The sequence below is a fragment of the Calliphora vicina genome, chromosome 3 (assembly GCF_958450345.1).
Source record: "Calliphora vicina chromosome 3, idCalVici1.1, whole genome shotgun sequence".
Classification (NCBI taxonomy): Eukaryota; Metazoa; Arthropoda; class Insecta; order Diptera; family Calliphoridae; genus Calliphora; species Calliphora vicina.
Window position 1 is genome coordinate 75,341,869 of NC_088782.1, and position 144,179 is coordinate 75,486,047.

Here is a 144,179-nt window from a genome sequence, read left to right on the forward strand (position 1 = left end):
CAAGCTTTGTGTATTGTGTTTTTTTTTTGTGTTTGGTTTCTTTTGGCGTTGTTGTTGTTTTTTATACAACTAAACGTTTGTTTGGTTGTGTGTTGGTTTTTTTTGACAAAAAAACAACAAAACGTATGCTTGGATGTGCAAGCTTTGCGTATTTTGTTTTTCTTTTGTGTTTTGTTTCTTTTGGCGTTGTTGTTGTTTTTTATACAATTAAACGTATGTTTGGATGTGTGTTGGTTTCATTGCCTTGCGTATTTTGTTTTTGTTTTTTCTTTTGGTGTTCTGTTTCGTTTGGCGTTGTTGTTGTTTTTTGTGTTCTTGATAAATTTAGGATGCTGTACGCTGAAAGTGGGCAATGTACATACATACCTATATACTAATTATAAAAAATAATAATGCATCCACAACAAAGGTGAAGGGTATATAAGATTCGGCATAGCCGAATATAGCACTCTTACTTGTTTTGTTTTGCTATTATCGCCTTGTTTTGTGAAACCGGAAGTATATTTATACCCTTCGCCATGAGTGGCAAGGGTATATATAAGTTTGCGACCCCACAAAGTATATATATTCTGGATTACATACATGATTCATACATCAATATGTCGGGAATTCTTCCGGCTCGGAACACAAATGGCTGAGATATAAGGAAAATAAGGATTAAAGGAGATATAAGGATTTTTGGCCTATTTTTGATCTATATCTGGATTACTAAGTCATTAATATAGACAATATGGATATCTAATGATAGATATTTTAAAGTCCATTGCAACGATGTATATAAAGCTATAGTAAGTTCGACCTACAATGGGTTTTTTTTCCAAAAAGTTAAAAAAAAAATTGGAAAAAACTTTTTAAAAAACAATTTCGAAATGAAAAAATTTCAAAAAACTTTTTTATAAAAAAATTTCCAAACAAATTTTTTAAAGTATAATTTGGTGAAGGGTATCGAAGATTCGGCACATATAGCTCTCTTACTTGTTTTTTTTTTTAGTTTGTATATTCTGTAAATATATATTATTTTACTGGAAGAGCAAAATCTGTCGCGTACGGTATGTCACGTACGATATTAAATGTTATTTATTACAAAATCATCCACAGATTGTTTTTATTTAAATATGATGAGTGTAGGAAATTAAACGAAAACATATAACGCCTCTCACGATTCGCATATTTCTACATGTACCTCAAAATGACTTCCGTTTTATGTTACGTACGATTTACCCTAATTTCGATCGATATTTTGGACAACAATGTTTCGTAAGAACTTTTTATTTTTTTAAAATATAGTACCCTCTGAATGGAACAAAAAGTCCAAATTATATTTCAGATAAATATATTTTTGCAAAATCTATTCCACTCTGTACGTTGATAAGGAATTGCCCATATGGATTATATCTATCCAAATCAAATATTTAGCTTAAAAATGGAAATGTCATATTTTGTTATATTTTACATTAAAATGCTTGTTTCTATGCATATTATCCAAATATTCATTAAGTCTGTGGTCGTTTGGAAATACTAAGTAACCCCACTTTTTCCGAAAATTGAGATAACACCAAAAAATAGAAAGTACGTTTCAGTTACTATCACTCTCGAAATTTTGGTATAGTTTCTTATTTAAAAGTTATTTTTATATAAAAACTGGCATCTATATAACTCTATGCATTTTTTTAAAAAACATGGTAACTCCATAGTGTCTTAAAAAATTAAAATTAGAAGTTTAAAACTACCTTGTTTCGAAAACTAAGAAAGAAAGAGCGAAAGAAAGAGCGAAATAGGACAAATTCGGGTAACAAGCTCTTTGGGTCCAAATTTTTAACCTAAAGAAATAAAAAAAAAAACTCGGCTTATTTTTGATAAGAATAAAGGGAAAATATATTTTGAAGAAAAAAAATTATAAATTAACGTGCTGAGTCAAATAGTCAATGTTTTACCGTAAAATATAAAAATAAATTAAAAAAATATATTTTGTTGATCTCCTTAAGGACTATTTATATATTAAATTTCAGCTCATTCGGATCATGTGAGACCCGATATGGCGTGTAATTTTGTTAATTAAGCGTGAAGGGCTCTATTTACAACTTTTGTGTCGTAAAATATTCAAAGGACCCCTGAAGAGAGGAGATAAGGGGTTAAGATCTTCCACAAAAATGATCCCCATATAATTCCACGATATAACTCCGACAATAAGAATTCTCTCAGATATTAACTTACAACATTTTTTTCAGTTAGTATAATGCTACCTTCGATCAAAAAATGAAAACTTTGACCCACTGTAAAAATAATTCAGACCATCTGGACTATAAGTTTGTTCTACAAAAATGATCTACTTAACATGCTCTTTCAGAATTATAGGGTCGCTAGTCTGTTCCAAAAATGCTGTTGGTCAGTGTAATTAGTGAATGATATACATATGTTTAAAATACATTAAATGTGTTTTTCTCGTGTTTTCAAAAAATGGAGTTACATATTATAGAAGCTACATCAACATCTAAAATTGTTAGACTAAAAACTGTCAGTATGTCTTCTTCATTTCTCTATCAGCAATTGAAAATGATCATTTCCAAATATTTTGCTTCAAAAAAGTTTAGAGAATTGTTTCAAAGTACTAAAAGTTCATTAATTGTATCAAAAACATTCATAATTTTTTCATTTTAATTTCGATATATAAGAGATTACGTTACCGAAAGTTACCGAAGTTTTATTCATATGTTTGTGGTTTATTTATTTATTTTATTGGAAGTAAAATATCGTTTTCAATAATATTATAATCGTCCCCATAATGTAATATCGCTTTCACTATCATATCATTCAACCATTAAATAAAGATAATAAATCCCAAATACAGGTTGGAATGGACCGGTATGTTACAGTATTAAAACGGGCACGAAGTCCCAAGTCTTCGAAAGTGGCACCCTTGGCTAAATTATATAAGGATAGTGAACCTGCTAGACTAAACAATGAAAATCGTTTTTATATTCTGGAATGAGAAACAGATGAACCAGTAAATAAAATTAACTCTACAAAACCACCCCCTATTTACATGAGAGAAATTCACTGGTTCAGAGCCTGATCTCATTAATAGGAGAGAACTCTTTTTACGTTATCCCAATCAAGAAAGGGACGATTCATGAAACTAAAATACAGGTCAATAGTGAAAACGATTATAGAAAGGTTGTAACAGATTTTGAAACTCAAAAGAAAAGTTTTTACACTTATCAGCTGAAAGAAAAGGAAGGGTCTACAAGTTGTAATAACGGGGCCCCGTTGCAACAGACATACGACAACAAAGAAACATATGCAAATGTACTAAGAAACAACCAAACTCAGACGCAAGTCCGTCAACCACAAAACCAAAATATGAACCCAGAGGTAAGAGAGCAAACGCCAATTTTAAATTTTACCAGACTAGAATCTACAATAGAAACTCTTGTGCAATCGGTAAATAACTTTACAAACTCAATAAGTAACATTATGCAAGAAATGCTTAAGATGCAATCAATGTTATTGCAGGCTGTGCTCAACAGACCATGAACTGCCTAAGAATATGATTTTCGCCAACATAAAAACGAACTCGAGTATTTTCTTAAAAGTCATGAAGTTGATATAATGTTAGTTTCGGAAACCCATTTGGCGTCTAGAAGTTTATTTAAGATAAATGGATATGTGTTTTATGGCACAAATGATCCAAGAGAGCATGTGGAGGCTCTGGAATTTTAATTAAAACCCGCATCAAACACCATTCAATGTGTGATTATCTTCAAGCTACGACAATCTGTATGGATGATTGCAACAGAAACCTATTAATTTCGTCGATATATTCACCTCCAAGGTTTCCGATTACTGGAAACAATTATGAAAATTTTTACAAATCACTAGAACCCCGATTCCTGGCAGCTGGCAATGTTAAGCATACTCACTAGGGATCAAGACTTATAACACAGAAAGGTCGCGCTTTGTTTAATACAATTTCTAAATTGAATTTGAATGTGATGTCGAGCGGAGAACCAACATACTGGCCTACTGACCCAAGCAAAATACCCGATGTCATTGATTTTGCAGTTACAAAAAATTTACCAATGGAACTAATGCAGGTTAAATCTTCATTAGAATAATCATCGGATCACTCACCCACCTTCGTTACTCTATTGAACCCCCGAGAAATAGTATGCCCGACTGGTCACTCTGCAATATCAAGCACGAAAATAAATTGGTTGAAATATAGAAAATATATTAGCACACACAGTACAGAAAATATATCGCTAAGAACACCAGAAGATATCGATATCTCACTCAAAAATGTTGAACAAAACTTAAAACTTGCTGTTGAACACGCCACTCAAATAACCCAACAAATAAGATACAATAGACTCTATTCTGCAGACATTGAACAGTTATTAGCTGAAAAAAGAAGAGTTCGTCACAGATCCCCCCCTCAACTTAAAACGGAGCTTAGAAAATGTCGCAAACGCCTCAGTATGCTTCTTCACAAACGCAAAACTGACTCGATTAATAAATATCTGGAGAACTTAGATGCCACCCAGTACTCAAATTACTCTCTATGGCGAGCTACAAAAAAATTAAAAAGTCCTGTTATGAGCAGACCTCCACTACGTAAGTCTAGTGGAGGCTGGGCGAGAAACGATACTGAAAAAGGAAAGCTGTTTGTTAGTCATCTAAAGAATTTTTTTCCCAAACGAGTCAAACGACATAATAGAGTTACCACCTACTTTACCCCATATTACTGCAGCTGAACCACTTCGTTTTGAGATTTCAGAGATTGTCAAGGCTATTGTTGATTTAAACTCCAAAAAATCACCTGGTATTGATAAAATCAGTAACAAGATGCTCCTCGAGCTACCCCAAATTGCATTAAGAAAAATCCTATTTATTTATTAATGCTATATTACGCCTTGAATATTATCCACCAGAATGGAAGGTTTCTTTAGTTACAATGATACCTAAGCCGGGAAAAGATCACAGTAAAGTAGAATCATATAGACCCATTAGCCTATTGTCAAATATATCACAGCTATTCTAAAAGCTGTTGATTATATTCCAACTCATCAATTCGGATTTCGAGAAAAACATAACACCATAGAACAAACTCACAGGTTGGTGGAAGTCATATCCAAGACATTTGAAGAAAAAAAATATTGTTTTGTACTCTTCATCGATGTTTCGCAAGCCTTCGACAAAGTATGGCATGAAGGATTATCGATAAAAATAAAACAATATTTACCAGCAAACACACACAAGCTTCTAGAAAGTTATTTAAATCATCGAAAGTTCATTCTTAAAGAGGGAGACTTTATAATTTCACCACAGCCTATTGAAGCAGGCGTACCCCAAGGAAGTATACTGGGTCCCTTCCTATATTTGCTATATACTTGTGATATGCCTACAAACAGTCGAACCAACATACATATCTACTTTTGCTGATGACACAGCTATACTAGACATTCATGAAAACCCCCAAGAAGCATCTGTACTTTTACAAGACCATGTACTCGACATAGAAAGGTGGTTAAAACAATGGAGAATAAAAGTAAACGAGCAAAAATGTATACACCTTACATTCACATTGCGTAGAGAATCGTGCCCTCCAATCCTAATAAATAATCATATAATACCTCAACAAACTGAAGTTAAATATCTAGGTCTGCATCTAGATTCTAGACCGACGTCTTACCTGGAAAAACCATATAGATACGAAATTGACTCAAATGAAGTTAAAATTACTACAAATTTACTGGCTAATTGGTAAAAACTCGAGATTGAGTTTAGATTGCAAACTTTTGCTGTACAGCTCAATAATAAAACCCATATGGTGCTATGGAATTCAATTCTGGGCCACGGCCTCAGCTTCTAATATTGAAAAATTCTAAGATTCCAAAATAAAATATTAAGAATGATAACAGCAGCGCCTAGGTATGTGAGAAATATTAACATTCATAAGGACCTAGTTGTCTCCCTGGTGAAAAATTAAATAAAAAAACAAGCGGAGTCATATTTGAAAACGTTAGAAGTTCTCCCAAACCCACTTGCAAGAACATTTATGAGAAGTAATGGCTATATCCGAATAAGAAGAAGGAATCCAACAGACCTGCGCTGATGATAGGATCTATAAATTAAACATAATTTTTCGTCCAACTGTGGTGGGACGTAAATAAAAATTAATATTTAGATTTAAGATTTGAACAAATTATTGATAGTTCACATTATTTTGTGAAGATACAATAAATAAAATATGAAAAAAAAAATCTCTATCATATCGTTTTCTGGTCTATTGGGTTTAAACGAAATAATTTTTCTATTTTTTATTCTACTTTATCAATTTGTAAGAGAATATAAATAATTCTTTCAATTACAAAATGAATTTAAATGTTTTTTTATAATTTTATGAATTGAAATATGTTTTTTATAATTATATATTTTTTGCTTTCTAACAATTACAGATAATCTATTCGATACAGTAAAAACGTTGCACAAAACCACAGAGTCAACGTTTGAACGTGTCTCTACCATTTCAACTATAGGTAAGTCCAATATACAAATATGTACTTAAAAACAAATATTTCAAATCGATAAATCATAACTATTATTAAAACCATTAACCCTTTTATGTTTGCCACATTTTTGTTACAAAATAACCTAAAATTCAAAACGAAAAAAAGCTAAATCGTAAAACCCAAAAGTAAAAAAATATCACTTTATTATTTATACTTTGGCTAAATGTAGATTGTAAAACAAATATACATATTTTTTTTGTTCCTTACCTTGTTTTAACATATTATTTAATTTTGATTATTTATTTGTTTTGAATACTTTTAAATAATTTTTATGATTTATTTTAATGTAATGTCCAAAGGCTTTTTTGTGTGTGTATTGCAAAAATCCATAGTATCATTAAAAATCTTGTTACCCGTATCAACGATACATAACTATAATTTATAATCATATTTATTTATTTATTTAGTTGAAAATCAAATCAAATCAAATAAATTAAATTTCAATTTATCCGTTTACAAAAACTGACAATAGTGTATATCTTAATAAAATTTTAATGAAATCTTATCGTGCAAAGATTAAAGTTGTATTTAAATTAAGTTATAAATAATAAAAATCAACAAAATCTTATGAAATGCGAGGAAATATTGAATGAATTAGTGGCTGGTGGGTAGTGATTTAAATATGAGTATTTCCTGTATGTATTTATTTAATACATGTTGTTTTTGCTGTTAAATTTTTAATAGGATTTATCGAAATCAGTTCAAATGTCGCGTTACTCCATAAATAAAATTATATATATATGTGTGTGTGTGTAGTTATCAGTAAATGTACTAGTATAACCAGCATTTCATTTGTAAAATTTAAAATATATGTTCATTCATATGTATACTTTGTTTATACATTTATAAACATTAAGGTTATTCCTAACCAAGTTGTCGACTTTCCAAATTAAACTATGTAGCCCGGTGAGACCGGTAATATGATCATAAGATACCCTACACCTAGGGTTTCCTTTCCGGTAAGCAATAGAAAATAACGTGATACTTCCCGATTCCGGGGAATTTTGGTTCGGAATCCGGGATATTCCATAATGTTAAAAATACATATATTTATACAATCTATATATTTAAAAATGAATGTATGTTTGTGTATTTATTTGTTTGTTATTCTGATACTTATAGGAGCCCAAGCTATTGGACCGCTCCTCTTGAAATTTTTAATGTATGTTCCTCTATATCTGGAAGGAACATTAGGATACTTTTTATTCGAATATCTGAAGAACTATAACCGTAAAAGTATTTAAGCTTTGTACTAATTAATTTCTTATCACTATACGGAGTTTTGCTGAAAATGGGCGGGATTGTATTAGTGGGAGTGGCACCTATCATACAAAGTTATTTTTCAATATCTCGAGAACTATAATTGTGAAAGTTTTCAAATTTTATAATATAATATTGTTAAAAAAAAACTTGTAAAAATGTTGAAATTGTTATGACAAATGATTAGATGATTTTAATTGAGTTTTGTAAGATAACTAATGAAAAAAGGTGAAAAACTGTCCCACTCAATGAAAATCAAAAATAATATTATTCTTTTAACAACTTTACTAAACATAATTTTGCGATATTCGGACATTTATATGGTCAAAATGCATGAAAAAGGCAAACAAAAAAATAAAATTTTCCCTATACGATACTACGAAATTAAAGTCGATATATGTCAATTCCCAGACATGACCCATTGATGGGACACGGTTTTTACCAATCTAACTTTTCCCGGTTTGCAGAACCCCAGCCGATTTGCGCTGTCGCACAGTGTAATTAATCATGTTATATACTTTCTTTGGAAAGTGCATAGTCTAGAAGGAAAGATGGTGAAATTTGACTTTTTATTTCATTACGGTACTGGTAGCGAAGCATACCGGGTCGTAGCTAGTTGAATATAAAAAAGTTCGAATCTTATATATCCACCACCAATATAATAATGACACCGATTTTTATAAATTTTCTATTTTAATACCAAATTTTGTATGGATACCACTATTCTGTACACAAATTTGATCCCCTAAATCCTTTCCTGTAGGTCCTATCGTGCCTATAAGAGGCAGACAGGCGTCTTAAAATTGTATAAGGACCCAGAATACATACACTTTTGTGGGTCTGCGAGGAATATTTCGATGTTTTTAAAACGGAATGACAAAATCAATATACCCCCTATCATTTTGGTGGTGGCTATAAAAATTAGATAAAGAAAATATATGAGCCATTTCAGAACTACTTAGATTTTCAAGTTTTAGTTAGAAAACCAACAAATTATATTAAAATATTGAGTACGAGAACGAATTCCAGCAAAACTGACTAGTATTGGAAAAAAAGTTATGATTTTGATAATTTGTGGTCCTAAAATGGCCCATGATCATGTACTGTTATCGCTTCTGCTCCATGTGATGTAGCTGTATATTTATTGTATCTTGTAGACATTGTATTATCAAAATTCATAATAGTCTTGAATAGTCTTTTGGGAAAAAAATACCTCCATTTTTACATGTTTCAACTTTGGATGCGTGTAACTTTTTATACGGACAATATAATTGTTAGCAAGTTGTTTTTACAGTATTCGGAATATTATCGCAAATATAGATGATATATAAAAAAAATTCGAACCACCGTCATATCTAAAAAACTAAAAAAAACCGAACAAAATTAAAAAAAAATAAATAAATCTAAATAACTCTTAACCTAAAAGTGATAACCTAATTTGCTAATTAAGCGTAAAGAGCTTTATTTACAACTTTGGTTGTAAATAAAAAAATTTGGCGGAAAAAAAACATTTTCGTAGAATATTTAAATCCTTAAATGTCCTTTCTGAAAGGACTTTTTAGGATTTTTTTTTACACCTAATTACCCCCTTAAAATTCTACTCTGACAATAAGAATTCTCTCAGACATTAACTTACAACATTTACTTCAGTTAAAAATGCTCCCTTCGATCAAAAAATTAAAACTTTGACCCACTGTAAAAAAAATTCAGACCAAAATGATCTACTCAACATGCCCTTTCAGAATTATAGGGTCGATATTCTGTTCCAAAAATACAAAAAATACTACTTTAGTAGTGGTATCGTAAATCGAAATCAACTGTTATCCCGCATCTTGATATGACATTAATTTGTTCCCTCAGCGAACAATTGTCCGCACATGAATTTGTCTTGTATAGACAACTCTTGTCGATGTTATGTTCTTGTGCAAACTTTGTAATCAAATGTTATTTGCACACAAAAAGATCTCAATTTTAAAAAAAATTACAAGACATGCTATGAACAGGATCATCGCCACACAGAAGAACATAAACAAACTTTAGATGGAAACATCGACCACTTTTTGTTGTCCATTACTAATGGGAACACCCTAATGAAAATAGTAATAAATTCATTCACATATATATGTATATGTACATATCGTCACCTGAAATGCAAAAGGGCGTAACAACCAAAAAATTCAAAATTGAGTTTTCAATGGATATTGGTATAGCGCATCAAATTCTTAGCTTTCTATTTTTAAAAATAACGACTTAATTGTAGAAATAAAATCATATTTGTAAACACAACAGTTTAAATTTAATGTTGATAGGCCCTTTTGCATTTTAGGTGACGATATGTAGAAATGTACACATTTATATACATATATACATACATGCAAAAGTATCAATGTCAGGGACAAATTGGGAACTGGAAAATGAACTACACAAAAATTGTGTTAAATTTTTTCTTGTATATCTTTCATTTGATTTGCTGAGGTTTCTCATTATCGATTTATTTTTTTTTTATTTATGTATATGTAAAATATATTCAGTAACAATTAAATTTAAGACCAAAAATAAGACTTTAAATATTTGAATGTGATTTGAGTAGATGATCCTGACGACGCTAATGCTCGGATTAGTCCTAAAATATTGTACCGTAAACATTTTCTAGAAAATCAGCTAGAAACACCTTTGTTAAATTTTATTCAAATCTATGTAGTAGAGTTTACATGAAATCTGAAGGAAATATATTTTCCTTAAAAATAACATACAATACTGTGTGACATTATAAATCATAAAACCTTTTCGAAAATTGTCACAAAAATAGCTTTGTCTACATAAATATGCATTCATTCAAGTACCGTTATCGAAATAACTGCAATTACCGTGACCGCCAAAAGCCGTTATCGATAATCATAAATACGGGTACCAATCTACATACACACAGTCTCAGAATTGAGTATACACCAGTGAATTTTTTGATTTTTTTAAGATCATAGAAATCATTATATTCCGAATTAAATCGTTTTTTTCAGAACCAAATCTATTATTCAACTCAATCTCCAACAAACCGAAACTTTTAAATTTGAATCTATGAACAGATTTTAGGATATTCATTATCTTAAAAAAAATCAAATAATTTTTGGTGTTTACTCACTTTTGAGGCTCACTGTATATAAAAAAGGTGTATAAAATGTATAGTAATTCATAAAATGAGAACGGATTTCTGTAAATTTTTTTGTCAGTTGTTCGTATTTTCGAGATTTTACGGAAGAAAATTTTGGAAAATCCCTCCGGAAAATTCGGAAAATTGGAAAATTGAGTTTTTGTATGAAATTTTGAAATTATTAATTATTATTCCTTAATGGCTTTCCAAATCAAACAATAGAAAGTTCTTAGTGTAAATCATGGAAAATTGCGGAAAATGCGAAATGTTGTATTATTACTCTAAAGATTATCTGAAGGCTTAAAATTGGGGCGAGGCGAAGTTCGACGGGTCCGCTAGTATTCCGTAAATGATTTAAATTATGTAAATAAAAATGTTTAATTTCTGTAATTGAGTTTAATGAAATCTACAAAATTTAAAACAAAATAAAATACCACCTTTGTCCATTTATTTTTAATTATTGTAAATTTTACAAATACATAACTTAATTCACGGCGAAATTAAAATACCGTAATCCAAATTAGAGTTACCGCTACCTTTTAACCTTTATGGAGCGGTAGCCAACATTGGTAAATATGAATATGAGAGTATAAAAGTACTTAAAATAAAAAAGCTTTTAACACATTTTACTGTATTTCCAAGAGTATGCTAATACGTATTTCTGCAATATTTAAACGGTTATTATATGGAAATTAAATTGTAATCATGTGAGAATCCAGTGGAAAAAATTACAAACCTATATTTCCGATAGAAAAACAAGTTCAATGACGTTTTCAACAAAACAAAGAACATAGATTTTGACGATAATATGGCCGTAATATTTGAAACTATTGAAAATTTAAAAGAAAAAATAAAAAAAAAATACAATCCTGAAAACTGAACAAAACTAGTATGTTTCATTTAAAATAGGTACGAATTCTTTTTACCTACATATCACATTAGTTTTACAAGCAATACATGTCTTATGTTTTAGATTATATTTTAAACAAATTGTGCCAAATCGTACTCGATATGTCCAATGTGCATATTGTAGCTGCCTCGGCAAATAGAAAGCAAATGAGAGCTCAGTTTTATAACACCTTGCAACAACTCAAAACTACATAAGTGAGTCTGGAATCTGAGAGGCAAATTCCGACAGAATGGAGAAACCACAATACTGCAAAGGATTATAATCTGGAGACATTCTCAAATCTTTTGCGTCAGTTATTTTCGAATATCTAAAGAACTGTTATAACTAGAGTCTAGGGTTTCTACGCGGGAAAAATTTTCTGGGAATTCCCGGTAATATTTTTTTTGTTAATTTTTGGGAAATGCTTGTCGGGAATTTTAGGGAATTTCTTCATATGTTTTCTTCTAAAAGTTACAATTTTCAGATTCGTTTGGATGGCCAAATTTGTTGCTAATTGAATCATTCCATTATATCCATTCTTTCGGCTCTAGCAACAGATAGTTAGCAAAGAAGTATTACGGTTAAAATAACCGAATTTTTTTCACTCAACTCAAGCCACAACAGAAAAATTTGGTTATTAAGAATGAATCTAATTTAAAGTTTATACTCTTAAAGGAATTATTAAGATGCCTAACTTTTAGGGATATTCAATGAATATTATTCATATTTTGAGAAAATAATAACAATAATAGTGGTTCAAATTCGTTTATCTATAATCAGATATGAAAAATGTCTCTAACTTATAGATTTAACATAGTCGAAATTCTTAAGTTTCTTAATTAAACAAAGAATTTATTGATTTTATACTGACTAAAACTACGACTGTGGTAATACCGATAAAATGCCACTATTAAATTAGAAACCCTAGGCTGGACCAACATTGTACAACCACATATAATTATTTTATACTTCTTTTAAAACCCTGGTATTTCGAAAAAATTGTCTGGTTTTTGGTTTAATTTAGTGTTAAAAAATCAAACGATTTTCCAATAATAATAAAACATCGTCTATCAATGATAAAATTTCCAATGTCTTGGTACTATTATTTTGACCGCAGCTGTATGTGTGAAAAGAGCAATTTTGTTTGATTTTTTTTTATTGACATTTTCCCTCCTACCATTCAATGTATTTATTCAATGAAACAATTTTTCATTTTAAGTTTTTAAATTTTTGATATTAACATTAAAATGTTCGTGTCTCTATGAAAAGCTATATTCGTATCAATTTTAATCGGATCATTCCTTATATTACACATACTATAGTAGTAGTTGAAAGCCAAAGAAAATGAAAAGTAAGAAAACAACGATTTCAGGGTCATATTAATAAAACACTGTCTAAATTTCTTTTAATTTAATTTGTCTATACCCAGCAGTTAGGGTATAGACAATCAGACATTAGGGACAATTAGGGACCGTAATTGTCCCTAATGTCTGATTGGTTTATTTTAGATGACATATGAAATGTCTTTTTGAGTTAGATTAGTACCCATAGGTAAATGTTAAAATAACTAGTTATGTAACTGATCAAGTAATCAGTGACTCTATTTCACCGGTATGTGAATCCAATGCGTTGACTATTATGGACCAGCTATCAGACAGTCTCATTGTAATCAAGAAGGATCAACTGACCCCCTGCTTAGGACATGCTCGTGTTAAAATAACTAGTCACGTAACTAAATATGTAACCAGTTGCCACACTAAGTGATAGGTAAAATAACTAGTTCGGGACAGTCACCAAGAACTGCTGGGACTGAAAAAGTCTTACACACACACACATATACGAATGTATACATATACGAATATACCCCTAAGTAAGACACAAAATCCAACTAATTGTTGTTATTAGAACATTTGCTTTTCCTTGCAATTAAATTTGTGGAGACTTGTTATTGTGTCCAATGAATTTTATAAATTTAGTGAAAATTTGAATTTGAAGAAGAATACAACGTTTCAAAATTAACATACATTTTCTCGGAGTGCGCACTTAACAATAAAAAAATCATAATTCCAAAAGAAATTTAGCCTGTATTTATTTCAGAAAATATTTTTATAAATGAAACAAAGCATAAGTGTTAAGAATTATAAATCTTGCCAAAAAAAATAAAAAAAAATATATATATATCAGTTTGCGAGAAAACAAATAATAAAAAATTAAAACAAATAAACATTATTGCATAAGTTAATAATATTTTTAAAATAACGGTAAGTTGTTATAATATCCGATCAAAAACAATTGGAAAATAAATTAAATTCTGAAACATGTTCCTGGTGTGTATCAATTTTCAATTTTGTTTTTAAGTATTAATTAAATATTTGTATGTTTTTAGGCGTTTCGTTAATAATACCATAACAATTTAAGTATTTTTAAATTAAGGGCCTCATTTTATAAAACATAACGATAAACGTTAGACAAAATTTGTATGGAAAATAGTCAAGTTTTATCAAATGAGGCTTTAAATCAAAAAGATAATTCAAGTAAAATAAAATTACACAATTACAAAAGTATCTACAATTTATATTAAACAAGTTAAAAAGTAAGAATATTTTTTTATTGTTCAGAATACGTTTGCAATTTTTATAATTTTTTTTTTTTGGAAATTATATTTTTAAATGTTTAGAATGATAATTTTTTAATAATTTGTATTGTCCAAACCAAAATATTAAACGGGATTTTACAATTCCATTTACTAGGGTGGTTTTTACGTTGAACTTTTTCGATATTTGGTACTCTCAAGATCTAAATTTGTTCCTTGTCATCTAATAAACAAATGTTGAACATTTTACCAAAATCGGATAACGTTTTGGATATAAAAAAGTAAAAGTTTAAAAAAATTAAAAATTATGCATATTCCATTTAATAAATATATTCTCGATATCAATATAGAATTTAAAAATGTCATGCCCAATAAGCATTTTTGCTGTGATTCAAGTTTAAATCAAGTATAATTCAAGCCTTGAATTACAGTTGTATTATACTTTATTTCAATAGCATTCTCCAGTAAAACAGAAACATAAATTCATGCCATATGTTTTTTAAGTTTTCAAATATTTTTCAAGTTTAAAACATAATTACATTTGCATTCAAGTCAATGTTCAAGTGCTTGAATTTTTCAAATCCAAAATTTTACAATTTAAGTTTTTTTTTAACAAAATTAAAAAAATTTAATTTTTAAATTAATTGGTTTCTTGACTCTAATAGATACTGTAGTTTTTAACGGTACTAGCTATTTTGAGTTAAAGTTTGGAACGATATGAAGTACATTTATTGTCTTCGAATTGTTTTCCAAAGAAATAAATTTGATTTAAATTTCCGAGAAATTCGCTAATTTTAAATCACTCTGCACGTTAATCCAAAATCGATGCCAATTCTTTTAATTTTACTACACTATTTCCAATTGTATTTCAGAAGTTTCTAATTGTATTTTATAAAATTCCAATTAAATTTCCGAAATTTCTAATTGAATTTCAGTAATTTCCAATTATATTTAAGAATTTTCTAGAGAATATTCTAATTATATTTCAGAAGTTTCCATTTGTATTTCAGAACTTTTTAATTGTATTTCAGATATTTCAATTTATATTTAAGAATTTTCCAAATGTTTTCCAGAAATTTCTATTTGTCTTTCAGAAATTTTAATATTTGAATTTTCTAAAATACATTTGAAAAATTCTGAAATACAGATGGATGTTTCTGAAATACAATTAGAAGTTTCTTAAAAACAAATGCAAAATTCTGAAATATAATTGGAAATATTGAAATTCAGTTGGATTTTGTGAAATTGGAAATGGTGTAGAACCATTATTACTAGAAATTAATTTTGTTGGAATTTTGTTTTGAAAAAAATATTTAAAATCTAAAATAAATTGATTTTTATTTACAATTGGTAACAAATGATTGAAAATAGATAGCCCGTAATATATTAAAATATCAGGGATTTGAGAAATGCATGACATTTTATGATTTTTATTTGGTCTTGATGTCATATTTCAGAAACACAAACGGAAAACAATTTTTACAAATCTTTTGAATAATAAATTGATTTTCATATAAATTTTTAAAATAAATTTGCTGTTTGTGCTTCTGATCAGGCCCTAAATATCCATATGCAAATCAAATTAAAAATTTATTTTTAATTGAAAATTTGTATTCAACAAATTGTGCAATCTCTAAACGTCATCCGATTTTGCTAAAATTTTCAACATTAGTTTTTTATATGATGGAGAACAGATTCTTGGAAACACTCTATCTTCCTCTATATGTTTGAATATTGTACAACATTCTAAACTGAATAGATACTACTTAATCCAAAAACTAATTTATTCAAAATTTTCATTAATTTAAATACACGTGCATTTAAGAAAATATCAAATTTTAAGTAGATTAAAAAAAAACAATTGTAAATTACTGTCTTTCTTTAGTAAAATTGAGTGTACAACTGAAATATTTTTTATTTGTTTTTCTGTTTATGTATGTATAGTAAAGTCAAAGTTTAAATCAAAATTTCATTAAGATAAACACTTGTTGAAATTCGAACATAAGTACATAAATGAATAGTTAATATATTGTGTTTTGAAATAATAAACAAATTATTTAATGATTTTATGAATGAATTAATTGCAATTAGTTGAATGTGTAGATTTGGAAGTTGAAAATAATGCTGCTGCACAATATATTGATCATTTGAAGATTTTCTTTTTTTCGTTTTTAGTTATTTTCAGTTTCATGGAATGGCTTCATTATTTACACGGCAATAACATTGTAAATTTTCATCCAATGAATAATTATTCAATATTTAATAACTCGAATTCATAATTGCAATGTTGTTGTTTCTATTTATTATATTATAATTTTCAATTATCTAAATATTATCGATTGGCATTTGTATTGTAACGTGGTGATCATTGTTATGAAAAAAGCTTTTTCGTTCAGTGTATTATACATATTTACATACATATGTATGTACTGATGTATGTACATTAAACCCACTGTGATTTATTTTACATATTTTTCAAATTTATTTTATTTATTTTTTTTTTTATTTGATTTTGGCTTCAATAGTTATATATAATTAAATTATAAAATATAACAAATTAAATTAAATGTATTAATATTTAAACAAATTTATATACATATATGTACGTATGCATATGAATATACATATGTATGTATTTATGTATGTATGTATTTCAAATATGTTATATGAAGTCGTGGCTAAATAAATTTCCATAGAAAATATTTTAGAAATGTACACTCTTGAACAAATTAAATTTAATTTAATATTTTAAATATAAATAAAAATTAACAGCATTTATATGAACAAATGTAAATATTAAAAATTGCAAACGTTGTTGGACAGTCAATTATTAGTAATTCTTTTTTATTAATATTAAATATACTTTTTGCTAAATATTTGTATAATATATATGTATATATATTTAAAAACAATGTGAATTAATTAACAAATACTACATTAAGATAATCCACGACCTCATGTAGAATTTGGAATATACATACATAAATACTCACATATACATATGTATTTCAATACACATACATAATACACACACACATACTAACAATACTCCTGCACACATACATACACAACTAATACATAAACCGAATATTTCGGCCGAAAATTCTATTTTAGTGAGTTTTTGGTATTAGGAATTACTTCTCAAATGCATTTCAGATACTACTGTATTTTATTAAGAAAATCAGTCGTCTCAAATGCTTTTTTGCACAATGTCATGTTTGAGAACCTATTACGTATCCTAATATTTCCGATACATTTTACTGGTTTTGCCTTTTTTCAACAGATTTTTTTATAATAGTATTACCCGGGAATGGAAAAAGTCAGTTGGTCAATTCACAAGGTCTCCTATCATATCATATTGTCATAATGTCCTAATATTTCACAATGGTTTGAAAAAGTTGTTATTGCCTTTCAAGCTAAAAAATTGTTTATTGTATTATCGTAACCAACCAGCTGAGACCTGCGCCGCACAGTGGCTCATTATCGTTATTCATCGGCCAAAACTCTGTAACTTTTGAACCGATAGAGATATTTTAGAAATTTTTTTTTGATGGACAGATAACTTTTTTCTCCAGTTTTAATTTCATTAAAATCGGTTCAGCAGTTGTTGAGCAATTTAAGGTTAAAGTTGAACTTTTAATTTTTATGTGACATTAATTCAGTTTATATAAAACTTATTTGGAGCAAAATTTGTGTAGATACCTATATGAATTTACCATTTACGACCGATAAAGTATAATTTCGGGAGAACATTTGTATGGGTTCTAGGTGAAATAATGGACCGATTTCAGTCATTTTCAATAGACTTCGTCCTCGGGCCGAAAAATGTGTATGTACCAAATTTTATCGCAATATCTTCAAAATTGCGACTTGTACTTTGCGCCAGTCATATGAAGAGGTAAAATAAAAATAGAAAAAAAATTGGAACTAATTTCATTCAAATGAAAAAAGCTTAAAGGCGACACTTTGGTCTTTCTTCTGGTAGTAAAGTTTGTTCAACCCCTTTTGACCCTAAGCACTTTTATTACTGAAATTCAAATTTGACTAAATTATAGTACCTTAGAAAAAATTTAATAACACAGCAGGTATAAACGGTATAGTGACAAATCATACCAGTTCTTAAAGACTATTATCCTACCAACATAACAAACAAAATCATCCAATTATCGATAATAGTTTGCGAGTAATGATAATTAACTTCTTATCAAATTTACAAAAATCACATTTTGTATAAAATGACATAAAATATTTGATTTTAACAGCATGCCACGCACACAATTGACAATATTTTTATCTAATTGTTTGGCTACCTTAGCTTTAATGGCTTTAATGGCATTCAAATTTTGGAAAACGGAGTTAACAAAAAGCTTGACTTTTGGCCGATAAAATTGAGATATGAGCCACCGTGCGCCGAACGCCTAAGAATCGGTTAAGCCGAGCCGCCGAGTCGTGAAATATTAGGACATTATGACATGATAAGAGACCTTGTGAATTGACCAAGTATATAAACAAATATTTTTCTGTTTTCTTTCATACAGAGAAAATAGTTTTGATAACAGAATTTATTGATAATATACACCATTTCTAATTGTATTTCAGAAGTTTTTAATTGTATATCAGAAAATTCCAATTTAATTTCAGAAATTTCCAATTATATTTCCGAAATTTTCAATTATATTTTATAAATTTCCAATTATATTTCAGAAGTTTTCATTTGTATTTCAAAAATTTCCAATTGTATTTCAGAATTTTCCAATTGCTTTTCAGAAATTTATATTTGAATTTCAGAAATTTCCATTGGTATTGCTAAAATACAATTTGAGAATTCTGAAATACAAATGAAAACCAAAATATAATTGGAAAATTCTTAAATACATGTGGAAAATTTTGAATGGAATATTCTGAAATATAATTAGAATTTTCTGAAATTCAGTTAGAAAATTCTGAAATATAATGGAATTAGGTTATTTAAATAGTAATTCTTCTATGTTAAATTATTTTCTAAACCTTTTTATACCATACACCACGATATTGGGGATGTATTATGCGTTTGTGCTGATGTTTGTAACCGATCGACTCAGAATCAATTTCTGAGTCGATTTAACGATGTCCGTCCAAAATAGAGGTCCCAATTTCGATGATATTTCGATTAAATTTGTAACATATTTTTTTTTTGACCCAAGGACGAAACCTATAGAAATCGGTCCTTAATTTCTCCTAGCCACCTTACAAATGTCTTCCCGAAATAGCACTTGTTTGTCATAAATGTCTGATTTATATAGGTATCAACACAAAATTTTCCACAAATAAATGTTAATCACATTTAAATTCTCATACAAATTAAATTCCCATACAAGGCTCAATTCTGAAAGTTACTCGCAAAAAAAAAACTATTTAAATTTTATACTAACAATTATTTGCTCTTATACTCAATGTATATAATACTGTAACTTTAAGAAGAAAACTTATGAATTACCGACATTTTCCGTAAATTTTTCTCGATTAGGAACCCTAGTACCTATAGATTTCTCCGTAAACATACATTTATTACCGAAAATTTGCAAAACATATTTTCTAATAACAAATTTTTACAAAATACTTTTTTAAGGCCAAAACTTTCGTTTGAACTAATACATTAATCTTTACTTACACTCACACACCCACTCACACACACACACACAAAATATTGAAAATTTTATGCAGCTTCTTTGGATTGTATTTTTGTTATCTTTAGTTCTTTCAAGTTCATGTTTCAATTATATCAAATTAGGCACTGAGTTTTCTCTTTTTTGTTATTTTTTCCATTCGTAATATTATATTTCCATTAAAAGAAAACCGTTTGTGTTAATAATTGCCAATTATCACTGCAAATTATTTGGCCAACGTTTTTGGCACAAATCTGCAAAAATCAACAAATTTTGTTACAAAAACTGTCAGCCTAACTATAATAGAAGTTTTAAAGTTAATTTTTGGTAAAGTCGACTTTATTTTAACATAGAACTTTTGTTATTTTCGTACCATAAGAAATATTTTTAAAAAAGTTTTCAAAACATTTCCCAACTCAAATAAATTAAAATATTTTTCAATGAATGTAAATAAAAAAAAAATTAAAAAAAAGAACAAAATGTACATAAAAATTCAAAACAAAAAGCTTATTTTATGTTATGTTTGAAATTGGTTTTATGGTACGAAATTTAAAATAAAAGTCAACTTTATGGACTTCAAATCAACTTTAAGGCTTTTGTGGTTAGGCTGTGTATTTTTAAATAAAATATTATGTCTGACGGACATAACTACATATATCGATTCCGCTATAGTGGTTCTTAATTTGAAATATGGAACTGTTTTTTTAAAAATCCATTTCAGATATACAAACAAAATATATTATATGTAAAATAAATGTTTATATGCATGAAATATAGCGAAAATAAAATAAAAAATTAAAGCGATTAAATACATATGTACATATTTTGACGTTATAGTGGTAAATATTGACCACTCTCCCTAATAACACTGTGCTAGTTGGTTAAACTAATTCGGGTACGCTTAATTCAGTGGTGCCAACCGTTTTTTTAGGTTAGCTCGTATTTTCGAGATATACCGTTATTTCCAAAAAGGAGGAGGTTGCACAATATATATTCGCATAACTCAAAAGCGGTATAGCTTATTGAATAAACTAAAAAAACCGAAATTCCGCAATAGAATTTTAGTGAAATTTTATTACGAGCATCCCCTTATGGAGGGAGATAAAATTCAGAAATAGGTTTGTGCCAAATCGAATGTTTGAATAATTTGCAATGCATGATAAGTAGCTTATATTTGCACAATATCGCATACATATATACATTTACTTCTTTTGATATACATACATACAGTCATACATATATGTAGTTACATATCGATATTAATATATGTATATTGTACCTATGCATTAGGGTGGGTAAATTTGTTCGGGTGTGAAAAAATGTGACAGGCGTATAGCAAAATCGGAATCTACACAAAATGTTAAGAAAATTACCAAATAAAAGTATGGTTCTAAAATTAAAACATAGCTCCCGCCGAGTGACATAAAGATTTAAGATTTGTTTTTAAAAATTTCTTAACTGTGTATTTTGAAGTCTCTCAGCGGGAGCTAGGTTTTGATTTTAGAGCCATAGTTTCATGGCGAAATTTTCTTAGAATTTTTCGTAGATTACGTTTTTGCTATACGCCTGTTGACCAAACAAATTGACCCACCCAAATATGCATATATGTAGATCTGTATGTTATATATTAAAGAATGTATTAAATGTTAAATTCTTTGTAAAATAATAAAAAAAAAATAAAACGAAAACAAACAATTAATTCAACAAATTCTACTTCGTGTATTGTTCTTCGTTTATGTTTGTAACAACTTGCTTACCTCATCCAAAAACTACTTCCTCCTTATCGACATACTACATAATGCTACTACTGTTCTACCATTACTACTTCTCCTAAATACCTCTACTGTTTTTTCGGAACATTATTGCTAAAAACCAAAAATATACGTCTTCAATTACTAACTCTAATTCAATGTTTGTTTGTATTGAAATGCGATTAAATTAAATCAAATTAAATTACTCGTAACTAACAGAGCACTTCAGCATTCAAAATATTAAGCCTTATGCTAGTAGTAGCACAACTACCTCCACCACTGTTACTAATGAACTAATTGAATCCAAGAAGTTGCCTAAAGAAATGCTAGGAATTCATGAAACTCCCAAGACAACAGAAAAAACCCATCCCACTAAAGACACTCCCTCATTTACAGAAATGAGTGAAAGTAGTCGAACGAAAATATCAACAACAACATCACCAACAACATTAACAAAAACAACAATAACAACAACAACATACCCAATTACAAAATCAACACTAAAATTGGAAAATGAAAATATTCCACCAGTGACAGACAAGGAGGCAACGACAATAGCAATATCGACAGCAGTTGAAGCCGCCGCATCTGTAATGAGCGACAGAGAGTATCTGGAGCAAATTATGAAATGTGGTGATGTTAAAAGGAAAATACAAGAGCTAGAAACTCAGGGACTAGGTCCAATTGATAAACAGTCGGATTCAGAATCCGATTCAGTTGATAAAAATACCACCGTAAAAACGGTTGTACATGCAATTGAAGAGAAAATGATTGGCACGACTGTAGAAGCTTTACCATTTGCTGTACGAAAACGTAAGCCAAGTCATACTGAATGCGACTTAACACAATTGGAAAATCAAATACTGAACGAAGTGGATGTGCAATTGACACAGCTGACAACATCAGAACCTCCCATCGAAGTTGTTAAACTATCGCCAATCGAGGCATTAGAAAAAGGGTTCAACAATCTAAATGCAATTGATGAAGTTGTTTGTGAAAAAATATGCCAAAAAAAGAAAACATTCGAAGTCGCTGAAGAATCCAAAATATTGGATAAATTCGACCAACATATAGACGCAATAAAAACCACAGACATTGCTGACGACCACGTAACATACACTAACATTGATAAGATAGATATAGGGCAAATCCCCAAAGCAGATAGTGATACATTACCCAAAGTTAAAGAAGTCGTAGAGGTATTTGAGAAAAAGTTCCCTACATCCACTGTAGAAGCCATACCATTTAGCCCACGACGACGAGAGAAACGACCATCCGAATTAGATATAGCCGAAGTAGAAAAACACATCTTAAGCGAAACAGATATGCTTCTAGAGAAACTTGCTCCCGCAGCAACCGAAAGAAAGGCTCACGTCCAAACGCTAACTAGTCCCCAACAAACTACAGCTCCTATTGAAGAGACATGCGAAATAGTATGTTCCAAACGTAGAATAAGCGAATTAGCAAAACTTTTTGATGTTCCATCCGAAACTGTACAAAAGCCAACTCAGGAATATGACAAACCTAGTACAGATACAATTGATTCAAAACCTAGTGATACTATAGAAACTGAAAAGACTGTGAACGTTAGTCAATTACCAAAACTGAATTTGACTTCCAACCAAACTAGTATTAAAAACCCATTAGACTATAAAAGTACAACTCTACCCTTAGGTATACAGAAAACCATAGACAATAAACAAATGTTTAGCATTTCCCATGAAATTTGGGATAACACAAAAGATCTCACCACTCCAACTACCACTGACATACACTTTCCAACAGACAGCGAAATAACAACTCATGCTAACGATGGAATGCTAGAATTATCAACTGTAGGTCAACACGGAACAACCAATACCTTTGTCACAAGTTTAGCTCTAAGTAAAACTACACTTGAGAGATTTTCAATAACAGGCGACAAACTAGAAAATCTACCAACTAATTTAGAAATCGACGATCAAAGAAAAGCAGAACGTCATCAAACAATAGATGAACAAATTGAAAGATTTCCTTTATTTGAAACCAAAAATCGGTCTCCTTTTTATGCAAAAGACACCACCGACAAAACTACTGAAGACCCCATGCTACAAAAAACACAAACTAAACCTGAATCTTCCCATGACACACATTTAAAACAAATATACGAAAATCACAAAATAATGTCATCCCTACAGAAACAAAGGACTCCTTGCATTACAGATCACTTAGGCAAATCTTCAACTGATAATATAATAAAATCTATTGGATCATCATTTCCTATTTCCACTGCATCAAAACAATATTACGAACAAAACAAATTTCTCACTGACAATACAAAGTCTTCACTAAGCGCTATACAGACCCAACAATACGACCACTTAGATCGGAAGGAACCTACTGACATCAAAATCAAAGCAAACGATACTACTGGTACACAAAAACAATCAGAAGAATCAGACAAACAAGAACCTCTTGTATATTCAACAAAATCTATTACCCAACCCACAATTGATGACGACTCTGAAGATGAGTTCGAATTAAAGAAAATAATTGATCTCGATTCAAAACCTGTTCAGTCTAGAGACATTTCAAGGTTACCAAAGCAAATGGAAGAAACAGACAAACCAAAATCTCCTCAAGATTCAACAAAATCACCTCTAGATTCAACAACATCTCCTACTATACCCACATTTGGTGACGATTATGAAGATGAGTTGGAACTAAAGACACCCACTGATCTCGCTTCAAAACCTGTTCAGCCTACTAACATTTCAAGTTTACCAAAGCCAATGGACGAAACAGACAAACCAAAATCTCCTCTAGATTCAACAAAATCGCTTATAAAACCGACATTTAGTGACGATTCTGAAGATGAGTTCGAATTAAAGAAACCAACTGATATCCATTCAAAACCAGTTCAGCCAACTGACATTTCTAGTTTACCAAAGACAGTTGACCCAACTGACAAACCAAAATCTCCTCCAGATTCAACAAAATCACCCACATTTAGTGACGATTCTGAAGATGAGTTTGAATTAAAGAAACCAACTGATTTCGATTCAAAACCAGTTCAGCCAACTGACACTTCAAGTTTACCAAAGTCGGTTGACCCAATAGTCAAACCAAAATCTCCTCTAGATTCAACAAAATCTCCTACTAAACCCACATTTAGTGACGATTATGAAGATGAGTTGGAATTAAAGAAACCAACTGAATTCGATTCAATCCCAGTTCAGCCAACTGACACTTCAAGTTTACCAAAGATAGTTGACCCAACAGACAAACCAAAATCCCCTCTAGATTCAACTAAATCGCCTACTAAGCCCACATTTAGTGACGATTATGAAGATGAGTTGGAATTAAAGAACTCAACTGATCTCGATTCAAAACCAGTTGAACCAACTGACATTTCTAGTTTACCAATGAAAGTTGACCCAACAGACAAACCAAAATCTCCTCTAGATTCAATAAAATCTCCTACTAAACCCACATTTAGTGACGATTATGAAGATAAGTTGGAAGTAAAGAAACCAACTGATCTCGATTCAAAACCAGTTCAGCCAACTGACACTTCAAGTTTACCAAAGACAGTTGACCCAACAGACAAATCAAAATCTCCTCTAGATTCAACAAAATCTCCTACTAAACTCACATTTATTGAAGATTATGAAGATGAGTTGGAATTAAAGAAACCAACTGATCTCGATTCAAAACCAGTTCAGGCAACTGACATTTCCAGCTTTCCAAAGACAGTTGACCCAACAGACAAACCAAAATCTCCTCTAGATTCAACAAAATCTCCTACTAAACCCACATTTAGTGAAGATTATGAAGGTGAGTTGGAATCAAAGAAACTAACTGATCTCGATTCAAAGCCAGTTCAGCCAACTGTCATTTCCAGTTTACCAAGGGCAGTTGACTCAACAGACAAACCAAAATCTCCTCTAGATTCAACAAAATCTCCTACTAAACCCACATTTAGCGAGGATACTGAAGATGAAATGCAATTAAAGAAACCAATTAATCTTGATTCAAAGCCAGTTCAGCCAATTGACATTTTAATTTTACCAAAGACAGTTGACCCAACAGACAAAACAAAATCTCCTCTAGATTCAACAAAATCTCCTACTAAACCCACATTTAGCGACGATTCTGAAGATGAGTTGGAATTAAAGAAACCAACTGATCTCGATTCAAAACCAGTTCAGCCAACCGACATTTCAAGTTTACCAAAGACAATTGACCCAACAGACAAACCAAAATCTCCTCTAGATTCAACAAAATCTCCTACTAAACCCACATTTAGTGACGATTCTGAAGATGAGTTTGAATTAATGAAACCAACTGATCTCGATTCAAAACCAGTTCAGCCAACTGACACTTCAAGTTTACCAAAGTCAGTTGACCCAACAGTCAAACCAAAATCTCCTCTAGATTCAACAAAATCTCCTACTAAACCCACATTTAGTGACGATTATGAAGATGAGTTTGTATTAATGAAACCAGTTCAGCTAACTGACACTTCAAGTTTATCAAAGTCAGTTGACCCAACAGTCAAACCAAAATCTCCTACTAAACCTACATTTAGTGACTATTCTGATGAATTAAAGAAACCAACTGATCTCGATTCAAAACCAGTTCAGCCAACTGACATTTCCAGTTTACCAAAGACAGCTGACCCAACAGACAGAACAAAATCTCCTCTAGATTCAACAAAATCTCCTACTAAACCCACATTTAGTGACGATTCTGAAGATGAGTTTGAATTAAAGAAACCAACTGACCTCGATTCAAAACCAGTTCAGCCAACTGACACTTCAGGTTTACCAAAGACAGTTGACTCAACAGACAAACCAAAATCTCCTCTAGATTCAACAAAATCTCCTACTAAACCCATATTTAGTGACGATTATGAAGATGAGTTTGTATTAATGAAACCAGCTGATCTCGATTCAAAACCAGTTCAGCCAACTGACACTTCAAGTTTATCAAAGACAGTTGACTCAACAGACAAACCAAAATCTCCTCTAGATTCAACAAAATCTCCTACTAAACCCACATTTAGTGACGACTATGAAGGTGTTTTTGAATTAAAGAAACCAACTGATCTCGATTCAAAACCAGTTCAGCCAACTGACACTTCAAGTTTACCAAAGCTAGTTGACCCAACAGTCAAACCAAAATCTCCTCTAGATTCAACAAAATCTCTTACCAAGCCCACATTTAGTGACGATTCTGATGATGAGTTGGAATTAAAGAAACCAACTGATCTCGATTCAAAACCAGTTCAGCCAACGGACATTTCCAGTTTACCAAATATAGTTGACCCAACAGACAAAACAAAATCTCCTCTAGATTCAATAAAATCTCCTACTAAACCCACATTTAGTGACGATTATGAAGATGAGTTGGAACTAAAGAAACCAACTGAACTCGATTCAAAACCAGTTCAGCCAACTGACGCTTCAAGTTTACCAAAGCCAGTTGACCGAAGAGACAAACCAAAATCTCCTCTATATTCAACAAAATCTCCTACTAAACCCACATTTAGTGACGATTCTGAAGATGAGTTGGAATTAAAGAAACCAACTGATCTCTATTCAAAACCAGTTCAGCCAACTGACACTTCAAGTTTACCAAAGACAGTTGACCCAACAGACAAAACAAAATCCCCTCTAGATTCAACAAAATCTCCAACTAAACCCGCATTTAGTGACTATTCTGATGAATTAAAGAAACCAACTGATCTCGATTCAAAACCAGTTCAGCCAACTGACATTTCCAGTTTATCAAAGATACTTGACCCAACAGACAAACCAAAATCTCCTCTAGATTCAACAAAATCGCCTACCAAGCCCAAAGTTAGCGACGATTATGAAGATGAGTTTGAATTAATGAAACCAACTGATCTCGATTCAAAACCAGTTCAGCCAACTGACATTTCCAGTTTACCACAGACAGTTGACCCAACTGACCAACAAAAATCTCCTCTAGATTCAACGAAATCGCCTACCAAACACACATTTAGTGACGACTCTGAAGATGAATTGGAATTAAAGAAACCAACTGATCTCGATTCAAAACCACTTCAGTCAACTGACATTTCTAGTTTACCAAAGACAGTTGACCCAGCAGACAAACCAAAATATCCTCAAGATTCAACAAAATCTCCTACTAAACCCACATTTAGTAACGATTATGAAGATGAGTTGGAATTAAAGAAACCAACTGATCTCGATTCAAAACCAGTTCAGCCAACTGACATTTCCAGTTTACCAAAGACAGTTGACCCAGCAGACAAACCAAAATCTCCTCTAGGTGCAACAAAATCGCCCATCAAGCCCACATTTAGTGACGATTCTGAAGATGAGTTGGAATTAAAGAAACCAACTGATCTCGATTCAAACCCAGTTCAGCCAACTGACATTTCTAGTTTACCAAAGACAGTTGACACAACTGACAAACCAAAATCTCCTCCAGATTCAACAAAATCACCCACATTTAGTGACGATTCTGAAGATGAGTTTGAATTAAAGAAACCAACTAATGTCGATTCAATCCCAGTTCAGCCAACTGACACTTCAAGTTTACCAAAGATAGTTGAACCAACAGATAAACCAAAATCCCCTCTAGATTCAACTAAATCGCCTACTAAGCCCACATTTAGTGACGATTTTGAAGATGAGTTGGAATTAAAGAACCCAACTGATCTCGATTCAAAACCAGTTCAACCAACTGACATTTCGAGTTTACCAAAGACAGTTGATCCAACAGACAAACCAAAATCTCCTCTAGATTCAACAAAATCGCCTACCAAGACCACATTTAGTGACGATTCTGAAGATGAGTTGGAATTGAAGAAACCAACTGAACTCGATTCAAAAGCAGTTCAGCCAACTGACATTTCCAGTTTACCAAAGACAGTTGACCCAACAGACAAACCAAAATCCCTTCTAGATTCAACAAAATCTCCTACTGAACCCACATTTAGTGACGACTATGAAGATGAGTTGGAATTAAAGAAACCAACTGAACTCGATTCAAAACCAGTTCAGCCAACTGACATTTCAAGTTTACCAAGGACATTTGACCCAACAGACACACCAAAATCTCCTCTATATTCAGCAAAATCGCCTACCAAACCCACATTTAGTGACGATTCTGAAGATGAGTTTGAATTAAAGAACCCAACTGATCTCGATTCAAAACCAGTTCAGCCAACTTTCACTTCAAGTTTAACAAAGACAGTTGACCCAACAGACAAACCAACATCTCCTCTAGATTCAACAAAATCGCCTACTAAGCCCACATTTAGTGACGATTATGAAGATGAGTTTGAATTAAAGAAACCAACTGATGTCGATTCAAAACCAGTTCAGCCAACTGACATTTCCAGTTTACCAAAGACAGTTGACTCAGCAGACAAACCAAAATCTCCTCTAGATTCAACAAAATCGCCTACTAAGCCCACATTTAGTGACGATTCTGAAGATGAGTTTGAATTAAAGAAACCAACTGATCTCGATTCAAAACCAGTTCAGCCATCTGACATTTCCAGTTTACCAAAGACAGTTGACCCAACAGACAAACCAAAATCCCCTCTAGATTCAACAAAATCTCCTACTAAACCCACATTTAGTGACGATTATGAAGATGAGTTTGAATTAAAGAAACCAACTGATCTCGATTCAAAACCAGTTCAGCCAACTGACACTTCAAGTTTACCAAAGCAAGTTGATCCAACAGACAAACCAAAATCCCCTCTAGATTCAACAAAATCTCCTACTAAACCCACATTTAGTGACGATTATGAAGATGAGTTGGAACTAAAGAAACCAACTGATCTCGATTCAAAACCAGTTCAGCCAACTGACATTTCCAGTTTACAAAAGACAGTTGACCCAATTGACAAACCAAAATCCCCTCTAGATTCAACAAAATCTCCTACTAAACCCACATTTAGTGACGATTATGAAGATGAGTTTGAATTAAAGAAACCAACTGATCTCGATTCAAAACCAGTTCAGCCAACTGACATTTCCAGTTTACAAAAGACAGTTGACCCAATTGACAAACCAAAATCTCCTCTAGATTCAACAAAATCTCCTACTAAACCCACATTTAGTGGCGATTATGAAGATGAGTTGGAATTAAAGAAACCAACTGAACTCGATTCAAAACCAGTTCAGCCAACTGACATTTCGAGTTTACAAAAGACAGTTGACCCAACAGTCAAACCAAAATCTCCTCTAGATTCAACAAAATCGCCTACCATGCCCACATTTAGTGACGATTCTGAAGATGAGTTGGAAATAAAGAAACCAACTGATCTCGATTCAAAACCAGATCAGTCAACTGACATTCCACGTTTACCAACAGACAAACCAAAATCTCCTACTAAACCCACATTTAGTGACGATTATGAAGATGAGTTGGAATTAAAGAAACCAACTGATCTCGATTCAAAACCAGTTCAGCCAACTGACATTTCCAGTTTACCAAAGCAAGTTGACCCAACAGTCAAACCAAAATCTCCTCTAGATTCAACAAAATCTCCTACTAAACCCACATTTAGTGACGATTCTGAAGATGAGTTGGAATTAAAGAAACCAACTGATCTCGATTCAAAACCAGTTCATCCAACTGCCATTTCCAGTTTACCAAAGCAAGTTGACCCAACAGACAAACCAAAATCTCCTCTAGATTCAACAAAATCTCCTACTAAACCCACATTTAGTGACGATTCTGAAGATGAGTTGGAATTGAAGAAACCAACTGAACTCGATTCAAAACCAGATCAGCCAACTGACATTTCCAGTTTACCAAAGCCAGTTGACCCAACAGTCAAACCAAAATCTCCTCTAGATTCAACAAAATCTCCTACTAAACCCACATTTAGTGACGATTCTGAAGATGAGTTGGAATTAAAGAAACCAACTGATCTCGATTCAAAACCAGTTCATCCAACTGCCATTTCCAGTTTACCAAAGCAAGTTGACCCAACAGTCAAACCAAAATCTCCTCTAGATTCAACAAAATCTCCTACTAAACCCACATTTAGTGACGATTCTGAAGATGAGTTGGAATTAAAGAAACCAACTGATCTCGATTCAAAACCAGTTCATCCAACTGCCATTTCCAGTTTACCAAAGCAAGTTGACCCAACAGTCAAACCAAAATCTCCTCTAGATTCAACAAAATCTCCTACTAAACCCACATTTAGTGACGATTATGAAGATGAGTTTGAATTAAAGAAACCAACTGATCTCGATTCAAAACCAGATCAGCCAACTGACATTTCCAGTTTACCAAAGCCAGTTGACCCAACAGTCAAACCAAAATCTCCTCTAGATTCAACAAAATCTCCTACTAAACCCACATTTAGTGACGATTCTGAAGATGAGTTGGAATTAAAGAAACCAACTGATCTCGATTCAAAACCAGTTCATCCAACTGCCATTTCCAGTTTACCAAAGCAAGTTGACCCAACAGTCAAACCAAAATCTCCTCTAGATTCAACAAAATCTCCTACTAAACCCACATTTAGTGACGATTATGAAGATGAGTTTGAATTAAAGAAACCAACTGATCTCGATTCAAAACCAGTTCAGCCAACTGACATTTCCAGTTTACAAAAGACAGTTGACCCAATTGACAAACCAAAATCTCCTCTAGATTCAACAAAATCTCCTACTAAACCCACATTTAGTGGCGATTATGAAGATGAGTTGGAATTAAAGAAACCAACTGAACTCGATTCAAAACCAGTTCAGCCAACTGACATTTCGAGTTTACAAAAGACAGTTGACCCAACAGTCAAACCAAAATCTCCTCTAGATTCAACAAAATCGCCTACCATGCCCACATTTAGTGACGATTCTGAAGATGAGTTGGAAATAAAGAAACCAACTGATCTCGATTCAAAACCAGATCAGTCAACTGACATTCCACGTTTACCAACAGACAAACCAAAATCTCCCACTAAACCCACATTTAGTGACGATTATGAAGATGAGTTGGAATTAAAGAAACCAACTGATCTCGATTCAAAACCAGTTCAGCCAACTGACATTTCCAGTTTACCAAAGCAAGTTGACCCAACAGTCAAACCAAAATCTCCTCTAGATTCAACAAAATCTCCTACTAAACCCACATTTAGTGACGATTCTGAAGATGAGTTGGAATTAAAGAAACCAACTGATCTCGATTCAAAACCAGATCAGTCAACTGACATTCCACGTTTACCAACAGACAAACCAAAATCTCCCACTAAACCCACATTTAGTGACGATTATGAAGATGAGTTGGAATTAAAGAAACCAACTGATCTCGATTCAAAACCAGTTCAGCCAACTGACATTTCCAGTTTACCAAAGCAAGTTGACCCAACAGTCAAACCAAAATCTCCTCTAGATTCAACAAAATCTCCTACTAAACCCACATTTAGTGACGATTCTGAAGATGAGTTGGAATTAAAGAAACCAACTGATCTCGATTCAAAACCAGTTCAGCCAACTGACATTTCCAGTTTACAAAAGACAGTTGACCCAATTGACAAACCAAAATCCCCTCTAGATTCAACAAAATCTCCTACTAAACCCACATTTAGTGACGATTATGAAGATGAGTTTGAATTAAAGAAACCAACTGATCTCGATTCAAAACCAGTTCAGCCAACTGACATTTCCAGTTTACAAAAGACAGTTGACCCAATTGACAAACCAAAATCTCCTCTAGATTCAACAAAATCTCCTACTAAACCCACATTTAGTGGCGATTATGAAGATGAGTTGGAATTAAAGAAACCAACTGAACTCGATTCAAAACCAGTTCAGCCAACTGACATTTCGAGTTTACAAAAGACAGTTGACCCAACAGTCAAACCAAAATCTCCTCTAGATTCAACAAAATCGCCTACCATGCCCACATTTAGTGACGATTCTGAAGATGAGTTGGAAATAAAGAAACCAACTGATCTCGATTCAAAACCAGATCAGTCAACTGACATTCCACGTTTACCAACAGACAAACCAAAATCTCCTACTAAACCCACATTTAGTGACGATTATGAAGATGAGTTGGAATTAAAGAAACCAACTGATCTCGATTCAAAACCAGTTCAGCCAACTGACATTTCCAGTTTACCAAAGCAAGTTGACCCAACAGTCAAACCAAAATCTCCTCTAGATTCAACAAAATCTCCTACTAAACCCACATTTAGTAACGATTATGAAGATGAGTTGGAATTAAAGAAACCAACTGATCTCGATTCAAAACCAGTTCAGCCAACTGACATTTCCAGTTTACAAAAGACAGTTGACCCAATTGACAAACCAAAATCTCCTCTAGATTCAACAAAATCTCCTACTAAACCCACATTTAGTGGCGATTATGAAGATGAGTTGGAATTAAAGAAACCAACTGAACTCGATTCAAAACCAGTTCAGCCAACTGACATTTCGAGTTTACAAAAGACAGTTGACCCAACAGTCAAACCAAAATCTCCTCTAGATTCAACAAAATCGCCTACCATGCCCACATTTAGTGACGATTCTGAAGATGAGTTGGAAATAAAGAAACCAACTGATCTCGATTCAAAACCAGATCAGTCAACTGACATTCCACGTTTACCAACAGACATACCAAAATCTCCTACTAAACCCACATTTAGTGACGATTATGAAGATGAGTTGGAATTAAAGAAACCAACTGATCTCGATTCAAAACCAGTTCAGCCAACTGACATTTCCAGTTTACCAAAGCAAGTTGACCCAACAGTCAAACCAAAATCTCCTCTAGATTCAACAAAATCTCCTACTAAACCCACATTTAGTGACGATTCTGAAGATGAGTTGGAATTAAAGAAACCAACTGATCTCGATTCAAAACCAGTTCATCCAACTGCCATTTCCAGTTTACCAAAGCAAGTTGACCCAACAGTCAAACCAAAATCTCCTCTAGATTCAACAAAATCTCCTACTAAACCCACATTTAGTGACGATTCTGAAGATGAGTTGGAATTGAAGAAACCAACTGAACTCGATTCAAAACCAGATCAGCCAACTGACATTTCCAGTTTACCAAAGCCAGTTGACCCAACAGTCAAACCAAAATCTCCTCTAGATTCAACAAAATCTCCTACTAAACCCACATTTAGTGACGATTATGAAGATGAGTTGGAATTAAAGAAACCAACTGAACTCGATTCAAAACCAGTTCAGCCAACTGACATTTCCAGTTTACCAAGGACAGTTGACCCAACAGTCAAACTAAAATCCCCTCTAGATTCAACAAAATCTCCTACTAAACCCACATTTAGTGACGATTCTGAAGATGAGTTGGAAATAAAGAAACCAACTGATCTCGATTCAAAACCAAATCAGCCAACTGACATTCCATGTTTACCAACAGACAAACCAAAATCTCCTACTAAACCCACATTTAGTGACGATTATGAAGATGAGTTGGAATTAAAGAAACCAACTGATCTCGATTCAAAACCAGTTCAGCCAACTGACATTTCCAGTTTACCAAAGACAGTTGACCCAACAGTCAAATCAAAATCTCCTCTAGATGCAACAAAATCTCCTACTAAACCAACATTTAGTGACGATTATGAAGATGAGTTGGAACTAAAGAAACCAACTGATCTCGATTCAAAACCAGTTCAGCCAACTGACATTTCCAGTTTACCAAGGACAGTTGACCCAACAGATAAACCAAAATCTTCTCTAGATTCAAAAAAATCTCCTACTAAACCCACATTTAGTGACGATTCTGAAGATGAGTTGGAATTGAAGAAACCAACTGAACTCGATTCAAAACCAGATCAGCCAGCTGACATTTCCAGTTTACAAAAGACAGTTGTCCCAACTGACAAACCAAAATCTTCTCTAGATTCAACAAAATCTCCTACTAAACCCACATTTAGTGACGATTCTGAAGATGAGTTGGAATTAAAGAAACCAACTGAACTCGATTCAAAACCAGATCAGCCAACTGACATTTCCAGTTTACCAAAGCCAGTTGACCCAACAGTCAAACCAAAATCTCCTCTAGATTCAACAAAATCTCCTACTAAACCCACATTTAGTGACGATTATGAAGATGAGTTGGAATTAAAGAAACCAACTGAACTCAATTCAAAACCAGTTCAGCCAACTGACATTTCCAGTTTACCAAAGCCAGTTGACCCAACAGTCAAACCAAAATCTCCTCTAGATTCAACAAAATCACCTACTAAACCCACATTTAGTGACGATTATGAAGATGAGTTGGAACTAAAGAAACCAACTGAACTCGATTCAAAACCAGATCAGCCAACTGACATTTCCAGTTTACCAAAGCCAGTTGACAAAACAGTCAAACCAAAATCTGCTCTAGATTCAACAAAATCTCCAACTAAACCCGCATTTAGTGACTATTCTGATGAATTAAAGAAACCAACTGATCTCGATTCAAAACCAGTTCAGCCAACTGACATTTCCAGTTTATCAAAGATACTTGACCCAACAGACAAACCAAAATCTCCTCTAGATTCAACAAAATCGCCTACCAAGCCCAAAGTTAGCGACGATTATGAAGATGAGTTTGAATTAATGAAACCAACTGATCTCGATTCAAAACCAGTTCAGCCAACTGACATTTCCAGTTTACCACAGACAGTTGACCCAACTGACCAACAAAAATCTCCTCTAGATTCAACGAAATCGCCTACCAAACACACATTTAGTGACGACTCTGAAGATGAATTGGAATTAAAGAAACCAACTGATCTCGATTCAAAACCACTTCAGTCAACTGACATTTCTAGTTTACCAAAGACAGTTGACCCAGCAGACAAACCAAAATATCCTCAAGATTCAACAAAATCTCCTACTAAACCCACATTTAGTAACGATTATGAAGATGAGTTGGAATTAAAGAAACCAACTGATCTCGATTCAAAACCAGTTCAGCCAACTGACATTTCCAGTTTACCAAAGACAGTTGACCCAGCAGACAAACCAAAATCTCCTCTAGGTGCAACAAAATCGCCCATCAAGCCCACATTTAGTGACGATTCTGAAGATGAGTTGGAATTAAAGAAACCAACTGATCTCGATTCAAACCCAGTTCAGCCAACTGACATTTCTAGTTTACCAAAGACAGTTGACACAACTGACAAACCAAAATCTCCTCCAGATTCAACAAAATCACCCACATTTAGTGACGATTCTGAAGATGAGTTTGAATTAAAGAAACCAACTAATGTCGATTCAATCCCAGTTCAGCCAACTGACACTTCAAGTTTACCAAAGATAGTTGAACCAACAGATAAACCAAAATCCCCTCTAGATTCAACTAAATCGCCTACTAAGCCCACATTTAGTGACGATTTTGAAGATGAGTTGGAATTAAAGAACCCAACTGATCTCGATTCAAAACCAGTTCAACCAACTGACATTTCGAGTTTACCAAAGACAGTTGATCCAACAGACAAACCAAAATCTCCTCTAGATTCAACAAAATCGCCTACCAAGACCACATTTAGTGACGATTCTGAAGATGAGTTGGAATTGAAGAAACCAACTGAACTCGATTCAAAAGCAGTTCAGCCAACTGACATTTCCAGTTTACCAAAGACAGTTGACCCAACAGACAAACCAAAATCCCTTCTAGATTCAACAAAATCTCCTACTGAACCCACATTTAGTGACGACTATGAAGATGAGTTGGAATTAAAGAAACCAACTGAACTCGATTCAAAACCAGTTCAGCCAACTGACACTTCAAGTTTACCAAAGATAGTTGACCCAACAGACAAACTAAAATCTCCTCTATATTCAACAAAATCGCCTACCAAGCCCACATTTAGTGACGATTCTCAAGATGAGTTGGAATTAAAGAAACCAACTGATCTCGATTCAAAACCAGTTCAGCCAACTGACATTTCAAGTTTACCAAGGACATTTGACCCAACAGACACACCAAAATCTCCTCTATATTCAGCAAAATCGCCTACCAAACCCACATTTAGTGACGATTCTGAAGATGAGTTTGAATTAAAGAACCCAACTGATCTCGATTCAAAACCAGTTCAGCCAACTTTCACTTCAAGTTTAACAAAGACAGTTGACCCAACAGACAAACCAACATCTCCTCTAGATTCAACAAAATCGCCTACTAAGCCCACATTTAGTGACGATTATGAAGATGAGTTTGAATTAAAGAAACCAACTGATGTCGATTCAAAACCAGTTCAGCCAACTGACATTTCCAGTTTACCAAAGACAGTTGACTCAGCAGACAAACCAAAATCTCCTCTAGATTCAACAAAATCGCCTACTAAGCCCACATTTAGTGACGATTCTGAAGATGAGTTTGAATTAAAGAAACCAACTGATCTCGATTCAAAACCAGTTCAGCCATCTGACATTTCCAGTTTACCAAAGACAGTTGACCCAACAGACAAACCAAAATCCCCTCTAGATTCAACAAAATCTCCTACCAAACCCACATTTAGTGACGATTATGAAGATGAGTTTGAATTAAAGAAACCAACTGATCTCGATTCAAAACCAGTTCAGCCAACTGACACTTCAAGTTTACCAAAGCAAGTTGATCCAACAGACAAACCAAAATCCCCTCTAGATTCAACAAAATCTCCTACTAAACCCACATTTAGTGACGATTATGAAGATGAGTTGGAACTAAAGAAACCAACTGATCTCGATTCAAAACCAGTTCAGCCAACTGACATTTCCAGTTTACAAAAGACAGTTGACCCAATTGACAAACCAAAATCCCCTCTAGATTCAACAAAATCTCCTACTAAACCCACATTTAGTGGCGATTATGAAGATGAGTTGGAATTAAAGAAACCAACTGAACTCGATTCAAAACCAGTTCAGCCAACTGACATTTCGAGTTTACCAAAGACAGTTGACCCAACAGTCAAACCAAAATCTCCTCTAGATTCAACAAAATCTCCTACTAAACCCACATTTAGTGACGATTATGAAGATGAGTTGGAATTAAAGAAACCAACTGAACTCGATTCAAAACCAGTTCAGCCAACTGACATTTCCAGTTTACCAAGGACAGTTGACCCAACAGTCAAACTAAAATCCCCTCTAGATTCAACAAAATCTCCTACTAAACCCACATTTAGTGACGATTCTGAAGATGAGTTGGAAATAAAGAAACCAACTGAACTCAATTCAAAACCAGTTCAGCCAACTGACATTCCATGTTTACCAACAGACAAACCAAAATCTCCTACTAAACCCACATTTAGTGACGATTATGAAGATGAGTTGGAATTAAAGAAACCAACTGATCTCGATTCAAAACCAGTTCAGCCAACTGACATTTCCAGTTTACCAAAGACAGTTGACCCAACAGTCAAATCAAAATCTCCTCTAGATGCAACAAAATCTCCTACTAAACCAACATTTAGTGACGATTATGAAGATGAGTTGGAACTAAAGAAACCAACTGATCTCGATTCAAAACCAGTTCAGCCAACTGACATTTCCAGTTTACCAAGGACAGTTGACCCAACAGATAAACCAAAATCTTCTCTAGATTCAAAAAAATCTCCTACTAAACCCACATTTAGTGACGATTCTGAAGATGAGTTGGAATTGAAGAAACCAACTGAACTCGATTCAAAACCAGATCAGCCAGCTGACATTTCCAGTTTACAAAAGACAGTTGTCCCAACTGACAAACCAAAATCTTCTCTAGATTCAACAAAATCTCCTACTAAACCCACATTTAGTGACGATTCTGAAGATGAGTTGGAATTAAAGAAACCAACTGAACTCGATTCAAAACCAGATCAGCCAACTGACATTTCCAGTTTACCAAAGCCAGTTGACCCAACAGTCAAACCAAAATCTCCTCTAGATTCAACAAAATCTCCTACTAAACCCACATTTAGTGACGATTATGAAGATGAGTTGGAATTAAAGAAACCAACTGAACTCAATTCAAAACCAGTTCAGCCAACTGACATTTCCAGTTTACCAAAGCCAGTTGACCCAACAGTCAAACCAAAATCTCCTCTAGATTCAACAAAATCACCTACTAAACCCACATTTAGTGACGATTATGAAGATGAGTTGGAACTAAAGAAACCAAGTGAACTCGATTCAAAACCAGATCAGCCAACTGACATTTCCAGTTTACCAAAGCCAGTTGACAAAACAGTCAAACCAAAATCTGCTCTAGATTCAACAAAATCTCCTACTAAACCCACATTTAGTGACGATTATGAAGATGAGTTGGAACTAAAGAAACCAACTGAACTCGATTCAAAACCAGATCAGCCAACCGACATTTCCAGTTTACCAAAGCAAGTTGACCCAACAGTCAAACCAAAATCTCCTCTAGATTCAACAAAATCTCCTACTAAACCCACATTTAGTGGCGATTATGAAGATGAGTTGGAATTAAAGAAACCAACTGAACTCGATTCAAAACCAGTTCAGCCAACTGACATTTCGAGTTTACCAAAGACAGTTGACCCAACAGTCAAACCAAAATCTCCTCTAGATTCAACAAAATCTCCTACTAAACCCACATTTAGTGACGATTCTGAAGATGAGTTGGAATTGAAGAAACCAACTGAACTCGATTCAAAACCAGATCAGCCAACTGACATTTCCAGTTTACCAAAGCCAGTTGACCCAACAGTCAAACCAAAATCTCCTCTAGATTCAACAAAATCTCCTACTAAACCCACATTTAGTGACGATTATGAAGATGAGTTGGAATTAAAGAAACCAACTGATCTCGATTCAAAACCAGTTCAGCCAACTGACATTTCCAGTTTACCAAAGACAGTTGACCCAACAGTCAAATCAAAATCTCCTCTAGATTCAACAAAATCTCCTACTAAACCCACATTTAGTGACGATTCTGAAGATGAGTTGGAATTGAAGAAACCAACTGAACTCGATTCAAAACCAGATCAGCCAACTGACATTTCCAGTTTACCAAAGCCAGTTGACCCAACAGTCAAACCAAAATCTCCTCTAGATTCAACAAAATCTCCTACTAAACCCACATTTAGTGACGATTATGAAGATGAGTTGGAATTAAAGAAACCAACTGAACTCGATTCAAAACCAGTTCAGCCAACTGACATGTCCAGTTTACCAAGGACAGTTGACCCAACAGACAAACCAAAATCTCCTCTAGATGCAACAAAATCTCCTACTAAACCCACATTTAGTGACGATTCTGAAGATGAGTTGGAAATAAAGAAACCAACTGATCTCGATTCAAAACCAAATCAGCCAACTGACATTCCACGTTTACCAACAGACAAACCAAAATCTCCTACTAAACCCACATTTAGTGACGATTATGAAGATGAGTTGGAATTAAAGAAACCAACTGAACTCAATTCAAAACCAGTTCAGCCAACTGACATTTCCAGTTTACCAAAGCCAGTTGACCCAACAGTCAAACCAAAATCTCCTCTAGATTCAACAAAATCACCTACTAAACCCACATTTAGTGACGATTATGAAGATGAGTTGGAACTAAAGAAACCAACTGAACTCGATTCAAAACCAGATCAGCCAACTGACATTTCCAGTTTACCAAAGCCAGTTGACAAAACAGTCAAACCAAAGTCTGCTCTAGATTCAACAAAATCTCCTACTAAACCCACATTTAGTGACGATTATGAAGATGAGTTGGAACTAAAGAAACCAACTGAACTCGATTCAAAACCAGATCAGCCAACCGACATTTCCAGTTTACCAAAGCAAGTTGACCCAACAGTCAAACCAAAATCTCCTCTAGATTCAACAAAATCTCCTACTAAACCCACATTTAGTGGCGATTATGAAGATAAGTTGGAATTAAAGAAACCAACTGAACTCGATTCAAAACCAGTTCAGCCAACTGACATTTCGAGTTTACCAAAGACAGTTGACCCAACAGTCAAACCAAAATCTCCTCTAGATTCAACAAAATCTCCTACTAAACCCACATTTAGTGACGATTCTGAAGATGAGTTGGAATTGAAGAAACCAACTGAACTCGATTCAAAACCAGATCAGCCAACTGACATTTCCAGTTTACCAAAGCCAGTTGACCCAACAGTCAAACCAAAATCTCCTCTAGATTCAACAAAATCTCCTACTAAACCCACATTTAGTGACGATTATGAAGATGAGTTGGAATTAAAGAAACCAACTGATCTCGATTCAAAACCAGTTCAGCCAACTGACATTTCCAGTTTACCAAAGACAGTTGACCCAACAGTCAAATCAAAATCTCCTCTAGATGCAACAAAATCTCCTACTAAACCAACATTTAGTGACGATTATGAAGATGAGTTGGAACTAAAGAAACCAACTGATCTCGATTCAAAACCAGTTCAGCCAACTGACATTTCCAGTTTACCAAGGACAGTTGACCCAACAGACAAACCAAAATCTCCTCTAGATTCAACAAAATCGCCTACCATGCCCACATTTAGTGACGATTCTGAAGATGAGTTGGAAATAAAGAAACCAACTGATCTCGATTCAAAACCAGATCAGCCAACTGACATTCCACGTTTACCAACAGACATACCAAAATCTCCTACTAAACCCACATTTAGTGACGATTATGAAGATGAGTTGGAATTAAAGAAACCAACTGATCTTGATTCAAAACCAGTTCAGCCAACTGACATTTCCAGTTTACCAAAGACAGTTGACCCAACAGTCAAATCAAAATCTCCTCTAGATGCAACAAAATCTCCTACTAAACCAACATTTAGTGACGAGTCCGAAGATGAGTTGGAATTAAAGAAACCAACTTATCTCGATTCAAAACCAGATCAGCTAACTGACATTTCTAGTTTACCAAAGACAGTTGACCCAACAGTCAAATCAAAATCTCCTCTAGATTCAACAAAATCTCCTACTAAACCCACATTTAGCGACGATTCTGAAGATGAGTTGGAATTGAAGAAACCAACTGAACTCGATTCAAAACCAGATCAGCCAACTGACATTTCCAGTTTACCAAAGCCAGTTGACCCAACAGTCAAACCCAAATCTCCTCTAGATTCAACAAAATCTCTTACTAAACCCACACTTAGTGACGATTATGAAGATGAGTTGGAAATAAAGAAACCAACTGAACTCAATTCAAAACCAGTTCAGCCAACTGACATTTCCAGTTTACCAAAGACAGTTGACCCAACAGACAAACCAAAATCTCCTCTAGATTCAACAAAATCGCCTACCATGCCCACATTTAGTGACGATTCTGAAGATGAGTTGGAAATAAAGAAACCAACTGATCTCGATTCAAAACCAGATCAGCCAACTGACATTCCATGTTTACCAACAGTCAAACCAAAATCTCCTCTAGATTCAACAAAATCTCCTTCTAAACCCACATTTAGTGACGATTATGAAGATGAGTTGGAAATAAAGAAACCAACTGATCTCGATTCAAAACCAGTTCAGCCAACTGACATTTCCAGTTTACCAAAGACAGTTGACCCAACAGTCAAATCAAAATCTCCTCTAGATGCAACAAAATCTCCTACTAAACCAACATTTAGTGTCGATTATGAAGATGAGTTGGAATTAAAGAAACCAACTGAACTCGATTCAAAACCAGTTCACCCAACTGACATTTCTAGTTTACCAAAGACAGTTGATCCAACCGATAAACCAAAATCTCCTCAAGATTCAACGAAATCGCCTACCAAACACACATTTAGTGACGATTCTGAAGATGAGTTTGAATTAAAGAAACCAACTGATCTCGATTCAAAACCAGTTCAGCCAACTGACATTTCCAGTTTACCAAGGACAGTTGACCCAACAGACAAAAAAACATCTCTTCTAGATTCAACAAAATCGCATACCGAGTACACATTTAGTGACGATTCTGAAGATGAATTGGAATTAAAGAAACCAACTGATCTCGATTCAAAACCAGTTCAGCCAACTGACATTTCCAGTTTACCAAAGACAGTTGACCCAATAGACAAACCAAAATCTCCTCTAGATTCAACAAAATCGCCTGCTCAACCTACATTTGGGGTTGATTCTGGAGATGAGTTTGAATTAAAGGAACCAACTGATCTCGATTCAAAACCAGTTCAGACAACTGACATTTCCAGTTTACCAAAGACAGTTGACCCAACAGACAAACCTAAATCTCCCCTAGATTCAACAAAATCGCCTACCAAACTCACATTTAGCGACGATTCTGAAGATGAGTTGGAATTAAAGAAACCAACTGATCTCGATTTAAAACCTGTGCAATCTACTGTCACTTCAAGTTTACCAAAGCCAGTTGACGAAACAGACAAACAAAAATCTCCTCTAGTTACAACAAAATCGCCTACCAAACCCTCAATTAGTGACGATTCTGAAGATGAGTTGGAATTAAAGAAACCCATTGAACTCGATTCAAAACCAGTTCAGACAACTGACATTTCAAGTTTACCAAAGACAGTTGACCCAACAGACAAACCAAAACCAACTCTTGTTTCAACAAAATCACCTACCAAACCCACATTTAGTGACGATTCTGAAGATGAGTTGGAATTAATGAAACCAACTGATCTCCATTCAAAACCAGTTCAGCCAACTGACACTTCCAGTATACCAAAGCTAGTTGACCCAACAGACAAACCACAATCTCTTACTAAACCCACATTTAGTGACGATTATGAAGATGAGTTGGAATTAAAGAAACCAACTGATCTCGATTCAAAACCAGTTCTGCCAACTGACATTTCCAGTTTACTAAAGACAGTTGACCCAATAGAAAAACCAAAATCTCTTCTAGATTCCACAAAATCGCCTACCAGACCCACATTTAGTGACGATTCTGATGATGAGTTTGAATTAAAGAAACCAATTGGTCTCGATTCAGAACCAGTTCAGTCAACTGACATTTCCAGTTTACCAAAGACAGTTGACCCAACAGACAAACCAAAATCTCCTATAGATTCAACAAAATCTCCTACTAAACCCACATTTAGTGACGATTATGAAGATGAGTTTGAATTAAAGAAACCAATTGATCTCGTTTCAAAACCAGTTCAGCCAACTGATACTTCAAGTTTACCAAAGCCAGTTGATCCAACAGACAAACCAAAATCTCCTCTAGATTCAACAAAATCTCCTACCAAGCCCACATTTAGTGACGATTCTTACGATGAGTTTGAATTAAAGAAACCAATTGATCTCGATTCAAAACCAGCTCAGACAACTGACACTTCAAGTTTACAAAAGACAGTTGATCCAACAGACAAACCAAAATCTCATCTAGATTCTGCAAAATCTCCTACCAAGCCCACATTTAGTGACGATTCTGAAGATGAGTTGGAAGTAAAGAAACCAACTGATCTCGATTCAAAACCAGTTCAGGCAACTGACATTTCCAGTTTACCAAAGACAGTTGACTCAGCAGACAAACCAAAATCTCCTATAGATTCAACAAAATCTCCTACTAAACCCACATTTAGTGACGATTATGAAGATGAGTTGGAATTAAAGAAACCAACTGATCTCGATTCAAAACCAGTTCAGCCAACTGACACTTCAAATTTACCAAAGACAGTTGACCCAACAGACAAACCAAAATCTCTTCTAGATTCAACAAAATCGCATACCGAGCCCACATTTAGTGACGATTCTGAAGATGAGTTGGAACTAAAGAAACCAACTGATCTCGATTCAAAACCAGTTCAGCCAACTGACATTTCCAGTTTACCAAAGATAGTTGACCCAACAGACAAACCAAAATCTCCTCTAGATTCAACAAAATCTCCTACTAAACCCACATTTAGTGACGATTCTGAAGATAAGTTGGAATTGAAGAAACCAACTGATCTCGATTCAAAACCAGTTCAGCCAACTGACATATCCAGTTTACCAAAGACAGTTGACTCAGCAGACAAACCAAAATCTCCTCTAGATTCAACAAAATCTCCTACTAAACCCACATTTAGTGACGAATCTGAAGATGAGTTTGAATTAAAGAAACCAACTGATCTCGATTCAAAACCACTTCAGCCAACTGACTCTTCAAGTTTACCAAAGCCAGTTGACCCAACAGACACACCGAAATCTCCTCTAGATTCAACAAAAACTCCTACCAAGCCAACACTTAGTGACGATTCTGAAGATGAGTTGGAATTAAAGAAACCAACTGATCTCGATTCAAAACCAGTTCAGCCAACTGACATTTCCAGTTTACCAAAGCCAGATGACCCAACAGACAAACCAAAATCTCCTCTAGATTCAACAAAATCTCCTACCAAGCCCACATTTAGTGACGATTCTGATGATGAGTTTGAATTAAAGAAACCAACTGATCTCGATTCAAAACCAGCTCAGCCAACTGACACTTCAAGTTTACCAAAGCCAGTTGACCCAACAGACAAACCAAAATCTCCTCTAGATTCAACAAAATCTCCTACTAAACCCACATTTAGTGACGATTATGAAGATGAGTTGGAATTAAAGAAACCAACTGATCTCGATTCAAAACCAGTTCAGCCAACTGACATTTCCAGTTTACCAAAGACAGTTGATCCAACAGACAAACCAAAATCTCCTATAGATTCAACAAAATCTCCTACTAAACCCACATTTAGTGACGATTCTGAAGATGAGTTGGAATTAAAGAAACCAACTGATGTCGATTCAAAACCAGTTCAGCCAACTGACATTTCCAGTTTACAAAAGACAGTTGACCCAATTGACAAACCAAAATCTTCTCTAGATTCAACAAAATCTCCTACTAAACCCACATTTAGTGACGATTCTGAAGATGAGTTGGAATTAAAGAAACCAACTGATCTCGATTCAAAACCAGTTCAGCCAACTGACATTTCCAGTTTACCAAAGACAGTTGACCCAGCAGACAAACCAAAATCTCCTCTATGTGCAACAAAATCGCCCATCAAGCCAACACTTAGTGACGATTCTGGAGATGAGTTGGAATTAAAGAAACCAACTGATCTCGATTCAAAACCAGTTCAGCCAACTGACATTTCCAGTTTACCAAAGCCAGATGATCCAACAGACAAACCAAAATCTCCTCTAGATTCAACAAAATCTCCTACCAAGCCCACATTTAGTGACGATTCTGAAGATGAGTTGGAATTAAAGAAACCAACTAATCTCGATTCAAAACAAGTTCAGCCAACTGACATTTCAAGTTTACCAAAGCCAGTTGACCCAACAGACAAACCAAAATCTCCTCAAGATTCAACAAAATCTCCTACCAAACCCACATTTAGTGACGATTCTGATGACGAGTTTGAATTAAAGAAACCAATTGATCTCGATTCAAAACCAGTTCAGCCAACTGACATTTCAAGTTTACCAAAGCCAGATGACCCAACAGACAAACCAAAATCTCCTCTAGATTCAACAAAATCTCCTACTAAACCCACATTTATTGACGATTATGAAGATGAGTTGGAATTAAAGAAACCAACTGATCTCGATTCAAAGCCAGTTCAGCCAACTGACACTTCAAGTTTACAAAAGACAGTTGATCCAACAGACAAACCAAAATCTCATCTAGATTCTGCAAAATCTCCTACCAAGCCCACATTTAGTGACCATTCTGAAGATGAGTTGGAATTAAAGAAACCAACTGATCTCGATTCAAAACCAGTTCAGCCAACTGACACTTCAAATTTACCAAAGCCAGTTGACCCAACAGACAAACCAAAATCTCCTCTAGATTCAACAAAATCTCATACCAAGCCCACATTTAGTGACGATTCTGATGACGAGTTTGAATTAAAGAAACCAATTGATCTCGATTCAAAACCAGTTCAGCCAACTGACATTTCAAGTTTACCAAAGCCAGATGACCCAACAGACAAACCAAAATCTCCTCTAGATTCAACACAATCTCTTACTAAACCCACATTTAGTGACAGTTATGAAGATGAGTTGGAATTAAAGAAACCAATTGATCTCGATTCAAAACCAGTTCAGCCAACTGACATTTCAAGTTTACCAAAGCCAGATGACCCAACAGACAAACCAAAATCTCCTCTAGATTCAACACAATCTCTTACTAAACCCACATTTAGTGACGATTCTGAAGATGAGTTGGAATTAAAGAAACCAACTGATGTCGATTCAAAACCAGTTCAGCCAACTGACATTTCCAGTTTACCAAAGATAGTTGACCCAACAGACAAACCAAAATCTCCTCTAGATTCAACAAAATCGCCTACCAAACCCACATTCAGCGATGATTCTGAAGATGATTTGGAATTAAAGAAACCAACTGATCTCGATTCAAAACCTGTGCAACCTAAATACATTTCAATTTTACCAAAGCCAGTTGACCAAACAGGCAAACCAAAATCTCCTCTAGATTCAACAAAATCGCCTGCTCAACCCACATTTGGGGTTGATTCTGGAGATGAGTTTGACTTAAAGGAAACAACTGATCTCGATTCAAAACCAGTTCAGACAACTGACATTTCAAGTTTACCAAAGCCAGTTGACCAAACAGACAAACAAAAATCTCCTCTAGTTACAACAAAATCGCCTACCAAACCCTCAATTAGTGACGATTCTGAAGATGAGTTGGAATTAAAGAAACCCATTGAACTCGATTCAAAACCAGTTCAGACAACTGACATTTCAAGTTTACCAAAGACAGTTGACCCAACAGACAAACCAAAACCAACTCTTGTTTCAACAAAATCACCTACCAAACCCACATTTAGTGACGATTCTGAAGATGAGTTGGAATTAATGAAACCAACTGATCTCCATTCAAAACCAGTTCAGCCAATTGACACTTCCAGTTTACCAAAGCTAGTTGACCCAACAGACAAACCACAATCTCCTACTAAACCCACATTTAGTGACGATTATGAAGATGAGTTGGAATTAAAGAAACCAACTGATCTCGATTCAGAACCAGTTCAGCCAGCTGACATTTCCAGTTTACTAAAGACAGTTGACCCAATAGACAAACCAAAATCTCTTCTAGATTCCACAAAATCGCCTACCAGACCCACATTTAGTGACGATTCTGATGATGAGTTTGAATTAAAGAAACCAATTGGTCTCGATTCAGAACCAGTTCAGCCAACTGACACTTCAAGTTTACCAAAGCCAGTTGACCCAACAGACAAACCAAAATCTCCTCTAGATTCCACAAAATCGCCTACCAGACCCACATTTAGTGACGATTCTGATGATGAGTTTGAATTAAAGAAACCAATTGGTCTCGATTCAAAACCAGTTCAGCCAACTGACACTTTAAGTTTACCAAAGATAGTTGACCCAACAGACAAACCAAAATCTCCTCTAGATTCAACAAAATCTCCTACTAAACCCACATTTAGTGACGATTCTGAAGATGAGTTGGAATTAAAGAAACCAACTGATCTCGATTCCAAACCAGTTCAGCCAACTGACATTTCCAGTTTACCAAAGACAGTTGACCCAACAGACAAATCAAAATCTCCTCTAGATTCAGCAAAATCGCCTACCAAACCCACACTTAGCGTCGATTCTGAAGAAGAGTTGGAATTAAAGAAACCAACTGATCTCGATTCAAAACCAGTTCAGACAACTGACATTTCCAGTTTACTAAAGACAGTTGACCCAACAGTCAAACCAAAATCTCCTCTAGATTCAACAAAATCGCCTACGAAACCCACATTCAGCGACGATTATGAAGATGATTTGGAATTAAAGAAACCAACTGATCTCGATTCAAAACCTGTGCAACCTAAATACATTTCAATTTTACCAAAGCCAGTTGACCAAACAGGCAAACCAAAATCTCCTCTAGATTCAACAAAATCGCCTGCTCAACCTACATTTGGGGTTGATTCTGGAGATGAGTTTGAATTAAAGGAACCAACTGATCTCGATTCAAAACCAGTTCAGACAACTGACATTTCCAGTTTACCAAAGACAGTTGACCCAACAGACAAACCTAAATCTCCCCTAGATTCAACAAAATCGCCTACCAAACTCACATTTAGCGACGATTCTGAAGATGAGTTGGAATTAAAGAAACCAACTGATCTCGATTTAAAACCAGTTCAGACAACTGACATTTCCAGTTTACTAAAGACAGTTGACCCAACAGTCAAACCAAAATCTCCTCTAGATTCAACAAAATCGCCTACCAAACCCACATTCAGCGACGATTATGAAGATGATTTGGAATTAAAGAAACCAACTGATCTCGATTCAAAACCTGTGCAACCTAAATACATTTCAATTTTACCAAAGCCAGTTGACCAAACAGGCAAACCAAAATCTCCTCTAGATTCAACAAAATCGCCTGCTCAACCTACATTTGGGGTTGATTCTGGAGATGAGTTTGAATTAAAGGAACCAACTGATCTCGATTCAAAACCAGTTCAGACAACTGACATTTCCAGTTTACCAAAGACAGTTGACCCAACAGACAAACCTAAATCTCCCCTAGATTCAACAAAATCGCCTACCAAACTCACATTTAGCGACGATTCTGAAGATGAGTTGGAATTAAAGAAACCAACTGATCTCGATTTAAAACCTGTGCAATCTACTGTCACTTCAAGTTTACCAAAGCCAGTTGACGAAACAGACAAACAAAAATCTCCTCTAGTTACAACAAAATCGCCTACCAAACCCTCATTTAGTGACGATTCTGAAGATGAGTTGCAATTAAAGAAACCAATTGAACTCGATTCAAAACCTGTTCAGCCAACTGACCCTACCAGTTTACCAAAAATAGTTGACCCAACAGACAAACCAAAATCAACTCTAGTTTCACCAAAATCGCCTACCAAACCCACATTTAGTGACGATTCTGAAGATGAGTTGGAATTAAAGAAACCAACTGATCTCGATTCAAAACCTGTGCAACCTACTGACATTTCGAGTTTACCAAAGCCATTTGACAAACCAAAATCTCCTCTAGATTCAACAATATCTCCTACTAAACCTACATTAAGTCATGATTCTGGAGATGAGTTGGAATTAAAGAAACTAACTGATCTCGATTCAAAACCAGTTCAGCCAACTGACATTTCCAGTTTACCAAAGCCATTTGACCCAACAGAAAAACCAAAATCTCCTCTAGTTTCAACAAAATCGCCTACCAATCCCTCATTTAGTGACGATTCTGAAGATGAGTTGGAATTAAAGAAACCAACTGATCTCGATTCAAAACCAGTTCAGCCAACTGACATTTCCAGTTTACCAAAGACAGTTGACCCAACAGACAAACCAAAATCTCCTCTAGATTCAACAAAATCGCCTACCAAACTCACATTTGGTGGCGATTCTGAAAATGAGTTGCAATTAAAGGCACCAACTGTTGTCGATTCAAAACATTTGGAGTCCGCTCCCATTTCGAGTTCGCCAAGACAGTCAGATGAGTCAAACAAACTTGAGTCAGGACCTTTGAAGCCCACTCCCACATATGTTTTAAGAATGCCAATTGATAATCCAGACAAACCGAAATATCATCTAGACTTAGATTTATCAGAACCACCACTTAAGCCTTACTCAGATGATGAAACCGAAGATGAGGTTGATGGTAATTTGCCAGTATGGCGTAGCCCTGAACAGTCGTTAGACAATTTTATTTCTGTTTTATCAAGAATTGCAAGCGAATCTGATAAGTCTAATGGTAGTAAATCGCTTTCGCCATCTTCAATAAAACCTTATTCCGATGATGATTCGGATGATGAGATGCTGGAAAAAGAATCTACTAAGTACAGTCCTAAGTTTTATAAAAAGGAAAGCGCTGCTTTAAGTATCTCAGCTGTTAAAGGTGCTAAAACTATATCTCCTGGTGATTTACCAAAATCGGCTTTTAAAACGTATTCTGACGATGAATCAGAAGATGAAATTTTACTTAATGAACCACATAAGTTTAGTCCTGTATACCGAAAATCCCCACCATTTTCACCTAAGTCCCCACTTAAGCCATATTCAGATGATGAATCTGACGATGAAATGATATCAGAAAAAATTACGAATCTTAGCAGTTTGTCAAAACCAACTCTTATAGCGAAATCTACAACGGAGCCTCCAAAATCCTACGATAAATCTCTAGATGGGATTATGTCTACTCCAACAATTGAAAGTTTAGCTTGTCCTACTGAAACAACAGAAATTTTGAAAGCCTCTGAAGAGTCTTCAAAACCCATTCTCAAACCTTATTCTGATGATGAGTCTGATGATGATTTAGTAAACGAGTCTCGGTCTTCGAAGCTCAGTCCAGAACATCATAAAGACTTCATAATGAATGTTTCAGGAGAGCCGCATGCAGATTCCGCTATGTCAAAAGATGATTTAGATTTTAAGGTTGTGCTGCCTTTAATTACCAAAGATTCCGGAGTTATAGCAAGTCCTTCAGTTGATAATGTTTTTGAAAGTGACGTGATTTCAAACACTGACAAAACTAAAGCGCGTGCAGTTGCGTATTTCGTTGACTTGGAGGAAAGTGATAAATCAAAATCGCAGCTCTCTAGACCAAGTATTTACAAAAAACAAGATCATGACAAGACCAAATCAAAAATAAGAAAACCAAAATTAGATTCACAGACGTCCGTCAAATCCATTGACAAGACTTCTAGAAAAAAACCTTCTATTTCTGAAACTTCTCCTAAAATTCTGCAAAATATTAACCGTACAAGCAGTCGTGAATTGAAAACGACCCAACGATTACCAAAGAAAAGTAACATAGAGAGTTCCATTACAAATCTGAAGCCTCGCAAAGATATTAAAAAGGCTGTTGTTAACGATTATGAGAGAATTATCTCTGATAAAACGAAAATATCTGCTTTGAACAACCAGATACGTTTAGAACGAACATTAAGTCCTCAACCAAATCAGAATGAGGTAGATTCCAGAAGTCGCAACACTACCCCCAGACCTAGAATCCGAACTGATATTACAAGAGTTCCTCAGCAACAAACGCTTAGAACATTTAGTCCACCTCCTAACCGACCCAAACCGGACTATTCTGCAATCACAAGTACTTATGCTTATACTAGAAAATCACAAAAACCTACAAAGACAGTTGTAAGAAAGCAGACCGACCATTCACCGAGCTCGAGAAGCTCCACACCCAACGACGATTCACAAAGAAGACGTTTAAGAACTCCTACTATTCCGACAGGACCACATCATTACATGCAACCAACAATTGCTCACAGCAGGCGATATGGAAATTTAAAATCCGCCGATAGTGAACTTAGTTTAGATGAAAGGTTTTCAAAGTCTCCACTACCTCCAACGACAGCTACCACAAATAGAAACACATTTCAAAATAAACAAGTAAAAAGTCATTCGGGGACCAAAAAGCTGCAGACAAACAAAATCAACAGCAGCAGTAGGGAGTCATTAAGAGCAACAGAAACAAAGTCTAAAACATCCACTGACCAAACGACAACTACGCCAGACAATAAGTCAAAATCATTGTCGACAACAAAACGAACCCGAAACCTACATACAAAAGAAAACAGTTTAAAAAGTACGATTGACAGATCCGATAGTTCAACAAAGTCAATTATAGTTGAACAAGTCAGCAGTGTCCGTTATATTCGGCAAGTTTCCAAAGAAAAAACAGCCGTTCCTAAGGACAAGACCGACAAGAAAAAAGTTACCCTGAAATCCATAACAAAAAGGGAAAACTCTAAACTATCACTCGAAGATACCAACAGGGTAAAAGAGCGTGATGCTGCAGCACTAAACCAAAAACGATTCACAAATACATCGTCAAAGGTTCCAATTAGAACAAAAGCGAATAAAACAGCAGATGAGAAAGTTAAATCGGAACCTAAAACAAAAGTTGATCAGAAACAAAGTACCGTGAAACGAAACACTATAAAGAAAACTGACACCACAAAGGACAAATTGGCGCAAAGTAAAGTTGTTGACCTTAAAGTTCAAAAGAAACTCAAGAACACTCTTAACAATCAAACCGGCACCACTGCAAAATCTTCACCGACAATGTCTCATTCCTCTCACAGTTCACGTAAATCAACATCTACGTCTGCAACAACAACCACAACTACCTCAAAACATAGCCAATCGAAAAATAAAACTGAGAAAGAATTTCTCAATAGTAAGTTGGCTGAGAAAAAGTCGTTCGTAACAACCGTCACTTCCACAGGCGCCAGTAGAATTTCAACCGTGAAACTCCATCGCGAACCAATAGCCACCACTCTTGTAAGTACGGTCGTGCTCACCGATGACAACGACTCGGAAAACAATACACGATCAGTGCGATCCAATGACAGCGTAAAAAGTTCCAGTTCATCGGGTAGTCGTAAAGTAATAACAAGTGAAGTTTTCACCAAGACCTTTGGTCCCGACAAGCCATTCGAAGTAATATACCGTCAGCCCGAAGTAGATTACATGAGCATAATGCGTCCACAGTCGGTTGAGCAGCGTTGCGTCAACGAGTATGATGTTAGTTTCATTGATACAACCGACTCGAGTCTCTCCGATTCGGTGGCCTTGCCAACATTCACCTCAGACCAAGATCGCTTGTGTGCTGCCAGTCCCGGCTCACCCAAACCCACACGCAGCCCCTTTGCTCTTATAGAGGAGACAATACGCAAACAACAAGCCAGTGGCTTTGCCCTGGATCCCACATTGCAAAGGCAATTCGAGGCAGTTGGCATGATTGGCTCTGAATCTGAAAGTCCTATGACATCCTCCATAGCCGACAACGATCTCCATAAGCAAGGTAATATTCTCATATATTTGCAAACACAATCTAGCTAAGAATACTACACTTATTACTACACTTTAAATATTATTATTTTTATAATTAATATATTTGCATAGGTATATATTTAATTAAGTACGTATTTAAGTAAGGCGAGTTAATTAATTAATTAATATTTTTACTTTTTCCCCACTTACATATTTACTTTTACTTATTTATTTACTTATTTACTTATTGATTAAATTGATACACACCATGAATATTTTGAAACTTATAAATATACAATTGCTGCCGAAGGAAAGTTAAATTTTTATCCTTACAAATCCTTAATTAATTATGAAGAGAAATCAAAAATGTCTTTCGAATAAGTGGATTATATTTGTTATGAATACTCTACAAGTCTGTGCAAAATGCTGTTACGTGTATGTAAATATGGGCTTTTCCCAGAACTTTTTTGCTCTCAGACATTTTATATAAAAATAATTTAATTTATTAAATTTTAAACTCATGTTATGAAACAAAAGTATTTCACATAGACGGACAGTGGAGTCTGCTTGCTTCTTGCAAGTTAATCGATGATACATAAAGGAAGTTTTACAGTTCTTATCTAAATTCAATTTTAGAAAATTTGTTTAAAGTCATCTGGCATTCCAGATAGGGTTATATGAATGAGCTAATGAACATACATACAGTACCGAGCATAAAAAATGCAACGCTGTGCAATGTGATTTTCAAAAATTAAAAAATTGCTAAAAACAATAATACTGTTACAATACAGTAATTTACTGTTAATACTAATAAATTCAAGGATATGAAATCTACAAAGGATAACAGAATTAACGAATGATGCATTTTCTGTTCAATATGCTGAAGTTTTCGAAAACCAAGAACATTTTAACAATTTTTATTTATTTCTTTACTAATTTAAAATCTTGCGGATATTCTCTATGAAAAGGAAATCAAATAGTTGTGGTGGTGTGCCTAAAACTGATAAAAAGGATATGACTAGTTAATGTTAGAAGGGTGCTGAAATTTAATGCTAAAATAATATTTTCACAATCATATGACATCATGTGGTCTTTAAAAATTACAGATAATGAAATCATATTCAAATATCCATTTATTTTGGTAAGTAACAAATTCCAAAACAGCGGAAGACAACTGTAAATAATACATATTAAATTTGACACTGTTCCTATTTCATAGAATCCAATATTTAGCTTACGTGATTACTATTTAATTTTTACTATTTTAATTTAATATTAAAGGGAATATCTGTGACCAGACGGCCTGAGTAACAGATCGAAACTATCAGACACGAATCAATTAAAATTACGTTAATTCACCTTCCATATCATACGACTGCACCATTTTAAGCATAAAGGACCTGCTTCGAAAAGCATAGGCGCTTAATTTATTTTTGTAAATAATATGTATATGGTTTATTGAATATCTAATATATGTCGTTTTTTGGATAAAATGTTTATACTTTTGGATTTTAATGTCCTTAAATTTGTTTGTATTAATAGTAAATGATTTTTTAGCAATTTTTTATAATTATTTTTTTCAAAATTTTCAAAATTAAGTAAATTTTCCTAGAGTTGCATTTTTTTTGGTCGCACAATTTTACCACTGTTTTTACTAAAAATTTTATAATTATCCTTACATAAAAAAATATTGGAGAAAATGTCACACTATAATTGCCAATGATCAATAAGAATATAAAAACAGCAGATGTGGACAATTGGATATCTTTTTTAGAAAATCAGCGCAGTTGAAAATCACATAGCATGGCGTTGCATTTTTTATGCTCGCTACTGTATATACTGCCCATACTCATCTTAATTATTCAACTCAGATGAGAAATTAGATAGAGCAATGGTATTTTAGCTGGGACATGCTGAGGCAGCATGGAAAAAAATCCAAGTTTTATAACTATAGGGATATATAATCTCAATTTCTTTCCACTCGCTCCAAATTTTAATCATTTTCCTTTATTGCACATATTTTCGGTTTCTCTTATATGCATATAAGAATTTGGAAAGTAAATAATTCTTTGTTTGTTGAATTGTCTACAATATTCTACTAACATGTTTTCTATATCACCTACAGTAAGAAGCGATCAATGCTGTTACATTCCGATTTATGAAAATTTTAGTTTCCAGAATATGACTGTAAATATTCGAAACGGGGAGGATAAAAATCGTCTTTTCAATAAAATGTTCTTGATGCATTAAACACATTCAAGACAGCAGGCTAAAAACTTCAATCTGTCAATAATAAAATGCACACGTTTATATGGAGACGATTATTTTAACGACAGCACAGCTACACGGCCACACGACTACTCATACCGATGTAGCCGAATTAGGCTAATTTCTATTTTTGTCAACTACAAAACAGAAATAGTGTTGCTAATATAATAAAAAAATGTAAATCAAATTAGTGCTTAAAAAAATATATTTTTTTACTTAATTAAGAGAAGCTTCTGATAACCATATTGAAATAAATTAATAACAGGTACATAATTGATTATAACCATATATATATTTTTACTCAAAATAATTGTTTCAATCTGAATTACTTTGGAATTTTGTACGGTTATTTTTTATTAAAGTGGCACCACTGAATTATAAATCAGCTGTTTACTTTGTAGCTGTCGTCTTTAAAATAATTCAGTAGCTGACACACGACTACAACTGTAACCAGCAGAATTTGTGTTCGTGTAGTCGTGTAGCCTGTTGTCTTGAATGTGTTTAATGCATGACGGTTACTAGAGCCAGTTTCTTAAGAAAATAATTTGCTTTCTCTGCTGTTAAATATCATAACCAGTGATAACTTAGTAATGACTTGCAATTATGCATATGTAATTATATCGTCACCTGATCCCTTGGGGCCAAAATAACCCAACAAATATTTTAGTCAATTTTGAGCACAACTGCATAAACTTTGTCAAGAAGGGCACCCAGTGCCTTAAACTAATTGGGTACGCTGAATTCAGTGGTGCTAACCTTTTTTTTATTTTTTTCGAAAATGGAGGAGGTTGCATAACATATATTCGCGTAACTCAAAAACGGTTTAGTTTATTGATTAAACTGAAAAAACCGAAATTCCGCAATAAAATTATATTTAAGTAAGGCTGAACATGATTTTAATCTTCGCAATCGTATGAAATTTTTTGAAATTTTACTAAAAAAAATTTATATTTGTAAAACAACTGCGCAGATTAAAAAAAAGTTTTATACTTACTTAAAGGTAATTCTGTTGCGGAATTTCGGTTTTTTCAGTTTATTCAATAAGCTAAACCATTTTTGAGTTACGCGAATATATATTGTGCAACCTTTTTACTAATATTAACCCGCCCATTTTAAAACAAATTAGGTAAAATTATAAAAAATAATCTCGCAATTGTAATTATCCAGATATTCAAAATTGACTATGAACTTTGTGTGGGAAGTGCCACACCCACTGTTCCGATCCAGACCATTTTTAGTTAAACTCAGTACAGTGATAAGAATTTGATTCATACAAAGTTTAAATACATTACAATTATAGTACTCCAGATATGGGAGGTGCCACGCCCACTAATCAAATCCCGACAATTTTCAACCAAACTATGGAATATTCCGCTATTATAGTTCTGAAGATATTTATTTTCCTGTTCCGACCCTTCCCATTTTTGGTTAAACTTCATGCCGTGATATAAAATTGATTCATATAAAGTTTGAGGAATTTCACAATTATATAACTATTTACTTTCAAAAAAATCCAATCCAAAAAAATGTAATTCATAAATAGTTTAAATACTTTTACGATTATAGTTCTTTAGATATTCGAAATTAAAAGTTTACGTTGTATGAGAGATACCATGTCCACTAACACAATACCACTTTCACCCAAACTGTAGAATAGTAAGGGTGATATTAGGGAAAATTTTAAGACTTCCACATAATAATTCTCCAGATATTCGAAAACAACTATTTACTCTCTATGGAAGGTGCCACATCCCCTATTCCGATCAGTCCCATTTTTGATTAGACCTCATACACAGATAAGAAATTGGCTCGTATAAAGTTCGATGACTTTATACGAGCCAGATATTCGAAAATAACTATTTACTTTGTATGGGAAGTGCGACACTCACTTGAAATTTCAAAAAAGTCTATTGGTCCTTCCAGATATAGGGAAACATACAGAACAAATTTCAAGACCATCGGTCCATTGGTTTATTCTGCTATAAGTCACAAACAAATAAACATGTTCCTATTAATATTAACCATTCCTATTTTATTTACGTTTTTGTTTTGTTAAAGTTTTATGAGTCTAGATTTTATTTTACACAATTAAAATTAATGATGGTATTCATTTCAAAAAAAATGTAAAATTACACTCTGATTTCTTTACACTTTTAAAAAACAAAAACAAGAAAAAAAAAATCAAAAAAGTTGTATGTTTTTGTGGAATTTTGTTCAAGTTTTTGTTGTGTACAAGTGTAAAAAATCAGAGTGTAATTTTCCATTTTTTTGAAATGAATGACCTTAATGTGTTATTGTTGATTTCAATAAATAAAATAGGATAATAATTATAAACGAATTTGTTTGAATTTTTCTCTGATCATTTAGTGGTGTCCCGTTTTGGAAATTTCAATAGGTGGCAAGTCCACCGAAAATGGACATTCTATATTTTATAAAATAATTCAACTACATATATGTTTAACTTTATTTGTTTTAGAAAATCGTTGTTAAACATTTTTATAGTTTTCATTTTACAAAGCTTTTTGCTTCTTCTCCTGTAAAATTATATTTTTGTTACTTACGCCTTTTAGCTAACTATATAAAGATCAGTTCCGAATAATACTTTAAATATTCGATATATATTTAAATAGTATTGACTTCAAATTTGACACATACATATAAGTTTAATTTGATTAAAAATTACATAAATAAATTTTCAAATAATCGGTCCAAAATTGAACTCTCTTATAAGGTCCTCTTTCGAGACATAACCCAATATGCATTTTTACTGGAATTCAAGTTGAAAGCAAGTGTAATTCAAGCCTTGAATTATAGTCAAGCAATTGAATAACAGTTGTATTAGACATTATTTCAATAGCATTCTCCAGTAAAAAGGAAACATACATTCAAGCCATATGTTTTTTGTTTGAAAAATAAATAAATTTTCAAATATTTTTCATGTTTAAAGTATAATTACATTTGCATTCAAGTCAAATTCCAACAAAATGTTCAAGTGCTTGAATTTTTGGGGCTTTGGTGCTTACTGGGAATAATTTAAATATTTATAAATACTAATTAGTAATTACATATGTACAATAAGGTGGCCCCGTTTCTATGGATTAAAAATAAGGTGTCGATATTTATAACTATATTTCCAACTAAAATTCAACTTCCAAGTTCTGTAATTTTTGGCAAGTTTTTTTTTTAAACTTTTACATAGAATTATTTAAAGTAGTTAGTTTAAATTAAATTAAACCTTATATATAAATTCAACGAAACGGGATTTTCCGTAATGCAGAATTCCATCTAATTCGAATTTTATTTGAACTTTTTGAAACATTTCTTCTTAGCTATATGTTCAATACGATTACAATATGAACATTCAAATAAGCGTAATTTCATAACCTTTCCAATGGTATATACCACTTTATAATTTCATTAGGTTATACAACAAATATTCGACTTAAAATAAAACAATTTCAATAACTATTTCACGAAAAATATGTCATTTATTTATCATGCTTTCTTTGTGAATTTTTGCAAAAAATTATAAAAGTTACATGATAATTACAGATTAAAAGCGCTTCCTATGTGTCCTTTAGCAGAAATATGATAAAAATCATAAAAGCCTTAAAAAAGGATATTTTTATCCTTTGATGCAGTTTACCGAATACTGAAGACCTCAGGACACACATTTTGAGAAACGGTATCTTAGAAAGAATTCAACTTTTATTTTAGTTGGGAACATCTACAACAGTTTTTTTGCGGCCACTCTAATGAACATCTATGTTTATAGAGTATTCTTGTGATTAATGACATCATAGAACTGTTTTAATTCAAATAATAACGAAAGCAATCTTGATTCAGATTCCACTTCATTTATTGAGAGACTTTACTTCAATCATTAACTAACTTCCTTCGGTGTAATGAAATAATGAATACATACATATATTTGTTCGCCATTTTCTATTCTATAATCATTTTATTTATTTGTTTTTCCCCGAAAAAAAATCACATAGAAAATCATTGAAAGTACACAACACAACAATTCTAAAAGTTTTCCACTAAAGGCAACACAATTAATACAGAAAAACAATAATCCCATAATAGTAAAACAAAAACCGATATCAATATGTCCACAAATGTACCGGAAATATCAATAACTGCTGAGTCACACCATGAAGAAAGCTGCGAACGCCACCATACCTCGTCATCGTCCGATTCTGAGGATAATTCTGATTCATATAGTAATGACATGGACTATAATCAAAATTATGGCGGTGGTCTGACCGATGTTGAAGATTTTGATAGTTATGCAGATGTGGAGAGACCTCGTTCTAGAAGGTCATCGAAGAATAGCCTGGCAGTTGCAAAAGACTCAGCTACCACTCAGGGCGATGTGACAGATGTTGAAGATTATAATGATAGCGAGGCAGATGAAGAGGATGATAGAAGTGTAGTTTATCCAGAGTTGAAGTTGTCATTGCGGGAGTTTCTGCAACATGACGTAGCAACAGAACTTTTATCGACTAGTAACGGATTGAAGGAGATGGTGGAACATAAATCCGGCGACTTTTTGCAAGCCCAAAATCTAAATACACTTAACGATTATTTAACCGATTGTGAGGACTACAATACAGACTCAGAAATGGAAAACAATTACGAGAAGTCAGTATGTGTTGATTTGAATGAGACCTTTGTGGAACAAGGTCGGGTTAATATAGCAGATACAACCGTAAACACAAAAGATAATGAGGACTACGACTATGACTATGACGAAATTTCTGGTGTAAGTGATATGGCATCGGCTGTATCCGATATTGCGGGAAAGGAACAACATGATATTTCGGAAGATGAAGTTCTAGAGTTATCTGGTGATGAGGAAATTTGCCAAATTTCATGTTCAGATTCCGAGTCTATATCAAATCAAGGAAATCTTTCAGAAGAAGACTTGCTTAGTAGTGTTAGTGTTGCACCACCATTAGATGTGGCATTCATACACACCACAAATAGGCCCCAGCTAAGAAATGATCCACTTGTACAGGGTGCCTCAGCGAAGGGTGACTTCTGTAGGAAAATGTTTCTAGATGTAAAAGAAAACAGGAAGGAAGATGTTCTAACCGATATTGAACGCTTTGATGATTCGGTCGCAGAAGGCGATGATGATGATGATAGTTTTGATGGTGATGACGATAACCAACAACCCATACCGCAAGCTGTTATTATGGCCGCAGGTGATGATGGTGGATGTATCACAGACTGCGAAGACTTACTTTGTGATGACATGTCCGAAACAGCACCCTCAAATCATGCGCCAGCACTTTCTGTTGACCTTAATTACATACCACTACCACAAAGAGAGGTAATAATGCTTCAAGAGAACAAATACGGAGACACCATTACCAACGTTATGCCAATGGATAAAACATACCAATTCGGCATGTACACAACTCTAAAAGATGAGTGTGTTACTGACACTGAGGAATTTTCATGTACTGATGATTTGGACTTTCAAGTTACTGAAGCCGACATGCGTTCACCATCTCCTTCGCCAAGTAATGTCCTGGTTGAATCCGATGTCACTGTAGCAAACGAAGTGTTAAAAACCCAGCAAAGCAAACGATTAGAAATTATTTCCAATGCCGAGTCGGTCACCGACGTTGAAGAAATTTATGTAGCGGGAACAAACAGCCGTAGAAAAAAATTGAAACGCACCCAATCCAAGGGCAAATCCAAATATTTAGAAACTCCAAAAACAACTACTCAAGAAAACGGTGGCGGTACTGATATCGAAGATATGGATCTTAGTGAAAGTGGACTGCCCGGCAACTTTAAGTGTGTTAAGAAACCTGAACCAAACCGTCAATCATATCAATCTCATTCTGACAAGGTTACCGACGTAGAGGACATAACTGCCGATGACGTGTCATCCGTGTCGGAATCTGAACTGCCTCCAATAGATATAAACACTTCCAACTTCAAAGACTACGAAGCAAGTAGCAAAAATATTGTGGTCACATTGGAGACTTGTGTTTCCAAAAACCATAAGAAATCAAACAATACCCAACATTTACGGGACAGTTGTCTTACCACACACCACAATCAGCAGCAGCAACAGCAGCAGCAAACAGATGTCGAAGACGTTCAATTCCCATCAGATGCAGAGGAATGCATGACCAACAGCGTACCAACAGTTGACAGTTGTGTATGCCGCGAACTAAGCGAAATGCTTAACGAGAGCTGTACAACCGTTCACGAAAAATGTATCAATAGTTTCAATATCGATGCCGAGAAACTACACATTAAGGGTATGCCACGCGAATCTCACACTGACATTGAATATGTAGAGTCAGATGAATCGGCCGCTAGAGGCAGCAAATAATTTCAACTACAATTAAGTCGCAACTATAAACCAAACATTTCAATCAAATCAAAAAATCATTTTTTTTTATTCGAAACTAAAATTAATTTCAATCACACAACCAATTCGTAAGTAAAAATGCCACGTAACGAAAGCGAAAGAAAAAAGCGAATAACTTTGCTCTCTCGAATATGTAAATTAGCCAGAATATTCATTCATAATCATTAATTTGTTCGTTCGTTCATTCAATCAATTGTTTTATTTACTAATAATACATACTACTAACAAACTACACCTCCAGCTAGTTTTTAAGGATTTTTATAGATACTACATACTACTCCTCTTAATAAATACTAACACAAAACAAATGTCTTTGGAATCACATCACATTAACACGATTTCGTTTTAGTTTTTTTTTTTTTTGGATTTTTCGTTCGTACCATTTCATTTAAGTATCTAATCGTACTTAATTCTATGATTATAAATTTAGTTTAGTACTTGGTTCGTTGTAATTTCGTTAATGTCAAAATCGTTTATTTATACTTTATATGTATATCTTTTGATTTGTTCCATATATGTATAGTATTTATGTGTTTATCAACGAAACGTAATATAATAATTAATATATTCTTCCTTCTCTCCCTCTCTCGCTCTCGCTCTATCTTGTCATTTAATAACAGAAACCCTGCAAACGTACATACCCGAACCGCAACAAATTGTATCTGTCGAAACAATTGCAACACAAGGTAAGATTTTCTTCTTTTTTGTATTTAACTATTATTTTGTTTGATTTCAAATAGTAGTTGGGTCGTAGTTTATGTCAAATGCTTTTTCGCTTGTGATATTTAATTTATTGTAGTTTCTTAACTATGTACATTGGGGTTATGGATGTTTGTAAATATCCAAAATGCGTATAATAAAAAATAATATCATATTATGATATTATTTTTTCGAAATCGTAAATAAAGTTCACGCACCAAATGCTATGAAGTTTTTTAAAGATATTTTAATAATTTTCTTAATTATTATTTGGTATTTTTATTAGGTCTGTTCATTTACTTTCCCAGTAAATACTTGCAACGGGAGAATAAAATCAAAATTTACAAAATTACTCTCTTAAATTCTCAATAATAGTAAAAAGTAAATGAACGCTTTTCCAGTAACAATTGTTTTATACACATAATTTTCTTATTTTATTCCTTTTAAAATGTATAAATACTCACATTTTCTTCAATTTTATTGATAATTCTTTTTTTTTACATTTTTTCACCACAAAAATAAAATTGTAAATAAATACACAATAATACAAAACATTTGAAATATAAGCTGCTAACTATTACGAGTTCCAAATAGAACTTGTAATAGTTTGCAACGAGAGAACACTCTCTAAAATGTATACGCTCTTGATTTTTTCTCTACTTGCAAGTTTTTTGAGTTAATGAACGCTTTTCCAGTAACAATTGTTACTAACTAGTAACAACTTTTAGTTATTGAACAGACCTATTATTATGTTTACTTACTTTGATTGAATCTCAATATTAATGAACATTTTTTTTTTGCAATACTCTTTTATTTATTTTGATTTTGTTACCAATATTTAATGATATCGCAATATTTTTCTTGTTTTATCTGAAATCTACTATTTGTTGATATTTTGATCAGAGTTCGAAAAAAACACTAACATTCCGTATGTTAGTATTCTGTACGGTACTTCTTCATCTATAGTACACATATAAATTAGATACAAAAACTATGTGAAATACCCAGCAGTTGGATGTCCTAAGCCCTTTTTGATTACAATGAGTCCGTCTGATAGCTAGTCCTAAATAGTCAACACATTGGATTAACATACCGGTTACACAGAGTCAGTTACCATACTAGATACATAACTGGTTACTTGATCAGCCACATAACTAGTTATTTTAACATGTACGGGTGCTAATTGACTTCATAGCATATTATATGGGTAAAATAACTAAATTTTAAAGTTCGGTACATAAGCGATGACTGCACTCTAGGTTACCTAGCGACTCTAAAGTGACAATTGACTTAATGCTATGTTAAATGGGATGTCAGTATACCTAAGCAAACAGAAAATTATAAAATTATATATAAATTATATGAAAATTATACCAACACAATTTGAATAAAGCCAGTGACTACACTCTAGATTATTTAGAGACACTTAAGTAACATTTGTCTTCACGTTAGATTACATGGGATGTATAAAGTAAACAATTGACTTCTCTCTGCACTATAAAAAGCAAATACGTGTCAAATGATCCAATATTTATAAAATAGAGTTGGTCAAGTGATCAGACATTAGTGACAGTTACAGTCTATAAGGGATACATTAACTACTTGATTAAATGTTGGGTACACGCAGAGAAAAAATATAGTTGTGCATGTCTACTGTAACCATTTCAACATTGTTACAAGTTTTTTAAAAATATTATAGTCACAGCAACTATTTACATAATTGTGGTAACCATAATATGGCTAATTTACGATTCACATGATTGTAACAACCATATATATGGTTACAGTAAAAAAAGTATATGTTTGTGATTTTCACAAGCACTATGAATAAAGTACGGAACATTGTACACATTCATATTATATTTTTAGCGAAAATTTAGTGTAGAATTTGTTGAGCGTGATGACGGACGGGTTATAAATTTGAAAGTTACTAAAACATTTATTTCTAATGAAATAAATTCTAGGCGACTTTTGTTTTTATGTCGTATCTTTATGTTGCGAAACATTTTATAATTTTTCATAATATGAATGAGGTTGTTACATGAATATGAATTTAATATATCCAGGGAATATGATATATAATGATTTTCACGAAATGACTTTTTGATGGTAAAATGTTCAGTAAAACAGCCCTCATCTATGCACACTGTGGTAAATCACAAATCTAGCTGGACAAAATTAAAAAATAAATGTCTGTCAACATTCATTCTGATCATTTAATGAGCTTCTCAATACAATAGGGAACTGTAATTCATGTTTTGTTTTTTTAGTTTTTAGCTCCGATTAGGAAAAACTAAGCTTTAAAGTCAGTTGTTGTCTACAGGTACATTAAGATTTCAAAGAGAAGTGTATTTTTTGTGTGACTTTGGTTTATGATTAAAAAGGCTACGGTGATTTTATTGTCATAATTTTTTTATATTATTATTAAGCTCTATTTCAAGGAAATATGCAACAATTTTCATTTAATTATTTCCATTGTAACTATTAAAAAAAACTATTTTTTGTGAGAAGATCAGAAATTGGAAAAAATAAAATATTTCCTTTTTTCAAGTAGAGTTAAAGCTGTTTATTCCACATAGTTCCGCTGTAAAACTATATTTGGGTTAATCGGTCATGTGTTCACTTTAAGGTAAATCAAAAACATCTTGCGCATTTTTGCGACCGCCATACATTTTTTTCACTTTTCCAGTATGACCTACACAAAGAAAAAATAAAATATTTCCTTTTTTCAAGTAGAGTTAAAGCTGTTTATTTCGGATAGTTCCGGTGTAAAACTATATTTGAGTTAATCTTTCAAGTGTTCACTTCAAGGTAAATCAAAAACATCTTGCGCATTCTTGCTTTTTCACGAAAGAAAATTTTTGAAGAATGGGTAAAAACTCCCAAAATACATTGCGAAAAAAAGGTTGGTTTTTTATAATCGTTTATATATTTGAACTCATTTTTTATATGATTCATAAGTGAGAAGTGAACTCAACGTGATTTATTAATTTTGTCCAGTTAGATTTGCCATCTACCACACTTTGCTATGGTGTGAATTTCATAACAAACATATTTTTGTTTCTGTTTTGTTTGAATTTTTGTTATTTCTCTGTCTTAGACAATTACCCCCATATGCATAAACAGTTTATAAATTTATCAAACTAAATTTCCATACAAAATTTGTTTTATAAACCTTTGATAAATTTATAAATTGTTTATGCATATGGGGGTTAATTTTTCCGAATGCAAATAATTCAAATAATTAATTTTCAAATATTTTTTTGGAATATTTAAATTATTTTTCTTTAAATTATGATTTCTTTAATAATTACAATGATGACAAACTTATGTTTTTTTCTTCTATTAGACCAGGACGAGTAAAGAACGATCCTACTGTGTCTAATTTAAAATATCGTTTATACATACATACATATGTATGTTCCAGATGATACCATAAAATATAAATTAAATTTTGATATAGATCACATTGATCTGCCTGTTCGTATTAAACCTTATACAAGACATATTGAACCAAAACCTCTATATTCTTGTCCACTATCAATTCAGCCAAATAACCGAATTTTAATAACTCAAGTAGATATTATCTACTATATAATACGCGAAAAAAAAACAGTTTTTTGGCTCTGCTGAAAAGTTGTGTTTTTCAAGATAGAGGGTTTTGAATATAGTCCCTCGATATATACTTTAAATCATAGACCGAAAATAACGGGTTCACTTTCATTTCAATTGTAAATTCTCATTCGCATTTAAAAATATTTGTTTGTGATATATCACTGAGAGAGTGATTTATTCGAGACCATTTTAGGTTTGGGGTTGAGAGAAACAGAAAAGAAACAAACACAAATAATCTGGATGAGTGATTTATAAATTATTTTTTCCTAAAGGTTAGCTTGTGACTTTTGTGACAAATCAACGCTTAAATATATAAAATTTATCAAAAGATTAATAACAATTCAAAAAAAAAATCTCATTTCTGTTACTCAGACTTCATTACATCATACTTATCATATTATTTCCATACTTTGTTAACAATTACTAATAATATGTTATTGTATGTAAATAAAAGAGAAAGTAACAGTTATTAAGAACAAGAACAAATGAATTGTTTATCTCTCACCAAACCATTAAAAAAATAACAAAAACGAATAAAGGTCATACCAAACCATTTAAATAAAAATAATTTTATAACTGTTATTTTCAGTGATTTATTTTTATCACAAAAATATAAATCACAATTTGGGTTTTTTGGTATATGGACGAGTTATTTTCTATCTCTGCTTCTAATTGACAATACTAGTAATACAATGTTCCAAATGAAGGTACTGTTTTTTTCGACTCTGATTTTAATCCAGATATCGGCAAAAAACTAATTAAAAATGGATTAAAGCATTTTAGAATTGGCTTTCGGTGCGTGAAGTTTTTAAATTTTCTTAAAAAAGGCTTTATTTATTTATAAGGTATTTTGAAGCGCAAACAATATTATAACCCGAATGTACATAAGTATTTATGAATATTTATATTGATATTATTCTATATATTTTATTTTTTTTAACTGTGGATATTGTTTTTATAGTTCTAATTTTATATTCTAGTTGCAATTAGAGCTTAATATATATATATGTATATATACTCGTTCGTATATGTATAATAAATCAATTAATATTATGAATAATCCAAATTATATAAATGTATATAATTAATATGGCTTCTTAAAATAACATACACTATGTGTTACAATTATAAAGATAATATCTGTGAACTTTTGACAAAACAACTTAAGTCGAATATTCAAATTTTTCAGTAGAGCGCAAAACTGTTGAATTTATCCATCAATATTTTATTATTTGTCCTTGAAAAACTTTATTATTTGTCTCAAAGAATTATATAAACGATAAATATTAAAATAATTATCGATAAATTCAACAGTTTTTTCGAATTAAGTTGTTTTGTCAAAAACAAATCAACAACAACTCCAAATAAGTTGATTTGTTTTTTATGATATCTCAGAAACTAATATTCGTAAGAAGAAGAAGCAGATTAGTGTAAACTGAGAGTTTTGAAAAGTTAGTTTTATTATAAAAAATTTAAGATATTTTCTTATCTCGACTTAAGATGTTTTGTCCAAACTCCACAGATATGACACCACTGGGTCAAAACAAAAGCTAAGAATACTCCTCTCCTACGGCCATAAGAAATTGTATGCCAATCGAGAGAGCCAATTAGAAAGTCCCGGTCCACACTGTGAAACATTTGCTGCAAAACATTTTAGTTTGTTGATGAAAGGGGAAAGAGGGATGAAATAGGGAACTTTGTTTCATGTACATGAAGTTTTTGTTGAGTATGTCATTCACATTTATTCGTTCGTATTCATACTGTACAGAAATGTCAAAAACTGAAAAGCAAAAACTTCACTGTGTGGACACGAATGCAGTTTCAAAAGAGAATTTAAAAATGTTTTGCAGCAAATGTTTCACAGTGTGGACCGGGACAAATGGCAGATTTATTTTCAAACACTTTTGATTATGCTGCACTGTAATGTCAGAATTTTTTTAACTCAAATGTTTAAATGAAGAATTCAGAACAATAATGTATAGGAGCTTACCAAAAGCTAAATATCAATAGTTTTGTTAATTTTACTTAAATATTTATACATATATAGTATAAATTATTTATATTAATGCTTTTTGAAATAATTTTGATCTTTTAAATTCACATCAGCATAATTACTCTAATTATGTACATATCAATTAATAAGAAAAACACAATAACATTTTATCATTACAATCATCATGAATCGTTATCACCAAAACTAATACCACCAACATCACCATCAATCACAATAACTATAACTATAGTATATTAAGTATTAACTATTCTTAACATGTTTATTTTTTTATCGTTACGGTATTTATTAATATATTTATTTATTTTAATAATGGAGTTGCATTGGAATTACTTTCGTAGTCGATTTATTATTGTCCGTCTGTCCGGCTGTCCATGTAAACCTTGAAGAAAGTTTTTTAAAATGTTGACATTAGTTAAAACCAATACAGGATTACATCCTTTTTATACATTTTATGAGGATCGGCTCATAATTTGCCATAGCTCCCTCAATTTTTAAAAACCACTTTAACGTGCAAATAACTTTTATGTATACACAAATCACACTTCTAAAATAATGTTACTATTGGAATACAATTTTATTCAAAAACGTTTTCTAGATACTTACTATGATAATTACATCCACTAAGTTTTCATGATCTTCCAAAAAATAAAAAAATTTCCCTTGTAAACGATATAAAAAAAAGTAAATTTCGAGCCAACACTGGTTCTTCCAACGTCATACTATTTTAACAAATTACAAAGGGCAACAAAATCAAAAAAATGTTAGAGGCTTTTTAAACCACTACACTATTTTGTTGTATTGTGGTCCCAGTAGTACAAATATGGTCCAAATTTTAAATTCTATGAAGAAGTTTTTTTTAAATTTTTTTTTCAAAAATTTCGAATTTTTGTAGATGATTCTTCACATAATTTATGATAACTCAAAAATGGTTAGTTCGATATTACTGAAATAAACTTGGAAAAGTTCAAATTTACATAGCTTTTAATCTGTTTATATATTGCGTTTTAATCGGCTCAGTATTTTCGGTGTTATAATAACAAATTGAAGCAAAAAATATATTTTTTATGTGAAAATAGCAAATGTTTATGTTTTAAAAAACTCATGAAAAATAGAAAACTTCAGAAATGGTTCAGGTTTATTACTTTATCACAAACCAACATATAATAGTAACAAAATGAGATGTCGATCATACAAATCGATTGATTCCTTTCGAATTTATTCACAATTAAGTGAATTTGCTAATTTTCACAAAATTTTACTTTTTTGTTTGATATACATAAAATTGATGATTGAATTTTAAAAATATTTTCCCCATGCTATCTACAAATTTAAACATATATATTGAGTTTTAGTCGGCTGAGAAGTTTCGGAGTTATAATAACAAATTGAAGCAAAAAATATATTTTTTACGTGAAAATATAAAATTTTTTTGTTTTAAAAAAATCATGAAAAATTGAAAACGGTAGAAATTGTTCAGGTTTATCAATTTATCACAAACCCACATATAATAGCAATAAAATGAGATATCGATTATAAAAATTGATTGATTATTATCGAATTTATTCACATATATTCATTCGAATATATTAATTTTCTGAAAATAAGCGAATACACTTAATTCGAAAAAATCAATCGATTTTTATGATCGATATGTCATTTTGTTCCTATTACATGTGGCTTTTCGATAATGCAATAAATCTGAACAATTACTGCCGATTTCGATTTTTCATGATTTTTTTAAAACAAATAAAAATTAATTTTTCACGTAAAAAATATATTTTTTGCTTCAATATGTTATTATAACTCCGAAACTACTGAGCCGATTGAAATTTTGTACATAGCATGGGGAAAATGTTTTCAATCAATTCAATTGTGAAAATGAGCGAATTCACTTAATTGTGAATAAATTCGAAAAGAATCAATCGATTTTTATGATCGATATCTCATTTAGTTGCTATTATATTTTGTTTGCTATTTTCACATAAAAAATACATTTTTGACCGATTAAAACGCAATATATAAACAGATTGAAGGTTATGTAAATTGGAACTTTTCCAAGTTTACTTCAATAATATCGGATCAACCCTTTTCGAGTTTTCGAGTTATAATAAATTATATGGTGAAACATCTACAAAAATTCGCAATTTTGAAAAAAAATCTATCCATAGAATTCAAAAATTTTACCATTTTTGATTTCTATATAGATTTGCATCAAATCTATATAGTGGTTAGTGAAGCCTTTTTTTGCTGTTGACCTGTGTTATCTAATGTAAGTCCATTTACATGCTTCCAAAATATGTTTTTATTGTTATGTTATCGCTGGTAAAGTCAAATAAATTTTCAACGGAAATGTTTTCATAATGTTAATTTTTCTTGTTAATTTTTTTTTATTTAATTTTAATTGCACATTTAATTTGCAAGTATTTCTTACTAAAAATCATTAATTAAACAAATAAGATGCGTTGTTAAGTTTTTTTTTTAAAAATTTTTCCTTTCAATAAAATTAATTAAAATTTTAATATTGAAAAGCGCCCAAGCGATACAATAAAACCAAAATGTGCAATTGTTTTCCAGGCACTTTAAAATATGAAATAGAAAATGAAAAATATGTAAATGGTGGTGATGATGATGATGATAAAGATAAAGATCATGATAATGGTGGTTATGATGAAGATGAGGAAGACGATGACGAAGAGGACGATGACTATGAGCATGAACATGATAAATCTGTTATTGATACTGATTCCAATATGGCAAAATCACTACCATCGAATGTTGAAAACGTGCGTCGTGAAGCAACCGTTTTAGTTGACAATGTTCTTGAGGAAAGTATTCATATTGTCAACGAACAACAAGATCGTGATCATATTGAAACGTACAATGTTGTTGTTGACAATAACGCTAGAGCGGAATACAATTCAGAAAGTGAAAATTATGCCATCACATGCGATGACGTTGATGGCTTGGATGTCATTAAGTCGCCAACAATCGAATCAATGTCTGGCAAATCGTTTGATGATAATTTAAGTTTTACCGATGAACACATTGCAACCATGACTGGTCCAGCCACCACCTTGACAACATATTCCGTACAACAAACACAAGAAACAATTCAAATGTTACCACATGATGGTGATGAAATGTGTGCAACTAAATTCACAACTCCTCAGACATCTGTGGCACAAGGTAAAAAAAAAAACACACACACACACATATTCTTATGTATAAAATAAATTCAGAATCTGATTTACACAAACACCTCTACACAAACATACACTTCTAAAAACAGTAACATTACAACTCACACCGATTCATTTGAATCAGACAATTTTGAAAAGTTGAGATCATTAATAATTTTTATAAAATGATAAAGTTTTACATATGTAATTGCAAATATATTGTACAAATCTATGTAAAATTTTAGAAGTATTCTAAATGAAAATAAATTCAGTAAATGAAAATAATAAAGAGATATGACATATGAGAACGAGACGACTTAAGAGATACGACTTTACCGTGCATCGCTACTTAGACAGGTCTTCAAGGTCAACTTACTCGGTTTTCGAAGTACTCCAGAGTTGAAACCCTCTGGACCCATATGGAGGACAAGTTTCTTTAAGCGAAGCCAAAATCCAACCTACACCAGTTGAATTAGGAAGAATTAAATAAGGCCGAATCTCTTACAAACTGAATCAAATATTGCTACATGTGTATATATTGTAATTAAAAGTTTCATAATACTCGTATCCATAGACGCAAATCTAAAAGTGCATGGAAATACATACTTTTCTCATTAATCGTTCTTAAAGTTAGGTGTTTGACAACTGTGTAGTTATTTCGTGCATTTTAATTAATAAATGTGTTGGACGATCATATTGAAAACTGTGTTCTGATGAACCGATTCAATTCCCAACGTTTCCATGCTAAATTGTATATATAAGTCAACAGATGGACTCCAACGAACCATGTGTTTAATAGTCAAAAGAGAAACAGATATATTGCGATATGTTACAACTAAGGTTCGGCTTTTTTTCAAAATCTCTTTTTAATATTTTTCTTAAATAACAACCGATGTGAAACGGTTAAAAGTAAACGGTAACGGATTATTTCGATAACGATATTTGCTGCTATTTCGGTAACACTACTTTAGGTTTAATGGTATTTTCGGTATGAAACATTTTCAACAAATTACAAAGTTAGTATTATACTACAATACATTTAAATATATTAGGATCGGCAGAACAAATGGAACATTTTTGAAAATTTAAAAATTTTTGGAAATTAAAATTGATTGAAAATACCAAAAAATCAATTTGTAGAAAAATTCGAAAAAGTACCTTTTGTTCTGCGGCTCCTCATATGTAGATCACAATGTACTCAAATATCGAAAATATACATTTTAATTTTTACAATTTAACGTTAATCAATGTTAGAATATACATATAATAAAAATTTGTCAAATAAACAAATGTTCTGAGAAAAAATAAACTTACTTATTAAAATACAAAAATTTGATTTTTATATCCATCCTCAAAAAAGATGGGGGTATATTGAATTTGTCATTCCGTTTGTAACTCATCGAAATATTCATCTCAGACCCACAAAAATATATATATATATATATTGCAGACATGGACCCAGGGGGGTGAAAAAAGGAAAAGTGTAAAATAAATGTTGATTTATTTTCCCCACCCAAATGTATTCTAGGTCCTTATACAATTCTAAAACGATCTAGCTATGTTCATCCGTCGGTCTGTCTGTTGAAAATACGATAGAACCCAAACAAAATTGACTAGCTGGCTGAAATTTTCCACAAATACTGTTTGAGCAGTAATAATATGTTGATTGTGCGGCAATCCTGATAAAATGTTACACAAATTATTTCTAACTACTCTGACAATATGCTGTAAGGTATGGCGAAAATCGAGCAACATTTGTCCCTAGTCCCCATACAAGGTCTTAGAAAATGACCTGATCATTTATAATTGTCTTATAATAACACTGTGCTAGTTGAAAAAACTGTCAAGCGGGGCACCCGGTGGGTTAAACTAATTCGAGTAAGCTGAATTCAGTGGTGCCAACTGTTTTTTTAGGTTAGCTCGTTTTCGAGATATACCGTTATTTCAAAAATGGAGGAGGTTGCACAATATATATTCGCATAACTCAAAAACGGTTTAGTTTATTGAATAAACTGAAACAAGCGAAATTCCGCAATATAATTACCTTTTTTCTAATCTAAAATAGTGCTAGTTGGTGGTCATTTATTTGTTTTTGGTTCATGAAATAACTTACAAATATTTAAATAACTAGGGTGATTGATTCGATCATTTTCTTTTACTGCTGTAAGCTTTTTCTAAATGTAGATTTTTAGCATTTTGATGATACTTTTCGAATAGGTAAACTAAGTATAAAAAGTTCTAAACTTGCTCAGATGTAGTAGTTTTTTAAAATATTTTCCATATATCCACCATCAATATTAATGTGACAGTAAAATATTTAGAGGTAGGATCATTTGATGACCGATCCTCACAAAATCTTTAAAATATGAACAGCTTATTTTTGTTTTTTTTAACGGATTTTATGAAGAGTTGAAATCTAAATCAACAGAGTAGTGTATTTAGCTGCATAATAATTTGGGGATAGCTGTTTGCTTTTAAATTGTCTTCAGCTGTCAATCCAATGTTTATAGATGGGGATTAGATGTCTTTCGCAAATATGAACAATCTTGCAAAAGTGAACTGGCCTGGTTTTATGTTTAATTGTTTAATTGATTTAATAATAAATGCATAGTATATACATACATATGTATGTATATTAAAATATATATTTGAATACATACACATATGATCACACAAATGATTATATTATTTATTGAATTTTTATTAATTGAAATTTTTCTAAATTCATTAGTTGATGATGTTTTAGAGGAACGTAGTACAATTAGAACACGACGCGTTGAACATAAATTTCAAAAAATCTCATCACATGTTCAGGACTTAGATAACGAAGCAGCAAAGTTTGATGAACAATTTGAAAGTGTTGTACAGGATGATGAAATAAGTCACTTGCAAGGAGATTTTTCAAAAATAAGTTGGGATGATAGTCAATCGCCAACTACGAATACATTGGGCGATATTGGTCAAAGTACACCAGATAATGATATACAAGATATAGTAGCAGGTATATGTCATAAATAAATCAATAATTACATACATACAAATATACATACATACAATTAAACGTAAAATGAAAAAATGTAATTTATCTAGATACTTTTTTTTAATAACGAACGAGTATTATATTAAATGTGTACAAACTTACTTACATACAAACATGTAGTATCTGCTATTAGTAAAATGCTATCTAGTTTATAAGAAAAACATAATAATTTATATTACAATGATGAATAATATCTGAGATTTAAATAATATTGAGCTCTAATTGCATAGATACAACATACATACATACATAAATATCTAAATGCATCTTCATAATATTTATTTTTTGATTTTGTTTTGTTTCAAATTATAATTTTCAATAATTTAAATCGTTCAAGCATGATTACAAACAATATTTATTCCATACAACTGGCATGACTGCATTCAATTCTTCTCTTTCTATTTAGTTTATCACAAAAATAATTGTATTTTATTTAAAATTATAAAAATAATCAAAATTTATCAAATTATTTCCGAAATTTCAACCTGCACTTTGACTTACAGACTAAGTGCGATAATCTAGTATATTCCATATACAGTAAACTTAAACTCAACTTCAATCTGTTCTCTATCCCTGAAGTTTTATTGAAATCGGACTATCCATTTAGAAATTACAAATTTATTTCCATTTATTTATGCAATAAATATACAACAAACGGATTAATTGATATATGTGTTGATTTTAATAAAATACAACTATTTTTTTTCCTGCAAATAATAACTCCACCTTCTATGTATCATAACCAGTCGTATTCTTATATTATTTATTATGTACTATTTACTCTCCTACTTATAACTATTTATGATTTTAGTTTGATTTTTTTTCTGTAACTTCACTACGACACTTTTTAAGATGCTTCTTTTTTCTGTTCTCACAATCATTACTTTTTTGTAGAAACAAAATCCACAGACATTACACCCGTCCCACCGTCTGCAATAACAACGACATCGTCTACGCTAAGCCAAGACACTGCTGATGCTGAATCGAGAGCAACAATTGGTGATGTGCCGAAACCCAAGCCACGATCGGTAAGAATTTCTACGCCCACTGAAGATGATGAAGACGATATAGCGGAAAAAATGTCGTCTCAACTGCCGTACGAAGTAGAGGAACAGGAAGTGTCATTTGATTTGTCAGATGATTTGGATATCTCCGTAGTTCCTGTGCCGAAACCACGTAACCAAATGAAAACATCAGATTCGTTTAAAAATCTTGATTCTTTAAACGAACAACAAGTTCATCAACAGCAACAACAGCAGCAACACCAGCCCTCTCAGTCCGATAGTGTTAGTTTACGTAGCTTCGATTATACCGAAGAAACATCACGTACCGATGATCCATCGATTTCTGTATCGGTTTCTATGAAATCTCAACATCTCGATTATCCCCTTACAACAACAACTACGGCCACTACGACTACATCTGAAGATCCTGCAACAGAATCTATAGATCCACCTAGTGAACTATCAATTGATGATGGAAATGTTGAAACTGAGCGCAAAACTAGTTTCTATATTGGAGAATCTAGTCGCAATATCATTATTAAAACAACCCCCACAAAGCTCAGTGCCAGTGATGGTGCAACGGATGAGCCACTGACCGGAGTGATGAGTGTGGAACCCATCGAAGCAACGGACATATCTCTGATGAAAGAGTTCTCTGTAGACTCTGACGAAGAAAACGACGTCTTTAAGGAATATGTCACAATAAAACCTACGGAACCAGAAGCAGGCACACGGATTCGTCGACAGAGCTCAGAGACCCGAAATGATTTATTGGAAGAGGATGCTCTGACTAAGGAAGCGATTGAATCGACAACAGTTGTTAAAGCAATGACGACATCAACACCAGCCGCAGCTGCTGCCGAAGAGCCAACTTTACGGAAAACTAGTACTGAACAAAGTTTTACTACAACTACCGTAACATCGACTACATCTACAAGTTCCGCACCTATGGAAGTTATTCACTCAACGGGTGAAGACGATTCGATACGTGAAATCTCTGAATCCATTGATATTGAAGTCGAACGACCAATAGATTTGGATTTGCCGTTGGAGAAAAGTGAATGGGAAAATACAGAAAAAGAAATTCCTCCAACGGGAAAGGGGAAAATAGTCCATTCCCCACAACAGCCCACCCTTAGTGGTTGGACAAAAGAGGCCTTAACTGAAGAAATGGTGACAAAAACACTCGAGGAAGTTCAAGAGTCTCTAGATGCTGCCAAAAATGAACTTAAATCTGTTTTAAAGGATGGAAAATCCATCAAAGAGTCACCCTCTGAATTTGAGTTCCGCTCATTTTCTCAGACAATTGCTAGTGGTGGTGGAGAGGGTGAAAAGATCTCAGATACGGACATTAAAGCCGAAAAAATTATTGAAGAAAATATAGAGCTCATGGAAAGTGAAGATATATCCTCATTTATTGGTGTTCCAGAAAATATACAGGACAAACACAGTCAAGAGATAGAAAAGGAAGAGATCATGGCTGGTACAGTTATCGACAGTTTAAATAGAGAAGCAGCCATGCTTCACTATGCTCAAAGTGTATTTGACGAGAAGAAAATGGAAACTTCTCTTGGTTTTATATCCACCGGTACTGCGGGATCTCAAGATTCTCATACTTCTTCGGATGATAATGTAGTTAAGGAAGAACGAGCCTCTCTTGGTTTCATTTCTAGTGAAACGGCTGAAGATTTCAGCTCAATGGAAGATTATTATCAGGAAAAATTAGTAAAAGCCGATATTGTTACCGAAGCTAAAGAAGAAAACGAACAAATTATGACATCGACTACTGCAGGTGTCGACGCCTTTGGAGAAATAACATCTGAACTTACAATGAAGCCTTTCGAGGATGTGGTACATCGTATTAAAACTGACAGTGCAGATAGCGCTCAGAATCGCTGGTCAGTTCCAGAAATCGACCAATCAAGTTCCAGTGAAAGCTATTATAAAAGCTTTGAGAAAAGTGAAAGTCGTCCGCTGTCATCCGACATTGAAAACTTAATGACCCAGGCAAATTCATCTGAATATCAGACAGCTGCGGATGCATCATCGGTTTATAGAGAAACTACGGAGTTCGTAAGTGCTGTTAGTACATTCGATAGTAGTTCAGGGAAAACCATAAGTTCCCATGAAAGCATGCGCAGTCTTGACTCACAGTCTGAGACTTCGGCCAATTTGGGCAGCATAGATGTTTCAGAATTGTCAGAAACTCTAGTAGCTTCGTCCACCGAAGAAGCTGAAGAGCTTCAACGTTTACGAGACTTGGCTGATGAAGAAGACAGCGATGATAGTCTGGATATAGAAACAACAGATTATACTATGAGTGAAAGTAAAATTCAGCAACAGTCACAAATGAAACGATCTCAAGAAATGATTTTTAAACCAAAATCTGATGACATTGCACGTAAACCCGAGGAAGAAGTCCAAGAGCAGGATAAGACCATTCAAAGTGTGCAAATTGAAGAATATGCGAAACCAAAAGAAGTCGAAAAAACTTGGGGATTAACATATCCTATGGAAGAGACAAAAGCTGATGATTTCAAAGACTCAGAGGATATTCTATTATATCATGAAGATGTTAGACGTTCAATTGATGATTCCAAATATGGATCTAGCTTAGACGAAGGAAGCATCCTCTCTGTTAGCATGTCAAGTACTTCAAATATAGACACTGTGGTGGACAACTTTGAAGATATTGTGGGATCAGTTGGTGCCTCTTCATTAGCAGGTATTGACGGATTCGCCGCATCTTCATTACCTGAAGAAACTACATTCGTAATGGATATGGATGGAGGAAGTGGAGATTTGTCTCCCCAAGATTCTACTGCCACAACACCACCAGGTGAAACGCCTACCAAACGTGGGCATAAGCGCTCCGAAAGCACATCTGTGTCAGGAGACGATGTCAAATCCATTCCAGACAAAGACGCACCAGCTCCACCAGGTGAAGGAAAAGAATCGGAGAGTGAATCAGATACAGATCCTTACGAAACGGAATATGCACGTCAATTCCGATCACCTTCCGATCGTAAAAGTAAGAAGAAAAAGCAAGCCGCTGCTGAAATGGATCACAGTTTTGAAACCGAAAAGCGTCCATTTACGCCATCACAACTTGTGGCCGAAGTAATTGTTGAAGATAGTCTCACTGAAGAATTGGAAGCCAAGGAATGTCTGCTGGAAGAGCGACGACCATCCCAAAATATGCTTAATTATGCAAATATTCCAGACATCACCGTTACCGAAGACACTCAACCTAAATCACCAATTTTATTAGATACTTTCGAAGAAAAAACTCTGTACAAAGTGAAAACGGAAGAAGAATTACACAAAGCCACAGACGATCGACCTCTACATGAAGAAAAAGAGATGGTTATTGATATAAAGGAAGAAAACTTCCAAAAACTAGTTCAAGAACAGTACAAGCAAAAATTGGCTGAACTACAAAAGGCGGAAATCGGCGATTCCGACTATGACTACAATAAAGCACCTGACTCTCCAGATTCATTTGAAATGGTTGACCAACCAGATATTTCCGATGAATTTGTAATAATTGAAGAGGTGGCCAAGGAGGCCAATGAAGATGACCTGGGAGGCAAAAGTATACGTATAGCCCCCACCAAATATGAATCAAAACATGACGAAGAAGTAGAAAAAATTATTATAAAATCTGCACCCGCTGATCCCAAGTTAGGGTCGCAAATATTCCGCGATGACTTAAATTTTGAATTTGAAGAAAGTCCCCCAACCGGTAGCAGTGGAGGAGCTGGTAGTGAGGCACAAGACGAAAGCGATTCTAGCGCTGATATGGCGGCGAACAACAAACGGTGGGTCGAAATGCAGTTAACTGACAACCAACTGCGCTATCCATACGACCTAACTGGTGGTGTCCTGGAAGACATAAAAGAAGAAGATGGAGAGTTCGAAGTCGGTAGTAGTCGTATTAGCAGTTTTAAGGACTCATTCTCAAGCACACCCGAATACGATGTCATGGCAGCCCGACGTTACTATGCAGCACGCGGAGAACATGACGATATCTCAATGAGCAGTTTGCAGGAGTTTGAATCTCTGGAACAAGCGATTTCATTAGAAAATCGCAATCGCACCCATCAAGGATCAACCGATTCAAGCAATGGCAGTTTTCAGCGGCGGTACATATTGCGCAATAGCGCTAGTGGACCAACTCAAGGTGATGATATATCGGTATCTAGTCTCAAAGAGTTTGAGGGCCTTGAAAACGCTTGCATCGAAGCTCATCTTATTGAGATCAAAGCCAAAGAGGAGGCGGCTATGCTATCTCGTTCGGATGAATCGAACAAATCGAATGGAAGTGACCGAGAGCAAATCGTAGACCCTTCCAAAGTGGTTGTCACTAGAGTCACGAGAACAGTAACGCATACGGAAGTTTTACAGTCCGGTCAACAACCTCCCGATATCGAAACCTTACTCAAACAAAAGTTGCAAGAATGTGAACGAGCTCAGAGCTCCGTTCAAATAACCGAAATATCGAAAACAAAGGCTGATTCAGACAGAGGAAGTGTAGATAGTCTTGAAATGAATCGTAGTATTGACATGGTTACAAGCAGTGTGGATGACAGCTTTGACATATCAAAAGATGGCACCACAAAATCAGACATAGACTCTTTAGAAGTTGACAAGCGTCACCCCACACGTGAAGAAAGCATTGAATCGATTGAAATGGAACACATGGACGATGTCATGTCCAAATTCGGAGTAACGTTAGGAGATGGTCTTACAACAACGACAACTACTACGACCACAAGCACGGATGCCGACGGATGTGAACACACAACCGTAACGAAAAGGATTATCACAAAGAGCACACTTTCTGGTGGTGGCGCCAGCAGTACGTCCCTCGATGCCTCGATACCAGAGACGATGACCAAAGATTATTCCGCTGAATCCCTTAATCAAATAAGTGTGCTTGATCAAAACACCACCAGTTCGGCGGGAACAACGGCCACATACCAAACCAGTGCTGGCAATTCGCAAATGTCTGGCAGTATCACAAGCTGTGCCTCCAGTACCCTTATGGAAGATTCCGCCATGAGCATGTCTGGCTTAACGATGTCATCAAGTTATTGGTCTCACGAAGAAGAAACCGTGAAAGAAGGCACCGATATAAACACGAAGGATGTTCTCAACAAAGAAGACCATCCTCCACATTAGATGATTATTTCAAAAGAAAATGATTTGTTTAAGTTTTTTGATACTTTGATAAAACAATATTAGGTAAGATGGACTTTAAATTAGTTTAGTTGCATTTAAATATTTTACAATTTCACAAAACTGCAAAAATAAAAATAAAAATTATTTTAAAAATACATTTTCTTTTTCGAAAAAGAAAGTTTAATTTATGATAATAGAGCTCAATATTTCATTTATTTAAACAGTTTAAGACAGTTTATTTTAGAGTTTCAAAAAAACAGAAGAATTTCAAAACCACAGCTTCGGGTTTAAAAAATTGAAAACCGATGATCGGTTTCGGTCGGTTTTGTGATAATTTATTAAATATCAAGTGTTATAGAAACAAAATCAGTTGATAATATAGGAAAAGCTAACAAATTTAAAATTCAAACTTGACGGGTGTTCAAGAGGATAAATGAAAATTGGTACTTTTTCTTTTCATGGTACTCTTTTAATTTATTAAATTAGTTAGTTTATATACATTAAAGTTGGCTAATATGCTTCTCAGTAAAGAAATAATCAAGAATAGGGGGATCAATGGTATTTTGATACCAAAAAAGGAGAACTAAACCAAACTAAGGAGTACTTTTTCCTTTTTCAAAATGGTACTTTTTGGATTTTCTATAATAGTGTACCTATAATCAGGAAATTACTTTAATGGAAAATTTGTACTTTATCTTCTAATTGTACTTTTTTATATTAAATTATTTTACTCATGTACCTACATAATAGTTGGCAATAGTACTATTTCTTTATTGTAATAGTACTTTTGGGATATTTTATAATAATAAACCTAAAACTTAGACATAAAAACATGATTCTGAATGAGTTAGAATTCGTAAAAGATGACTTTGGTGGTACATTTCTTTTGCATTTTCAATAATAATTGACCCAGAAATATGAAATTAGGCATTCATGATGCTGATTGGGAATACAAAATGTGGGGTTTTATGGTACTTTTTTAATTCTAATAATACGTTTCGAATGAGCTACAATCCACATTATAATGAACCAATAAACTTGAAACTAGGGGCATGTTATCCTGAATTATTATTAATTCACACAGGGATTTGAATTTTAATTGTCAGGAAATACTTGGATGAATCTTTGGATGAAAAAGTTTGGTTTTTTTTCTAAATTTTTATTTTTCTACTGAAAATAGATTAAAAGTAAAAGCCGAATAATAATTGTCGGTTTCGGTTTTGATTAAAACCGAATACGAAACTATAGTTTATTTAAACAGTATTATTAAAATATAAGGAACTACAATTTGTGCCTTGCAACATTCAATAATATTTTGTTCGGTTATGCACACCAAATATTGTAAATTATTGGTTACTTTTACTAAGTAGAAGCATACTTTTAGGAGAAAATATTTTAATACAATCAACATTTGGGTTGTAACCACCATATTTGCTATTGAAACTTGATTACTTTATTTTTGACTCAAATTTATTACATAATTCAATTTAACAATTGTTGGTATCGTAATACAATTGAAGCATTTTAACTGTTAATTTGGAAAATCTGTTGAATTAATACATTTTCCATAGCATTCACGTGATAATTATTTTAATTTTGGACCGTTAAGCATTAAGTATTTTGAAGAACGTTTCAATGAATTTGGTGTGTCCCTCGATTTACATTTATAAAATGACGAGTCTCTATATTTTATAATCCAGTTCCATTAAGGGACCCATAGACACATAACCCTTCGTATACGTGTGTGATTGATATTTTACTATACACTTATCAATCATCATTGAAATTTTTTTATTTTTTTCAAAAAATATTTTATATTTCTTTTATTTTATTTTCTTCAATAACTAAAACGTCAAATTTAAAACAAAATATTTCAGAAAAATCATATTATTGTTCATTTGAACAACTGTCAGCAGTATGAATTCATTTCAAAAATAAAACTATTTTGATTTTTCAAACTGCATTGTCTGTGTGTTGCATACATAAACAAAAATTTCAAATTTACCAACACATGCTTATTGCATGTGCAGTATTTGTATATGGGCCCCTTTTGGTATCCTTTGTTTGACTACAGGGATGAAATATACTTATTATTAATAAGTTATTTTAAATCTATGTATACTTACGGTGAAATGTTTTTTATTAAAGTTTTTGTGTTGATTTACTTTGGCATTTTGCTTTGGCAATAACCTACAAAACTTTGAGTTTGTACTATTACACAGGTCAACAGAAAAAAAGGCTTCACTAAACACTATATAGATTTGATGATCATGGTTACTTAAGTACAAAAATGGTAAAATTTTTTAATTCTATGGCTAGATTTCTTTTTAAATTTTTATGAGAACTCAAAAACAAAATAAAATTCAACATAAATAACCATAGACAACAACTAGATAGGTAACTGAGAGCCAAAAACCTAAGTCTGTTGTCAGAAACCTAATTAATGAGAATGTATTGCATGTATTTTGTTTTTGTATCACCCGTATGTGTGAAAACAGAGTAATATTTTACTCTCTCCTTCCGTTATATGCGTTTATTCTATGTAAATAACTTTCATAAAGACATAAATCACACGACCTAATTCCATGGTGATCGGTCAATAATTGGCTCCCAATATAAGGCCCACTGCGAAAATTACTCACGAATATAAATTATTGAATTTTTAAAAGAAAAATGTTACTTAATATGAAGTATTATATGGTCTTACTTGACCATACTTTCTTACTTGTTTGTTAAGGAAACTTGAAGATATTTATGAGAAAATGCATGGTGATAATAATAGAAAAACGTATGGAAAAATCGTACGTTCGCGACCGGTACTTAACCCAATTAAACAAAAACCAATAGATATATTTTATTGTGCAAATACCGGATAGAGCCCTACATTAGTACACTTTTAAAATAAATTAATCGCTTTTAAATATTCCGTTCCTTTTCGTAGATATTTTCATTTCACAACTGTCAGCTAAAGTTGACGTCTATTTTGCTTACGTTCGTGACCACATGTTTATAACTGTCATTATGAAAACTTAAAGTCGATGAAATCCATCTTTTGCTATCGAATCGCCAACAAAATTGCTAGGAAAAGTTTTTTTTCTATATTCTTTGGACATCAAAAGCGTACGAACAAAACACCAACAAAAAAAAATTTTTTGTCAAACATTCTTTTAAAAATTAAAAAAAAATTAGAAAAATTTTAAAAAACACAATTTGGAAAAAAAATTGTTTAAAAAATTTTGAAAAAAATAACGGAGCAAAGTTTTTGATGATAATAAATTTCAAAATGAGACAATATTTCCTTTAAAAAATTCATGATTTACGTTTTTTTTTGGTTGAAATTTAATGAATAACCCAATAATCACTTAGACCGTTTGCATACCTAAAAATGAACTTAGGACTTTTGCATTACAGCGAGTATAACAACGAGAAAACACGAAATAAATGTAAACATTTTTACGCTAAACAGTTTTGTATTAAAATCTCAATTTTCATTAAAACTTGACACTAAGCTAAACATATGTCATTATTGAATTAAATAATTTTATTAATTAACCCCTTTCCTTTTCATTTCTATTTATTCTTATTACAGAATTCAAAAATTAAGAAGGTCTCTACATATTAAGTTGGATATTAAATAGAATCTAAGGCTTATTGGGATCGTCTGCTATACATTGATGTTGCTGAAAATGGAACATTTTTTTATAACGAATATATTAATCAATTAATTAATTAATTAGTTAACCATGTATTAACTAATTGTAACACATTCTACAAACATTTCAAAGTGTTGCTGTACTCGACAAGATACTCACTCACTCTTACGCTATAAGTCATACAATTTATAATAATAAAACAAATTAATTAAATATTAATTCTTACACATACACAATCACACACACACACATACATTTAAATATTTAATATTAAAAAAAATATTGTAGAATTATTTTTATTTATGATGTAAAACGTAATTGTTTATTTAATATAATTTTCTATACATAATTGGCTTTTTTTAAAAAAAAAAAAAAAAAAGGAAAAAATGAATGATTGATGAATTTTTCTAGATCAACTTGATTTGCTTTAATTGTTTAATTAATTTATTTAAAGTTACATAAATGTAGAATTTTTTTCAAAAGAATTTAATTTAAAATAAACGAATGCTAAAGTATTCATTAAAATACAGAAAACAAAAATAAAACAATATAAAAAAAAAACTAAATAAAAACTAATAAAAAGATTAAGAAATTATAATATTAAATAACTGTAAGTGTTTTTAACAAAATGCAATGTAAAATTTTTTTACGAAATCAACCATAATTTAATTTTTCAGTTAGGCTTTGCTAAAAATGATCGAAAGACGACATTATTATTTATTTATTTATTGATTATTTCTTAGTATTTTATAAGTGATATGCATATTTTAAGCGAATATTTATATTCAATTTTGATCTGATCTTAAACAGAAATTCTTTAAAGCACACACACTCAATTTAAATACATATAAATAATTGATTCATAAAGAAATTAACAAAATAGTAAGATCGATTTATAAAATATTCCATTTTTATTAGATGTATTAATTATATTCAGCAATTGATTAAATAAATAATAACATACAACAAATACATATTAATGATGATACAAATTAATTAAATGTAATGCTAGCCACGCATATATTAAATTAACCAAATAAATGCTTAAATAAAAATATACTAAAAACAAAATGATCTAAATATTGATTTTATTTAATGGAAATATACAGTAGTCTGGTGAGGATACGAAAGGTTCAAAATGTATTTATAAATCTTGTTTCAAAATTTGTTTCAAGATTGCCGAAATAACTGCAATTGCCTTAACCGATATAATCGTAGATAGCTTTACCGATATTCTATAAATAATTTTAAATTATGAAAATACAATTTCAATAATAGAGTTTATGAAATCATCAGAATTTAGAATGCTATATAATATCACCTATATCAGTTTATTTCTAATTTTTTAATAAATACATTTTAGAAATACCGAAATTACGACCGTTGCCGATATAGTCCAAATTATCTTTATCGTTACCTAATCATATCAGTTACGATTTTCGAATTCGTTGAGTAATTATGCACAAGAAATTTAAAATCATTAATGCCCTAGTTCGAGGGATACCTAATTACCAAGAGGTTTTCATAGACAACCAGCCAGCAGATGAACCGACATACAATTTTTAATCACTTTCTGATCGATTGATCCTTAAGATCCATTATTTTTTAGCAGATATACATACTACTTATTTTAAAATTTAACATCGGTTAAAAAATTACCACGGGACATTTGTTAAATACACGAAGATACCCAGAAACTATTTTTTAAATTCAATTGGCTAACCTGGAAATAAAGTGGTTTAAGTAACATTTTTGGCTAAATCCAGCTATGAGCATTTTCGAAAAAAAATACGATAAATCAATCCAGTGTGTTTTTACGTTATTAGGGAAAATATTCTTAATGAATTCTGCATAAAACCTAAAGAATGAACTTACAAGAATTATCTTTGAAATTGCGACCTGTAGTATGATTACAAGGTTTACATGGACGGATAGACGGACGGGCATCGCTTAATCGACTCAGAAAGTGATCCTGAGCACCTTGGGTTACTTTAAGGTGGGTGTTGGGACAATATTTTGAAACGTTACAAACATCAGCACTAACCCAATATACACTCCCCACTATGGTGGTGTAGGGTATAAAATGACTTTTTAATAAAAACAGAGAATATTATATAAAAATAGAAGTAAAAGGAAGAAGGCCTCTATAGAGGCAAAAGAACATAGGTTTCAGTTAGAAACGTCTCCCCTGGAAGCTACTGCCTCATTGGGATTGAAAAGCAGTTAAGAAATGTTGAACACGTTTTGGAAAACTACGACGAGGTCCTATTGGATGTAAACAATGACAATGGAATAAAATATTAATATTAGAAAGGTTTAGCCAGCCTTGAATGAAATGAACAAATACCAAAAAAACAACTGTTAAATACTGTTAAATTGTTTGAAGTATAGCAAACACACGCGTTTCAATTACAATTGAACACAATAAAACAAAGTCAAAAATAAATACAAAATTTAAGAGAATTTCGGACTTACAATGTATATTTTTTCATTTCCTTAAAATTTAAATTACATTCATTTAATAAATTGGTTTATTTGACAAAAATTCTAAATCTAAACTTTCTTCATTTTGTTATTATTTTAAGTGTTTGACATTATGTTTGCTGGGTAGCTCTCTCACCAATACATCTTCATTTTTATTTTTGAACATCACTGGTTTAGTCTATAAAATTGTATTATGATACATGAGTTTTTGACAAGTATTAATACTCAGTATGTATTGTAGTCTGAAAATACCTTTATAAATATCGAGTGTTATTGAGTATCCAAATGAAAATTATCGATCAGTATCGAATAATCAAAAGTAGCAGAATTTGACATTTTTGTATTTTATAAAATGGTTTTGTTTCTATCAAAGAATAACAAGAAGGGAAGCCTCTCAATTTTTCTACAACAACAACTTCTCTCTATTCTCACATACAAGTAGTATGTGAATTCAACACACTTGAGAGCAGTGATGTTAACTTTTTAATTTCGATTACCGTACAGCCCTAAATAAATTACCGTTTTTTAGGTAAATTACCGTATCCAAAGTTTTATTCAAAAATAATAATATTTTCTTATTGAAACAGGTTTATTTCAATAAGAGGGCATATATTCAAAACTCTCTATCTTAAAAAACACAACTTTTCAGGAAAGCCAAAAAACTGTTTTTTTCGCGTATTACTTGAGTTATTAAAATTCGGTATGCTACAATTATTATTTTAAAGCAACTACTGAATCTCACATATAATAGGTTTTTAAAATTTTGCATTATTGGAGACTTTTCTCAAAATATTCAATGTATATGTATAAAAATGATAAGATAGAGGATTTTGTATTTTAATAGAATTAAATTATTTTGATTTCATTTATGCCATCTCTCAATTGTTAACGTGATTTATTTAAGATAATGGCTAATAACACAACATAACATTAAATAATTGAAAAATGTAAAATTCATGTTCAGCATTCAAAAATTAGTAAGAAAACATGAATTGCAAGAAGAAATTATTCCAAAAAAATATTTGAAAATTAATTATTTTTTGCATAACATAGAGAAATAACAAAAATGCAGTAAAACAGCAAAAACAATATGTTTGTAAGAAATTCACACCATAGATGAGGGCTTTTTTACTGAACATTTTTCCATCAAATAGTAATTTTCGTGAATATCAAAGATAGAGGGTTTTGAATATAGGACCAAGTTTGAAAAATGGCATTCTGCCGTCAACATCTTTTATTTGCCTTATCAATTAGATTAAATTCATCCATTCTGGGAAAACTAAACTAGTTGGTATCGAACAATTGGGGATTTATTACGTCAATATTTTTAATTATTGCATTTGATTTGATTCAAAAAAATGTTTGCAATCAGTTTTTAATACTAATTTGTATGTTGAAATATCCATACTTGAAAGACTTGCGATTACTTTACCGCCTAGATATATTTTGTCTAGCGGTAGTTGGTTATCATCATCTTCAAAACTGTCTGATTATTTTAATGAGAAATATGTATATCATATGTAGACTCATTATGGCAATATAACTTTTGGGATATAATTCTTAAAAATTTAAACTTTTTAAAATTACCGTACAAATGTAGAAATTACCTGCCTACCGTACGGAGGTCTAAATTACCGTACAATACGGTAATTACCGTACGGTTAACATCACTGCTTGAGAGAGAGATTTGACTTCAAAACTTTTTCTTGAAAATTGCAATAAAATTGCAATTCTAACACACTTTTTCACAGACACATAATATTCTTTTATTTTTTTCCACACATATAAACCATTAAAATAACCGAAACATGTATATTTTGCACAAACGAAAAATATTATTATACCCTTCAGCTTCGTGAGAAGGGTATATATAAGTTTGTCATTCCGTTTGTAATTTCTACATTTTTCATTTCCGACCCTATAAAGTATATATATTCTTGATCCTTATAGATAGCGGAGTCGATTAAGCCATGTCCGTCTGTCTGTCTGTCTGTCTGTCTGTCTGTCTGTCTGTCTGTCTGTCTGTCTGTCTGTCTGTCTGTCTGTCTGTCTGTCTGTCTGTCTGTCTGTCTGTCTGTCTGTCTGTCTGTCTGTCTGTCTGTCTGTCTGTCTGTCTGTCTGTCTGTCTGTCTGTCTGTCTGTCTGTCTGTCTGTCTGTCTTTCTGTCTGTCTGTCTTTCTGTCTGTCTGTCTGTCTGTTGAAATCAATTTTCTGAAGGCCCCAGATATCTCCGGGATCCAAATCTTCAACAATTCTGTCAGACATACTTTCGAGAATTTTGCTATTTAAAATCAGCAAAATCCGTCAATAAATAACGGAGATATGAGCAAAAATCCGAGACAACCTCTGAAAATTTCATCAAAAAACACAATGTATTGCATGCTTTGACAAAAAAGCAACAAAACTTATGGTTGGATGTGCAAGCTTTGCGTATTTTGTTTTTTTTTTGTGTTTTGTTTCTTTTGGCGTTGTTGTTGTTTTTTATACAACTAAACTTTTGTTTGGTTGTGTGTTGGTTTTTTTGACAAAAAATCAACAAATCGTATGTTTGAATGTGCATGCTTTGCGTATTTTGTTTTTCTTTTGGCGTTGTTGTTTTTTATACAATTAAACGTATGTTTGGATGTGTGTTGGTTTCATTGCCTTGCGTATTTTGTTTTTGTTTTTTCTTTTGGTGTTCTGTTTCGTTTGGCGTTGTTGTTGTGTTTTGTGTTCTTGATAAATTTAGGATGCTGTACGCTGAAAGTGGGCAATGAACATACATACCTATATACTAATTATAAAAAATAATAATGCATCCACAACAAAGGTGAAGGGTATATAAGATTCGGCATAGCCGAATATACCACTCTTACTTGTTTTTTAATTATTTTGACTTTTAATTTTTGGGTGTTGAAATTAAAACTGAAAAAAACACACTTGTAAAATTTGGTATTGAAAATTAATAAAAAATTCAAATAGATTTAATTTTTGCATAAATTATGGAATAAAAAGCAGAAAAACTAATTATATAATCTTTCCAGTTCAAATATACATTAAATAATTTTAGAATTTTTTAAATTTAATTGTAATAAAAATTTGTTATAATTTTTTAGGTAGCTTTTTTACAACTCTGTGTGTTCGAGGAGTGTGGTGAAAGTGGTTTGAAAACTAATACATATAAACAAAATGTTACCAATACATGCATAGAGTTAGGTTTTTTATGACAACCGACTTAGGTTTTTTTGACAGCGTTTCACTTCTTGTTATTATTCTTTGGTTTCTATCATATATCATAACATTTAATAAACCTGTCCAAAATCCAAACCGATAGGATTTAAAACAATTGTTAAAACTGATATCGCCATTTTACAATTTTTTGGTTTGTTTTTGTAAACTCTATTTTAGAATCACAATATTGTTCCACATAACTGTTCAAGGATGTCATTAATGGATCAAAAAATGTATCTGATTACACACTTTGTAGAACTTGTTATTTTAGAACACGTTCTAAAAAAATGTCCTAAGATATTTAATTTAATTTAATGCCATATAAAATTACAGTAAATATTTTACAAAATACACAAGCTTGGCAATATTATATATGTAAATACAATATTTTTTATTATATTTTTATATCATGGCAGAATCAACCAGGTACAATTATTAGGGAGAGTTGTCAATATTTACCCCTACAACGTCAATCTATGGATGTTATAACTTTGTGTTCCCATTTGATTTGTGCGAGTTTTTAGACATTTTTTGCGTTAAACTTTAATTTTTTACATTTTTATTTCGTAAAATTAATTTTTTTTTCACACATAAACTTTTCAAATTGATTTTTTTCAACAAAACTGGAATTTAATTTATTTTTTTTTTAGACATTCCATTTTGATATTTTTCATTTTCTTTTGTTTGACAATTTTAATTGAGAACATACTTTCTAATAATTGTACCTGGTTGATTCTGCCATGTTTTTATATTAACAAAAGGAAGTAATTTAATTTTAAATTTGATTTGTCCATTTGGGCCATGTTTTGATTTCAGCCAAGAGAGCATCTCCGGGGCTAATTGTAGGCATAAGTTGACTATGGGCATAGATTTTGTAATCCTCTTTAAGTTTTTGCAAATTCACCAATTTTTCCATTAATGCTTTGGCCGCTACTAAAGCCTTTTCACTGGGTAACTCCTTCATAAAATTTCCCATAAAAACAATACCAAATGAACCGACATTATAGCCCTTAACTAAAGCACCTTGATTAGTCCAACCTCGTCCTTCATACACATTTCCATCATTTCCGATCAGAAAATTGTAAGCAATATCATCGATATGAAATTTGGTCATGTGGTAATTTTGAATGTTGCGTACTTGCTGGGAGCATAAATCCTATTGAATGAAAAAAGTTATTTGTAATTATTATCAAATACAAAATAAAATAGATTTATTAACAATATAAGCCTCAATGTCTGATTATCGTTTTTCGTAACTGTAAACTGCTGCTTAAAATAATTTTTGTCAGTATATAGTTACGATAAATAATAATCAGTCGGTCGACCGCCTTACTCTATTATATATGTGGTGAATCTATTTATTAATAATTTGAAACAAGTATTTACACCGATCACATCAAATGAATACGTCTTGAGATTCGAGAGATCGAAAAGGCTATGGTTGATTTAAACATCAAGAAAGCGTCTGGTATTGACAAAATCAGTAATTATATGCTTATGGCTTACGCCTTAAATATTATCCTCTAGAATGGAAGGTTTCACTGGTTATCATGATACCTAAGCCGTTAAAAGGTCACACAAATGTAGAATCATATAGACCCATCAGCCTATTGTCAAATATATCAAAGCTATTTGAGAAGATACTCATATACAAGTTGTACCCGATGTTAATTGAAAACAATTGTATTCCGAATCATCAATTTGGATTTAGAAGAACACAGTACTTTCGAACAAAACATGGACTTGTAAATGTTGCCAGAAAAGCGTTTGAGGAAAAATATATTGTTCTGATCTCTTCATCGACATTTCTCAAGCGTTTGATAAATTATGGCATGATGTTTTAATATACATATTGAATCAAAATGTAACCGCAAACACACATAAGCTATTGGAAAGTTAAGTAACTAGTCGAATAATTAAGCTTAAAGAAGAATACTTTTTAAGTCCTGCGCAACCCATGGAAACTGTAGTTCCCCAAGGCAGATCCCCGCGGGATCCTTATTATAATTGATCTATTCGTGTGATATGCCAGCTTTCAAAATTACAAATGTGAATTAGAAAAATGGTTAAAACAATGAATTCATATTAAAAACCAAACAATAATTCATCAATCGGAAAAGTCGTAGATGCAAAGTTGAATCAAAATTATCACAAAGATCTTTTTATTTTTTTTTTCTTGGATCAGCACTTAGGGGATGACCCCCTTGGAACTAGTAAAATAGGTTATGGGAGGAAGGATCGAGGGAGTAGTGTTTGTTGACATTTGCTTTGAATTTTCACATATTGAAAGTGACAGGAAAGACTTCTGCAGGAAGCTTATTCCACATACTGACTGTACGCTAAAAAAGAATTTTATCTGTAGTGTGTTGTGCGATCCACTGACCAATAGACCACGAATGGACAAGATCTTGCCGAAAAACTTGTATCTCTAAAAAAAAACTTCGGGATTCCCTAATTTTGGAAAGCACATTCCATTGTAGTATCAGCATAATAGTGAAACACAACCCACATTGCGACAATGTTCCAGTGAGTCAATAGAGCTGGATACCCTACTGTCACCGATAAGCACCTTCGTCCTCTCCAGTACGCGGTCGATTAACTCCAAAATAGTCTTCGAAGCACCGGTCCACAGTGGTTCAAGGGCCTTAATTAATTTTTTTATCTCTTCTGATCTACCTGATTTTTACACAGTTTGTAATAAACAGTCTAATTATCATGTACCAAAAGTATTAGTCTTAAAATTTCGTATTATTAGTCAAAAAAAGATCAAGCAAAATTAAAAAAAATAAATCAAAGCTTTTTTTGGAAAAATCGTCAAAATTATGGAAAAAATCGTCAAATTTGTCACAAAAATTAAAAAAAAAATCGTTGTAAAATCGTCAAGACTTAAAATCATGTTGTATTCATTCAATTAAATTTTTTTTATAAAAATTTTATTTCTTTAAATAAAAAGCATCAACAAAACACTAAAAACATCGAATTTAACAAAGATAAATTAACAGTATTTGTTTAAGTACATTCATATTATTTAGTAGAGTTTTTGTTACTAACTTTTTAAAAATATACACATAAACACTATTTTTGAAATACTATTTATAAATAAAAATTCTTCAAGGGTTTTTGTCTCAAAGAATTTCTTGTCTTAGTTTTATTTATATTTATTTGGCTAAAAATACTGATGAATTTTGTAAAACTGTTAAGAGCTAGTTTCTTACTTGTCAGTTAAACTCAGCTTAACACGCTGTTATATTAATCCTGAAACATATTTTGCCGGAATTTAACCAATGATTGTGTTTCTCACTAGTGGATTAATTTTGTTAGCATTGCCATACTTTTCAGTCAAATCACATGTTTATTCTTAAAATTTTTTCATATAAATATGGCAATACTATACATTTTATAAGAAAAAGCAACCGCGTTACATAACTTTTTTTGTAAATTTTAACTTTCTAAAAGAAAAAGCGACATAAAAGTATATAAAATGTATATTAAAAATTATATTGATGTTAATAAAGCAAATAAAAACAAAGAGCTGCTGTGCTGAATTGTTTATTGTATTTTCCATCTGTTTGTGCTTTGGCATTTTATACTTAGGTTTAACTCACCAATGATGTTCAGTTAAACCTAGATTATATAGCATATAAACAATAAGTGAGAAACACAATTTTTAGTTTAATTTAGGTTTAAGCGAAGAATGTAGATTATCTCTATCCCAGAAACTAGCTCTAAGTCATTTACAAAATCTCATAAATTCGGAAACGCTGGTTTATTGTTTAATTTGACCTTGTTCCAGAAAATATTAAAATCGAAAGAACTTGCAGGTATAAGCAAAAACTAAGTATAAGCAAAGACTCGATAGAATTAATTCTTAATTCCATTTTCGAAATCAAATTAAACTGTATCTCTAAACCATTCCGGTAATGAATTCATTATAAATTAATTAATTTGTCCTTCAAATGTATTGAATTCATTCCTATGAGAGTCAACTCCTTATGGAATCATTAAAATGTTCCTTAATTCAAATCCATTACAAAATAGCTTTAAACATTGAATGATTACATTTTTCTTCAATTAGATTTGAATTAACACAAATTTTATGAATTTTTTTACAAGTTCAATTACATTATGAATTAATTTAACGATTAAAGAATTCTATTTAAATAAAAGCCTTTGAAAGAAGCTAAGGCTCACACTGAATTAATTCGAAGCTCTGGGCCGAATTACCGCATTCGATATCGAGTAAAATGCATTGTAATTTTGTTATTTGCGATTAAGAGCAAGAACTTCGATATCGAAATTATTTTTCGATACGATAGCTCACGAATGCGATGATTTGCCCCTGCTTATAAGCCAGTAGCTTAGTTGAATATCAACTGTTTCTCAACGGATTTAGAAAGAAGAAACTAAGGCCTATCAAATGGTATATATGCTATTTAAGTTACCTTGAGAAATCTTAATGTATTCCTCAAGCAAAAACATTTTTTATTTTACTCGACAACACCTACCAGAAAAATAGTTCCAAGGCGAATTTATACAAGGTGGTGTCAGTCAGTTCTACAAAAACTACAATTGGTCTTAACAAATGTAAAAACAAAAATGAAAAATTAAACAAATATCTATTAAAAATTAATATACTGTAGATAATTGAATAGTGAGGGCTTTACTTATTTCTGTAAAAAATAAATATTTTGTTAATAAGCTTAGAATATGTAGATATTTAAATATAAAAACAAGCTTTGACATCTGTTAGAACCAAAAAGCGAAAAAAAAGTAATCAGCTGATTGACTGACTCCATCTTGTATAAATGAGAAATCTTTAGTTTTACATCATAAATTTCAAGAAAAACTTCCTGTCTTTTTTATATATTTATTTTAATTTCTAAAATAAAATTTAATTGGACAAATCGTTGGCATGTTAGCGAACTTACAAAATAAATAGTCAAACGTCAAATCACTAAATTTACTCAAAAAACCTAACACCACTGCTAATGGAGATAACCTACACGTGTAAGTAGATCTTCTCAAGGACTATTTATATTTTAAATTTCAGCTCATTCGGATCATAAATGGATTTTTGGCGATTTTTTAAAAAATTTGAGACCCGAGGTATCCAAATTTGAGGGGCCACGTACTAGCCCCTATTACACGTAGGAAGCTGAAAAACTGTAAATCAACTCGAAAACACCTCAGCTCCAACGAAGTGAAATTTCGTAATAATATCTCCAATAGTTCCCGAGATACCGAATTATTGCCAAAAAAATACGAAGTATTTCCTACACCGTTTTAGAAAACCAAGGCACTTGAATGCTTCTTTCGACACTTGAAAAATTTGTTCTGTCCATCGGACATCGCACTGAATACTCATGCCTAGAACATCAAGAGCTTCTGATTCTTTACTATTTACAACACCCATAAAAACAGATGAAGCAGCATGATCTGTCGTGCGCTTGTATATTAACATACAACATTGAGTATTGCGTGCATTAAATCCGACTCGGTTCGCACAACCCCATTCAGAGATTGTCACACGGTCCCGATTAAGGGAATCATTCATGTTTTGTCTCATTGCCATAATCTCCGACAGGCCTGATCTATAATTGAATGAATATCAATGGCAAATGTTGCTGCCATCTGCAAAAGCATAGATAGGGTTTGAAGTTTAGAAATAGAGTAGGAAAAAGAACGGAGCCTTGCGGTACCACTGAATTTATCTTAAACTCGTTTGATGAGATCCCATCTACAACAACTGGTATAGAACGACCTCTGAGAAAGCACGATATAAATCGAAAAAAGTTATTACCGACACCAAAAGCAATGAGTTTTGATAGAAGCGCACCATGCCATACCCTATCGAACGCCTTGGAGATGTCTAGAGCCACCACTTTACTTTCGCCCTTTTTAGGAATTGGCGTTACATTAGCAACCTTCCAACATACAGGAAATTTGCGGCACGGTATAGAGTGCTGAAAAGGTTACCTAATGGACGAGGTAGCGTCGAAGAACACTGCTTCAAGACCAGTTGCGGCGTATTGAAGAAAAATAAAAAATAATATAACAACGTTTCTTAGTCCTTGGTACCCTGATCGACTAGTTTATCAGACTAGTCGATAGTGTGCTGAACTATTAATCTGAGTGTTGTGGGCATAGAGAATAGACATAGAGCGGAAACTCTCCTGTCAAAGACCTAACTCAGTTGTCAAAAACCTAAGTGGTGAGAATGTATTAGTAGAAAAAACTATGTGAAAACAAGAACAACACTCGTATGTGTGATTTTTTTGAATAATTTTTTTGTTTGAGTTTTTTTCTAGTTTCCGCTCTATGTTCTCTATGGTTGTGGGTTCTATTTCTGTTTCTTTAAAAAAAAAATTAACTTAAGTCTACAATCTCACAGCACGTCGCTGCTCTAATCTATACAATATGATTGATCTTAAACATACTTAATATTAAGACCTGCGCCTACTTACTTTTGTACTGCAATCATTTCCTGCCGTATGAGCAATTATTACTCGACTAACTGGCAACTCAAGAGGTGTTAAGGCGTTCGTTGGTTCCTTGGCGTTCCATTCTGTTCGTGTTACTATATTAACGTCTCCCAAAACGAATGACATTAAACTCAATAATGCCAGTACTCCCACGACAAAGTTTGCAGCCATTTTTATGGAAATTATAATATAATTTTATAATGAATTATAATGTTGAAAAAAAACTGTTGTACGCGATCTTCTGTGTATCAAAACTGTGTTTCTAATGAACTCTTCATCATTATAATTGAAATCTTTATAACAAATTTCTGTGTAAAGTTTTATTTTAAATGCTGATACGATATGTACAGTGTATCTCAAAACTATTTTGCTTAGGCAAATTTTTGTTTCACTCATAGATGAGATTGTAAAATTCATTAATATTTTTTTTTTTGCAATTGATTACACAGGTCAACAGCAAAAAAAGGTTTTACTAACCACTATATAGATTTGATGCATCATGGTTACCTAAGTACAAAAATGGTAAAATTTTTCAATTCTATGGATAGATTTTTTTTAAATTTTTTTTTGTAAAATTGTGAATTTTTTCAAATGTGTCTCCACATAATTTATGATAACTCAAAAACGGTTAGTCCGATATTATTGAAGTAAACTTAAAAATGTTCAAACTTATATAACCTTTAATCCGGTTATATATTGGGAGTTTTTTAAAACACAAAAATTAGATATTTTCACATAAAAAATATATTTTTTGCTTTAATTTGTTATTATAACTCCGAAACTACTGAGCCGATTAAAACTCAATATATACGTAAAAATTTGTACATAGCATGGGGAAAATGTTTTCAACATTCAATCAATCGGAAGTAGAACATTAACTATTAAATTGTATGTATATAAAACAAACAAATTAAATTTTGTGGAAATGAGCGAATTCACTTAATTGTGAATAAATTCGAAAATAATTAATCGATTTTTAATAAAAATTGTTTAAAAAACTAGACTACAAGTAGCAGTAGCAACGAAAAAACACAAGTAGTCTAGTTAAAAAATTAATAAAAACTCGGAGTCAATAATTACTACTACTACTGCTACCTTCACATTTTGGTAGCAGTAGTTGTAGTAGTACTAATAAAAGAAAAATTTAAAAGTAGCAGAGTAATTTATTTTCTATTGCTACCTTAAAAAAAGAAAAAGTTTTGATGTAGCAGTCATTAGTTTTTTATTAATTCTGCTACTTTTAAAATATAGTACTAATAGAAGTAGCAGTTGAGGTAGTAGAAGAAGTAGTAGTTAAGTAGTAGTTGAAGTAGCAGTTGAAGTAGCAGCTAAGTAGCAGTTGAGGTAGCAATAAAATAAGTCAAAAATAAAAATCTTCAGCCAAAAAAGTATATTATGTGTTATTGTTGTGAATGTATATTTGTGTAAGTTGGTCGTGTTGTAAACAAAAGTTCGGCTTTTTTGTTATACATACAGAAAACACGATCTTTCTGTTAGCAACACGAACATCTATGACAAATAAAATCAAATAATTCTTTCAAACTCTCTCAAAACAAAAACAACACACAGTGTTTAATTCTGTCAATTTTGGTGTTATGACTGAAGATTTTCTTTTTTGACTACTTTTATTGCTACCTTAACTGCTGCATCAACTGCTACTTTACTGCTACCTTAAAAATTAAAACTCGATATAGAGCAGTAGCAACGATTTGTATTTTTATGCTACTACTCCATTTACAATTCATGTTTTATTACTACTGCTCTGTTAAGAGTTTTATATTTTGAAGGTAGCAGTTGTTTTAAAAAAACAAGAAAACGAAAAAAGACAAATGCTACCGCTACATACACTTTTTTGAAGCAGTAGTTGTAGCAACATTTAAAAATTTGTTAGTTATCGTAGCTTTTTAAACACTGATTTTTATATTTGATATCTCATTTAGTTGCTATTATATTTGAGTTTACGACAAAGTAATAAACCTGAACAAGTTCTGCCGTTTTCGATTTTTCATGAGTTTTTTAAAACACTATTTTCACGTAAAAAATATATTTTTTGCTTCAATTTGTTATTATAACTCCGAAACTACTGAGCCGATTAAAACACAATATATAACCGGATTAAAGGTTATGTAAGTTTGAACATTCCTAACTTCAATAATATCGGACTAACAGTTTTTGAGTTATCATAAATTATGTGGAGAAACATTTGAAAAAAAATCTATCCATAGAATTTAAAAATTTTACAATTTTGTACTACTGGAATCAAAATACATCAAAATTGTGTAGTGATTTAAAAAGCCTCCAAAATGTTTTCGATTTTGTTGCCCTGTGTTATAGGCACTATGTAAATATGAAAAAAAAAACAAATTTAAATATTAATTTATGTTTAGTTATTGATGCATTTTATTATTTTGCGTCACAAAACTATAGAGCTTAATGTTGTGAAGCTTTTTATGTTAAAAATGCCGAAAAGAAAAGAATTAAATATTTCCGAGAAATATATTTTTACCAGGTTTTTACAATTTTATGCATGAATTAATAAAAAATTTCACTTTAAAATGCTTAAGCAAAATAGTTTTGTGATACACTGTACCTATGTATTATCGACAATACGTTTGCACATCCTACACCCTACACTAAAGGTAAGGCTATATTAAATTGCACATGTCCCTGGCAAAATGTTGCGTTATTTCTTAAATAACATGTATTTTTAAATAATTGTTAGTTTAATTGATTTAATTTAATTACAATAAGTACATGACGGCAGATAAAATTATCAAAACTTAAAAATAAATTGAACTAGTTTGGCTAAAATATAAGTTATTTTCAGTTAACTTTATTACCAATAAGTAGATGTGGAAATGTTTTGAGACCAGACACATTAATATCAACTTAAATTGAAATTGTTTGTTGTATCTTCATTTAAATTATTCGTATATATAATAGGTATTTTAGGGTATTTTCAATTCGCCTTTAACAAAATTAAAGTACCTATTTGTTTGACTTTTTCTGTGTTTGTATGAATGTGTATTATAAATGTATGGTTATGCCTTGATGATAGCCTTTGTGTACTTTTTTTAATTGCGAGAAAAAAAATACAATTTCGCGTCATCATTTCTATGACAAATAGTCATAACATATAAATATGTATGTATATAGTCATACATATCTATAAAATGTATTCTACAGTGATGAAAAAAATGTGTTAGACTATGCTTTGGTGTTTGAATAACGAAAGTTTGTTATTGAGTCGATAACACATTGATGCCAAAGTCATGTATATGTACTATAGTAAATACTAGGGTATTCAATTAATCGGGTTTCTGGTTTAATCGAGCAAATAATTAATCGAGGTTTAGATTTATTCGGTTAATAATCGGTTAATTTAAAATTATTCGATTAACCGAATTATTTTTATTTTAAATTGAAAATACAACAACGAATTTTGTGTAGAAAAACTTAAAAAACGGCAAATAAGGTATTTGAGATCATTTTTGTAAACATATCGCCTATTTGCTGCAACAACGTCATAACTCAAAATCCGTGTTTTTGAACTGAGTAATACAAAATATGCGCTGTTCTATAATTTTTCATATAGTTTTATCAGTTTTCAAAAAAGTCAATTATTTTGTGTGTGAGAGTGTTTTTTTGTTGTAAACATCAAAATTAAAATTCATGTTTTCTCGTATATTTGATAAGTAAAAATTTGGGTTAAATACAGATAAGAAAGATATTAACATCTACTTTTTATATTTCTGAAATCGCATGATTTGTTGAAAATTTATTTAAGAAATAGTAAAATGTCATAAAACTTTCAAAGACATTTTTCTTGAAACGACTTTTTTTGAATTATGACATTGTTGTAGCAAATGATTGATGTGTGAGTTTTTTAGGGGTTTATAGGGGGGTCAGACGGCATGTATTGCTTGTGTATTGGGACATGTATTCGATACATATGGAATTCCATGTGTATGTCAAAATTCACGTTATACATACGATTCATAATTTCCACATTCAAACGTACATATGTCATTGCATGTGACATAACCTCTATTAGTTTATATGTTTGTTGTTTTTAACAATATATTTATTTAAAACATGTTTAAATAACAATAAATATATTTAATGCAATGAAACTTATTTTGTTATGATTTTTCTTTACTCTTTCTTGTTTTGTTTTTTTTATTTTGCACTCTCACAGTGTTGTATTTCAAAATACAACACTGTTATACACACGAAAATAGAACATGCTCTAATTGCCAAAAATGTCACGAGTAATACACATGTATTTTACATACACAAAGTTTCATATGGATCACACGGTATGTATATGTTTACATGTGGAAAAATGTCCCAATACATGGCACAAAACACAAGCAATACATGCCGTCTGACCCCCCTTTTAGTGAGATCTTCTGAAATAAACTTTTATAAAAAGAAATATGTAATTTAAACGATTTTTTCCTTTAGATTTAATAAAACTTATCTTGGAAAAAAACTCTCTCGCTGATTGTATATGTTTCAGAAATAAAAAGCAAGATAAAGAATATTCCTTTTTGGATTGTTTTAGATTTTGATTAATTTAATAGTTTCGTTTAGTTATGATAAAAGACTCATTTAAAAAAATGTGCATATGTATGTTATACAAACAACGTTACAAAGCCATGTAAATTAAATATGTATGTCAGTTGTTATACATACTCACTAATCATGTTTATTGGATGTTCAAAAAATATCTAATTTTAATTTAAAATTTGTATTTGAATTTGAATTGAAAGACAAAAATAAATACAAAACAAATTTTTACAGTGGAAAAAAAGGAATTTCCGTTAATCGGTTAATCGACACAAATTAATCGGTTTATTTGTTATTTGAAAATCGGCAATTTTAAATTATTCGAACAGTTAACGGTTAATCGATTGAATACCCTAGTAAATACATAACGCCGCACAGTGTGGCAAATTTAAAAATAACGACCAAAGCTCTATAACTTTTGAAACAGGCGGAATTTGTTTAATGCGGTATTATGAAAATTTCCAAATATTGAAAAATTTGACCTTTGACCTTCACGATTTAAGGGTTAACGTTTTCCGATTTTAGTAAAAGTTTCAGAGTGTATTTAGAATTATCTGGACTATAATATTCTGAATAAGTTTTGCTTAAAATTCATAAGGGTAAGGAAATAGAGCTCATTCGCCAAAAAAATTGCCAAATAATTGGTTTTTCTCGAAAATTTCAAAATTTAAATCGCAGGTACGGAAAAACTATAAGAGATATTTTCATAATTTTTTCACATTTTTATTCCCTATTATATTCTTAATAAATCCCAATGAGATGATCAAAAAATTCTGAAATTTGTTTAACAAAATTTTTAAAAATTTGAAAATGGAGTTTTGAAACTGCCGTTAAAAAAATTTAATTTTTTTGTTCATACCTAAGAATAGGTTAACGGTATCCTACTAAGACAAAAATTCATATACATGAAAATATGGACATATTTTAAGTAAAAATTAGCTTTTATTTTAATATTTATCAAAATATTTTAATTTTGTTCCTACCTTTATTATTCTAGTTGCCTGAGACACGTTAATGGCCTGGCGAATTTTTAATAACTTCAACATTTTTTGACCAATTTCTGTTTTTTATATCTCATTAGGACGACAATTGCGTACACATTTCTATTCTTTTAAATTAAATTGGAAAAGTAATTTTTTAATGGCAAAATTTTTACAAAAACTGAAAAAAATTCATTTGTTCACCTTGTAAATGCATCTCAAAACTTCAGAGGGCTTGCGGCACAACCGATTTACCAACAATTTTTTCAGGATGATTTTTTTACTAATGTTCACCAAACTGGGGGGTGAGAATGGCCAAAATCCAACTTTCGTTTATTAAGGGCCACCCTAATATACATATGTATGTATATTCCGTGAATTTGCCTTGTGTCGACTTCACGACTGCCAAATATGAACTGTCAAGACTAATGGTTACCCCCGGCGGATATCCTGTATATTAAAAATTATATTGATGTTAATAAAGCAAATCAAAGCAAAGAGCTGCTGCGCTGAGAAATTATATACCTTCCCGGCGAGCACCCTGTACATTTTATTTACTTTAATGTCACTTTTTCTTTTACAAAGTTGAAATTTACAAAAAAAAGTTATGTACGCGGTTGCTTTTTCTTATAAAATGTTAAGTATTGCCATATTTATATGAATGCACATGTGATTTGACTGAAAAGTATGGCAATACTAACAAAATTAATCCATTAAGCCTAATACTCTGTTAATATTTGCGAAAAATTATGGTTTTTTCATGCGAAAAATGTTATATCGTTTTAATTTCGTGCGAAAGAAGTGCTGCTTATGTTATTTCGTGTGAAAAAATAAGGTTGCCGGATTATTTCACATGTTTTTCACAATAAGAACAGAGTACTGCTTTTGCGAAATTATTTCGCATATATTTTATATGTAGTTTAACTGCATTTCGCACGAAATTTTGAACAGTGTACTAAGCTTTAGTGAGAAGAAGCTTTATTTGCACGACACTGTACATATTTACAAACATACACACACATTCATTAAAATAAGTTCATATTCTTTCACTCTTTTTATTTACTTGTGTACTTTGGAGAACCCAATTTCAAAATAAAATCGTTGGCGGGGATTTTTTTACAAAACAATAGAGATAACAATTTTTTAAATAAAACATTTGTGTACTCATAAGCAAAATTTACACAGATTTTTATGATAACCATAAATCGATTGAAAGTGACGAATTTATCGTTCATAGACAATTAATTAATCTTATTTATTGCAATAAAAATTTAAAAAAAATATTTTTGTCTTCAACAGACTCATATACCTAAATCTCATTCAAGTTAAATAATTGGCCCAATATATACAAATACATATATGAGACAATCAGCGCAAATGTTGCTGTTCTGGTGTTACACACAGTCTTTACATTTCCAAATATCAATACAAAAGTTGGGTAAGCTACCTTTTGGTATTCAAAAGCAGATGTAACTGAAAAATCTTTTGAGCACAGAGCATAATATAAGAATGTAATGTAACAAAAGTGGTGTAAGTTGAATATACAACTAAATAAATAGTTTGGGGTTACACCTAGGGTATTCAATTAATCGGGTTTCTGGTTTAATCGGTTAATCGAGCAAATAATTAATCGGGGTTTAGATTTATTCGGTTAATAATCGGTTAATTTAAAATTATTCGATTAACCGAATAATTTCTATTTTAATTTTAAATTGAAAATACAACAACGAATTTTTTATACAAATACATAAAAAAAAACCAAACATAACAATTCAGCCAAAAAATAATAGCATATATGGTATTTGAGATCCTTTTTGTATACACATGTGAGTTTTTTAGGGTTTTATTGAAAACTTCTTAAATAATTTTTTTAGAATGACTTTCTGAGTCGATTAAACGATGTCCGTCCGTCTGGTTGGCTGGCTGGCTGGCTGTCCATGTAAACTTTGTGCGCAGAGTACAGGTTGAAATTTTGAAGATATTTCGATCAAAATTGCATATTATTTTTTCCGCCCAAGGACCAAGCCTATTGAAACTGGCTGAAATCGGTCCATTATTTTACCTAGCCCCCATACAAATGTCCTTCAGTAATTGGACTTTATCGGTCATAAATGTTTAATTTATATAGGTATCTACACAAATTTCGCTCCAAATAAGTTTTATATAAAGTTTTATGTCACCAAATTTTGTTACGATCGGTCCATAATTAGTCATAGCTCCCATATAGACCCGTTTCCGAAAATCACATTAACGTGCATAAGTCTCTTCAAAATGTTGGTATACTCCAAAAATTCACCATAAATAACTTTCATATAGACATAAATCACATGAACTAATTTCATAATGATCGGTCCATAATTGGTCATAGCCCCCATATAAGGCCCACTTCCGAAAATCACTCAAAAATATAAATTATTGAAATTTTATTATTACATTACCGACCATACTTTCTTACTTGTTTTTTCTTTAGATTTAATAAAACTTGGCTTGGAAAAAACTCTCTCGCTGATGTATTGTTAGAGAAATCGAAATCATTATAAAGCATATCCAATAATCAGTTTTTTTTAGTTATACCATTGGAGTCCTTTTTGGATTGTTTTAGATATTGAATACTTTTAATAGTTTCGTTAAGGTCTTAAAAAACTCTTCCAAAAAAATTTCGTCTATACATGTAAATACAAACAAAGTTTCAAATACATGTAAATTAAATATGTCAGTTTGTATACTCACTAAATATGTTTCTTGAATGTTCGAAAAAATATGTAATTTTAATTTGAAATTTGTATTTACAAAAAAATATGTATGTTAAAGTGCAAAAAAAATGGAATTTCGGTTAATCGGTTAATCGACACAAATTAATCGGTTTATTTGTTATTCGAAAATCGGCAATTTTAAATTATTCGAACAGTTAACCGTCAAAAATTAATCGGTTAACCGATTAACGGTTAATCGATTGAATACCCTAGTTACACCACTTTTGCACTGATACCCTCATATATAAATTACGGTCCTAAAACCAATATTCGATGTGTGGTGGTTGGTAAATAACTCAAAGGTAATAATATTGCCTCGAAATGAAATGAAAAAAAAGTAAAAGTAAAAAAAAGTATACATATGGGGCATTTCACGTCAAGTGAACCAACTTTTGAAATCGATGTCTTCCGATCGTGATGAAATTTGCACCAATGTTAGTTCTATTGGATAGTAATTCGGACACCATTTTTCAACAAGATCGGTCAAGAACTCTCTGAGTTATAGGAGGTCAAAATTTGACATTTTGGCCAAACAGGTGTTTTTTTTTATCCATATAACTTATTACCTATTGTTCTTAGCAAAATGTGTCCCAAATAGTTTAGATAGCTATTTTTGCAATCTTTCGAAAAAAAAAAATTTAAAAAATTTAATAAAATATTTTTGATTTTTTTTTTTAAATCAAAAATATTTTTGACTTTTTTTTCAAAATGGGCCCTTTTTATTTTTTTTAAGAAAGCTTAGGTCTTTTCCTAAGCGACCTATATGGTCGCTTAGTGGGATGCGAGTGGGATATCTATCAAAAAAAATATTTTGTAACTCAAGATTTAAAATTTTTGAATTTTTTTGCAAAATCAAAAACTTTGTTGACTTTTTTTTAAAAAAATGGACCCATTTTTTAATTTTTTTTTTGCTCAGAAGAAAGCTTATGTGTTTTCCTTTAACACCCTTTTTGTCGCTTAGTGGGATGCGAGTGGGATATCTATAAAAAAATGTTTTGTAACTCAAGACATACAATTTTTTACTTTTTTTTGAAAAATCAAAAACCTTTTTGACTTTTTTTTTCCAAAATGGACTTTTTTTTTATTACTTTTTTTTCTCAAAAGAAAGCTTAGGTCTTTTCCTTTAAAACCTTTTTGGTCGCTTAGTGGGATGCGAGTGGGATATCTATCAAAATAAATGTTTTGTAACTCAAGGCAAATGTTTTTAAATTGATTTTTTTCATATTTGTGTGTAAGTGTTTCTAAAACCTTAAAAATAAAAACCACAACAACTGACCGACAATAGCCACTGGAGGGGTGCAATATGAGGCCGACCGCTATTAATTTTCCACCCCCAAAATTTGTCTGAGTTTTGTATCTTGCGGCTTTTTTAGTCAATCCTAGAGGTAGTTTTCAGCGCACGTGATTTTCATTGTTAAAATATCAGGTGCCCCAGAAACAAATTTTTGGAATCAAGTGGAAATATTTTATGGCCCTTCTCCGAAGTACCAGTTTATTTATTATTTTATGACATTTGACTTTAAGAAGTGGGTGGAGAGGTAGAAGTTGACAGGTAGGTTATTTATATGGTGGTTTATTTTTATTATTATTTGTAACATTTGGTTAAACTAGGTACTTTAGTATGTAAGCCCTTCTTGACCCTAATAAAAGATTTTAGACTCATTCATTAAAACGTACTACCTATATGATCTTAAAAAACTATTTATTGTCATTCTGAAGACATACGGAAATCAGTTTTTTAGAAACAGCGTTAAAGTTAAGACGTGTGTTATTTACATAAATACTTACAAAATTCAAAATGTCTACGACTTCTAAAAAGGCTAAGGTTGAAAATGAAATTTATTCGTCTTTTTGTTTTAATCCCTTTAACAAAATGAAGCACAGATCATCAGATATGCGAAATATTTCCGACGGCTTATTAAAAAAATTCCCTACGCTGTCAAAACGATTGAAAATTTGTGGATCATGCAGGAAAGAGCTCGGAAAGTTGAACGAATAACCGAATTTGAATAGTAATGAGCCTTGCGTTGAAGTTATTCCAGATGAAGACAAAAGTAATTCCGAGAATGAAGACAGAACTGTTGATGATGATGGTTATTCTAACTTTTCAAATTCAACGAATGAGTGTCGAAACCAATACCATAAGGATGCAGTAGAAGTTCTTGAACAAATAAAAGAGAAATACAAAACGTCACAGAGTGAAGCTGAAAGAATTCAACTTCTCACGCTTGCTCCAAGAACATGGAGTTCTGCAAAAACAATGACTGAGTTTGGAACGTCTCAACGAAAAGCAAGAATTGCTTTTTTGTTTGGGATTCTCACACTCCCAAACAAAAAGAAGGGAAAAACTTTGGAGTGCGATACTAAATCTCTAATAACTCAGTTTTATCAGCGAGATGATATGAGTCGCCTGATGCCAGGGATGAAAGACTGGATGTCTGTACGAATCGATGGCAAGAAAGTTCAAATGGAGAAGAGAAACCACATCCATCAAAGAAAATTTAATCAACTCTTTTGATCGAGAATGTATTGAGGAGTTAAAATTTGAATCTTGGCTTCAGACTGAAAGATGCACACTGAAAACCATAATTTTAAATGTGGATGATTTTGTGGAAGAACTGTGTAGAGGATTGCTAAATTTGAGAACCCATGACTTTTTAGTCAAAGAGCAGTGGTCATTCTTCAAGGACTTGAAAACACATTTGAAGTCTGGTGAATTCATTATTTCATTTGATTTCGCAGAGAACTATAAATATGTTCTTCAGGATTCCATACAAGCATTCCACTTCAATAACGACCAAGCAACTATATTCACAGTAGTTATTTACTACATGAAAGAAGAAAACCTGGAACACAAAAGTATGGCAATCATATCCGACGATTTAAAACATGACACCTTTGCAGTTTATGAGTACCAGAAGATAATACTAAATTATCTAAAATCAAAATTTGCAGTAGAAAAGGTATACTACGTTTCGGACGGAGCTCGTCAACATTTTAAAAACAAAAGTAGCTTCGCAAATCTTACAGCTCATGAAAAAGATTTTGGAATGCCAGCTGAGTGGCATTTTCATCCTACTGCTCATGGTAAAGGAGCATGTGATGGTATTGGAGCAAACCTCAAAAGAAATGCAGCGAAGTATAGCCTCCAGTGCTCTCATCAAGATCGCATCTTAGATGCGACTGCTTTATTCCATTGGGCAAAGAATTATTGTAAAGAAACTAAAATAGTTTTTAGTAGCAAAGAGGATCATGAGGAAACATTGAAAACACTAAAGAGCAGATTCGATGCTGCGGTAACAATCGATGGCACTGCTCAATACCATGCTTTCATACCGCTTGTCGATGGAAGACTCAAAATAAAAAAGTTTTCTGCATCTACTCAATGCGATTTCTTTCCAAAGCCAAAAAAGAAGCCAGCAGCGAAATCAGTAGCTGAATCTAATAACGCCAAGAAAGGATTGACAAAAAAAAAGCAGCTAATAAAGGTGACAAATAAGGAGGATAAAAGTATGGATATTTGAAAATTTAAAAACTTCATAAATTAAGTGTAAAAATAGTTATTATATAAATTGATCTATTGTGATTAAGATTAAATTTTACTAAATTATTCATCTTTTTATTATTATTATTATATATTAAATTAATTATTATTACAAATAAATAACAAAATTAAATTATTCAACATTTCCATAGAAAAAGGTTAACATATTATGGGTATTACAGTATCGAGGCTACGAAATTTTAGTTGGGTATGTTACATACCATCGGAAAGGCTAATGTGTCTAGTTTCTCTGCGTAAGTTTAATTTTTAAGGTTTACACACAAATATGAAAAAAATTAAAATAGTGCAAATTTAAAAACCTTTGTCTTGAGTTACAAAACATTTATTTTGATAGATATCCCACTCGCATCCCACTAAGCGACCAAAAAGGTTTTAAAGGAAAAGACCTAAGCTTTCTTTTGAGAAAAAAAAATTAATAAAAAAGAGTCCATTTTGGAAAAAAAAAAGTCAAAAAGGTTTTTGATTTTTCAAAAAAAAGTAAAAAATTGTATGTCTTGAGTTACAAAACATTTTTTTTATAGATATCCCACTCGCATCCCACTAAGCGACAAAAAGGGTGTTAAAGGAAAACACATAAGCTTTCTTCTGAGCAAAAAAAAAATAAAAAAATGGGTCCATTTTTTTAAAAAAAGTCAACAAAGTTTTTGATTTTGCAAAAAAATTCAAAAATTTTAAATCTTGAGTTACAAAATATTTTTTTTGATAGATATCCCACTCGCATCCCACTAAGCGACCATATAGGTCGCTTAGGAAAAGACCTAAGCTTTCTTAAAAAAAATAAAAAGGGCCCATTTTGAAAAAAAAAGTCAAAAATATTTTTGATTTAAAAAAAAAAATCAAAAATATTTTATTAAATTTTTTTAATTTTTTTTTTCGAAAGATTGCATAAATAGCTATCTAAACTATTTGGGACACATTTTGCTAAGAACAATAGGTAATAAGTTATATGGATAAAAAAAAAACACCTGTTTGGCCAAAATGTCAAATTTTGACCTCCTATAACTCAGAGAGTTCTTGACCGATCTTGTTGAAAAATGGTGTCCGAATTACTATCCAATAGAACTAACATTGGTGCAAATTTCATCACGATCGGAAGACATCGATTTCAAAAGTTGGTTCACTTGACGTGAAATGCCCCATATATATAAATTAATGTTTTTCTAAATTGCTCTAATTCAAAATTTCATATAAAATCAAATGAAAAAACAAGTAAGATAGCTATATTCGGCTGTTCCGAATCATATATACCCTTCACCAAATTATACTTCAAATTACAAATTATAAATATTTTTAGGTAAAAAAAATGTATTTTTTTAATTTTTTGGAAAAAAAAAATATTTCGAATTGCAATTTAATTTTTTTTTTAATAATTATTTAAATTTTTTTTTATATTTTAAAAAAAAAATTAGTTTTTTAAATATTTTTTTTTGTGAAAAAAATTGGGTTAAAAAATATTTTTTCCGATTTTGACCCATTGTAGGTCCAACTTATATATGTCGTTGCAAAGGCCTTTGAAATATCTATCATTAGATATCCATATTGTCTATATTAATGACTTAGTAATCCAGATATAGGTCACAAATAAGTAAAAAATCGAGATATGAGGAAAAAACCAGGACAACGGTTTTTTCCTCATATCTCAGCATGTCTGACAGAATCCAGATATAGGTAAAAAATCGAGGTTTTCCCGGTTTTTTCGATTGGAAACAAGTTACTTGGTCTGATGAAACTAAGATTAATCGGGTGGTGTCAGATGGACACGTATGGATATGGGTTGATAAACGCGTTGTGGTACAAGATCGCAACATATGTCAAACTATGAAATTTGGGGGTGGATCACTCATGGTTGGGGGATGTTTTCGTGGCAATGAGCTCGGTGTACTTCGGCGTATCAATGGTATTATCCATGCCACAGACTATATTACCATATTGGAGGCCTCTTAACTACCGAGTCTGGATATATTTAGTTTAATTCAATGACCGCTCACTTTAGTTTATAGTTCGTAAATACAGTTTGTAGATCTTCTAGTTCAATTGCTCTTTTTGGCTTTTGATCTACCAATTTTTAAAAGAAACAGAAGCTTGTGATTATATGTTAGATAATACTTAATATAAATATTGTTACGTTTTTAAATTTTAAAAACGGGGGTTTATTTCCATTACATAAACCGGATACTTTTGATTGCAAAACAAAAGCCGTTTAGTAGTTTAAAAATTGTAACAACTCTTTATTTAAAATGTACAACAACTTAAATTGTCACTATGTGTTCTAATACACACACAAACACGTTTATAATGTACACGAATTCGCTGGAAAATTCAGCACACTTTAAGGCACTCAGTTGAGGTTTATATACACAGCGTCTATAATAAACTAACTAACGACTGCAACCTCTGTCACCATTTATAACACTACCATCTGCACTCTAGATTGTTCTTAACTGTCAAAACTCCTAAATTCGAACTAGAGCTTTCAATGTTATTTAGTGTTGCCATACTTACAATCAATGATCATCTCAAAGCTTTTATTCAATGTTTTATGTTCCACAGCTATGTTAATTATACCCACAGATATGTCAATAACAGTTGAGGAACATTATTAACTTTAAACCAGACGTTAAATTCGTTATATTTGAATTCAAGTACACTTTCGTAACAATATTTAAAAATTTCTTAAAATTAAATATTAAAATTTCTCTCTGTTCTGAACTAAAAAAAAACTGATATGATACTAAATCTAAAATGCTCATTGGAGTTTTAATTTCATTGTCAGTTGCCGTATAATTATGACAACGGATTCTATCTTATTTCATAGACACTCTGTTAGAATTTGTATGAAAAGAAGCTGCAAAAACAACCAGAACACGCATTTAGTTCAGAGCGTGCATATGGATCATTTTAGTTCATTGTTCAAAATAGAACGAATTGAGCAAACGATTTGAACTAGTTTATTTAGTTCAAACAATTGAATCGTTAAATTGAACTAGTTCGTTCATGACTATTTGAGGGCCATATTCAATTATCAAAATATTCTTCACCGATTCCGAATTTATTACAAAGGATTACTTGAAAAATGAGTCTTTAAAGTATTTTAAAGATAATTTTATATAGATATAAAAGAGACATTACTTGTTAAAATCGATTTATATTAAAATTTGTCGAAAAGAGTTCGAAAAAATTTACTTTGTAAATTAAAAACTGTACAAATAAATCTTTGTATAGAAAATACTAATAAATGTGTTAATGAATAGTTGAATAACATTTACAATTTTCATCTTTATACATTGGTATACATTTTCATATCAAAATAATGATAATATTAATAGGCAAGTCAATTTCTTTAGACCCCTTTTACGCTCGCATTATAAATTCAATTTGGGCAAGAAATATACCATTTTAAAGGGATTTATTCACAGAAGTGCAGAATATATATTAGAGTAACTTCAGGTAATGTGGACTACCGTTTTGTTTTTTCTAAATTTTGGCCACAATATATATGGATATTAAAAGAGTTGTGAAGCAATAAATTAGCTAATGTATTCTCTAATGGTTTTTGCAGTTGAAAATTTTTTCCGTTAAAGGATAAAAAATTTATGTGAAAATATTTTAAGGAACCCAAAAATCAGCATTAAAAAAATTGGAGGGTAATATGGACCACTATATGAGGGTAATGTGGACTAGTATTTAATACATAAAATTCATGAACCAGCTAATCATGAATGATTAAAAAATTTAATTTCAATATATTTTTATTAATACAAACTAAAAAGTCGCGTTCTTGGCTTAGATAGATTGCTTACAAAGTACATAGTTATTGTCGGGTAATATGGACCAGTAGTACATAATCAAGTAATTTAAGTGGTCCACATTACACGAACTTGGGTTACAGTGGTAAAAAGTTATTTTTACCTAATAATCTAAATGTGCTTAAATTCTTACCAAATATATGCAAAACTACGTGTCCACTTTAACTATATAAAACAACCAAACATAAAATTCTACCAAGTAACTGTACCAAATTTTGTTTCTTACTTGAGCCGAAAAAAATGTTGAGCAGGCGCATTAATTTCAATACAAGAATAAAAAGTCAACATATCAATAACTCATGAAAGCAAATGTGTAATTGTTGTTTCAAACAAATTGTAAAATGTACGACAAATCAGTTTTATCATACCTTCAATAGTTTCTGAAAAAAGACACTGGTCCACATTAGACGCATAGTCCACAATACCCGAAGTTACTCTATATCGAAATCTGTTCTGTTTTTTAGAAGTTATAAGCGTTGAAAGATGTTACTAACACATATGCAAAAACGTGTACATGTGAACCTTAAGCTAAAAAGTAAACAAAGCAATGCGTGTTTGTCCAATTTGTTGTTGTAAATAAATAAGAGAAACAATTAAACTGTATTGATTTCGCTCTATTTTAAGTGAGAGTTGTTATAGAAAACAAAGAAGAAGACTTTAGTAATTTAAAGTCACTTAAAAAAATTTAAGGTGTTTTTTTTTATAAACATAAACAATTTTTAAATTTATCAAAGATTTATAAAACTAAATTTCCATTAAAAATTGTTCTTATTAACCTTTGACAAACTTAAACTGTTTATACATATGGGGATAAATATGTAATTGTACATAAGTAAATAGTTATTTTATAATGTGTGCAGAACTATAATTGTGACGGTTTTCAAACTTCATACGAATCAATTTCTTATCACTTCATGAAGTTTAATCAAAAATGGGACGGGAAGGAACAAATGGTGCGTCACCTCCCATACAAAGTAAATTGTTATTTCTAAATATTTTGTGAAATATAATTGCAAGATTTTTAAAATTGTGTCTAAATAGCTCTTTTATCATTTTGCATAGTATCACTGAAAATTTTCGGGATTGGAATAGTGGGCGTGGCACACCAATACAAAGTAAAAATTTAATTTCGAATATCTTGAGAACTATAATTGTAAAAGTGTTTAAACTTTTTACAAATTAATTTCTTATTACTGTGTGGAGTTTAGCTGAATATAGACGGAATTAGATTAGAGAGCGTAGCACCTCCCATACAGAGTAAATATTGATTTCGAATATCTGGGGAACCAAAATGTAAGGGGTCGGAAAAGGAGTTGAGTCACCTCCCATACAAAGTAATAATTGCAATGTTCTTTAAACTTTGTCTGCATTGCTCTCTTGCCATTTTATATAGATTGGCTGGTAATGATCTGGATTGCATTAGTGGTCGTGGGACAAAGTAAATAATTAATTTTGAATATATGGAGAACTATAATTCTAAAAGTATTTAAACTCTGTATCAATCAATTTATTACCATTCTACGGAGGTTAGCTAAAAACGAATTTATTCCTGATTACTGTTCGAAGTTTAGCTAAGCATGATCGGCTTAGTAGGAATAACCACTCTCTTATAAAGAAAAGTTAAAGTAAAGCTTGATATTTACATAAAAGGTTTAAAAATGGGTGGGATCAGAGCAGTGGAGTGAACTGTAATTGTAATAATATCAAGTGAACTGTAATTGAGAGATTCTCAATATTTTGTATGTGTAGTTAGGTTTTATCAGAAATCCATTCATATTTTTTTTAATTTTACTAGGGTAGGGGTAGCGAAGTGCACCGGGTTATGCTAGTAATAATTATTGCATAATAAAAAGTTGCAATAAACTGATGATTGAATTTTTTTAAATCAACTAATTTAATTTTGAGTGCAAAATTGTTTAACTAACTATCACTAATGTTTAGTGAGGCTGCTAATTTTCAACTCACCAGTTAATATGAACAAAATGATTGCACTAATTTTGAACTATCGCTAAGTATTAGTGCAAACTGCAAAATTAATGCACTACCCCCATCTATGATACAAACCAGTCACCATTTGTCATTTGTATCGGAATGGCTTCGATTTCCATTAGATTTTGTTCTACCTTCTAGATTCTAATTAATTCTGTTAATTCGCAAAAAATAAATAATTTATTTTTTTTTAATTTTGAATTGGCAACGTTTTGCTTATTAAAACGAATGCGCAGATTAAAAAAGTTTCAGTCTTACTTAAAGGTTTTTTTAGTTTATTCAATAAGCTAAACATTTTCAATCCGGAAATCCTGGGAAATTGTGCAAGAATTCTCGGGAATTATTTTCCCAAATTTTTATGTTATGTTTTTTGAACTTGACTTTCTCTAAACAAGTAAGAAAGCATGTTCGGTCAATCCCGACCATATAATACCCTACACCAAGTAAATGAGCAAAATAATTTTTCTTTTAAAATTTCAATAATTTATATTCGTGAGTTATTTTCGAAATTGGCCTTATATGGGAGCTATAACCAATTATGTACCGATCACCATGAAATTAGGTCGTGTGTTTTATGTCTATATGGAAGTTAATTATGTTGAATTTTGTGTGTATACCAACATTTTGAGGAGATTTATGCACGTTAAAGTGATTTTTGGAAGCGGGTCTTATATGGGAGCTGTGACTAATTATGGACCGATCATAAAATAATTTGGTGTGATAAATTCCGTATATATAAAACTTATTTGAAGCTAAATTTGTTTAGATACCTATAAAAATTAAACATTTATGACCGATAAAGTTTAATTTCGGGAGCCCATTTGTATGGGGGCTAGGTTAAATAATGGACCGAATTCGGCCAGTTTCAATAGGCTCCGTTCTTAGGCCGAAAAAAATTATATGTACCAAACTTTATCGAAATATCTTCAAAATTGCGACCTGTACTCTGCTCCCAAGTAATAAACATATATATGCATATATATTAGAGTGTCCCTTAGAATTAAATTTTTTGAAATGTTGAAACGGTACCCGCTGAAAACTTCCGTAATGTCCTAAAATACCATCAAAAAAATGTTTATCTTGTTCTAAGAAGGCCAACCCGTGCCGACTTTTGATTTAGTTTTGAGGCGCATTTACAAGGGGAAAAATGCATTTTTTCAGTTTTTTTTTTTAAATTTAGCTATTAAGTAATTACTTTTGCAATTTAATTTAAAAGAATCGAAATGTGTACGTAATTTTCGTTCTAATGAGATATAAAAGACAAAAATTGGTTAAAAAATGTTAAAGTTATTAAAAAATCGCTAGGCCATTAACGTGTCTCAGGCCACACAGTGGGGCAGAATCGAAATTTTTTGGAAATAAATCTGGCATTTCTAAACGGCTGGTCCGAGCGGGATAAAATTGGATTGGGCGTAGTCAAAGAGTATTCGAGTTTAAGTTATTAAAATGGGCCCTACAAATGCACCAGGGGCGGCGCTATGGGGGCTCAAATTAGGGTACCTTCGACATGTAAAATATAAAAACTTGTCAAAAGTTCAAAGGGAATCCCGCAATTCCTAAAAATTGGAGCAAAAAAAAGTATTTTTTACAATTTTGCCTATAGGGTCCACATTTCCTTCGGGGCTGGGAAAATACTTTACGGATAAATAGGGAACACTTCAGGGTTTCCAAAGCTGCTTTCCGTTTTCTGATCCCTGCTTTGGGATTTTAGAACATGTGGCCCAAAGTTGAAATTTTGATAAAAAAAATAGGTAAATTTCTAAAGGGCGTAGGGCCGACATGTTTCAAAAATAGGACATGTTTTTTATACCAAAATATTCTCCGTAAAGAAACTTTATAGAAAAACATTTTTTTTTTTTATTTCATTTATTTATTGTATCTTCATTATTTAATGAACTAACAATAAGTGGTTCAAATCTTATATCTAATAATTATTATTTAATTAGTCCAGCCAGTGCCGGACGAAAAAATTTTGTATTCATGGTTGTTTTAGTTAAATTAGCATTCTTCCTTCTAGATTAGGTCTGCTGTGTCCCTCCTTCTTAATCGAATGTGGCCACGGTTATCTAATATGTTGCGGGCCAGCGGGTTTGGGTGAACTTCAAGTTTTTTTTAAATATTTTTGTACATTTTTCGAGATTTCAGTTTTTACAATGGGCACGTTTAGATCTTTGTGTATATTCGCGTTTTTGATATACCAGGGGGCAACTGTGATCATTCTTAGAAACTTGTTTTGGCGTCTTTGGATCTTTTCTACATTTGACGCTGAGGCCGTGCCCCATAACTGTATGACATAACACCATATCGGTTTTATGATCATGTTATAAAGTAGAAGTTTACAACCTAAACTAAGCGTAGAGTTTCTGCCAATAAGCCAATTAATTTGAATTGATTTCAATTTCATTTGAGTCAACTTTGCATCTATATGACTTTTCCATGTAAGGCGACGATCGAGATGTATTTCGAGGTATTTCACTTCCGATTGTTGAATTATTGTTTGGTTATTGATATGAATAGGGGGGCATGATTCTCTACGTTATGTGTGTACATTTTTGCTCGTTGACTTTAATTTTCCATTGTTTCTAATTCAAATATGTGGTTCTGTAAGTAACGAGACGCTTGTTGAGGGTTTTCATGAATGCTTAGAATAGCAGTATCATCAGCAAATGTTGATGTATGACTGCGATTGTTAGTTGGCATATCAAACGAATATATCAAATATAAAAAAGGTCCCAGGATACTGCCTTGGGGGACTCCAGCTTCAATGGGTTGTGCAGTACTTAAAAAGTTTCCCTCTTTAACCTTAAATGTTCACCCAGTTAAATAGCTTTCCAACAGCTTATTTGTGTTTGCGGGTAAATTTTGACTCAATTTGTATATTAATCCAGCATGCCATACCTTATCAAACGCTTGAGAGATGTCGATGAAGAGTGCGGAACAGTATTTCTTTTCTTCAAACGCTTGTCTGGCCATATTTACAAGTCTATGGGTTTGTTCGATAGTACTGTGTTTTCTTCTAAATCCAAATTGATGATTCGGAATACAATTGTTTTCAGTTAACATCGGGTATAACTTTTTCATAAGTATCTTCTCAAATAGCTTTAATATATTAGACAATAGGCCATTTCAAATTTTTGAAAATTTTGTTAAAAAAATTTCAGATTTTTTTGATCATCACATGGGGATTTATTTACAACATAATAGTTAATAAAAATGTAAAAAAAGTATGTCAATACCTCCTATAGTTTTTCCGTACCTGCGATATAAATTTTGCGATTTTCGAGAAAAACTAATTTTTTGGCCATATTTTGGCGAATGTGCCCAATTTCCTTACTGTTATTAATTTTAAGTAAAATCTATTCAGAATATTATAGTCCAGGTAATTTTAAATATAGTCTTAAAATTTTCCTAAAATCGGAAAACGTTAACCCTTAAATCGTGAAGGTCAAATTTTTCAATATTTTGAATTTCTAATGGAAAGATAGCGAAATGTTATATATTTTTGGCCCGATTTTGATGAAACTTAAGAAAAATATAACATGAAGTCTAGTATTTACAATAACAGTACAAAAATGGAAATTAACCCTTAATAGTACTTGGGCTCCAAATGACCCTGAACTTTTAAAAACTCATATACAAGTAAATATGGATATATTTTAAGTAAGAATAAACTTTTATTTTATAATAATAATAATAACTTTAAAATTTTTTAACCAATTTTTGTCTTCTATATCTTATTAAACGACAAAATATGGCCAGAAAATTAGTTTTTCTCGAAAATCGAAAAATTTAAATCGTAGGTAAGGAAAAACTATAAGAGGTATTGTCATACCTAATATGCGAGCTATGACCAATTATGGACCGATCACCATGAAATTAGTACGTGTGATTTATGTCTATATTCAAGTTAAATATGTTGAATTTTGTGTGTATACTAACATTTTTGAGAGATTTATGCACGTTAAAGTGATTTTCGGAAGCGAGTCTATATGGGAGCTATGACTAATTATGGACCGATCGTAACAAAATTCGGTGACATGAATTTTGTGTATACAAAACTTATTTGGAGCGGAATTTGTGTAGATACATATATAAATTAAATATTTATGACCGATAAAGTCCAATTTCGGAAGGACATTTGTATGGGGGCTAGGTGAAATAATGGACCGATTTCAGCCAGTTTCAATAGGCTTGGTCCTTGGGCCGAAAAAATAATATGTACCAAATTTTATTGAAATATCTTCAAAATTGCGACCTGTACTCTGCGCACAAGGTTTACATGGACAGCCAGCCAGCCGACCAGACGGACGGACATCGTTTAATCGACTCAGAAAGTGATTCTAAGTGGTTACGCTTTTTTGAGCAAATATTTGCCGTGTGTGACCCCACCTTTACTGTTGTGTTTGGGACGAATTTAATAACATGTAACGAAATAAGTAGTTGTATATTCAAAATATAGCTATGTGATGTGATTCGTCATAACTAGATGCCCAACATAAAAATCAAATGATGTCCGTAGCAATTTTAAAATTTTTGTCAGACCATTTACAGCCCCTGCCTCCAGGGACTCAGTATAAGTTGTTTAAATATACCGTAGCTATATATCCAGTAGCTTTGCACTCAGTTTTTTTTTAACTTCAATTCCCGTCAAATCTCTAAAATGAATTTTTTCATACTTTTGCAACACACTATTTACCTTACTTTTGCCGTCCATCATTAGTTATACTTTGTGGTCCAAGGGCATTTACCGCAGTCGCAACACTATCCCACTGGTCTTAAAATCGTTAGGAAAAGTGCCTCTTAGTTTCATGCTTAATTAATTTCATTCCTTTTTTACTTTTACTATTTAAAATTGTTTTTAAATACCTTTTTGAACACAACTAGGGTTTTTATCCCGAGAATTACCAGGACAAATTTCCCGGGAATTTTTAAAATTTTTCACCTCCCGATTCCCAAATTTTGATCCCGATTCCAAAGTTTGATCTCACTGTATATGTTTTAAGTTTTTGTTGTCAACATGATCTTGAATTACCTCAACAATAATCTGTAATAATACAGATAACATTTTTAGTTAAAAAACCAAAATTTAAACATTTTATAAAATATTTTCACATTTAATTTGATTTTAATTTAAATCTTTATAAATAGATACTAGTACATACTACTAAAATTAAAATAAATTCGATCTCATTGAATGTTTTTAAGTTTTTGTTGTCTTTAAATGAATATTGTTAAAGAGTTTTTTTTCTAAAATAAATATCTAAAACAAAAATGTACATAATTTGTTTTTTATAGAGATTTTAGGATGACATTTTTAATTATTAATCCCCCTTAACGTGGATGGCGTAAACGTCATACGCCTACGACAGTTTCGTACTAGACAATACTTTTCAAATTTAAAATATTATTCGGTTTGCATTAAATCATTTTTAAAAATTCATTTCTTGTTTACACAAGTTTACAAAAAAAATATTTTTTTTGGTTAATTGAATGAAAAATAAATTTAGTTTATTAAAAACCCTTTCACACTAGGCCATTTAGTTGCGCAAGTCTCTTGTGTTTGTAAATGCCAAATGTCGGGTTAAGGAGAAGAAAATTTTTGATTCCAATCTTACGAAACAATTTTAAGAAAAATAGGTTTTTATTTTTCATCTAGCTTGATTTTCATCTAGCTCATCCCCTAGTTATGACCCAACCCACAATATTTTTGGAAACATCAGAAAACACCTCAAGGTTTATTTTAAGGGGGATAACAAAAAAGGCTTTCTATGTGATGAGGTCTAATGTTATGTACTCTAGATATTTATTTTTATTTTATGAAATTAACTTATTATTCAGAATTATTTTTACTTTACTGTGGTTATAAATGATTGCAAACTGTTTTAATGCTGTCAATCAATATCTTAATCACTTAGTAATATTCAACACCACATCCATCCATGTATAAATATTTATTACTTACCGCTGGCATCTGTATGTAATTGTGGTTAATTATTAATATTATACAAACACAAACACAAAAAATACATAAAGTGTAATTTTTTTGTTTTAATAAAAACCCTTAATGAATTTGCAAAGACGATGTTATCAAAAAAAGTCATAAAATACAAGCTCTGTGTTCTAACGCAAGTAAGATGTTTACTTAAGTTTTTTGATTGCACTTATTAATATTTTCGAATCTATTAATGAAATCTAATCTAGGCAAAGATCAAACCATAGGGTACAACTAGAGGCGCAACTGAGAGTAAGCTGAGAGTAACAATAATTCCTCTCTTCACACGTACTTGTGATATGTGAATTCAACATACTTGAGAGAAATTAACACATTAAAATACTTGAAATTTAACCTTTGATTTTCCGACTAAATACAGACCGAACCACTTAATTACACTTCTATACACTATTTTATGATTTTTTTTAATTTTTGACACTTAATTTTATTTGTGGTGGAATTTAATTTATTGAACAGAGTTTCAATTTTTGGTATTGAAAATAGAAGAAAATTTACATAAATTAAAATTTAAACATTTTTATACAACTCAGTGTGTCTGGTGAAAATTAAAAAGGCACCAACACAATATCAAAACTTTGTACTAATACATTCTCACGACTTAGGTTTTTGACAACAAACTTAGGTTTTTTCCCTCTCAGTAACGCTTCTATGGATATATTATTCTATGGATCCAGTGTAGCCAGATGTGGGGATTTGTCCCCAATTTGGGGATTTCAAGATTTTTTTGGGGACAGAATTTCGTGGGGAGGGATTTGGGGATTTTAACAAAATTTGGGGATTTACATCCATTTTTGGGGATTTTACATTTTTAGACATTAACGGTATTCACAATGTAGAGTACTTGGCCTAGTAATAAAGCAGAAGAGCTATTTATTGACAAACATTTCAATTTCTAATCTATTTGGTTTTATATTTTGTTTAAATAATCATATTTTATTTCTTTCATTTCTTCAGAATTTGATGAAAAACACAAAAATTTTAGATTTTTCGTTTCCAGGACACTATTTTGATAATAAAAAAATTAAAAAAGGATTTCATCAAAAGTTCACAGATATTAAATTGTTTTAAATTCTTGCTAAACACAGAAAGCTGAATCATTCTCTAGGAGCCAATTTTTGACTTCGTATTTAAATGTTAATTACACTGTGCGAAAGTGAAAAAAATGTCAAAAAATTTCAAAAAACATCCTCAAATTCAGAATTTATTCAAAAAAAAAAGTTTTCAATGATGTTCTTCAACTTATCGTCGACCTGTAACTTAAGCTGGCCACACACGGTTGATTTGTGATTATGATTTGGTCGTGTTCGACATCTTGTTACTTGTTAATGGAGATGTGAGCGATAAAAATCACAAGTAATTGAAAATTTTCAATCACAAATCAGGCGAACAAATCATTCCGTGTGGGCCAGCTTTAGTCAGTTTTTGTCCGACTTTATATTTTTAAACGGGTTTGGAAAGAAAACTGATTACGTTTTAAAATACCGTGCATCTTTTGATACATTTGTAAGTTATAAGTATTGTTTTTGTTAAGAATATCTAAAATAAAACAAAATTTGATTTTAATAGCATTTCAATACTTATTTTGATATGAAAGCTTATACCAATGCATTGATATACATTTTTATTGCAATGTATAAAGAAAATTTAGTTCTTAACATGTCTTCTGTATATGTATATGAAAACTATTTGTGTTGAATTTTATTTGAGTTTGAAATATTTTTAAGAAATCTATACTCATTAAAATAATTTTCGGATGTGGGCATTATATGGTAAATTTGGTGAGGCAGGTTCGGCATATATAAAACTTATTTTTGCTGAATTTGTTTTTTATATCTATATAACTAAGATATTTATGACAGCTTAACTATTTTCAGATAGGGCAATCGTATGGGGGCTATGAGAAATGATGTACCCATTCTAATCAAATTCAATAGGCTTCGTCCTTGGGGCAATACAAGAGCTTGTACCAAATTATCTTTGAAATTACGACCTGTAGTTTGATTACAAGGTTTACATGGACGGACGGACATCGCAAAATCGACTCAGAAAGTGATCCAGAACATATTGGTATACTTTAAGGTGGGTATTGGGACAATATTTTTGCACGTTGCAAACATCAGCTCTAACTCAATATACCCTTCTTTGGAACTTTTTTCGAAAAAGTTTAATAACTTTTGCAAATATAAACCGATTTCGACAAGTAATGTTTATTTCTATATATTCTATTGTCTTTAAAACACTGTGTAAAAAAATAGGTTTTCATAGAAAAAAATTAAAATAACTTTGTTGAATTTGAAAAACGACGAAAAAAATATGCAAAATGTGTGAGTTAGAGGTACTAAGTACTACTTAAAACAGTTTTTTTCAAAATAACTCAAAATTTTGAGGAAGTTTCAAAATCTTTGAAAACGGTTTTAGTATTCCCTCACAACCACCATTGGGTCGCTTTTCAAGTTCTGACAAAAAGTTTTATTTTGCAGCAGAGTGTTATCTTTAAGTTCTATTTTAATACGACAATGAGTTTTTCAATGCTTTTTTTAAATTATATTTAAATGGATTCCACTTCCGATGCGGTGAAATTATGGCTTATTTTGTCCATTTTTTACAAAATATACTTTCTTTTTCTGGAATAAAAAATCGAATATTATAAAGCTCTTGATTTCTCAAGGAGTTATAAAAACTAATTCATACAAAAATCGGATAAACATCAAGAATTCTTTGGCAGGTTTCAAAGTAAAATGACATCTTCCAAACAACTTGTTCCAAAATCGATGAATCAACATTTTGAAAACTGACAATGAGGTAAATAGATGTAAAAATGCTTGTCGTATGTTATTATGCCAGATTGCAACTTTAGTTTGTTAAACTCAACATAGTAAAATTTAGTATTAACAATATAATTTAATTTTTTTTATGGTGACAAAATTGGGGATTTCAAATGGGCATTTTTTGGGGACATCGACTTTCAGATTGGGGACATAAGGTAAACTTTGTCTGGCAACACTGTATGGATCAAACAATTAGTATTTCTTAAGAAAATTTCCCTTATACATATACAATCAAGTTCCTACTCTCTTTTCGGATGCATGTAAAAAATCGGGGTATGAGTTTTAACTACAGACTAGGAAAAAAGTCTACATACACACTTTGATTTTGGGTTTTTAGAGAGTTTGTGAAGAAAATTAAAAAAATGTTTATGTCAATATTTAAGACATTAATAAATAAGTTTATTTATAAAATAAAAAAGTAATTTATTTATATAATAAAAACAATAATAATAAATACATTAAAAATTCATAGGAAAAAAGTCTACATACAGCTAAAAAAAATAAATATTATTTAAAAATTTTATATAAAATTAAGTAAAAAAAATAACTTTTAATATTTGGTTGGTCCATCTTGTGCATCAATAACTGCTTGAAGTCGACGGCATTGATTTCACCAAATTCTCTGTAATAGAAGGTGTTATTTCGGCCCATGCACGAATAAGAGTGGTTTTTAATGTTTCACGGCTTCCAAAACGTCCCATATGTGCTCTATTGGGTTTAAGTCTAGTGACTGGGGTGGTGAATTTAGCTGTCTTGGGGCATAGTAAAGAAGACAGTCTCGAAAAACTTGCCCAGTATGCTTAGGGTCGTTATCAATGGATTTTCCAGGTACATGCTATCAACAAATGCCTTGAGATTTTGTTCCAATACGTTTTTATATTGATAGCGATCCATTTTACCCTCGAAAAAAACCAAGCGGCCCACTCCAAATGATGCCATGGCGCCCCAAACCATAACCATGTTTGACTGTAGGTATAATATTCGTTGGGGCAAGTGCAGTGTTCGGTTTTCTCCAAACTTTGGATTGGACATCACTTCCAAAAATATTATACTTACATTCGTCGTTGAATATAACACGATTCGAAAAACCCATACCCTTGTCTTTATGAGCTTGAGCAAACTCTAGGCGAAGTTTACGATTCTTCGCTGAAATGTGTGTCTTTTTGCGTGCTGTTCTGCTATTAAATCCATTGTCATGTAAAACGTTTATTACTGTTCGTGGAGTAACAATGTTATTGGAACACGTTTCTATGTGTTCCGCCAATATTGGGGCGCTTTTTTTTTGGATTCTTGTTGACTAGTTTCAAAATACTGGTAAGATCACGTCTCACAGTGATCCAAATGCTCAATCTAGCCGGAAAAAAGTAATTTTTTTAAATGTTTCAAAAGCAAATTTTTTATAGGCTTCAAACAAGCCCACAAAGAAAAAATGTACATACAAAAACACATTCATGGCCAACAAATTTTTTTTTCTCAGATTGTTTATATCGTTGAAATCTATAAACGTACCAAGTTTCATGTCGGTACGGCTTTTCAAAAGTGAGTTATGACTTTTTTCCGGCTAGATTGAGCATTTGGACCGCTGTGCGTCTGGAAAGCTTCTTAGGTCTGCTAGACCGTGCCTTATTTTATGTGCTATTGCTGTTATTATAGTTTTTTATGATCGCCTGTACCTCAGCAGAAGTTGTTTTATCAGAAGAGTAAACCAAACACAGAAATTTGTAATGATTTTTCATTTACATTTTTTTCACCAACTGTATATCTGGATGACAAAAACATTGCACATAAAGTTGCTGTTTCCAAACTTAATTCTCGACCTTCATTACTACAGGATGCTAGTGTACAAACTGTGTAATAGTAATAATTTTTTATTTATTGCCACATCCAACGATTTCAGCAACGAATTCATAAAATGTTCCCTTCTTGAAGAAAACCTCCAATTAAAAAAACAAATTGCGATGCTTTCTAAAGAAAACGAGAAACTTAAGGAATGAAGTATTGAAATCGAAAATTTCAATACTTCATCAATCGATACATTTTTTACAACAGGACAGAAACGAAAACTTTTAAATCCAAATAAGAGGATACATTGGAACTGGGAAGATATTCCAATAGTGCTAGAGCCTATCGTAAGCTTAACAAGGATAAATTCCCATTGACTTCGGTGACACTACACAGAATAAAACAAAAATTCAATTACTAAATTCATAAAGTCAACTGAATATTTTATTGAAATGGGACCTATCACAAAAATCACAATGTCAAACAACAAAATTTTTAAATAATAAAAATGCTATATTCACACTTGAGTTTTTAAACGCGCTTAAGCAAAATGTTGATTAAGTTAATCAAAGCCGTTCACATTACATTGGAGATGATTAAGTCACAAAGTATACAGAGGCGACACGGCAAAAAAAATATATTTGTCTCTTTCGCTCGAAACAATTTCAACTGGTTTGGTTTTGTGCTTATTTATATAGTTGTTTGTTTTAACACACTGTCTGTATTAAACCGCAAATTAGTTTTCACTTTCTATCGAAAAAAAAAATTTCAAAAAAATCTGATTTTAGTGTTTTTGAACTGTCAAATTTGACGCCTCTGTATACTTTGTGATTAAGTTGACAGTAAAATGGTTAGATTGACAAATAAAAAAACAATAAACAAATGTATATTTCTTTACCCCCTGTCTATACTTGATTAATTTTTATCATGATAAACGTCAAAATGGTTGTCAACACACAAAATTATCAGTTATAGTCTCCATTTATTAGTGTTATGGCTTCGTTATGACCAGGGCAACCAAAAATATGCAATATCATATTTTTTGCTGTGCGTCATATAAACATATGAGTTAGTTATTTATCCGTTTCAGACAATTTTAAGAATTTTGGCATCGATTTGTTAGAGCATATTTTTGCATATTTTGCTCATTACTGCATATTTTAGCATATTTTGCGTTTTATAGCATATTTTTGCATATTTGACTCATAACTCCATCACCCATATCGCGAATCAACATTTCACATGAAATATTTTCCCTTTTCCTTTTTTCGTTCATCAACTTTGTTCACGTGAAAAAAATTCCCCTTGTTGTGAAATTTTTAGATGGAATTTTGTAAACAATAAACAGCTGTTACGAACAAAATCAACTATTGTGAATGTAAAGTTCATCATGATATTCCCGATAGCAATTTTCCCTTCGAGGGAAATGAATATTTCATGGGAACAAAATTACACATGTTATTACCGATAGGGGTGCATATTTTTGTTGCATATTTTCTTTTTTTCATTAGTTTGTTTTCTTAATACAATTTTATTGTTTGTATTGTATTTATTTATTTCTATATTTTACTATTTTGTTAAGGTCCAATGATAATAATAATGATAAAACCCATAATCGACTTATCTTAAATGAATTTTCGTTGACTTAAATGAGCTTAGTTTCACACAATTATTAAAATTGAACAAATAGTAAAAATACGTAAAAAATTAAATATAAATTTCGAAATTGTGTTATTATGGGTAACTTCTTAACAAAATTTTGGATACATTTAAAAAAGGAAACTTAAGGTTGAGACAGATATGGTTGGGTATTTACATTTTACCACTAATATAAAATTAAACAAAACTTCAGAATATTAAGATCCATCGAAAATCTTGCGTTCAAAGCACATTGATAATTTTTTTTTATAAAATCAGAAAAAAAGAACAATATACATGGATATCGATAGACGTAACAATGGATGAGAAAGGAAGACAAATAGGAAATATCATGGTTTTTTGAGTCCCAATCATAAAATTCCAACAAAAAGATTTCTTTAATTTTCGCAGTTTTAACTAGAACAAATAATTCTACTATTGTAAGGATTTTTTACCAACAACTTGCACACGTTATCCATAGAGTTTTTGAAACATAATTCAAATGATATAAATGTGATATTTAAAGCTTTATGTAGAATAGAAATATTTCCAGAAATTCATCAGGAACATGGGACACATGGACAAAAACAAAGTTTGAAGTATAAGGCAGTTTAAAAGATAAGACAAATCAACTCTACGGAAATCAATAACAAAGATTTAGTTTGAACATTTAAAACTTAAGAAAACAGTAATTTATTGCTTCTTATATATTTTTTAATAAAACGTTGAAATCAAACAGTAATCAAATATTTTTAAGTGTATATTTTTTATATTTTAAGAGCATATTATTAGTTTATAAGTGCATATTTTATGCGCATAAAACACTTTTTTTAGAGCATATTTTTGGTTGCCCTGGTTATGACAAACTTGTTAGTGCTTTTGCTAAGACAACTTTTTCTTGACAATAAATGTCATTTATTGTTATGATAAATATTTGTCAAGTATAGACAGGGGGTTAAATCATTCAAAATGGAAAGAAATAAATAATAAGGATCATCATGTAAATGCTTAAATGTCTCACAAACTGTGCAATCATTACACTCTCGCAAATGAACTGTCAAAAAATGTATGGAAATTCGTTTGTACAACTCCGATAAGTTTGCGGTACAATTTCGACTCGCAAAATTGAATTTATTGTGCATTTGTTGCTTTTGTTTACTTTTATTTATAAGAAATAAAAATCAAATAAAATATAAAAATTTAGTGCATGTGAAAATTTTGTAACTTTGGAACAAAATGATTGGTTTAAATGTCATTGTGTATGAAAACATTAACCAACAGCTAGAACATAAACACAATCTTCCACACTACAGTGGCTCACAGCTTATTTCAACCAGCACCTTTAAAAAAATTAAGCTCATATAATTTCGAAAAGAAACAAGATATTGAAAATTTTTGAATGAGAGTTTATAAAACATGTTCAAAAATTAAAAAAAAAGCTTTATTCAGTCTCAAAGTCACACTCTAAAAAACTTACAAACTGAAAACCAAACATATGGGTCACAGCTTATTTCAACCAGCTACTTTTAAGATCTGTTAAATTGACATCACTTCTCGAGTAACGGTAAATTTCCAAGCATTTTTGTAGTTATGAGTGTTTTTAATTATTTAAATTAACATTAAGTGTGATTTCGGTAGTGCAATTAGTTATTAGCCATTTTAAAAACGGTCATTCTGGTCGAAAAATTGCGGAAATGGTTTGCTTAAGTGACTCCACAGCATAGTTGGGGGTAGTGCACTAAATGTTGATTGAAATCAACATTGCACTATCACTCACTAAAATTGCAAACAATTTAGTTTGCACTATTTTTTATCAGCTTTAGTGATAATGCTTATTTCTTAACTAGCACTAAAAAAAATAGTGATAGTGATAATTTTTTAACTATCACTAAACGAAGATTTAGTGCAAAAATCTGCACTACAATTAATTAGTGCAAAATTTTAACCTGCAATCACAAAAGGCTGCATTAAACATACTATCACTAAATTTTCAAAAATGAGTAGTCATGAAATTGTTGAATCCAAATTCGAAAAATAAAAATTTCAAATATTTTTTGTTATTTTTAATGAAATATTAGTCTTAAGTTTTAAATTAGTGTACAGGAATAAACTTAAACCATTTTGAACTTAAAAATTTAGTGCACAATTTGAAGTTGCACTCAAATTAGTGCATACAAAAAAGTTGCAATAAACTGATGATTGCATTTTTTTAAATCAACTAATTTCATTTTGAGTGCAAAATTTTTTAACTCACTATCACTAATGTTTAGTGAGGCTGCTAATTTTCAACTCAGCACTAAATATGAACAAAATGATTGCACTATCACTAAGTATTAGTGCAAACTGCAAAATTAGTGCACTACCCCCATCTATGCTCCACAGTGCAAAGTATAATATATCGGTTCGTACACGAAAATAGGATAAGTGATAAGGGCAGAAGCGCGCCCAATATAATTTTTAATGCAACTGATGAGCGCTACATTGTCAGAAAAATAAGGGAAAACCCGAAGCTCTCTGCTCCTAAACTGGCTACAGAAGTTAAAAATGAGCTTAACAAAAGCTCAGAATTTTCGCCGCGTTCATCGAAAATATGACTTTAATGGTAGAGTAGTCCGAAAAAAACCATTTATTAATAAGAAAAATCAAGCAGCACGCCTCAAATTCGCTAAGGAACATATTAATAAGGACTCAAGCTTTTGGGAACCAGTTATTTTTGCGGATGAGTCCAAATTTAATATATTTGACTCGGATGGTCAAACTTATGTCTGGCGTAAGCTCAATATAGAACTGCAAAATCAAAATCTTAAACCAACAGTCAAACACGGTTGTGGTAGTGTCATGGTCTGGGCTTGTATGTGGGGTAGGAAACTTGCAGTATATTGAGACTACAATAAACAAAGATGTATACCTGGACATTCTAAAAGCCAATTTACTGCAAAGTGCCGAAAAACTAGGTATAAGGCAGCAGTTTCGTTTCTATCAGGATAACGACCCGAACTGTCCCCACTTGATGCAACCGCCAGCACAATCACCTGATCTAAATGTAATTGAAAATTTATGGGCAATTTTAGATCAAAACGTACGCCAACATCAGATCTCGAACAGGAATGACCTTATAGCAGCGCTGAAAGAGGAATGGGCCAAAATTACCCCCCAAACCACTATAAAGTTAGTGGAATCCAAAAGAAAAGTGGTTGAAATAAGCTGATACTAATTATGTTCCTATATTTTGTAAGGTTTTTAGAGTGTGAATTTTTTATTGAATAAAACTTTTTTTAATTTTTTAACATGTTTTATAACATAGAGAAACTTACAGGTATGTTCTGTAATCCAAGTGATTTTAAATCACATACCGTTTTAAAATCACACGTGTGATTTGTGCCTGTTCTGTAAATCACACTGTTATTGTATTTTTCGGTGTGATTTTAAATTTTCGAAAGCACAAGAAAACAGCTGATTCGTTTATTTTAAATGTTTTGTTTTGCAAATAATTTTGTAGAAATATTAAAGTGAAAATAAAAAAATGCCTGGAGCTTCTGTTATATCTTTAATTGAATTAAAAAGAATGGAATTACATTTTATAAACATTTTGCAAAAACTATGGCGCAAGCTCAACCACTATGTCAAAAAGAAAACAAAACAGCAAAGCTGCCACAGTACACAATTGCTTTTGGTTACCACTTGCTTCAACTTTGTTGCATTTTTTTTTTCCAATTTGCGCAAAAAACTTAACGCATATTGATAACTTATAATATAATCTAACAAATATTATAAATTTTATGACGAATTCTATAATTAATTTAAAGATATTGAACATATTTTAGACAGACATTAAAAAATTTTAGTCTGGCAAGCTTCCATGTATTTTCGAAAATCATAAACAGCTGACAACTGAAAACAAACCTGAAACCACAAAAGAAATCACAAAAGCAAATAAACTTTTTACAGCAGAAAAGGTGTCTCTAGATTTTTATTAAATTTTAAGTGTTTTTTTAATAAAACAAGTAATTCTATACGAAAATTAATGAAGGACATTGTTTAATTTATTTAAATAATTTATTTTAATATTTTCCATGCAATAGCCGCAGAAATAACCAAGTGATTTGAAAACATTAGTGACTTTGTTGAACGTTTTAAAATCACAAAATTATGTGCTCAGAACACCTTTTATGTGATTTCAAACCACTTTTATAAAATGTGATTTGCAGAACATACCTGATAGAGCGGAAACTTGAAAAAAAACTCAAACAGAAATATTACTCAAATTAATCACACATACGAGTGTTGTTTTTGTTTTCACATAGTTTTTTTCTACTAATACATTCTCACCACTTAGGTCTTTGACAACTCTATGTTTTATACAGGTATTGTTCTGTAATCCACGTGATTTTAAATCACATACCGTTTTAAAATCACACGTGTGATTTCTGTAAATCACACTATTATTATATTTTTCGGTGTGATTTTAAATTTTCGAAAGCACAAGAAAACAGCTGATTCGTTTATTTTAAATGTTTTGTTTTGCTAATAATTTTGTAGAAATATTAAAGTGAAAATAAAAAAAATGCCTGGAGCTTCTGTTATATCTGTAATGGAATTAAAAAGAATGGAACTACATTTTATAAAAATTTTGCAAAAACTATGGCGCAAGCTCAACCACTATGTCAAAAAAGAAAACAAAACAGCAAATCTGCCACAGTACACAATTGCTTTTGGTTACCACTTGCTTCAACATTGTTGCATTTTTTTCCAATTAGCGCAAAAAACTTAACGCATATTGATAACTTATAATATAATCTAACAAATATTGTAAATTTTATGACGAATTCTATAATTAATTTAAAGATATTGCACATATTTTAGACAACCATTAAAAAATTTGAGTCTCGCAAGCTTCCATGTATTTTCGAAAATCATAAACAGCTGACAACTGAAAACAAACCTGAAACCACAAAAGAAATCACAGAAGCAAATAAACTTTTTACAGCAGAAAGGGTGTTTCTAGATTTTTATTAAATTGTAGGTGTTTTTTTAATAAAACAAGTAATTCTATAAGAAAATTAATGAAGGACATATTGTTTAATTTATTTTAATATTTTCCACGCAATAGCCGCAGAAGTAACCATGTGATTTGAAAACATTAGTGACTTTGTTGAACGTTTTAAAATCACAAAATTATGTGCTCAGAACACCTTTTATGTGATTTCAAACCACTTTTATAAAATGTGATTTGCAGAACATACCTGATAATCTCTCATTCAAAATTTTTCAATGTCTTGTTTCGTTTCAAAATTATATGAGCTTAATTTTTTTTTAAGGTGCTGGTTGAAATAAGCTGTGAGCCAGTGTATGTATATCGTCATTAGTTCCAAAGATTTAACTATTATTCGACATTTTTAAAATTAAAATTTATACAATTTGAATAAAAAAAAAATGTAATGCTTTTGTTGAATTTATTTTTACTAGCATAACCCGGTGCACTTCGCTACCCCTACCCTAGTAAAATTAGAAAAATATGAATGATTTCTTATACAACCAAACTACGTACAATGGTACGAAAATAACACATGCAAAATATAAGTAACTAATTTGGTATGGGAGATATCACTCCACTGTTCTGATTCCACCCATTTTTAAATCTTTTGTGTAAAAAAATAACTCATATCAAGCTTTACTTTAACTTTCCTTCCTACTACGCCGATCACGCTTAGCTAAACTTCGTACAGGGATCAGGAATATATTCGTTTTTAGCTAACCTCCGTAGAATGGTAATAAATTAATTGATACAGAGTTTAAATATTTTTAGAATTATAGTTCTCGAGATATTCAAAATTAATTAGTTACATTGTGCCAAGACCACTACTGCAATCCCGACCATTTTCAGACAATCTCTGTAAAATGGTAAGAGAGCTATGCGGACAAAGTTTGAATAACCTTGCAATTATTACTTTGTATGGAATAATAAAGATTTTAAGGTTGTAATGGGGGATTTTAATGCAAAAGTTGGAGCTGAAAACGATGGAATGGAAGGAATAATGGGCGAACATGCTATTGGTGATATCAATAGTAATGGTGAGCTCTTAGCTCGTAGAAATGTGTGGCCTCAATGAACTCAAAATTGGCGGTACACTTTTTCCCCACAAATTGAATCACAAAACGACATGGAAATCTCCAGACTCCGAAACTCAAAACCAAATTGATCGTATCTGTGTAACAGCAAAATGGAGTAATTGTTTATGGGATGTTCGAAATAAACGTGGAGCAGATATAGGATCTGATCACTACATGCTCTTCGGTAAACTACACTTGAAACTACCAACAATATATAAAAAAAATCACAGACATCACGTATGAAATATAACTTAGACCGCCTGAGGATACCGCATTTCAAGAATATGTTCTGTTACTCTCTAAAGGAACGAGTAACCAATCAACTTCCGGAAACGGATTTAAACCATAAATGGTGCAAACTAAAAAATGCAATACAAGATACTTGCCTAAGCACACTTGGTAAATCCAGAAAACAAAATGATGAATATATCGCCGAAAACACATGGAATATGATTAACGAACGTGGAAAATTAAAGAACAATGTAAACGCTACTACAAATGCTATGAAACGGAAAGAGGCGCAAAGAGAATATAACCAGTTCGATAAAATGGTCCGACGTGCAATTAGAAATGATAAGAGAGAGTTCATCCAACTCCTAGCTATATCTGCTGATGAAGCAGCAAGGTCACATGACATGAGGAAGCTTTTTGATATTACGAGGAAATTCAATGGTTGTAGTAAAGAAAAATCGGTGCCAGTTAGAAGCAAGAACGGGGAAATTATTACAAATACACGAGCCCAGCTCTGCAGATGGAAAGAGCACTTTATGGAAACGATGAATATACAGCGTTCAGGAATTGTAGTAACGCATGACGAACACGTTGAAACACTACCAATACGAACAACCCCCCCTACTAAATCGGAAATATATGAATCAATAAAGGCCCTGAAACTAAACAAAGCTGCCGGTTCTGATAACATCCCAGCAGAAATATTTAAAGCGGATCCCAATATGTTCTCTGAAATGCTTTACTCACTCTTTAACGAAATATGGGAGATGGAACGCTACCCTATGGATATGTTGAATGGCATCATAATTAAACTTCCAAAGAAAGGTGATAGGACAAGATGTGACAACTGGAGAGGTATAACGGTTCTTCCAGCTGTGATGAAAATCCTCATGAAAATAATATTAGAGAGAATGATGACCCATATTAATAACAAGTTAAGACCTGAGCAAGCTGGCTTCAGACCTTCCATGTCCTGTACGGACCAAATAAACACGCTCCGAATAATCATAGAGCAGACTCTGGAAATGCAATCACCCCTATACATGCTTTTTGTTGATTATCAAAAGGCATTTGACTCAATAAATAGAAACTGTATTTGGGCTGAGCTAACCAACTTTGGTGTACCGGATAAAATAATACGCATGATACGAACGAGTTATGATACATTTGAGTGCACCGTCTTACATAATGGTGAAATGTCTAACCCATTTAAGACAACGTCTGGGGTTAGACAAGGGTGTTTACTATCACCGCTTCTGTTCCTAATTATATTAGATGCTGTTGTTAAACGCTCAACTGCAAATAGACCGAGGGGAATTATATGGGATCCCTTAAACCCGCAGATCCGATTAGAGTCGCTGGACTATGCATATGATAAATGTGAGCTTTCCCACAGACGTGCTGATATACAAGCAAAAATTAATGATCTAACCGGTGAATCAGGGAAAGTTGGGTTGAAAATTAATATCAATAAAACGAAAGAGATACGCATTAATGCAGAGTCAACAGAACCATTAACCATCGGCAATGACGTAATAGAAACTGTAAGCGAGTTTCAATACCTAGGCAGTATGATAGATATAAATGGAGGTGCCCTTCTCGATGTCACGACAAGAATACGAAAAGCAAGAGGTGCTTTTGCCATATTATCGAAAACTTGGAAATCAAATGAATACAGCAAAAAGACCAAGTTGAACATATTTTCAGCATGTGTGCTGTCCGTCCTATTATATGGATGCGAAACATGGCTTGTAACTGAAGAAATTAAGCGTAAAATGCAAGTTTTTACCAACAGATGCCTCCGCATAATACTTGGAATTTACTGGCCTAATACAATTACAAATGCTCAACTGCTCGCCATAACAAATATGAGTGATATAAACTGCGAAATCCGAAGACGTAAACTTGGCTGGATAGGGCATACACTTAGAAGGGAAGATGACAACATATGCCAAAGAGCGCTAACATATAACCCCCAGGGTGCAAGAAGACGAGGAAGGCCGAACAACTCTTTGCGACGGTCAACATTAAATGAGATTAACAAGCTGCCTGTTTTTAATGATAGAAAGATTAACTTGATAGAATTAAGAAGTATTGCAAGTATACGCTCCAGATGGAGATTTCTTATTGAGAGCCTATGCCCACAATGAGGTAGCCCTAAAATAATTTTAGAGCAAGGCCTATTATTATTATTATTATGGAAGGTGACTCACCTCCTTTTCCGACCCCTCCCATTTTGGTTCCCCAGATATTCGAAATCAATATTTACTCTGTAATGGAGGTGCTACGCCCCCTAATCTAATTCCGTCTATATTCAGCTAAACTCCGCACAGTAATAAGAAATGAATTCGTAAAAAGTTTAAACACTTTTACACTTATAGTTCTACAGATATTCGAAATTAATTATTTACTTTGTATAGGGCCACGCCCACTATTCCAGTCCCGAACAATTTCAGTGAAACTATGCAAAATTATAAATGAGCCATTTAGCCTAAGTTTAAAGAATCTTGCAATTATAGTTCACAAAATATTTAGAAATAACTATTTAATTTGTATGGGAGGTTACTCACTATTTGTTCCGACCCGTCCCATTTTTTATTAAACTTCAAGCCGTGATAATAAATTGATACGTATGAAGTTTGAAAACCGTCACAATTAAAGTTCTGCACTTTTATAAAATAATTATTTGCTTATGTACAATTTATACATATTTACCCCCATATGCATAAACAGTTTTTAAATTATCAAAGGTTTATAAAACAAATTTTTAATGGAAATTTTGTTTTATAAACCTTTGTTAAATTTAAAAATTGTTTATGCATATGGGAGTTAGAAAACAACAAAAAAACATCTTCAAAATATACGTAGTTTTTTAAGTGACTTTGAATTACTAAAGCCTTCTTCTTTGTTTTCTATAACAACTCTCACTTAAAACAGAGCGAAATCAATACTGTTTAATTGTTTCTCTTATTTACAACAACAAATTGGACAAACACGCATTGCTTTGTTTACATTTTAGCTTATGGTTCACATGTACACGTTTTGAAAAAAAAAGTTTAGTCTCGAAATATGATAAAATATATCGAGGGCCTATATTCAAAACCCTATATCTTGAAATAAGAGGGTTTCAGCAAACCGTTTTTATATGTTCTCTTTTTGGCCTCCATTAGATCAATTTTCCAGTTCTGAGAAGAAGTGTTGTTTTATATCAGCGTAGTTCCAAACGTATGGATAAAAATACAAAATAAGTACAGATTTCAATGAATAAAATAACAAAATTGAAAATGTAAATCTTATTATAAAAGCGTGCTGTATATTGCACAACTTTTTAAATGAAAAAAACAATTATACAACTACATAATACAATATGGTTACAAGATGTAACGAATTTGAAAAACAATCGCCCTCAACCGCAGCAAAAAACACATCTGGATAATTTTGAAAACGGACAAGAAATAAGACAAGCAATTGCATCGTAATTAAGTACACGCAGTTTGATAACATTTATTTCAATTTCATTGCGCATGTACTACATACTAATTAAAAAATAAATAAAACATAAATAATTTATTGCTTCGCAAAAATAAGGAACTATTATACATATGTGAATACATATTCCTGTTTGTATATGTCTAAAGAAATTATTTATGTACATTTAAAAATAACAAAAACCTTAAATCTTATTTAAAAAATTAATGAAGGCATTCTTATATTCATCTGTGATTGCTACAAATTTTCCCATTAGTTTAGTTTTTTGTACTTCCAAATTGTACATCCTTTCATCCATTCTCTCCTCTAATTTTCCAATTTTATTTTAAATCTCTTGTTGAAATCTCTTTTCTTTCGTTTTCCAGGAATGCAAGGCCATATAGATGGGTTTGGCGAGTCATCGAGTCACACATCTGGCTGAGTAAAATCAATTTAATATGAAATTGTTTGGGAATTATCAGAGCTGGAATATTCGATTAAAGATTCCAGATTACTGACAAATTCTGTTTCCTCAGCTTTTGTAATATGCTTGCATTCCACGTTGCGGGGTCGTCTTGAGAGCGCGTCCGCATTTTAAAACATTCTGGTGCTCGATGCTAAAGTCATAGCTCGGAAACTAGAAAAAAAAATAAAAAAAATTTTAATAGCTGGTGTTTTTTTCGGTGCATTGTTTTTTCTGTGCATAGAAGATACGCATGTGTTTTGTGGGCATTGCCCTTTTTATTAGCTGGTTCATTTGTTTACTTACGGTGCAGTGAGTGAGTGATTCGACTGCTTTAACATTTAAATTGAAATCAGCGTTAAACCTCAATAAACATTTCACTTTTGGGAAAAAGTAAGTGTAAAAATCATAAATTTTGGTGGCTTTTTTATTTGCTGAATGTTTATTTATCATTTAAGATATAACAATGGAAAAAAATAAAAAAACGAACAAACAATATCCCTGGAAACAAAAATTGAAATTTTAGATCGCATTTCAAAAGGAGCAAAATATACCGCACTTTGAAAGGAATATAAACTAGGGGAATCAACAATTCGTGCTATTAAAAAAATAAGATTTCAATAAGGAAATCTGTAATTTCAGGCACAAAACTAAGCACTAACTATTCTTCTTATTCAAGAGACACGTTAATTGAAAAAGTGGCAAAAGCTCTCGTTATATGAATTGAACACTTAACGAAAGGCTTTAAAATTTGATGAGACAATTGAAGATTCTGAACCATCAATTTGTAGGCCAAAGGATTTTACAGCAAGTAAAGGATGGCTGACAAGATTTATTAAAAGAAATAACCTCCATAACATTCAAATTAGCGGTGAGACAGCTTACCCAGACAAATTAAAACAAATTATTGAAGACGGAGGATATTGTCCAGATCAGGTATTTAATGCGGATGAAACTGGTCTGTTTTGGAAAAAGATGCCAAGTCGAACCTACTTTGTGAAATCAGAAAAACGAGCCAGTGGATTTAATGCTTGCAAGGAAAGATTAACGTTTTTACTATGTACGAGCTCTTAAAGGTAAGGATTTGACTCGTTTGCCAGTTCACTGGATGGCAAATTCTAAAGCATGGGTGACAACTTCAGTGTTTACTGAATGGTTTTGTAGACAATGCACCCGGCCATCCTCATTTGGAACATCCAAACATTAAAGTAGAATTTTTTCCACCCAACACAACTAGCATTCTTCAGCCTTTAGATCAATGAATAATTTCCACTTTTAAAAAATACTACATAAAAAGCACTTATCAATTAATTTTAAACAAACTTACGTTAAATGAAGTTTGGAAAAAATTTACAATTTTGGATTGCATTATTCTGGCAGCATCAGCAATCTCTAAACTGTGACCACAAACATTAAATGCATGCTGGAAAACTACATGGCCAGATTGTGTTGCTAGAAGTACTGGGGAGGAAATATCGACACTGACTAATGAAATTATAGATGTATCTCATCAAATTGGAGGAGAAGGATTTGACTCGCTCAACCATGATGATTTGGGAGAACTTTTAGCTGAAGAACCATTAACCGATAACGACGTTATTAGTTTAATTATTGGAACTGAGAAAAACGTGGATAGTGAAGAGAGTGATTCCGAAGAAATTGTTCAAAACACTTCACTTCAAAAAAAATTGCGGATATCCTCAGCACAGTTAATGCTATACAAAATCAAATTCTTAATATGCATCCAGATATGGAAAGAGCATTAACCCTCCGTTAGTCGCAATGTATCAAATTGATATCAATAAAAAAGGCGCGTTTGAAAATAATCTCTTCACTTTTTATTTCGAAAACATAAAAGCAATATTAAATGCAATGTATTTAAAAGAGTAATACAAAAAAATTGCAGTAAAAATATTATTTTAATAAAAAATAGCTAAAATTTAGGGTGATTAAAAAAATTTAAAATAAAAAATGTTTGCCTGTATCAACCAGATCAGTTGCGTGTAACGAAGGGTTAAAGATTCAACGCGGACTGACTGGTCTGTTTTCCGGATATCAAGAGTTGCATAAGCAACATAAAAATTCAAAATCTCAAAGTTTGATGACAAACTATTTTGCAAGAAAAGAAACAATTGAAACTCCTAAAAATTCTTTGATCTCGTCCCCTATTCACGAGATAAATTCTAGTGATGAAAATGATATTTTACCATATGATGTCAATATGTTTATATCATCTAGCGATGAAAGTGGCGTTGAATCAATTCCAAAACGATGCAGACAATTATTCAGTGATTCAGATTAATAATCACACATATTAACAGAATTTTCTTAAAAACACGTTTCAGCTTATTTTTGAATCATTTTCTGCTTTTTCAGTAATTAATGAATTAATATTATATTTTTGTTTATTTTTTTGAGCGTGTTTTGTTTTTGTTGTTTAAGTAAATGAAATATATATATTTTTGTTGATTTTTTTTTATGCGATTTTGTTTTGATTTTTTAATTAAAATTTGAATTTATGCGGTTTTTCAGAATTTTGGAACGAATCATTAGTTTTTATATGAAGCTAGAGTATCGTTTTATGCGAATTCAATTTATGCGATTTTTGGAACGCATCGGGCATTTCCGCCCTTTTTGCTGTTTGATCGTGGAGGTGTGCTGACGTGGCACAAAGGAAAGAAAAAGCCGGTTAAATCAGCGACATCGGAGAAAGAAGTGGAAATCGAAGAGTGATCTCGTGGGGCATCAGTCCCCAGAAAAACCTGACTGGTCAATAGGAGTGTTTTAAAACGCGGATTTTGCCCGACATCACTCAGATTTCTACCACATCGACGGATTTTTAAACACCAGAATTTCTACAACCTCAGCCATGTCAAACACATGGTTTCAAAACCCAGATGTTGATCAACACCAGACTTCCTACAACATCACCTAAACAACAGAATTTCTACAACATCACCGGATGTTTAAACACCAAAATTTTTACAACGTCAAACACAAGTATCAACACTCAGATTTTGCCAACACCCAGACATTGCCGAAACCCTGATTTTGAACAAAACTCAGATTTTGAACAACACCAGAATTTTTACAACATCATGGTGTCAACACTCAGATTTTGCCAACGCCCAGATTTTTCCAAAGCCCAGATTTTTAAACACCAGAATTCCTACAACATCAGCCAGATTTTGCCAACACCCCGGATTATCTTCAATATCACCAAATTTTTGACAAAACTAGGATTCCCTTCAACCCCAATAACAACCATAATGAACCCAGTCTGTAAAACATAAACAAAAGTTAAATAGTGTATAAATTTAAAAATTTAAAGAAAAACAAGTAAAAATTAAAACAAAAATTTCGAATTGTTATTTAAAATTTTCTAAATTATATTTTTTTTTAATTTTAAAAAAAATTTTTTGTTGAAAAAATATTTGGGTTAAAAAATATTTATCCGATTTTGACCCATTGTAGGTCCAACTTACTATGGTCAGATTAAAGAAATTTGGTTTTCTCAATGTCTCATTATGTCGCAAAGCTAACCCGACCTCATCTGCCAATTATTTACAGTAGTTTTCGCTTAATTGATTTTCAAAAATGTTTCAGTTTTCGCTGCAATTATCCGAAAAATCATTTACCCGATATTCTGTTAATTGATTCAGCAACTCAATTAAAAGACACCGTTTAATTGCTCCAATGAATCAATTAAACGTTCATATATTAATATACAAATAAAATGCATTATTTTACATTACCCCAATTTTGTTTTAATTCATTTATTAGAAACCATAGCAGAACAAGCAAGGTACAATTATTAGAAAGTACGTTCTCAATTATACATTCCCTATAACGTCAAACAAAAGAAAATTAGAAAAAAACAAAACGAAATGTCTAAGACAAAAAAAATAATTAAACAAATTTTTGTGTATTTACTTTTTTTCCTAAAATATTCAATTCAAATAAAATTTTTTCCAAATAAATGTGTTAGTTTTAATATAACGTGCAAAACATTGAGAAAACAAAATAAAAAGTGATTAGAGTAAATGCGTTATTTGACGTTGTAGGGGTAAATATTGAAAACTCTCCCTAATAATTGTACCTGGTTGGTTCTACCATGTTAGAAACAATGTTTAACTTCTTAAAATAAACAATAACAAAAAGTAAATAAAAGGTAAAAGGAAAAAATTTAATTAACTTTACATAAAAATGAGATCTACATACTTATGTATATGGGGGATTTCACGTCAAGTGAACCAACTTAAAAATTAATGTTCACAATTTTTCAACAAGATCGGTCCAGACCAGGGGGTCATTTGACATTTTGGCCAAACATGTGATTTTTCTCATCCATGTAACTTATTACCTATTGTTCTTAGCAAAATGTGTTCCAAATAGTTTAGATAGCAATTTCTTCAATCTTTCGAAAAAAAAAAATATTTAAAAAAAAAAATTTAATATTTTTTTCCGAAATCAAAAACTTTTTTAACTTTTTTTTCAAAATGGGCCATTTTTTTCCTAAAAATAAAGCTTAGATATTTTCCTTGAAGACCTATTGCCAAAAAAAATCAAAAATTGTATATCTTGAGTTACAAAACATTTATTTTGCTATATATCCCACTCGCATCCCACTAAGCGACCAAATAGACCTTAAAGGACTATACCCAAGCATTCTTTTGAGCAAAAAAAAATTTTAAAAAATGGCCCATTTTGGAAAAAAAGTTCGATTTTGAAAAAAAAATGTGAGTGAAAAATTGCATGCTTTGAGTTACAAAACATTTATTTTGAAAGATATCCCACTCGCATCCCACTAAGCCACCAAATATGTCTGAAAGGAAAATATCCAAGCTTTCTTTTGAGCAAAAAAAAAGTTAAAAAAGGGTCCATTTTGAAAAAAAAAGTCAACAAAGTTTTTGATTTTGTAAAAAAAGTCAAAAATTGCATGTTTTGAGTTACAAAACATTTTTTTTGATAGATATCAAACTCGCATCCCACTAAGCGACCAAATAGGTCTTCAAGAAAAATATCTAAGCTTTATTTTAAGAAAAAACCCAAAAAAAAGGCCCATTTTGAGAAAAAAATTTAAAAAGTTTTTGATTTCGGAAAAAAAATATTAAACATTTTTTTTCTAAAGTATTTGGAACACATTTTGCTAAGAACAATAGGTAATAAGTTACATGGATGAGAAAAATCACATGTTTGGCCAAAATGTAAAATTTTGACCCCCTCTAACTCAGAGAGTTCTGGACAGATCTTGTTGAAAAATTGTATCTGAATTTAGAAAGTTGGTTCACTTGACGTGAAATCCCCCATATGTATAACACAGTACAACATTTTTCAGTTCATTGCTTTGGGACTCAATTCTGACAATTGCACGTGAAAGTAGCCCCAAAAATAAGAACTTCTGCATCATTAATTTGGATTACCTCGTACTCCCTTGTCAATCGCAAGGGATGGGAGAATTATTTGGCTGATCACTAAGGATATAACGCCACGCAAAAAGAAGCTTCCTCCAGGAATAACCAATCGACCTATAACTTCGTATAGGAAGCCGGCCTTACTGAACTCCACTCCTGAGTTCTATGGTCTCCACCAATATCCAATTTGAGTTTTGTTTGGTACTCCACCAGTAATTCCATATGAGTTTTGATTGGTACTCCACCACGACAAAACATATATTTATATTAATTCATTTAATCGTAACCAAAATTAATGCATGTGGTCAATGCAAAAACCCCGATAAACCGTAACGCGGTACAGTCACACGACGCCAAACATTAACCAATGAGGGAGCGAGCCGCAAAACTCCCTTAAGCGATAATGGCAATGACGCGCGAGCTCTTTCTCCACCCAGAGCTGAATTACGACTCTCTTCTGCATCATTAGTTTTGTTAAATTGGTTGCCGTAATAATTTAATGTCCATGCGAATTACGGAATATCTCTTTTGTGTGAAGCAAAGTGGTAGATATTGAATAGGAGAAAAAAAAGCGGAACATACGTACCCAAAAAAAGTGCATCCAGTGCCTTAAAAATTTGACTTTTTTTTATATTATGCGGATTTTTTTGTATTGTTTTCAAAAATAAATTCTTAATACAGAAGACATTTAAACGAAAAGTTTATCGAATATATTGTATGGAATTTAATTTTAGCGTTTTTTCTTGATCAAATAAGCGGGCAAATCAATAAAGCGGGGGACAATTAAGCGGAAACTACTGTATTTATCATACATATAAATTCAATCAGCTGACTGCTGTTCATAGTTTTTATGCGTTTGTGTTTTTGTAAACGAAATTAAATAGATTTTATAAAAAAAAAGTTTAATAGAGGAATTATCATTAATTTGATGGAGGATGAACTCGAAGTTCCAAGAACATGAGTTCCAAATGAATACTGAAAGAGTTTATCATGCCAGGCCTAACTAAACCTGGCAGACATGCAGATTAAAGAAATGATTTATGTAAACATGTTGTCACTTGAAGGTACGGTTCCCAACTTTCACATATATTTTGAGAGGTATTGCTATCTAAATAATGTTTTTTTGTCGGTATATTGAGAAAACCAAAGTTGTTAACGGACAGTTTATCGGCCTAATAAATTTATGTCGACATTTAGTAACAGGCAGTTTGTCGATACATTGAGTAATCCAGATATAGGTCAAAAATCGAGGTTGTCCTGTTTTTTTTCCTCATATCTCGGCCATTTGTGGACCGATTTTGCTGATTTTAAATAGAAAACTTCTCGAAAGCATTTCTGACAGAATTATTTAAGATTTGGATCTCGAAGATATCTGAGGTCTTCAGAAAATTGATTTCAACAGACAGACAAGACAAATAGAGACAAGGTTCCTCAGCCAATGTTTAGGGTTGAGTTAGAGCCTGATGATAGGAAATTGAAAAATAATGAAACTCACCCTATATACACTCTAAGATATTTGTTGAATCGTAGAGTAAATATAGAGGAACCTCTTAAGCGTAATCGTCCAGTTCAGTGTAGTAATTGTCAGGAATTTGGACATACACGTAATTATTGTACCCTACGCACAGTATGTGTTGCATGCGGAGGCCTGCACTCTTCGTCACAATGTGATATAGTTGAGAATGGTCTCAGTAGGAAATGTGGTAAATGCGGTGGAGATCATTCCGCTAATTATCGCGGATGCCCGGTCTACAAGGAGTTACTAAAAAGATTAAGAGAGAGGCAAAAGCTGTTGAGAGGTGAAAT

The 144,179-nt window shown here is 31.9% G+C and overlaps 3 protein-coding genes across 3 annotated transcripts; 2 read left to right on the forward strand and 1 right to left on the reverse strand.

The window, feature by feature from the left end:
• The first annotated feature begins 4,595 nt into the window (after nt 1-4,595).
• On the forward strand, nt 4,596-84,873 carry LOC135955537 (titin-like). The gene is made up of 9 exons (XM_065505886.1): nt 4,596-4,614; nt 6,459-6,539; nt 22,078-36,777; nt 36,832-53,559; nt 62,817-62,882; nt 71,099-71,710; nt 74,435-74,704; nt 75,638-80,994; nt 84,521-84,873. The coding sequence occupies exons 1-8, from the start codon at nt 4,596-4,598 to the stop codon at nt 80,929-80,931; spliced, it is 37,770 nt and encodes a 12,589-aa protein (XP_065361958.1). The 3' UTR covers nt 80,932-80,994; nt 84,521-84,873.
• Nucleotides 59,908-62,157, forward strand: LOC135955846 (uncharacterized). Its single transcript, XM_065506213.1, has one exon. It carries the CDS (start codon nt 59,908-59,910, stop codon nt 62,155-62,157), a length of 2,250 nt encoding a protein of 749 aa, XP_065362285.1.
• Nucleotides 84,874-91,018: 6,145 nt separating the features above from the next.
• On the reverse strand, nt 91,019-97,003 carry LOC135955025 (peptidoglycan-recognition protein SD-like). The gene is made up of 2 exons (XM_065505299.1): nt 96,743-97,003; nt 91,019-91,434 (listed from the first exon to the last, which is right to left on the reverse strand). Exons 1-2 carry the CDS (start codon nt 96,929-96,931, stop codon nt 91,054-91,056), a joined length of 570 nt encoding a protein of 189 aa, XP_065361371.1. The 5' UTR covers nt 96,932-97,003; the 3' UTR covers nt 91,019-91,053.
• Between the last annotated feature and the right edge of the window lie 47,176 nt (nt 97,004-144,179).

Coding starts and splice junctions, on each gene's coding strand:
- LOC135955537 (XM_065505886.1), top strand. Junction 36,778..36,831: donor TCAGCCAACTGACATTTCAA/GTTTACCAAGGA, acceptor CTCTATATTCAG/CAAAATCGCCTACCAAACCC. Junction 74,705..75,637: donor TATACAAGATATAGTAGCAG/GTATATGTCATA, acceptor ACTTTTTTGTAG/AAACAAAATCCACAGACATT.
- LOC135955846 (XM_065506213.1), top strand. CDS start 59,908: ATGTCCACAAATGTACCGGAAATATCAATAACTGCTGAGTCACACCAT.
- LOC135955025 (XM_065505299.1), bottom strand. CDS start 96,931: ATGGCTGCAAACTTTGTCGTGGGAGTACTGGCATTATTGAGTTTAATG. Junction 91,435..96,742: donor GAAATGATTGCAGTACAAAA/GTAAGTAGGCGC, acceptor TTCATTCAATAG/GATTTATGCTCCCAGCAAGT.